At 41.6% G+C, this 113,700-nt stretch overlaps 7 protein-coding genes across 10 annotated transcripts in view; 3 read left to right on the forward strand and 4 right to left on the reverse strand.

Moving 5' to 3' along the window:
- Positions 1-1,042, reverse strand: part of tspan7 (tetraspanin 7) — a 14,240-nt gene extending 13,198 nt beyond the window's left edge. Inside the window, exons 1-2 of one of the 2 annotated variants that reach the window (XM_062999902.1) lie at positions 995-1,042; positions 85-360 (exon numbers count right to left, since the gene is read on the reverse strand). In XM_062999902.1, coding sequence (XP_062855972.1) covers positions 85-171 — 87 coding nt within the window. In that variant the 5' untranslated portion in view covers positions 172-360; positions 995-1,042. The remainder of the gene's footprint in view (positions 1-84; positions 361-994) is intronic. The other variant, XM_062999901.1, reaches the window with a different exon arrangement.
- A 12,440-nt stretch (positions 1,043-13,482) lies between these two features.
- Positions 13,483-27,869, forward strand: srpx2 (sushi-repeat containing protein X-linked 2). Its single transcript, XM_062999903.1, has 10 exons — positions 13,483-13,664; positions 19,080-19,163; positions 20,508-20,699; positions 20,902-21,078; positions 23,297-23,420; positions 23,497-23,618; positions 23,691-23,870; positions 25,221-25,354; positions 25,430-25,551; positions 27,632-27,869. The coding sequence occupies exons 1-10, from the start codon at positions 13,592-13,594 to the stop codon at positions 27,810-27,812; spliced, it is 1,389 nt and encodes a 462-aa protein (XP_062855973.1). The 5' UTR covers positions 13,483-13,591; the 3' UTR covers positions 27,813-27,869.
- A 2,557-nt stretch (positions 27,870-30,426) lies between these two features.
- Positions 30,427-69,939, reverse strand: sytl4 (synaptotagmin-like 4). 2 transcript variants are annotated; one of them, XM_062999904.1, is made up of 17 exons: positions 69,875-69,939; positions 64,911-65,096; positions 57,944-58,159; positions 57,700-57,809; positions 57,362-57,476; positions 56,012-56,122; positions 55,820-55,928; positions 53,935-54,031; positions 46,771-46,871; positions 46,544-46,636; positions 46,270-46,448; positions 38,018-38,120; positions 34,599-34,760; positions 34,346-34,451; positions 34,144-34,252; positions 32,622-32,830; positions 30,427-30,932 (listed from the first exon to the last, which is right to left on the reverse strand). In XM_062999904.1, exons 2-17 carry the CDS (start codon positions 65,027-65,029, stop codon positions 30,790-30,792), a joined length of 2,082 nt encoding a protein of 693 aa, XP_062855974.1. In that variant the 5' UTR covers positions 65,030-65,096; positions 69,875-69,939; the 3' UTR covers positions 30,427-30,789. The 2 variants fall into 2 exon arrangements, with proteins under 2 accessions (XP_062855974.1, XP_062855976.1); XM_062999906.1 differs by lacking the exon at positions 69,875-69,939 and adding an exon at positions 65,536-65,638.
- A 4,148-nt stretch (positions 69,940-74,087) lies between these two features.
- Positions 74,088-79,936, reverse strand: trmt12 (tRNA methyltransferase 12 homolog). Its single transcript, XM_062999907.1, has 7 exons — positions 79,803-79,936; positions 77,821-77,989; positions 77,519-77,717; positions 77,138-77,288; positions 76,582-76,691; positions 76,345-76,502; positions 74,088-74,557 (listed from the first exon to the last, which is right to left on the reverse strand). Exons 1-7 carry the CDS (start codon positions 79,853-79,855, stop codon positions 74,162-74,164), a joined length of 1,236 nt encoding a protein of 411 aa, XP_062855977.1. The 5' UTR covers positions 79,856-79,936; the 3' UTR covers positions 74,088-74,161.
- A 4,016-nt stretch (positions 79,937-83,952) lies between these two features.
- On the forward strand, positions 83,953-88,746 carry rnaseh2c (ribonuclease H2, subunit C). 2 transcript variants are annotated; one of them, XM_062999909.1, is made up of 6 exons: positions 84,004-84,037; positions 84,514-84,562; positions 85,975-86,128; positions 86,214-86,326; positions 88,390-88,509; positions 88,600-88,746. In XM_062999909.1, the coding sequence occupies exons 3-6, from the start codon at positions 85,975-85,977 to the stop codon at positions 88,621-88,623; spliced, it is 411 nt and encodes a 136-aa protein (XP_062855979.1). In that variant the 5' UTR covers positions 84,004-84,037; positions 84,514-84,562; the 3' UTR covers positions 88,624-88,746. The 2 variants fall into 2 exon arrangements, with proteins under 2 accessions (XP_062855978.1, XP_062855979.1); XM_062999908.1 differs by lacking the exon at positions 84,514-84,562 and having other exon boundaries at positions 83,953-84,037.
- Positions 88,747-91,984: 3,238 nt separating this feature from the next.
- zbtb3 (zinc finger and BTB domain containing 3) lies at positions 91,985-94,040 on the reverse strand. The gene has a single exon (XM_062999910.1). The coding sequence runs from the start codon at positions 94,038-94,040 to the stop codon at positions 92,295-92,297; it is 1,746 nt and encodes a 581-aa protein (XP_062855980.1). The 3' UTR covers positions 91,985-92,294.
- A 3,138-nt stretch (positions 94,041-97,178) lies between these two features.
- Positions 97,179-108,751, forward strand: lsm11 (LSM11, U7 small nuclear RNA associated). Its single transcript, XM_062999911.1, has 4 exons — positions 97,179-97,747; positions 98,952-99,091; positions 104,772-104,855; positions 108,275-108,751. Exons 1-4 carry the CDS (start codon positions 97,309-97,311, stop codon positions 108,629-108,631), a joined length of 1,020 nt encoding a protein of 339 aa, XP_062855981.1. The 5' UTR covers positions 97,179-97,308; the 3' UTR covers positions 108,632-108,751.
- Positions 108,752-113,700: the final 4,949 nt, after the last annotated feature.

Below are 113,700 nucleotides of genomic sequence, written 5' to 3' on the forward strand. Positions count from 1 at the left end.
TCTGCTCATTGTGTCGCTCTAACTATGCTAAGCTAACCAAGCTAACTGTTTCACGTACTCACAATAAGTATAAAAACAACTAACCCAAAATATCAGACTGTAGGAAATGAGAAAGGTCTTCAGGCATGTTATGACAGGTTTAGTTTGCAGTCTTCTAGACGGAGGAGACATTTTTTTTTTGTTGGTAAATCGAGGCGTGCAGCAGCAGACGCAGCCGGGTTGATGCTCGGAGGAGGAGGAGAACAAACTTAAGGATTTTCCTGCTGGAAAACTTTTATTCCCCTCGACGGCTGGGGGGAAGGAAGGAAATGTCGTCGAGAGACTCGCGTTACTTTCCGTCGAGTAAATCTCTCACCTTGACTGATAAAGAGAAGAAAGTTACGAATTTGGTGACTTAACTACACTTAGTTGGGTATTTTTAGGTTAATGGGTTAAAACATTTTCTCTATCCATTGTTATCAATAACATGACCAAGGTTGGACGAATCAGAATCAGATGTATTGGCCAAGTATGTGGATACACATAAGGAATTTGGTTCCTGCTGATGGTATCTCTCTAGTATAAATGGGTGATTCTTCAATTGCGGGCTCTTTTTACCATCTTAACTTTTGAAAAATAAAATTAGTAATAATTTAGTTTTAATTATGTCAAGATAATGCTTACATGCTTTAGAGCAAAGACTTAATGATGGCCACAATTGAATTTTAATATTTCATATTCATCTGCGAAGTGGCATAGCAAAATGTCATTATGTGTTGGTAATGACGTGTTGCGGTAATGACAATTTTTACTTTTTTTAAAGAAAAAAACTAGCTAGGCCATGGATTTGCTAAAACTAGTCAACAGCTAGTACAAGATACACTTTAAATACATATAAATAATGTGTAAATTTCTTTTTTTTTTTTGGTAAAGTACTGCCATATTGATGTAAATGGTAATGACGCTGAATAAATATACTCTATGATCAGGAGGAATACATGATTAAATTACTCACATTTCCAGACATTAAAATGTCAATCTTCTCTCATGGCTGGCATGTGCTTCCTTGCAAGTCTTTGTTTCCATGGTTACAACATAAACAAGTGTTACCTTTAAATGATTCCCTACAGAAACCATACACTGTTGCGGTAATGACGATAATGCTGGGGACAGTAATATATTGCTCAAAAATATGCATAGGTTGTACAAATATGAAAAAAAAACCCAACCTTCTGTTTACTAGTCCAGTACCTTAACCACTGAGCTATCAAGTGCCCGTAAAGTATTTTTAACACAAATTTATAACCAAGGGACGTAAAAGTTCCCCCAATTGAAGAATGACCCAAATACAGTATACAAGCATTGTATACATTAAACATTAAACACAAAATCTACAAACTATAAGACTATATACAGGCAATATATTAGATTAAATTAGATTAGATTCAACTTTATTGTCATTACACATGTACAAGTACAAGGCAACAAAATGCAGTTTAGCATCTAACCAGAAGTGCAGGATATACGGTATCTATGATATACATTATTTACAGTGGGTAAATAGCAGTGGTATGAACAAGATCTATGAAGTTGAATATATTATTGAATGTACAAGATATACAGCTAAAAACAATATACAGATTAAGGTGCAGATTAAGGTGCTATGCAGGTTAAAACCCTTTACAGCCGGCCCATTCAAATTTCGAAACAATAATTTCGATGGCTTGAAGCCTTATATCTCCGCCGTCCAATCACTGATTGTAAATCTGAAAACTGCCCCAGGTAGCTGACAACCCAGGCTAAAAGGCAATATCATTGGTCAAGCGGTTTGTGTCGTGGCTGGTTTGCATATTTAATGAGAAGGCGGATAATTTATTTTTTTCATTCGCCCCGCCCTCACACGGAGCGCTGCTGAGACAGTCGACTGGATAACAACACAGAAAGAGAAATTCTGTCAGTGAAATAAGGTAAGATTGATTTTAAAACTGTTTATTAGTGTTATTACTTTTCATTTCTACTCAGAAAACTTGGCTTTAATGGTAAAATTGTAATATTATTAGTGTTTACGCTTCGGAAAAGCCGAGGTGATTCTGAGAGTTGCGTTCTAAGTTTAGTCAGTCAGCTGCATAACTCTCCTTTCTGAATCGATTGTAATGTGTTTTATGTCCATCTAGATGGAAATAAATACGTGTGGAGAGTTTATCAGATACCTTTTTAGTCTCGTTTGTTTAGTAGTTTGTAAAGTATGCAGCAGTTTTACACAAATAAGTGATTAGTAGTTAAGCTAAGCTAAGCTAAGCTACCGGAGCTGTTTGTTGCATCCTGCAGCCATGTGGTTTGAAAAGTTAGATTTTATGCATGTAATCTTGAAATCAGTTATAGCTTACTTGTTTTACTTCAATACTGTCTAAAGTCTGCTTAGAAATCACCTTAGCTTTGCTCATAATATAATTACATTTTGCATTGCATGCATTTAGCATGACTGGCTAAAGTAAGCTGAGGCAGAAAGCATAAAGGTGTGGATAATATGTCAGTCTGGGCAATTTATAACCTTTATTTCCATGGTATATTTTATCTGTGGTAATTTGTACTTATAACAGAGAAATAATATTTTATCTATAAAACATTTCTGTCAAATTTGCATCATTTTCTAAAAAATTGCTGCATTTATTTGAAAGAGACTAAAGTATGCTATGCTACCATATAAGATAAGCTAAGATAAGATAAGATAATCCTTTATTAGGTGCATATAGGTAGATAACAAGTCAGTCTGGGCAATTTATAACTTCTTTTTTTACCATTTTTTTCTGTGGTAATTCTTACTTGTATCAGTGAAATATAGTTTTATCTATAAAATATTTCTGTCAGATTTGCATAATTTTCTAATGTATTGCAAGAGATATTTGAAAGGGACTAATATGGTATCAAACTTTTTTTGAAAGCTTTTTTTGAAAGCATACAGGTGCATAACATTTCAGTCTGTGACTATTTACAACATTTTAAATATAACCATAGAATCAAGTTTTGTCTTGTATTTATTGCTCCTCTTAGATAATTATTGTTTTATGTGTAAACCATGTGCCAGATTTGAGAAACTTTTGTCATATGTATTGGTTCAGTGTACTTGAGTTTACTTCTAAACATGAGCCTGTGAACATTAGCTTCTCTGGCAAAAACATATAGAGTATTTGTGATTGAATTCTACATATATGTAATTATTTTTAAAATAACATCACTGTCACCACCTTTATTCACTGTAATCTCTTTCTTTTATTATTCTGAGATGGATGGAGACAAGGCTCAATATTCACGCCTTATGGAGTCTCTGAAGAGGAGACAGCGGCTAGGCCCTGACGAGCTTAGACTTATTGCTGAACATGACAGCGATGAAGATCATGAAGGCATGACCATTGAAGAGGAGGACTTCATGGACATGGAGCTCCTGGATGAAGGGGAAGAAGAGGATGAAGAGGAGCAAGATGAGCAGAGGGATCAACCAACAACCTCCTATCGGTAAATGCATGTATTCCAAGTGTGTGTATTTGTAAATGTGTGTGTGTACATATATGCTGACAATAAATGTCAGCATTTGCACCCACACACACAATCAGGGCTGCCAACAAAAAGTTAAAATTAACAAAAGAGTACAAACTGAGATTATGATTTTTACTAATGTTTGTTTTCTTTTATGGGTTTGGTTAGTCTTTCTTGTCCCATGTCAGGTAGGAAGTGGAAACGCTTCCCTGACTCTGTATCCTTTCCTTCCTATGCTGATGTAGACACAGAAGCACCAGAGCCCATACCATTTAATCCCTCTCGTCCAGTAGGCATAGATCTGGGAAGTGTGCGTAGGGCTGTATGGTCAGCCACAAGTACCTTGCGTGAAATAGACTTCTTCAAGTTGTTTTTCACGTACACCATCGTTGCCGAGATTTGCCAGTTTACAAACTCTTAAGGGGTGGGAGCTTGTACTGAATAGGCCGTCTTATGCGAACCATCATGGGGCATGGGAAGAAGTGACCCCGGATGAATTCTACCGGTTTCTTGGGCTCCTTATTTACATGGGTTTCACGTCCCTGCACAGCATTCACAGATATTGGGGAACCAAATCTCTTCAGGGTTCATGGGCCAAGTTATTCATGTCCCGTGACCGTTTCAAGGAATTGATGGCAGCCCTCCATGTTGTAGATCCTGCCACAGAAAATAATCTTGATCGTCTTAGGAAGTTGCGTTACCTGATGGATCACCTCAAAACCAAGTGTCAGCAGCTTTTCCAGGCTAATGAAAATCTGAGCATAGACGAGAGAATGGTAAAATCAAAAGGTCGATCAGGATTCAAGCAGTATATGAAGGGCAAACCTACTCGCTGGGGTTTCAAATTGTGGGTCATTGCAACTTCAAATTCGGGATATACCTTAGACTTTGATGTTTACACAGGCAGTCTTGATGGGCGCATAACTGATTTGGCTATAAAAGTGATCGAAGACCTTGTGCAACCATTTAAAAATCAAGGTCACACAGTTTGGTTTGACAACTTCTATACATCACCAACTGTTATGGTCCGACTTAAGGAGTGGGGAATCAATGCTTGTGGGACATGTAGGATTAATCGTAAGAAATTCCCAGTGGATTTCAAAGATGTCAAGAAATGGGAGCGGCAAGCTAACCGTGGTGATATGAGGTGGTGTAGAATTGACGGAAATGTCTTAGTTGTTCAGTGGAAGGACACACGAGCAGTTACATGCCTCTCTAATTTCCACAATGCTAATGATTCATCAGAGGTTTCTAGGATGGTAAAGAATGGTGCCACGTGGGACAGGAAAGTAGTCCGTCAACCAGCTGTAGTAAAGGACTACAATAAACACATGGGAGGTGTTGACAGATCTGATCAAATGTTAAACACATACAATCTGCTTCAGAAAACTCAAAAGTGGTGGAAAACACTTTTCTTCCATTTTGTGGACATAGCCGTCGTTAATAGTTTCATTTTGTTTCAGGACTGGCATCATTCCAATCCAGCATCACGTTATGGGTTTAGTTCAGCAGGCTACAGCCAGATAAACTTTAGGGAAAATCTGTCGCGCCAACTTGCAGACATTTCTGTCGATTCAATTTTGCCATCTCAGCTTTCAGTAGCTCCAACCACTTCCTCATCGTTTTACGTCACCCACATTCCTCAGATAGAGCAAGTATCAAGAAATTGCTGGCTTTGCTACAAAAAATTCAAAAAATAAAATAAAACAAAGATTGCATGCATGGCTCCTGAGTGCCAAGGTAGAAGATTAGTTTAGTTGGCAATCGAAATTGTTTTCAGTCTTGGCATTCTAGCAAAGGAGATGAGTTTCGCAGTTAGACCTACACAGGGCTTCTGTCTTCTACTGTCTCATCCTTCCTCAATCCCTGTGTTTGTGTATATGTTCTTTGTTTCTCTTTCTCTTCACAGGTCAAAGTTCAGTGTGCATTGTTCATTGGAAGGAGGTAATTTGAGGTAATTATCCATTGTGCATTGTCTGTTAAATATTTTGTAGTGAATTTTTGGCAAAATGGCTTAGATGAGATTTGATATCCTGTTGCCTCAAAACTGTTTACTGAATTGTTCAATGATTATCCTGAACAAATAATTGCTTTTTCTTGTATTGTTGAATTGGATTATTTGAGAGTTTGTTTTATGGAGTGATGTTCTTCAATAGTGCTGAACTATATTGTATTGTTGTTTTGAAATTATTTATAGAATGAGAAGTGTATATAATTCTAATAAAAATCTTTAATGTTTTTGAACTATACACTGTTGTTAGAGTGCTTATTTTGTCAAATACATTTTATCTGCTGTCTTATTTCAAAAATATGGATGTTGACAATTTAGTAATAATTAAGAAAAAAGTACACTTTCATTGGTTTATAGTGTATGCTGACATTGGTAAAAAGTGAGGTAAAAAAGGAGCTACACGAACATTCTAAATTGCTAAATGACACCTTCTGCTAAATTGATCATAACTTTTGAATAGAAGATGATAGATTCAAAATTATTTTCTTGCCAAATGGCTTACAAAATTGCAAACATTTCATATGTTCTATATTGTTCTCTATATTGCACAGAAATGTGTTAAAAATGTAAGTATTTATGAATTAAATAAAAAACGAGAGATTTTTTTAGGTTGATTTTGAAGGTTTTTTTGTAAACATTTATTATATTACACTTGAAAAACATTGTGTTTCATATAATTTTAAAGAACTGATTCTCCTGGTTATAATGGTGTGTGTATATGCAGGGTTTTTTTTCATAAAAGTACACTTTCATTGGTTTATAGTGTATGCTGACATTGGTAAAAAGTGAGGTAAAAAAGGAGCTACACGAACATTCTAAATTGCTAAATGACACCTTCTGCTAAATTGATCATAACTTTTGAATAGAAGATGATAGATTCAAAATTATTTTCTTGACAAATGGCTCACAAAATTGCAAACATTTCATATACTCTATATTTTTCTCTAAATTGCACAGAAATGTGTTAAAAATGTAAGTATTTATGTATGAAATAAAAATTGAGAGTTTTTTTAGGTTGATTTTGAAGGATTTTTGTATAGATTTGTTTATATTACACTTAAATAACCATACTGAGTTTTATATCATTTTAAAGAACTGATTCTTCTGGTTATAATGGTGTGTATATATAGTCTATGCTATGTACGGTATTTACACAATAAGGTTTTTTCTATGACCATGTTACATAGTGTCCGAAAATGGAATGTTCCACTCGGGCATGAAAGGGTTAAAGTGATACAGATTAAGGTGCTATGGGCATGATGGAGGAATGTATATATAAGTAAGTAAGTAAGTAAATTTTATTTATAAAGCACTCTTAAAACAACTTACGTTGACCAAAGTGCTGTACATCGAATAAGCATACATAACACAACATTATATAAAAAAATAAATAAATAAATAAATAATAATAACATGGTAAAAACATGGTAAACAAATGTATACGGTATATATGAAATTTATGTACAAATGAGGTATGCGAGCTCGACGCAGACAGCGTTTCCTCTGGACGTCCTATATAGAAAAATGTATGGACATGTGCATGTATGTACAGTATTCAGTGACCATGTATGTACATACACCGATCAGCCATAACATTAAAACCACCTCCTTGTTTCTACACTCACTGTCCATTTTTTTCAGCTCCACTTACCATATAGAAGCACTTTGTAGTTCTACAATTACTCACTGTAGTCCATCTGTTTCTCTGCGTGTTTTGTTAGCCCCCTTTCGTGCTGTTCTTTAATTGACAGGACCGCCACAGGACCACCACAGAGCAGGTATTATTTAGGTGGTGGATCATTCTCAGCACTGCAGTGACAATGACATAGTGGTGGTGTGTTAGTGTGTGTTGTGCTGGTATGCACAATCTGAATATCCATCTATCTTTCTATGAGTGGATCAGACACAGCAGCGCTGCTGGAGTTTATAAATACCGTGTCCACTCACTGTCCACTCTATTAGACACTCCTACCTATTTGATCCACCTTGTAGATGTAAAGTCAGAGACGATCGCTCATCTATTGCTGCTGTTTGAGTTGGTCATCTTCTAATCTAGACCTTCATCAGTGGTCACAGGATGCTGCCCACGGGGCACTGCTGGCTGGATATATTTTTGGTTGGTGGACTATTCTCAGTCCAGCAGTGACAGTGAGGTGTTTAAAAACTCCGCCAGCATTGCTGTGTCTGATCCACTCATACCAGCACAACACACACACATTCATTCGTATGTTTATTTTCCTTTTGTACCACCTATTTATCCTGGTAAGGGTTAGGTAGGTCAAGATAGATCAATATTTAGTGTGACCTCCCTTGGCACTTAGCACATCTTGAATTCTTTTGGGGAGACTGTCTTGGCGTTTTCTGAAGTAATCTTCTGGTATATTATACCAGACTCTTTTCAGCACTTCACAGATTTCTTCTTTAGATTTAGGCTGTCTTTATGTGTCCAGGTGATCTCTATAATACTTCTATAATATTTAAGTCTGCAGGCCAATCCATGACTGTCAGTGTTTTATCAGTAGTTTTTCTCTTCACATATGGTTTCAGTGCATTAGCAGCGGGATTGGGATTGCTTTTATGCTGAAAAAGAAGCAGAAGGAATGGCATGATGAATTAAAATATGTACCTTTCAGCATTCAGGATCAATTCCCATTAATTCCGATAATATCGCCAACACCAAGCACTAATTTCTCCATCTCTCTCCAACTCTTCTTCCTACATATTTCCAGCTATTGGACCATAGAACACAGTGATAACGGTCGTCAACAAGTGACTCCAAAATTGATTAAAAGACAAGAAGAAAATGTCTTAAATGTGGGAGTCTTTTCTTACAAGCCCAGCTACATTTTGCATCATTTTATATCAAGTCTGCCAAAAGCAGATGGAAAAATGTGTAATGGTCTGATGAGACCAAGGTTGAACTTCTTGGCCATAATTCCAGAAAGTATCTTTGGTGCAAAAACAATGCACATCACCAAAAGAACACTATACCAACAGTGAAGCATATACAGGTCCTTCTCAAAAAATTAGCATATTGTCATGAAGTTCATTATTTTCCATAATGTAATGATAAAAATTTAACTTTCATATATTTTAGATTCATTGCACACCAACTGAAATATTTCAGGTCTTTTATTGTTTTAATACTGATGATTTTGGCATACAGCTCATGAAAACCCAAAATTCCTATCTCAAAAAATTAGCATATTTCATCCGACCAATAAAAGAAAAGTGTTTTTAATACAAAAAAAGTCAACCTTCAAATAATTATGTTCAGTTATGCACTCAATACTTGGTCGGGAATCCTTTTGCAGAAATGACTGCTTCAATGCGGCGTGGCATGGAGGCAATCAGCCTGTGGCACTGCTGAGGTGTTATGGAGGCCCAGGATGCTTCGATAGCGGCCTTAAGCTCATCCAGAGTGTTGGGTCTTGTGTCTCTCAACTTTCTCTTCACAATATCCCACAGATTCTCTATGGGGTTCAGGTCAGGAGAGTTGGCAGGCCAATTGAGCACAGTAATACCATGGTCAGTAAACCATTCACCAGTGGTTTTGGCACTGTGAGCAGGTGCCAGGTCGTGCTGAAAAATGAAATCTTCATCTCCATAAAGCTTTTCAGCAGATGGAAGCATGAAGTGCTCCAAAATCTCCTGATAGCTAGCTGCATTGACCCTGCCCTTGATAAAACACAGTGGACCAACACCAGCAGCTGACATGGCACCCCAGACCATCACTGACTGTGGGTACTTGACACTGGACTTCAGGCATTTTGGCATTTCCTTCTCCCCAGTCTTCCTCCAGACTCTGGCACCTTGATTTCCGAAAACAGTACTTTGGACCACTGAGCAACAGTCCAGTGCTGCTTCTCTGTAGCCCAGGTCAGGCGCTTCTGCCGCTGTTTCTGGTTCAAAAGTGGCTTGACCTGGGGAATGCGGCACCTGTAGCCCATTTCCTGCACACGCCTGTGCACGGTGGCTCTGGATGTTTCTACTCCAGACTCAGTCCCCTGCTTCCGCAGGTCCCCCAAGGTCTGGAATCGGCCCTTCTCCACAATCTTCCTCAGGGTCCGGTCACCTCTTCTCGTTGTGCAGCGTTTTCTGCCACACTTTTTCCTTCCCACAGACTTCCCACTGAGGTGCCTTGATACAGCACTCTGGGAACAGCCTATTCGTTCAGAAATTTCTTTCTGTGTCTTACCCTCTTGCTTGAGGGTGTCAATGATGGCCTTCTGGACAGCAGTCAGGTCGGCAGTCTTACCCATGATTGCAGTTTTGAGTAATGAACCAGGCTGGGAGTTTTTAAAAGCCTCAGGAATCTTTTGCAGGTGTTTAGAGTTAATTCGTTGATTCAGATGATTAGGTTAATAGCTCGTTTAGAGAACCTTTTCATGATATGCTAATTTTTTGAGATAGGAATTTTGGGTTTTCATGAGCTGTATGCCAAAATCATCAGTATTAAAACAATAAAAGACCTGAAATATTTCAGTTGGTGTGCAATGAATCTAAAATATATGAAAGTTAAATTTTTATCATTACATTATGGAAAATAATGAACTTTATCACAATATGCTAATTTTTTGAGAAGGACCTGTACAGTGTATCACAAAAGTGAGTACACCCCTCACATTTCTGCAAATATTTTATTATATCTTTTCATGGGACAACACTATAGACATGAAACTTGGATATAACTTAGAGTAGTCAGTGTACAGCTTGTATAGCAGTGTAGATTTACTGTCTTCTGAAAATAACTCAACACACAGCCATTAATGTCTAAATGGCTGGCAACATAAGTGAGTACACCCCACAGTGAACATGTCCAAATTGTGCCCAAAGTGTCAATATTTTGTGTGACCACCATTATTATCCAGCACTGCCTTAACCCTCCTGGGCATGGAATTCACCAGAGCTGCACAGGTTGCTACTGGAATCCTCTTCCACTCCTCCATGATGACATCACGGAGCTGGTGGATGTTAGACACCTTGAACTCCTCCACCTTCCACTTGAGGATGCGCCACAGGTGCTCAATTGGGTTTAGTCCATCACCTTTACCTTCAGCTTCCTCAGCAAGGCAGTTGTCATCTTGGAGGTTGTGTTTGAGGTCGTTATCCTGTTGGAAAACTGACATGAGGCCCAGTTTTCGAAGGGAGGGGATCATGCTCTGTTTCAGAATGTCACAGTACATGTTGGAATTCATGTTTCCCTCAATGAACTGCAGCTCCCCAGTGCCAGCAACACTCATGCAGCCCAAGACCATGATGCTACCACCACCATGCTTGACTGTAGGCAAGATACAGTTGTCTTGGTACTTCTCACCAGGGCGCCGCCACACATGCTGGACACCATCTGAGCCAAACAAGTTTATCTTGGTCTCGTCAGACCACAGGGCATTCCAGTAATCCATGTTCTTGGACTGCTTGTCTTCAGCAAACTGTTTGCGGGCTTTCTTGTGCGTCAGCTTCCTTCTGGGATGACGACCATGCAGACCGAGTTGATGCAGTGTGCGGCGTATGGTCTGAGCACTGACAGGCTGACCTCCCACGTCTTCAACCTCTGCAGCAATGCTGGCAGCACTCATGTGTCTATTTTTTAAAGCCATGGATATGACGCCGAACACGTGGACTCAACTTCTTTGGTCGACCCTGGCGAAGCCTGTTCCGAGTGGAACCTGTCCTGGAAAACCGCTGTATGACCTTGGCCACCATGCTGTAGCTCAGTTTCAGGGTGTTAGCAATCTTCTTATAGCCTAGGCCATCTTTGTGGAGAGCAACAATTCTATTTCTCACATCCTCAGAGAGTTCTTTGCCATGAGGTGCCATGTTGAATATCCAGTGGCCAGTATGAGAGAATTGTACCCAAAACACCAAATTTACCAGCCCTGCTCCCCATTTACACCTGGGACCTTGACACATGACACCAGGGAGGGACAACGACACATTTGGGCACAATTTGGACATGTTCACTGTGGGGTGTACTGACTTATGTTGCCAGCTATTTAGACATTAATGGCTGTGTGTTGAGTTATTTTCAGAAGACAGTAAATCTACACTGCTATACAAGCTGTACACTGACTACTCTAAGTTATATCCAAGTTTCATGTCTATAGTGTTGTCCCATGAAAAGATATAATGAAATATTTGCAGAAATGTGAGGGGTGTACTCACTTTTGTGATACACTGTATATAGATCCATTAAACTAGTAGTCACTGTTGCCACTAATGGGCCCCTGAGCAAGGCCCTTAATCCTTAATTGCTTGAATTGTGTTCAGTCATAATTGTGAGTTGCTTTGGATAAAGGTGTCTGCTAAATGCTGCAGATGTACAAAAGTGTTTGTCAAAAGGATTGTTATTGTTGAATGTTTATATCAAATTATGTCAACTTTTGTCTGCAAACTTGTTTGTATTTATCAATAAATATTCTGTTTTCTTCCCAAACTATGTATATTTTTATTTAGTTCTATACACATCACCATAATACCTTTTTAGTTTAGGGGGGTTGAATATTTGAAGCGCCTGTTGAGTATTTCCATCTCCTCTATATATGTATATATTTACACTAAATTGCCAAAAGTATTTGCTCGTCTGCCTTCACACGCATATGAACTTGAGTGACAACCCATTCTTAATCCATAGGGTTTAATATGATGTCGGCCCACCCTTTGCAGCTATAACAGCTTCAACAAACAGCTTTCCACAAGGTTTAGAAGTGTGTTTATGGGAATTTTTGACCATTCTTCCAGAAGCGCATTTGTTAGGTTAGACACTGATGTTGGACGAGAAGGCCTGGCTCGCAGTCTCCACTCTAATTCATCCCAAAGGTGTTGAGGTCAGGACTCTGTGCAGGCCAGTCAAGTTCTTCCACACCAAACTCGCTCATCCATGTCTTTATGGACCTTGCTTTGTGCACTGGTGCGCAGTCATGTTGGAACAGGAAGGGGCCATCCCCAAACTGTTCCCACAAAGTTGGGAGCATGAAATTGTGCAAAATCTCTTGGTATGCTGAAGCATTAAGAGTTCCTTTCACTGGAACTAAGGGGCCGAGCCGAACTCCTGAAAAACAACCCCACCAAACTTTACACTTGGCACAATGCAGTCAGACGAGTACCGTTCTCCTGGCAACCGCCTAACCCAGACTCGTCCATCGGATTGCCAGCATGATTCGTCACTCCAGAGAACACGTCTCCATTGTTCTAGAGTCCAGTGGCGGCGTGCTTTACACCACTGCATCCGACGCTTTGCATTGCGCTTGGTGATGTGTGCAGCTGCTTGGCCATGGAAACCCATTCCATGAAGCTCTCTACACACTGTTCTTGTGCTAATCTGAAGGCCACATGAAGTTTGGAGGTCTGTAGCGATTGACTCTGCAGAAAGTTGGTGACCTCTGCGCACTATGCGCCTCAGCATCCGCTGACCCCGCTCTGTCATTTTACGTGGCCTACTACTTTGTGGCTGAGTTGCTGTCGTTCCCAATCGCTTCCACTTTGTTATAATACCACTGACAGTCGAATGTGGAATATTTAGTAGCGAGGAAATTTCACGACTGGACTTGTTGCACAGGTGGCATCCTATCACGGTACCACGCTGGAATTCACTGAGCTCCTAAGAGCGACCCATTCTTTCACAAATGTTTGTAGAAGCAGTCTGCATGCCTAGGTGCTTGGTTTTATACACCTGTGGCCATGGAAGTCATTGGAACACCTGAATTCAATTATTTGGGTGGGTGAGTGAATACTTTTGGCAATATAGTGTATATTGTGCAGAATGAGGCCTGACGTTGTCATGGAATATCAGAGGTTCCGCGTTAACGGACCGCTAGGTGGTCAGTCAGACGAATCAAAGCTCAATGTTCGATTCACTAAAACTGATTTGTTCAGATGAGTCGAATCATTAAAACGAACCGTTATGCTCATCACTATCTGCATCATCTTGCACTCCCACTCTTCCTCCAGCAGACCAGCACAGCACAGCGTCCTGCTCTATTCCCACTCGCGTTTCAGTTCGGATTCCTGAGTGTTTTGTCAGGGACAGTTAGTAAATTATCTCTTTATTACAACTAGAAAGAGAATATGAATACATTTTATGTTCTTTTGCTTTTTAAAGTGTCGACATTACGTTCAGTTCTGGGACGGAATACTGAAGGTAAGTTGTGTTTTTGTGGCTGTGGTCAATGTGCATTTGATTTCATCTACTGTAAAATTAACCCGAGTAAAACTGCTTACATGTGTTATAGCAGCAGTTTGTATGCACTTAATTAGGTTTAAATGTGAATAAAATTAACTTTAAACGACTAAGATTAAATTACTATTGAGATTCGTCTGTTCATGCCAACTGAAGAAATAGGAAAATACTTCTGCATTAAGCTTATATGAAAAACACATGTGATTCGATTTCTGCCATTATCGTAGGAATAAGAGCTTATAAAAACAACTAAAATTACATATTAGTATTTAAATCGATCAGCCATAACATTAAAACCACCTCCTTGTTTCTACACACATTTTATCAGCTCCACTTACCATATAGAAGCACTTTGTAGTTCCACAATTACTGACTGTAGTCCATCTGTTTTTCTGCATGCTTTGTTAGCCCTCTTTCACCCTGTTCTTTAATGCTCAGAACCCCCACAGGACCACTACAGAGCAGGTATTATTTAGGTGGTGGATCATTCTCAGCACTGCATTGACACTGACATGGTGGTGGTGTGTTAGTGTGTGTTGTGCTGGTATGAGTGGATAACACACAACAATGCTATCACTGCTGGAAAATATCCAGCCAACAGCGCCCCATGGGCAACGTCCTGTGACCACTGATGAAGGTCTAGAAGATGACTAACTCAAACAGTAGCAATAGATGAGCGATCGTCTCTGACTTCACATCTACAAGGTGGACCAACTAGGTAGGAGTGCCTAATAGAGTGGACAGTGAGTGGACACGGTATTTAAAAACTCCAGCAGCACTGATGTGTCTGATCCACTCATACCAGCACAACACACACTAACACACCACCACCATGTCAGTGTCACTGCAGTGCTGAGAATCATCCACCACCCAAATAATACCTGCTCTGTGGTGGTCCTGACCATTGAAGAACAGGGTGAAAGCAGGTTAAAAAAGTATGTAGATAAACAAACGGACTACAGTCAGTAATTGTAGAACTACAAAGTGCTTCTATATGGTAAGTGGAGCTGATAAAATGGACAGTGAGTGTATGAAAGTGTCGGTGATCGGTGTATGAAAGCAATACATAATTTTTTTTCTTTTTTTTTTCTTGATACACATTTGGAGTTGTGAAGGGCTTCGGGAACTAACCTTGAAGTCCAGTTTACATTATATGGATTACAATGCCAATACAAATACTTTTGTTACCTAAGGCAATGCAAGCAATTCGAGATTTAAGGGCTTTGCTCAGGGGCCCAATAGTCTTGATGGTCAGGCTTGAGACAGTGACCTTCTGATCTAGAACCTTCATCATTAAGCTTTGAATATTCAAACACTAGCCACCCTAACAGTCTTTGTGACTAAATCGCTAGATATTCGTGCCTTAATAATGAACCAGTGGGTAGCACTGTGGCCTCACAGCAAAAAGGTCTTGGGTTTGATCCCTAGGTGGGCCTAGGTCCTTTCTGTGTGGACTTTGCATGTTCTCTCAATGTCTGCATGGGTTTTGGACACATGCAGTCAGGTTATTGGAGATACGAAATTGTCCATAACTGTGTTTGACATTAAACTTGTGAACTGATGAATCTTGAATCGTGAATATAATAAAGTGTGTAAAACATGACATTAAAATCCTTGTTTACTTTTGCCACCCTGATCCAAAGAACTAGGATAACTGGACCTTTAAATTTTCTATCCATGCCACAATGCATAGTAGACATTTCCTTTAATTTGTCACTCACTTTTGTTGGCCACTTTTAGTTGATGGTCTGACATCTTGAATTTTAACATTACTGTTTCAATAAAAGCTGCTGTATAATGTCTTTGCATCGTTTGTGGTCTTTGTAATGATGCGTAGCGTATTATTAAAGCTTAAGCCCTTGTAATTTACCCAGGAACTCCTATCTGCCGGAAAACTAAGTGTGGACGCACACCAGCTGTCCCTTTGAAGAGGGGCAATTAGACAGATATCTTTAAAGCAATACAGTAAGAACCATACAAATGAAGGGTAACCATGCAGTTAAAACCTGCCTGCTCACTTTTGTGATACTACACGGTCTGTTTTTTAATGGTTTCTTCTTTAATGTTGTAATTTTTTCTTCTCGGTTATTGAAAGTTGATAGAAAAAAAGTAAATAAGTACTTCACATAGATATTAGACAAATGGAATACACTTAAAGCTAGAAATGTTTTAGTTAAAGCAGAGCAATGACTTATGCCTAGGTCCATGATTCAGACTGTGTCAGAGTCTTGGTATTTCACAACCTCTTAATCATTATAAGACGTCTACATGTTTCCAGTCCCTCAATGAGAACATGGAAATTTGGCATATAGTATTTTATGTTGGAAGGTTGGAACACTGGTGGATTGATCCCAGACTTTTTTGGCCTGTTCAGTAGAGACTACACCTGTAGCCTAGCCTATTGACAACATACAACAAAATCAGCCATAACATTAAAACCACCTCCTTGTTTCTACATTCACTGTCCATTTTATCAGCTCCACTTACCATATAGAAGCACTTTGTAGTTCTACAATTACTGACTGTAGTCCATCTGTTTCTCTGCATGCTTTGTTAGCCCCCTTTCATGATGTTCTTTAGAGCAGGTATTATTTGGGTGGTGGATCATTCTCAGCACTGCAGTGACACTGACATGGTGGTGGTGTGTTAGTGTGTGTTGTGCTGGTATGAGTGGATCAGACACAGCAGCGCTGCTGGAGTTTCTAAACACCTCACTGTCCCTGCTGGACTGAGAATAGTCCACCAACCAAAAATATCCAGCCAACAGCGCCCCGTGGGCAGCGTCCTGTGACCATTGATGAAGGTCTAGAAGATGACCAACTCAAACAGCAGCAATAGATGAGCGATCATCTCTGACTTCACATCAACTAGGTAGGAGTGTCTAATAGAGTGGACAGTGAGTGGACACGGTTTCAAAAAACTCCAGCAGCGCTGCTGTGTCTGATCCACTCATACCAGCACAACACACACTAACACACCACCACCATGTCAGTGTCAGTGCAGTGCTGAGAATGATCCACCACCCAAATAATGCCTACTCTGTGGTGGTCCTGACCATTGAAGAACAGGGTGAAAGCAGACTAAAAAAGCATGCAGAGAAACAGATGGACTACGGTCAGTAATTGTAGAACTACAAAGTGCTTCTATATGGTAAGTGGAGCTGATAAAATGGACAGTGAGTGTAGAAACAAGGTGGTTTTAATGTTATGGCTGATCGGTGTATAAAACACATTTTAAATTTCATGCCTGCAACACACTTATACAAGTTAGGACAGGGGCAACAGATGCAGACAGTGTTAACCCAATATGTTTCATGTTACGTCTGCTCAGCTTCATTTCATTTGTTAATTTACATCCATTCCTGCATTTTAGACATGTAACTCTGTATTGTAGTGCTTCACAAAGGTTTGCCAAAGTAATCCCTCATCCATGTGATTATATCAGCTATTGTTGAGTGGCGGTTCTTGATGTAGCGCCATCTGAGGGATCAAAGATTACAGGTGTTCAGGTTGGGCTTGCGCTCTTGTCCTTTACGCACTGAAATTCTTCCTGATTTCTTAAATCTTTTAATGATATTATCCACTGTAGAGGGATAAGTATGCAAATCCCCTCCAATCTTTTATTACTAGCTCTAAATTGCAGGTCTGAAATGCAGGAATGGATGTGTATTAAACAAAGCAAGGAAGTTGACAAGACAAAACACTAACTATCTTTGGTTCAGACTGTCTGCAATGAAATAAAAGTCAAAGTAAATGTAAGAAACGCTGCATTTTTAATTTGCATTTTCCATACTGTCCTCACTTTCTCTGATTTGAGATCTGAGACATTAAAATGTGACAAATTAACAAAAGAAGAAATAGAAGGCATAACATTAAAACCACCTCCTTGTTTCTACACTCACTGTCCATTTTATCAGCTCCACTTACCATATAGAAGCACTTTGTAGTTCTACAATTACTGACTGTAGTCCATCTATTTCTCTACATACTTTTTTAGCCTTCTTTCACCCTGTTCCTCAATGGTCAGGACCCCCACAGGACCACTACAGAGTAGTTATTATTGGGGTGGTGGATCATTCTCAGCACTGCAGTGACACTGACATGGTGGTGGTGTGTTAGTGTGTGTTGTGCTGGTATGAGTGGATCAGTCACAGCAGCACTGATGGAGTTTTTAAATACTTTGTCCACTCACTGTCCACTCTATAAGTCTCTCCTACCTAGTTGGTTCACCTTGTAGATGTAAAGTCAGAGACGACTGCTCATCTACAAGACACAGCAGTGCTGCTGAAGTTTCTAAACACCTCACTGTCCCTGCTGGACTGAGAATAGTCCACCAACCAAAAATATCCAGCCAACAGCGCCCCGTAGGCAGTGTCCTGTGACCACTGATGAAGGTCTAGAAGCAAGGTGGACTGACTAGGTAGGAGTGTCTAATAGAGTGGACAGTGAGTGGACACGGTATTTAAAAACTCCAGCAGCGCTGCTGTGTCTGATCCACTCATACCAGCACAACACACACTAACACACCACCACCATGTCAGTGTGACTGCAGTGCTGAGAATGACCCACCACCCAAATAATACCTACTATGTAGTGGTCATGGGAGAGTCCTGACCATTGAAGAACAGCATGAAAAGGGGCTAACAGAGCATGCAGAGAAACAGATGGACTACAGTCAGTAATTGTAGAACTACAAAGTGCTTCTATATGGTCAGTGGAGCTGATAAAATAGACAGTGTGTGTAGAAACAAGGTGGTGGTTTTAATGTTATGGCTGATCTGTGTATTTACAGACTTACATCATGTCAGATGACCCCATTGTAATATATTCAAATTGTAACTGATGTAACAAAATCTAATTATTTACCCATTGCATTTTACCTTTAATATGCAGACTCTCCAGGACACAGTTCTCTAAATGCTTCATCATACAGCAAATGAAACACGATCCACTCTGTGTGAGAGGAAAGAACGATGGCGGCAAATGTGGTCCTTGGAAAATATAGTGCATTCTTTTCTCCCCCAAACTATACTGATGATGCAGCAAATCTGAGGCTTTTAGACTTGCCCCTCTGACAGTAGTGCTTTGAAACTACGAATGGAAAATTGGCATTTACAAGGAATCATTTCTTCACTATGACTCCCTGCTGCAGTTCAAACCGACTAAGTCTTACCTTAAGCAACCATTTCCAAATGTTTTTACTTGTTTCATAATAAAATAAAAAAAACACTGCAAAAGACTGCAAGCCAATAGATGCCTTATTACGTTTGAGAATTCTTTTTTTATTAAACACAGAACTAGTCATAAGTAATAAATGTCAGATCCTCTATATTTAAACAATTTTATGCCAGTAGCGCTTTCTTATTATTTTTCACAGGCTCAGGAACCGTCTATCACAACAGCTATAATGAAGTGGAGCATGAGGAGGACACATATCATACCCCAGAATTTGACTACAAGCGTAAGTAACAAGGAATTATGCATTATTATTTATACATTAAAACCACCTCCTTGTTTCTACACTCACTGTCCATTTTATCAGCTCCACTTACCATATTTACCACATTACTGACTCTGCATGCTTTGTTAGCCCCCTTTCATCCTGTTCTTCAATGCTCAGGACCCCCACGGGACCACCACAGAGCAGATATTATTTGGGTGGTGGATCGTTCTCAGCACTGCAGTGACACTGACATGGTGGTGGTGTGTTAGTGTGTGTGTGTCTGAGTGGATCAGACACAGCAATACTGCTGGAGTTTTTAAATACAGTGTCCACTCTATTAGACGCTCTTACCTAGATGGTCCACCTTGTAGATATGAAGTCAGAGACGATCGCTTATCTATTGCCGCTGTTTGAATTGGTCATCTTCTAGACCTTCATCAGTGGTCACAGGAAGCTGCCCACGGGGCGCTGTTGGCTGGATATATTTTTGGTTGGTGGACTATTCTCAGTTCTGCAGTGACAGTGAGGTGTTTAAAAACTCCAGCAGCGCTGCTGTGTCTTATCCACTCATACCAGCACAACACACACTAACACACCACCACCATGTCAGTGTCACTGCAGTGCTGAGAATGATCCACCACCCAAATAATACCTACTCTGTGGTGGTCCTGTGGGAGTCCTGACCATTGAAGAACAGCATGAAAGGGGGGTAACAAAGCATGCAGAAAAACAGATGGACTACAGTCAGTAATTGTAGAACTACCAAGTGCTTCTCTATGGTAAGTGGAGCTGATAAAATGGACAGTGAGTGTAGAAACAAGGAGGACACATGCCAGGACACCAAAGCTGACATTTTAAACTTGTCGGTTCGAAACTCAGCTCTGCCATTCGGCAGGCTGGGCACCTACATGAACAACGATTGGCCAATGTTCAAGGGGGGTGCCGGACGGGACCTCACAACTGATGCAATTACGACCTCTGTTAGCTGATTGATGGTGTCTGCACAGAGACGAGGAATAATGCATTGATCAGGGTGTGGCTGTCCATACACAAAGCTGATCCGCATATGAACTTGCCTCGTGCAGGTCAAAAGATGCAGTACGTACCCACAGCGTAATGCAATTGGGTAATTGGATACGACCAAAGATGCTAAATGTTTGTCGTCAAATAAATGTTTAAATGTCTCCGATTTTTTTCATTGTATTTTACAAAATATTCCAACAGAAAGGGGGGTTTAGTATTTATAAATGACTTTTCAAATGTTTGAACATTAATTGAAATGTTAGTAAGCAAAACAACCTGACTGCATTTATTTTAGTTGGAGACCGGACCCTTTTTTTAATAGAGCATTTTATTTGGTAGATCCCCGCTGGTGTCAAACTCTTAAACTTAGCAATGGACACATGGCATGTTCCTCGCCTCGAGGTGGAAACCATCGGAGTTCACTGGGCACGCGCTGCATGATGTCTTGTGAGCGGGGTTATAAGCTGTTGGGGCAAACGTCTGTACAGTGTATGGCCAACCGACGCTGGTCAGGAACTGCTTACTGCCGAAGTAAGTGAAAAAAAAAGAAGAAGAAAAAAAAAAAAGAAAAAAAAAAATGAAAAAAAAAAAAAAAAAAAAAAAAAAAAAAAAAAAATATATATATATATATATATATATATATATATATATATATATATATACACATATGCCAGCGTTATTAAAGTCTGTTTAAGATAAATGTGTTCATGTTTGTTTTGTGTGATCCACTCAGGGGTGCGTTGCAGTGTGCTTCCTCTGATCTACCATGGTACATACAGCTGTATTAAAGGCTTTGTGGTTGACTCCAGGTGTGATTACACCTGCTTTCAAGGCTATGAGATTGAAGGGGACCACCATCGAGTTTGCCAGGATGGGGGCATGTGGAGTGGAGCAGAGCCCTCTTGTGCAGGTAAATGCTGTACTTCACTGTGTTTTGTTCTATTTTTGGAACAAAAAGGTAATACAATCCTTATTTCCAGAAAAGTTGGGTTCTCAACCTTTTTTTTCTCTTAGACCCTTTTGTGTTCCTCAGTGACTGGCCTCGCCCTGTATTTAGTTTTGATGTCTGTAAATGCTGAAATTGATCACCATATTTGTCCATTTTCCAGATTAATATATTATTATTAGGGATGCATCAATACCATTTTTTCCCAACTGAGTACAAGTACATGTATTTTTGTACTTGCCGATACCGATACCTATACCTATTTAGAATACCGTTTAAAAAAAAAAAAAAAACACGTGAGAAGTGACGAGAAGTTTAATGATACCACGTCCAAAAATGCACGTCAACAAGTAGCGAGTGATCAAAGTGTTTGTGCGCTGATGTGATGAAATCAAGGAGGAAAAATAAATGAATCTGAGTGGATTTGGCAACACGAATAGCATGGATTGTTTTGTAGTGAGTTGGAGGTTAATAAATATTTTTGCAATGTTGGTGTTTTGTTGTTATGTTTTGTAGAGAACGATCAGGTCAGAAATACTGTATAACTTGTGTGTGTGCTGATGTATTCTGATATAAACGATATTATCCCCCTGTCCCACCTGTTTACACTCCTCTCCTGCGTTTCTCCTCACACCGTATCCTGCGTTCTCATGTCACTCATTCCCAGTCGCACATCTCAGATCAGATATCTGACATGCTAGAAAACTCGATCCGGTCGCCGAGCGAAAATCAGGGCAAAAATCGTGTAGTGTGAACCAGGCACAACGCAGCAACGTGCACTAGGCACACGGTATCGGATGTTTAGTATCGGAGCCTCGTTTGCGAGTACGAGTACAAGTTAATGAGTGCGGTCCCGGGCAAATACCCGATAGTATCGGTACTCATGCATCTCTAATTATTATAATACAACCCGAGATCGGCTGTACTCTAGCAGTGATGATTTTACCGTACCAGCATGTGATTAATTTTTACTCTTCTTAATAAAATGCCTTGGGGCCCCCTAGTGCAGCGGTCCCCAACCTTTTTCGCACCACGGACCGACCGGTTTCATATAAAATATAATTTCAGCCGCTCAGGTGGCGCATCGGTAAAAACACGCGCTGTTCACCAGAGCTGAGATCTCGAATACATCGTATCGAATCTTGGCTCTGCCTGCCGGCTGAGGCTGAGCGGCCACATGAACAACGATTGGCCTGTTGTTCAGATGGACGGGGACTCTCTCTCAGACTAGTGCGATTACGACCTCTGCTGGCTGGTTGGTGGTGCCTGCACGGAGATGGGAAAGGAGTGCGGTAGAGGGTGTGGCTCGCCGTACACAGCGCTGTACTGCACTCCCCAAGTGTAGGTGATAAGATGTTCGATTGCTGTGCACGTGTCGGAGGGGGCGTGGAGCAGCCTCATCCTCCCCAATCAGGAGCAGGGACCAGCAATAAGTGGGAGAAAAGGGGATGGGGGATAATTTCACGGACCGGCGGGGCTGGAGGATTTAAAATAGAATAACTGTACTACTCACAAATGAGCTTTTTCCGCTGCAACGAGACGCTGCTTCCACCTGGGGGTGATATGAGACGATAAACACCCATGTGTTGGAAATGGAAGCAGTGTTGTCATTGCTGATGTAGCGATCTGTAATTATTCATTCTTTTTGTGCGGCCCGGTAATCAATGACCGTGGCCTGGTGGTTGGGGACCACTGCCTACTGACCACTGACCACTGGTATATTGCTGCTCATGCCTCCTCTGACCAATGCACAGTCCTAGTGGACCCCTTCTTTCCGCCCATGCTTTTTGCACAGGCACCTCTATCTGCAAACCAGACTATCTGCTTACACAGCATCCCCACTCACTTAGTCCGGTCATCCCACCCAGCAGACATGGTGGCCAATTGCTGTCTGCTGCAGGCACTGCCAATTATGCCCGCTAGACGGTGCCCAGCCGACCGGTGGCAGAGCCGAGATTCGAACCGGGGTGTTCAGAATCTCAGCACTGGTGTGCTAGCCGAATATCCCACTGCGCCACCTGCGCGCCATTCATACAATTTTTAAAAGAGTTTGTTGCAGGGGCTGTTTTACTTGTTTTTACTATTTAATATTAATGTAGCCAGGGGTGCAAACCACTGCAGTGTAACCGCAGCATGAACCAGGACCTGTTCATATTAAATCCACAAACTTTCATTGTTTCAGATCATGACCCTCCCAAACTGAAATGTCCTTTCTCCAGAGTGAAGGCTGCAGAACCAGGAAAACTTACAGCCACAGTATCTTGGGAACGCCCTGTTGCCACGGATACAGCCGACAATGCACTGCGGTATGTACAGCACATTGCTAGTGTAAGTAATCCACCTTCCATATTAATGACTTATGACTTTTCTATTTTTTCCCAGGGCCTTGCGAAATGGTCTGGAATCAGGCTCTGAATTTAGCGAGGGGGAGCATATCATTCGCTACAGGGTGTATGACCAGGCCCAGAATAGGGCGACCTGCAAGTTTACAGTGCTTGTAGAAGGTAGGTTGGCAGAAGCAAAGCTTTCTATGTGTGAACTACACGGTATCTTCTTATCGATTTGATTTCTCGCAGTGAGGAGATGTCCTGAACTGAAGGCCTCTCTGCACGGATACCTAACTTGCTCATCTGATGGGAATAATTATGGAGCCGTGTGCGAGTACCACTGTGATGCTGGTTATGAGAGGAGTGGCACTGCCTCCAGGGTGTGTCTGTTTAACAGAAGCTGGTCAGATGAAGCACCAGACTGTGTGTGTGAGTACAACCAGTGATGAACACATTTACACATTAAAAGCCCCATGTATCATTACCTAGACAATACAAACAATTGTATTATTTACACACCAAGCACTATATTAGGTTGATCTATACCGATCAGGCATAACATTATGACCACTTTCCTAATATTGTGTTGGTCCCCCTTTTGCTGCCAAAACAGCCCTGACACCTTGAGGCATGGACTTCACTAGACCCCTGAAGGTGTGCTGTGGTATCTGGCACCAAGATGTTAGCAGCAGATCCTTTAACTCCTAGTGAAGTGGGGCTTTCATGGATCGGACTTGTTTGTCCAGCACATCCCACAGATGCTCAATTGGATTGAGATCTGAGGAATTTGGAGGCCAAGTCAACACCTCAAACTCGTTGTTGTGCTTCTCAAACTATTCCTGAACCATTTTTGCTTTGTGGCAGGGTGCATTATCCTGCCATCAGGGAATACCGTTTGCATGAAAGGGTGTACATGGTCTGCAACAATGCTTAGGTAGGTGGTACGTGTCAAAGTAACATCCACACTTCCTCCGCCGGCTTGCCTTCTTCCCATAGTGCATCCTGGTGCCATGTGTTCCCCAGGTAAGCGACGCACAATCAACCAGCCAGCCACGTGATGTAAAAGAAAATGTGATTCATCAGACCTTCTTCCATTGCTCCAAGTTTTGCCTGAAGTTAGAAGGGTCAGACCCCTCAATCTCCCTGTAATTCAAACCATGTATATGACTATATAGGATTAAATACTTAATGCAGAAATTCAGGTTGTTCCACAGGGGTCACAAGTTGAAAAGCAAAAGGTTCAATAATTACCTTAACTGTCTGTATTAAAAAGAAGCACCTTTGCCGCTCAGGTGGCGCAGCGGTAAAAAGTACGCTAACACACCAGAGTTGGGGTTTCGAACACATCGTATCGAATCTCAGCTCTGCCTTCCGACTGGGCTGGGCGGCTGCATGAACAACGATTGGCTGTTGTTCATAGGGGTAAAAAGTCGGATCATATGTCCTCATAACTGGTGCGACTGCGGCCCCTGCTGGCTGACTGTTGGCGCCTGCATAGGGCTGAGGAATAATGCTGATGGGGCCCTCTGTAAACAGTGCCCGTCAGTGTATGAACTCGACTCGTGCGGGTGAAAAATGCAGTCTGTACTGACTGTACGTGCCGGAGGGGGCGCATGTCAGTTGAGAGGCGTCCTCAGTCAGCGGTGAAGGGTCGAATCAGTATAGAGGACACAATCAGGGTAATTGGACACGACTAGATTAGGGGGGGAAATTGGGGGGAAAGAAGTGGGAAAAATAGAAAATTTAAAAAAATTAATAAAAAGAAGCACCCTTTTTCAGTGATGGAGGTCAAAACGGATGTCAAGTCTGCTGGTGCCCTGCTTGACCAGTTCTATGAGAAGAGAAAACTTCTTATTGTGTCCACCCCAAGTGTAGCTGACCAGAACTACAAGCACCAAAACATCATACTGCAGGTCTGTGATTTTTAAAAGATCTAAGCATTCAAAAACTACGATTTTAGACATTACAACTGTTACTTCATTATTCAGCAAGCTGGATGTGGTCTGGATCTTCGACACGTAACAGTGATAGAGCTGTTAGGAACTCCTCCTCAAGAAGTGGGGCGAATTAAAGAGCAACACTTAGAGGCAGACGTCATAGAGGGTATAAGGTAAGGTGCAAAACATCTACAGCAACACTAGCTCAACAAAAGAGCTGTTTTGGTCACTGTGACTTTCTACCTTTAGAGTATTCACATATGCACCACCTGACAATTAGCTTGTTGTGTCTCCCATTCCAAAACCTTGGGCATTAATATGATGCCCCAACATCACTTTTCTGGGAAGGCCTGGCTCCCATGGACATTCTAATTCATCTCAGTATAATTGCGGTTACAGCTTTGTGCAGGTTACTGAAGTTCCTTCTCACCAGACTAGTAAACCCCTGTCATTATGGACCTGCCTTGTGCACAGTTGTACAGTTACTCAGAAAAGTTACCCAAAATATAATAAAGTTGGAAGCATATAATGTACTTTATATAACTGATCTCGAACAGTGCGCTCGGTTGGCGCAGCAGTGAGGGGACATTCACATGAGAAGGCGGCAAAACCGCTTTTGATCCGGCTGTGTCATTGTTTCCTATGGAGTGTGGCGCTGCTGCTTAGCTTGTCGCTGTGCTTCCCTAAGCGCTTGCCACGTACCCAGTTTGCTGTTGACCTTTTCAAAGCGCCTCCAATGAGACAAACTGTTTGATATGACAGTAAAAGTGACTCAGTTAACTTATTGTATTAAAACAATGACTGAGGAATTCCATTCGTGGAGAGAATTTATGAGCAGTAATAATTAAGAGAGGTTTAGTGTTCCTATGTTGTTCCTTTAGTGCATTAAGCCTTTTTTTTCACGATAACCGTTTTAGACTCTCTGAAAAGCTTATTCTCATAATTTCTCAGCACAGCAAGCAATAACACAAGTTTAAAAGTGAAACAGGAGGAAAATCCAGCTAAACACAGATACATGTGGAAGCTTTCAGAGTGGATTTTGTCATTTGTGTCATGGTGCACTTTGATGAACAGGCCAAGCGCTGAACAAAGTGGTGGTTTGCACTGAGGCTCGTGGTTACGTACTACCACTGGGGTCCAGAGGATTCCCAGGATTGATGTGTTACCACATTCTGGCCAGGATAAAATTAATGAAAATTAATAGTCTTAAACACCAGTGAGTATGATGAAACCCCTGATATCGATAATTAGAATGTTGCCCACATACTGCTTGTCCTATAGTGTAATACACCTACAGTAGATACCAGTGTTTAAAACTCCTGGTCTAAAGTAACAACACTACTGTTGGTAGGTGAGTAGATTAGTGCCTTTAGATACTGTAACAACCATGTGGTTTCAAAAGAAGTAGTTCTTTCTGGACATTACATGAGGGTTCTTCAAAAAGCTTCAGCACTTTTTAAACTCTGTTCATTAAGTACAAATTACATCACTTTTCTAGTCACTTTCCAATGCATTTTCCCAGCACTGTACCAACTTTTTAAATGCATTTTCTTCCCATTTCCCTCCCGATGTAGCACAATCAACTTGTCTTCCGCTGCTGAGAGATACCAGATTGCATCTGAGGAGAGCATGTCGCTGTACACACCTCTTCCAACATGTGCACAGCCCTCCTCTTCTTGCCCCTGCATTCTGCACAGGCGTCTCTTTCGCCTCACACAGCGTTTGAAGATCCTACACCCCACATAGTCCGGCCCCCACCCTGCAGATACAGTGGCCAATTAGTATCTGCTGCAGGCACTGCCAATTGTGCCCGCCAGATGGCGCCCAGCCGACCTGTGGCAACGCCGTGTTTCAAACCGAGGAGTTCAGATTCTCGGTAATGCCGTCAGTAGAAAGATTTTTGATTGAGTGCATACATACCCACTGATGCACCGCTGCTTTCACATCATAATGACATGAAAATCTTCTTCCCCTTAAAAAGCTTCTCTGAGCGGTCCAAAAAGGTGAAAATCAGATGAGGCTAAATTCGGACTACAAGCTCTCTCTCAGTCTCTTAGACACAACAAATTACTACTTTTTCCGCCCTTACCGTTTCCAACGAAAATATAAGATCCCTCGTATAATTTAACCACACAGAACACTGCAAACATTTAACACTGTAAACATGGTACAACCTTTAATCCAAACGATAAAATAAATGAAATGTATGATATAAATCTATTACTGTAATATATTTTTGTATCTGAATAACAGACAGGCTCTTCAGATCAGTCGATCCTACTTCAACATGGTGTTGGTTGATGAACTTGGTGTTGACCGGGAGCGGTTCATTATCCCCACATCCTCAGAAGAACTCTACACTTACATTGAGGAGTACTTGCTCACAGAGGAGGAGCGAGACAGGCTGCAGCAAAACAAAGACCTCTGTGACTGAGCCTACAACTATGCGATCCACATTAACACCAACATTAAAAAGACCGCGAAGAACAAAGCTGTGCTTTGTAGACGTATTACTTTCTTGCTTTCTTAAGCATTAAAATGTTGTTTCATCATAAAACTCAAGATATACACCAATCAGCCATAACATTAAAACCTCCTCCTTGTTTCTACACTCACTGTCAACTTACCAAATTACTGACTGTAGTCCATCTGTTTCTCTGCATGCTTTGCCCCCTTCCATGATGTTCTTCAATGGTCAGCACTCTCCCATGACCACTACAGAGAGTGACACTGACATGGTGGTGGTGTGATAGTGTGTTGTGCTGGTATGAGTGGATAAGACCCAGCAGACAGCAATGCTGATGGAGTTTTTAAACACCTCACTGTCACTGCTGGACTGAGAATAGTCCACCAACCAAAAATATATCCAGCCAACAGCGCCCCGTAGGCAGCGTCCTGTGACAACTGATGAAGGTCTTAAAGATGACCAACTCAAACAGCAGCAATAGATGAGTCTCTGACTTTACACCTACAAGGTGGACCAACTACAGTGGCTTGCAAAAGTATTCATACCCCTTGAACTTTTCCATATTTTGTCACATTACAACCACAAACATAAATTTATTTCACTGGAATTTAATGTGAAAGACCAACACAATGTGGTATACAATTGTGAAGTGGAACGAAAGTTATACATGATTCAAAACATTTTTTACAAATAAAAAACTGAAAAGTGCGGTGTGCAAAAGTATCCAGCCCCCCTGAGTCAATACTTTGTGGAACCACCTTTTGCTGCAATTACAGCTGCAAGTCTTTTAGGGTATGTCTCCACCAGCTTTGCACATCTAGTGACTGACATTTTTGCCCATTCTTCTTTGCAAAACAGCTCAAGCTCAGTCAGATTAGATGGAGAGCGTTTGTGAACAGCAGTTTTCAGATCTTGCCACAAATTCTCGATTGGGTTTAGGTCTGGACTTTGACTGGGCCATTCTAACACAAGAATATGTTTTGTTTTAAACCATTCCATTGTAGCCCTGGCTTTATGTTTAGGGTCGTTGTCCTGCTGGAAGGTGAACCTCCGCCCCAGTCTCAAGTCTTTTGCAGACTCCAACAGGTTTTCTTCCAAGATTGCCCTGTATTTGGCTCCATCCATCTTCCCATCAACTTTGACCAACTTCCCTGTCCCTGCTGAAGTGAAGCAGCCCCAGAGCATGATGCTGCCACCACCATATTTGACAGTGGGGATGGTGTGTTCAGAGTGATGTGCAGTGTTAATTCTCCGCCTCACATAGCGTTTTGCATTTAGGCCAAAAAGTTCAATTTTGGTCTCATCTGACCAAAGCACCTTGTTCCACATGTTTGCTGTGTCCCCAACATGGCTTCTGGCAAACTGCAAACGGGACTTTTTATGGTTTTCTTTTAACAATGGCTTTCTTCTTGCCACTCTTCCATAAAGACCACATTTGTGCAGTGCACGACTAATAGTTGTCCTGTGGACAGATTCCCCCACCTGAGCTGTGGATCTCTGCATTTCGTCCAGAGTCACCATGGGCCTCTTGGCTGCATCTCTGATCAGTGCTCTCCTTGTTCGGCCTGTAAGTTTAGGTGGACGGCCTTGTCTTGGTAGGTTTACAGTTGTGCCATATTCTTTCCATTTCCGGATAATGGATTGAACAGTGCTCCGTGAGATGTTCAAAGCTTGGGAAATCTTTTTATAGCCTAAGCCTGCTTTAAACTTCTCCACAACCTTATTCCTGACCTGTCTGGTGTGTTCTTTGGACTTCATAATGCTGTTTACTCCCCAGTATTCTCTTAACCAACCTCTGAGGCCGTCACGGAGCAGCTGTATTTGTACTGAGATTAGATTACACACAGGTGGACTCTTTTTAGTCATTAGCAGTCATCAGGCAACTTCTGAATGCAATTGGTTGCACTCAGAGAAAAGGGGGCTGGATACTTTTGCACACCGCACTTTTCAGTTTTTTTTTTTGTAAAAAATGTTTTGAATCATGTATAATTTTCCTTCCACTTCACAATTGTATACCACATTGTGTTGGTCTTTCACATTAAATTCCAGTGAAATATATTTATGTTTGTGGTTGTAATGTGACAAAATATGGAAAAGTTCAAGGGGTATGAATACTTTTGCAAGCCACTGTAGGTAGGAGTGTCTAATAGAGTGGACAGTGAGTGGACACGGTATTTAAAAATTCCAGCAGCGCTGCTGTGTCTGATTCACTCATACCAGCACAACACACACTAACACACCACCACCATGTCATTGTCACTGCAGTGCTGAGAAAGATCCACCACCTAAATAATACCTGCTCTGACTATTAAAGAACGGTGAAAGCAGGCTAAAAAGTCAGTAATTGTAGAACTACAAAGTGCTTCTATATGGTAAGTGGAGCTGATAAAATGGACAGTGAGTGTAGAAACAGGTGGTTTTAATGTTATGGCTGATCAGTGTAGGTCCTTTTTATTGTATCTTTTTAGATGAGATATTTCTCAATCTTCACTATGTTTCTATGCATTGTATTCAACAAATATGGAAAATAATATTTAATATTTATTAAATGAAATGTATATAACTTTTTATTAAGGTGAAGATTGTTTCACTGGGAAGAAAATTTACTCATTTAAAAAGTGTCAATTTACAATAAAATAATAGCATAATTGTGCTGTTTTTTTAAAAAACAGTATGTTTAAAAGTATATACATAAATGATTTTAAAAATAAATATTTTAATTACATTCATAACACAAAAAATATCTAATTTTTGGTCATGCTGGCTTATACTAAAAAAAAAAGGAGACATAAAACTAAATGTTAAAATTGTAACACATCGTTCCTATTTAAGAACGGTTATCACTTGGTAGTGCATAAGGAATGTTTGCAATATGCTTTGCTCTTTTATCTATTGGCTGAGGTTGGTGAGCTTGGTAAGCCAGGCGACAGACAGCTGGGGGTCTTTACTTTTCCTTGCCCATGGAGGATCGCAATGGGAGGGTGCCCTCTGCCCAAGAGTCTGGGAACTGCATCATCTTCTGCCACAAAGACACTTCCTCTCCAGTTGAGTCAGCCACCCACTCCTTCTTCCCCTCCTTCAGTCGCACTGCAGACACACACCAACATAATTACAGTCTGAACTGACCAAGGTGGTTAATTGGCACAGGTATTACAATATCATGATTTACACTTTGGTTACATGACAGGACAGGTAGGTACAGGTTACAAATGATTCATCAGTTTAATGTCAAACGGTCACCAGCAATTTTGTAAATCCAATGTACCTAATTTAAATGCCATTTGGACTGTGGGAGTAAACCAGAACTCCCAGAGGAAATCAGTGAAGAAAGGACCTGGACCACTCTACCTGGGAATCGAACCCAGTACCTTCTTGCTAGGAGGTGACTGACAGTGCTACCCACCAAGCCACTGTGCCACCCAAAAGTACAGATAAAAGGATACAAGATTATCTTCATGACACTAAAAATAAATTAAAGCAATGTTTGCTCATTTATGTGTACTAATTGGTAGTTCTTGTCAGGATTGCTGTGGTTTCAGTGCCAGTGACCCAAAACACACTGCCAAAGCAACACTGGGGTGATTTATTAAGACAAATCGTAGTGTCCTTAAGTAGCCCAGTCAGTCCTGACCTCAACTCTTTTAAAAATCTGTGGTAACACCAACTAACCTAAACAAATATTGATCAGACAAGTACAAGAGGTGTAAATATTTATGAATTTTAAAATTAAATGGTTTGATGATCCAGTGAGGGAAGATGATTCATTGTTTTTACTGAAAAAATGAATGTCATTTATGTGGGTAAAAAAAGTTTGGGATGAATAAATTAAGGCGTTATATACACTATATTGCCAAAAGTATTCGCTCGTCTGCCTTCACACGCATATGAACTTGAGTGACGTCCCATTCTTGATGTCGACCCACACTTTGCACTTAACAGCTTCAACTCTTCTGGGAAGGCTTTCCACAAGGTTTAGGAGTGTGTTTATGGGAATTTTTGACCATTCCTCCAGAAGCGCATTTGTGAGGTCAGACACTGATGTTGGACGAGAAGGCCTGGCTCACAGTCTCCGCTCTAATTAATCCCAACGGTGTTCTATCGGGTTGAGGTCAGGACTCTGTGCAGGCCAGTCAAGTTGTTCCACACCAAACTCGCTCATCCATGTCTTTATGGACCTTGCTTTGTGCACTGGTGAGCAGTCATGTTGGAACAGGAAGGGGCCATCCCCAAACTGTTCCCACAAAGTCGAGAGCATGAAATTGTGCAAAATCTCTTGGTATGCTGAAGCATTAAGAGTTCCTTTCACTGGAACTAAGGGGCCGAGCCCAACTCCTGAAAAACAACCCCATACCATAATCCCCCCTCCACCAAACTTTACACTTGGCACAATGCAGTCAGACAAGCACCGTTCTCTTGGCAACCGCCAAACCCAGACTCGTCCATCGGATTGCCAGACGGAGAAGCGTGATTCGTCACTCCAGAGAACACGTCTCCACTGCTCTAGAGTCCAGTGGCGGCGTGCTTTACACCACAGCATCCGATGCTTTGCATTGCGCTTGGTGACGTTAGGTTTGGATGCAGCTGCTCAGTACCACGCTGGAATTCACTGAGCTCCTGAGAGCAACCCATACGTTCACAAATGTTTGTAGAAGCAGTCTGCATGCCTAGGTGCTTGGTTTTATACATCTGTGGCCATGGAAGTGATTGGAACACCTGAATTCAATGATTTGGATGGGTGAGTGAATACTTTTGGCAATATAGTGTATTGGCACTCACCTGCCCCTGAGCTCATTCTCACTCCCCCCAGAAAGTCGTTGCTGGACATGGCCTCTTTGTCCCAAACAGTGAGCTCAAGACACATGTTCTTTAGCTGCTCCAGATTCAGCTCTTTGTACACAAACGTGTGGTCGTATTGCGGGTTCACTGTCTTTTTTACCACCTGCGTCTTTCTTTTCTTCGACTTGTTTGAAGATGGTAGCAGGTATCTGTTTAATACAATTGTGAGTCATTAGAGATGGAAAAAGCTTTATAAGCTGCTGTAAATACGCACACAAGCATATAAGTAGTTTATACCATTAATATATGAATAGTTTATAAAACTATTTCAAATAGCATAGGAACAGCTTCAGCTCCCACATTCTTCTGGCATATATGACAACCCCAAATAAAACAATACCGATTCATACACATTCCAAAAAAAGTTGGGACAGTGAAGCATTTACCACTTTGTAATGTTGCCATTTCTTTTCACCACACTTAAAAGACGTTTTGGCACCAAGGATACCAAGTGATTTAGTGTTTCAGGTTTTATTTTGGTCCATTATTCCCGCACACATCTTAAGATGTGCAACAGTACTAAATTAATAATTAATAATAATTAATAACAGTAATAAATTAACTTTGCCAAAGGCACTGACACAACACCGTACCATGACAGACCCTGGCTTTTGCTGATAACGGTCTGGACTTTTTTTTTTATTTTTTTGATCCAGAGCACACAGCATTCATTTCTACCAAAAAGGTCAGAAATACTTATTCGTCTGACCACAATACAATACTTTTCCAATGTATGATGGTCCATCCCAGATGCCATCTAGCTTAGAGACCTCTACGCCGCTTCTGGACATGGTTAACATAAGGCTTTGTTTTTGCACAGTAAAGTTTTAAGTAGTGATTAAGTAGTGAATGTAACTCTGTATTGTAGTGCTTGACAAAGGTTTGCCAAAGTAATCCCTCACCCATGTGGTTACATCTGCTGCAGCTTAGGCTTGCACCCTTGCCCTAGGATTCCTAGGATCGTTTAATGATATTATGCACTGTAGAGGGATGAATAGACAAATTCCAGCTAATTTTTCTTTGAGGAAGATTGTTTTTAAGCATTTCAATAATTTTCTTACACATTTATTGACAAACTATGGACCTTCTGCCCATCTTTGCTCTTCAAAGTCTCAGCCTTTTGTGGATACTGCTTTTGTTCCAAATCACCTGTTGACATCACCTGTTAATAATGTTAAACTAACATCATTAGTTTGTTTTCACCTTATAACTAGCCCTAAATTGCCCCTGTCCCAGGTGTATTTTTTGGAATGTGTTGCAGGCCTGAAATGCAGGAATGGAAGTATATTAACAAATGAAATAAAGTTAACATTTGCAGAGTGATAGTATTGACCAATCAGAATACTCCAATCAGAATACTCCTTGCAATATAATTTAACCATTTATCATGTTTGAGTACAGGAGTACTTTAATAAATATGCCATGATAGTATATAAGGTGTGTATGTGTGTATTCTGCCAACCCTTTGACGAAGGAATCAGATGTGCCGCCTGATTTCATTGCTGAAAGATTCTTAGCCTCCTTTATAAACACATGCAGCTCTCCTCCATCCTCTACCTTTCCCTTTTTGCCTGAAGAAAAAAAACAGAGGTCATTTCTTAGTTCTTGTTCAAACATTATGATATTTGAGCTCTTTTCATTCAGGTCCATCAGTGTTTTCTTACCCCGTTGCTTTTCTGCAGGTGCACTTTTCTCTGTTACGTACTTTAGAGAAACCACCAGTTCTCCTTTGTACTGGGCGAAAGGAGAAAGTGACAAAGAGCTGGCAACCTAAAGTGAAATTATACAACGTTAAGCAAAATTTCTAAATGCAATATAAATACAAGTCTTATATAAGTAATTAAAATGTTACTAGACTTAAAGGGAATACAAAAAAAACCTTGTCAGAAAGGAAAAAGTCCTTGCATGTTCTAGTACCTTTCCTGTAAGTGCCATGCATTCCTCGTGGTCAGAGTCAATGTCATGGCTGTCCAGTGGTATTTCCACCTCCCCGAGGAAAACATTGCGCCCGAAACGGTCGTGGTGCCACACTGACAACTGAAGGGTACAACACGTCAGCTGGGAACGGCTAATAGAGTACTAAAAAAGTAGAAGAAATAGATTTGTACACATCTGCTTCAGTAAAGTGGAAAAATAATTCAATAATTGGTTTTGATATGGTAACACCTTGTTGCTAGCCAATGTACTATTTTTAATAGCTGATATAACCATATGGGTGAGGGATTACTTTGGCAAACCTTTGTCGAGCACTACAATACGAGTTACATGCACAAATGCCACTTAAAACTTAATAAAAAAGAAGCTATATGTTAACCATGTCCAGAAGAGGCATCGACTTCACTGGGCTCTGAGGCATCTAGGATGGACCATCACACAGTGAAAATGTGTATTGTGGTCACACGAATCAGTATTTCAGATCTTTTTTTGGAAGAAATGGACACCGTGTACACCAGACCAAAGACAAAAAGGACCATCCAGACTGTTATCAGCAAAGAAAATCTAAAAGCCAGGGTCTGTCATAGTATGAAGTTGTGTTAGTGCCCTTGGCTAAGGTAATTTACAGTTTTGTAAATGGCAGCATTATATATTTAATATATATTTATCAACAGCTTTATCCAGGTCATGGTTGCATTAGGTCTAGTTCCATCAGGGAACACTGGGGGCAGGGCAAAAATACCCTAGACAGGGTGCCTATCTATTAGAGGGCTTTGGTCACCCCCTTCTCCCCCTCCCCTAGCCATTACGTCTGTGTAGATGCCTGGCTGGCTGATACCACCACTGAGGCTAGAACATGGATCTCAGTAGTGGTGGTCTAGCATAATAGACCTGCTTTTCCACCTGAGCACCCACAAAATATAGTGTCAACAATAATATTCCATGAAGGTAAACAGTACAGACTGTGCAAACACGCAGAGCAGCTGTAAAAATGTGCAAACATAGTGCAAGACGCAACAAATAGTTTGAAAGTTAAACACACATGAGAAGTAAGAGCTGGTTTATTCTTATAGCTGCTTTTGGAACCATGTGGTTCTTGTTCTGAGTGAGCAGAAGCACTTTCTCTTTGGAACCTAGACTATCTGGGTGTGAAGGGTTAAATACATCCCAGATGGATGGGAGGCTGCATCCAATTTTTTTTCAACTTTTTTTCAAAGTTTTCAATAAAATATTGCTTGACTGCTAACGTGTATGTCTCTAATAAGTAAGGCCGTAGCTAATTCATGGCTGTAATGTATGATGGTCCATCCCAGATGCCATCTAGCTTAGAGACCCTTGCCCTTTACGCACTGAAATCACTCCCGATTCCTTGAGTCATTTAATGATATTATGCACTGTAGAGGGAGAAATATGAATATCCTTTCCAATCTTTCTTTGAGGTACATTGGGGTTTTCTCCCCCTTTTTCTCCCCCTTTAGCGCATCCAATTGTTCAATTTGCATCGTGCTTCCTCTCTGCCTATGCAGAACCCTGCCCTGACGGAGGAGATCGAAGCTAACCCATATCCCCTCTGAAACACGAGCAGCAGCCGGATGCATTTTTCCACCCACACATTTATGAGTTTGGCGCCACCTAGCATTGCATGCGGAGAGACACACTCTAAGGGCACTCTTCCTCATCTCTTGTGCAGGCGCCTCTAATCAGCCGGCAGAGGTCGTAATCACATTCTGACAGAGAGAGACCCACATCCGGTTCAATGTGCCAATCGTTGCTCATACAGCCACTCAGCTTCGAACTGGTGAAGCAGAGCTGGATTTGATACGAGGTACTGAGAATCCAACTTTGGCTGCAGTGTGTCTTTTTAACGCTGCGCCACCTGATGTTTTTAAACATTCTCCCACATTTGTTGACAAACTGGAGACCCTCTGGCCATCTTTGCCTGTCATGGAAACTACTTTTGTTACAAATCATGATTATAATCACCTGTTTGAACTCACATCATTATTACATTATTACGACTCGTGTAAGTGAGTTTGGAAAACTCCCAACCAATTCTGTGGACACAGAGAGGTGTGTGTCAAAACCGCATGAGTATTTGCGTATTTGAGCCTAACATCGTTGCTGAATGTTTTAGGTTTACATTCAACCAATAAGGTAAACCGTGCTGTGTATTGTAGCTTCCATTTATTCTATTATTTAATTTATTAGTGTTATTTAATGACTGTTCTTTAAATATCCACGAGGTCCGAGAAATTAAGCACATTTCCCTGTGAATTTAGTAGGGCCATACTTATGAGATTTAATGCCTGCTTTGCTTTTTTACTACACTTAAGTAATTATTTAAGTCAATATTTGAGTTTCAGTCATGCACGAATCAGTGTACTTAGTGTATTATTTAAATGAATATGTGCATAATGACATGCTAGAGGTTTCTCGTGACTGGTCTGGCAGGATAGTGTTTGCTCATCAGTGCTTGGTTATATATTAAAACACGTTTGTTATTTACACCACTATACTAATTATTATATTGTTTCACATGTGCATGTAATAATTACAGAATCAGGTAATGTATCCACATTACATAGTTAAACAATTAAATATATACCGATCAGCCATAACATTAAAAACACCTCCTTGTTTCTACACTCACTGTCCATTTTATCAGCTTCAATTACCATATAGGAGCACTTTGTAGTTCTACATTTACTGAATGTAGTCCATCTGTTTCTCTGCATGCTTTGTTAGCCCCCTTTCATCCTGTTCTTCAATGGTCAGGACTCTCCCAGTACCGCTTCAGAGTAGGTATTATTTGGGTGGTGGATCATTCTCAGCACTGCAGTGACACTGACATGGTGGTGGTGTGTTAGTGTGTGTTGTGCTGGTATGAGTGGATAAGACACAGCAGCGCTGCTGGAGTTTTTAAATCACCTTACTGTCCCTGCTGGACTGAGAATAGTCCACCAACCAAAAATATACCTAGATAACAGCGCCTTGTGACCACTGATGAAGGTCTAGAAGATGACCAACTCAAACAGCAGCAATAGATGGGCGCTCGTCTTTGACTTTACATCTACAAGGTGGACCAACTAGGTAGGAGTGTCTAATAGAGTGGACAGTGTGTGGACACGGTATTTAAAAACTCCAGCAGCACTGCTGTGTCTGATCCACTCACACCAGCACAACACACACTAACCCACCACCACCATGTCAGTGTCACTGCAGTGCTGAGAATGATCCACCACCTAAATAATACCTGCTCTGTAGTGGTCCTGGAGGGTTCTAAAGTGCTTCTATATATTAAGTGGAGCTGATAAAATGGACAGTGAGTGTAGAAACAAGGAGGTGGTTTTAATGTTATGGCTGATCAGTGTAAATAAGTAAGCTTAAAAATGAGGAGGCACCTTTAAGGTCTCATTGTAGCTTGGGTTGACGGTGTTACGCTTAGTTGTAGTTTTCTTCTTGCTTTGTCGTGATGTGTCTGGGAGAAGGTAACTCTTTACATATCTACAGAGCATGAAACAAGTAACATTCAGTGTACTGGTGGAGGAAGGCTACTCAGATCCTAACAACTGATTGTTTTCTTCTGGAACCAGACTATAAAAAGTAGGTTACACAGCTGGAAAGATTCAGCTCTTGGCTGGGAGAACTAAAAAATTTTCCCAGAGATGCTTAACTTGTTGTGTTGCTGAAATAAAAGGAAAAAGAATCCTTTAACTGAAAACATTGAGAACAAATGTAACAGACAGACTCTTGACTTCTTACTTTTATGTTTTGTTAATTGAAGAACCCAATTATTTTGCGTAATCCTACAGCACACCAATAAGAGGACACATAGGCCATAATTCTCCCAAGTTTTGGGGTTCATTCTTGATTCATCAGTACAAGTTGAAGTTCAACATCAAACACAGTCATGGACAATTTTGTATCTCCATTTCACCTCACTTGGATGTCTTTGGACTGTAGGAGGAAACTGGAGCTCCAAGACGAAACCCACGCAGTCATGGGGAGAACATGAAAACTCCCAGGACCTCGAATAGAACCCAGGACCATCTTTAAAAAAAACATTTTTTTTAATGCATTTTCTCCCCATTTTCCTCCTAATTTAGCGCAGCCAATTTGTCTACCGCTGCTGAGGGATACCCGATTGCATCCGAGGAGAGCCCGTCGCTGTGCACCTGTCGGAAGAGGCGTGTACAGCGACGGGCTCTCCTCGGATGCAATCGGGTATCCCTCAGCAGCGGTAGACAAAGCCCTCCTCTTCTCACCCCTGCATTCTGCACAGGCGTCTCTTCCGCCAATCAGCGTCCTTACACAGCGTATGAAGATTTCACCCACACATAGTCCGGCCCCCACCCTGCAGATACGATGGCCAATTAGTATCTGCTGCAGGCACTGCCAATTATGCCTGCCAGATGGCGCCCAGCTGGCCGGTGGCAACTTCGAGTTTCGAACCGACGGGTTCAGAAACTTGGCGCTGGTGTGCTGGCGGAATATTCCCCTGCGCCACCTGGGCTCCCACCCAGGACCTTCTTGTTGTGAGGAAACGGTGCTACCCACTGAGCCACAATGCCGCCCCAAAGTGGATTTAAAATCATTTAGGAAGTTTGTCCTAAGCACAAGATGTTCCACTCCACATTAACAATATGATTTATTTAAACTCAATTCAAATACAGAATGTGTAGGATCCTGGCATTCCAACTTTCAAGATTTCAAAGTGTCGATTACATTTATATTTATATTATTGCAAGATGATGCATTGACAATATCTTTAAATTAATTAAGGCCTAAATATTGTAATTTCAAGTTTGTTTAATACTATGTTTAGAGTCGGCCGTTTACATAAACTTGTAAGAGACATATACACTCAGCAGGCATTTTATTAGGAACACCTGAGCACCTTCTAATCAACTACCCAGACATGTGGCAGCAGTGCATTGTATATAATCATACAGACACAGTTGATCAGCTTTAGTTATTAATTACATTAAATGTTAGAATGGGCAAAATCTAAGCTATGTGATTATGATTGTGGTAGATCAGTGGTTAAGGTACTGGACTAGTAATCAGAAGGTTGCCGGTTCAAGCCCCGCCACCACCAAGTTGCCACTGTTGAGTCCCTGAGCTAGACCCTTAACCCTCAATTGCTCAAAATCATGTTCAGTCATAATTGTAAGTCACTTTGGATAAAAGCGTCTGCTAAATGCTGAAAAAGTAAATGTAAAAATGTAAATGGTTGTTGTTGCCAGTTAACAGGAAATCAAATAAACATTCTTTACAATTGTGGTGATCAGAAAAAGCATTTCGGAATGCACAACAAAACAAACCTTAAGGCTGGTGGGCTACAACAGCAGGAAAACATTTAGGGTTCTACTACTGTTTGCCAAGAACAGAATTCTGAAGGTAGAGTGTTCACAGACTTCCTAAGATTGGACAGTTAAACAATGCAAAAATACACATATTGGGGTGAAAGTTTTGCATAAACAGCTTGAATCTATTGTCCCAAATGGCATTATCTCAACATTTATGCTGTTGGCGGTGTAATGTTGTGGTAAATGTTGTTTTTGACACCAAGATTCCTTATACCAGCTGAGCATTGTTTGAGTGTCACATACTATCTTAGTATTGTGCATCAAGTTATGAGCACAATTAACCATTTCATATTGGCTATTTCAGCATGATCGTCAGTGAATCATCTCGAATTGGTATCATGGGCATGCCAGTGAAGCTGGTGTAATTTCTTAGCCGCCACAGAAAACAGGTCTTAATCAAATTGTCATATGGTAGAATGAGGGATCCTCAGCCAATATGCATCTGACAAGTCTGCAGCAATAATGTGGTGCAATTATGTCAACACAGACCACAAGTTCAATTAAAACTTTGATGCCGAAAATAGAAATTTGTGCCTCTTTCAAGTTCACTGCATGCCTTTTGAGAATACGCAGGGTATATTATATACATTTAGCAGCTAACATTTGCAATATAGTGATGTAGGATGTCCACATGGAAGAGATGGCACCAGGATCCAGTGTAGGCTCACATTACTACAACAAGTTGGAGTGCTCATAATGTCCTTGTTTCAGATACCACAAGACTCCCTCAGATGTCTCTAAGTCAGAATTCTTATATATACGTATATACAGGGGTTAGACAAAATAACTGAAACACCTGTCATTTTAGTGTGGGAGGTTTCATGGCTAAATTGGACCAGTTTGGTGGCCAATCTTCATTAATTGCACATTGCACCAGTAAGAGCAGAGTGTGAAGGTTCAATTAGCAGGGTAAGAGCACAGTTTTGCTCAAAATATTGCAATGCACACAACAGTATGGGTGACATACCAGAGTTCAAAAGAGGACAAATTGTTGGTGCACGTCTTGCTGGCGCATCTGTGACCAAGACAGCAAGTCTTTGTGATGTATCAAGAGCCACGGTATCCAGGGTAATGTCAGCATACCACCAAGAAGGACAAACCACATCCAACAGGATTAACTGTGGACGCAAGAGGAAGCTGTCTGAAAGGGATGTTTGGGTGCTAACCCGGATTGTATCCAAAAAACATAAAACCACGGCTGCCCAAATCACGGCAAAATTAAATGTGCACCTCAACTCTCCTGTTTCCACCAGAACTGTCCGTCGGGAGCTCCACAGGGTCAATATACACGGCCGAGCTGCTATAACCAAACCTTTGGTCACTCGTGCCAATGCCAAACGTCGGTTTCAATGGTGCAAGGAGCGCAAATCTTGGGCTGTGGACAATGTGAAACATGTATTGTTCTCTGATGAGTCCACCTTTACTGTTTTCCCCACATCCGGGAGAGTTACGGTGTGGAGAAGCCCCAAAGAAGCGTACCACCCAGACTGTTGCATGCCCAGAGTGAAGCATGGGGGTGGATCAGTGATGGTTTGGGCTGCCATATCATGGCATTCCCTTGGCCCAATACTTGTGCTAGATGGGCGCGTCACTGCCGAGGACTACCGAACCATTCTGGAGGACCATGTGCATCCAATGGCGGTGCCGTGTATCAGGATGACAATGCACCAATACACACAGCAAGACTGGTGAAAGATTGGTTTGATGAACATGAAAGTGAAGTTGAACATCTCCCATGGCCTGCACAGTCACCAGATCTAAATATTATTGAGCCACTTTGGGGTGTTTTGGAGAAGCGAGTCAGGAAACGTTTTCCTCCACCAGCATCACGTAGTGACCTGGCCACTATCCTGCAAGAAGAATGGCTTAAAATCCCTCTGACCACTGTGCAGGACTTGTATATGTCATTTCCAAGACGAATTGACGCTGTTTTGGCCGCAAAAGGAGGCCCTACGCCATACTAATAAATTATTGTGGTCTAAAACCAGGTGTTTCAGTTATTTTGTCCAACCCCTGTATGTATATACAGTGTATCACAAAAGTGAGTACACCCCTCACATTTCTGCAAGCATTTCATTATATCTTTTCATGGGACAACACTATAGACATGAAACTTGGATATAACTTAGAGTAGTCAGTGTACAGCTTGTATAGCAGTGTAGATTTACTGTCTTCTAAAAATAACTCAACACCTTGAACTCCTCCACCTTCCACTTGAGGATGCGCCACAGGTGCTCAATTGGGTTTAGTCCATCACCTTTACCTTCAGCTTCCTCAGCAAGGCAGTTGTCATCTTGGAGGTTGTGTTTGGGGTCGTTATCCTGTTGGAAAACTGCCATGAGGCCCAGTTTTCGAAGGGAGGGGATCATGCTCTGTTTCAGAATGTCATAGTACATGTTGGAATTCATGTTTCCCTCAATGAACTGCAGCTCCCCAGTGCCAGCAACACTCATGCAGCCCAAGACCATGATGCTACCACCACCATGCTTGACTGTAGGCAAGATACAGCTGTCTTGGTACTTCCCACCAGGGCGCCGCCACACATGCTGGACACCATCTGAGCCAAACAAGTTTATCTTGGTCTCGTCAGACCACAGGGCATTCCAGTAATCCATGTTCTTGGACTGCTTGTTTTCAGCAAACTGTTTGCTGGCTTTCTTGTGCGTCAGCTTCCTTCTGGGATGACGACCATGCAGACCGAGTTGATGCAGTGTGCGGTGTATGGTCTGAGCACTGACAGGCTGACCTCCCATGTCTTCAACCTCTGCAGCAATGCTGGCAGCACTCATGTGTCTATTTTTTAAAGCCAACCTCTGGATATGACGCCGAACACGTGGACTCAACTTCTTTGGTCGACCCTGGCGAAGCCTGTTCCGAGTGGAACCTGTCCTGGAAAACCGCTGTATGACCTTGGCCACCATGCTGTAGCTCAGTTTCAGGGTGTTAGAAATCTTCTTATAGCCCAGGCCATCTTTGTGGAGAGCAACAATTCTATTTCTCACATCCTCAGAGAGTTCTTTGCCATGAGGTGCCATGTTGAATATCCAGTGGCCAGTATGAGAGAATTGTACCCAAAACACCAAATTTAACAGCCCTGCTCCCCATTTACACCTGGGACCTTGACACATGACACCAGGGAGGGACAACGACACATTTGGGCACAATTTGGACATGTTCACTGTGGGGTGTACTCACTTATGTTGCCAGCTATTTAGACATTAATGGCTGTGTGTTGAGTTATTTTCAAAAGACAGTAAATCTACACTGCTATACAAGCTGTACACTGACTACTCTAAGTTATATCCAAGTTTCATGTCTATAGTGTTGACCCATGAAAAGATATAATGAAATATTTGCAGAAATGTGAGGGGTGTACTCACTTTTGTGATACACTGTATATATATACTGTATATCCTTCCCCATCCAACTGTTCAGTTTGCATCGTGCTTCCTCTCTGTCTATGCCGAACCCTGCCCTGACAGAGGAGATCGAAGCTAACCCATATCCCCTCCGAAACATGAGCAGCAGCCGGATGCATTTTTGCCACCCACACATTGATGAGTTTGGCGCCACCTAGCGTTGCATGCGGAGAGACACACCCTAATCTCTCTTCCTCATCTTTTGTGCAGGCGCCTATAATCAGCCGGCAGAGGTCGTAATCGCATTCTGATAAAGAGAGACCCACATCCGGTTCTTTGTCCCACCCACCCCAACTGAGCAACCGGCCAATCGTTGCTCATACAGCCGCCCAGCCTCGAACCGGGGAGGCAGAGCTGGATTCGAAACGATGTACTCAGAATCCAGCTCTGGTTGCAGCGTGTCTTTTTAACGCTGCGCCACCTGAGCGGCTAAGTCAGAATTCTTTTGACAGCATATTAGGCAGGTATTGGTGTATATTTTCCTATCAGGTGTTTATTTTTTGTTCATTTGGATGTTTAACTCCATGTTAACCCACTAGTTCTATTCATGGCATGAAAGGTTAGTAATTCCCTTTTAAAGTTTCAGTCTGTAGTCCTTGTGCATACTTGTGGTTTGGTTAAAGATGTCTTTCATTGTATTAGGTCTGAGGAGTCTGGGGCAGTCTATAAAGATGTGTTTTAGATAGGTGTTTGGCTGGGTTTACATAAAAAGGCCTTTTCTCCCCTTATAAGGTGTGAGTTCCTAACAAGTATATTTATTAAACTTGAAGAGTACTTACAGGTTTACTTGGTTCTTTTTTTATTTTAATCAATCTCACAATACATTTATTTATTTATAAGGATTTTAACGTCATCTTTTACACACTTTGGTTACATTAATGACAGGATAGGTAGTTACACTGGTTACACTTCATCAGTTCAAGTTTTTAATGACAGTCATGGACAATTTTGTATCTCCAATTCACCTCACTTGCATGTCTTTGGACTGTGGGAGGAAACCGGAGTTCCAGGAGGAAACCCATGCAGACACGGGGAGAACATGCAAACTCCACACAGAAAGGACCCGGACCGCTCCACCTGAGAATCAAACCCAGAACAGTGCTACCCACTGAGCCACCATGCCACCCTATCTCAATTGACTGGCCTAACAAAACTGATCCATGAGCGTACTCTTAACTTATCCTGAAAGTCACAAATTCTGCTTTCTACTAGAAAATCCTGAAGGAGAACACAAGGTCATCAGTTCCTGATATGACGCTCATGTGGATTTAGGTTATTCAACCAGACAGTGATCTGAAGCATGAAGTCAAGCTCTAAATCGCTCAAAAGAAGGTTTTGGTGTGGCATACACAAACACCTTGCCTTAACTTCCCTGAGAGGCTGTAGTAGGACCTCAAACCAGTAGTTCCTGCTTAAAAGCATTGCTTCAAAGTGGCTGAAATTTGTAAAAAAAACAATGGGCTCATATTTCTTCATAGCACAGCAAAGTAAAAGCTGGATGTTCCGATATCAGAAGTGCATGAATTCAGTTGTTGTTGCTAAGGATGCCACAACCAATTATTATCAATGGGGTGGGGGTGTCAATTACACCAGTTTACCAGATTTTACAGGTCTAGCTGGTGTTAGATACACCATATACACCATATGGACACCACTTATAATTTATGAAGCTGGTGTTAGATACACCATACACCATATACACCATATGAACACCACTTATAATTTATGAAGCTGGTGTTAGATACACCATACACCATATACACCATATGAACACCACTTATAATTTTTGAATTCATGTGTTAAAAATAAATCAATTATATGAAGGAAATTATACGTTTACAACTTTGAAGCAACAGTTTAGTAAAGGCCCCTCCCTGTGCACTAAGCAAGGTCTATAAAGCATGAAGAAAAGCTTTAAGGTTTAAAGAAACTCCAATGGTCCTGGTCTCAAAGCAGATTTGGAATGAACTGGAACATCATTTGAGGTGTTCTTAACCACTGTTAAAGAATTTCCAATGGTCCTGATCTCAAAGCAGCTTTGGAATGAACTGGAACATCATTTGAGGTGTTCTTAACCAACGTTAAAGAAACTCCAATGGTCCTGATCTCAAAGCAGATTTGGAATGAACTGGAACATCATTTGAGGTGTTCTTAACCAACGTTAAAGAAACTCCAATGGTCCTGATCTCAAAGCAGATTTGGAATGAACTGGAACATCATTTGAGGTGTTCTTAACCAACGTTAAAGAAACTCCAATGGTCCTGATCTCAAAGCAGATTTGGAATGAACTGGAACATCATTTGAGGTGTTCTTAACCAACGTTAAAGAATTTCCAATGGTCCTGATCTCAAAGCAGATTTGGAATGAACTGGAACATCATTTGAGGTGTTCTTAACCAACGTTAAAGAATTTCCAATGGTCCTGATCTCAAAGCAGATTTGGAATGAACTGAAACATCAATTGACCAACATCATTGCCCAGCCATACAAATACTTTTTTGACTGAATAGGCCCAAATTCCCACAGACATACTTCTTGTGAGAAGCCTTCACAGAAGAGTGGCTGTTGTTATAGCTGAAAGATCATATATAGGTCACATAGAGGTTTTCGAAATGGGATTTTTCAACAAGCTCATGGTCAGATGGCCAAATAGTGTATATTCTTATCCTTTAATTAAAACAAACCAAACTATAGTTTGTGTTTACTCTGGTTGGCGTGGTCCTCTTTATGCTATATCTTCCAAATATAAGTATGAAATGCACAAAAAAGAAATGAGAGGAAGAGCAGATTCTTTATTACACTGTAGGTAAAGTTATAATTAATTAATTAATCATTATCATCATCATCATTTGTGGTGGACACTCACGGGTTGCACTTTCTTTTGGCAGGGTCAGCATACGCCAGCTCTCGACACTCTTTGACCAGGACAGACAGATTCTGAGCCCTCTCATCATAATGAAGAGAGTAGACAATGTCCCCGCTTATGTCTACAGTGTCATAATCTCCGGCCTCACTGTACACACTCATTATACTGCCCATGGAGCTCTACGACAACACACATTCCAGAAAAATATATATTAACTATAAATGTAATGTTTACAGAATGGATAAGTAGAACAGCACTGACTCCTTGTTTTTACCTTTGAACCTTTTAGACTGTTTGCACCATCGCCCACAGTCCTTTTGTGAATGTTAACCAAATTGTCAATGTCCTCATCTTCCTCCTCTTCATCCTGCAATAACAATGATTGAATATACATCTAAGTAGTTACAAATTTTGCTACCATGATGTGTATCTCTGTGTGTGTGGAAGGGGCATCTCACTTTGCAATCTTAAAAAAAATAAAAAAAAAATAAGGAAACTCACTACATTGAGACCTGGAACAGACTTGCTTCTGTCTCCTATAGTAGCTGTAGTGTTCCGGGTGTCATCATAGCGTACGTCTGTTACAGAGGCTGGTTTGAAGTCTTAGTAAACAGAACAGTAAATTATAAGCCTGTAATCATTATCTAGAACATTGATTCCCTGTTTCAATACAGGAAGTTGGCTAATGTTGTTTGAAAATCTCACAAACACTGCTGCACCTGATACAACAAACATGACCAATTACATATTAGTGTCATGTGTCAGTGCAATGAATGATCCATCACCCAAATATTAAGTGGTCAGATGAAGTGGAGGTCCTTTGACAGTCCTTTATGAATAATACAGTAGATTAGATAACAAGGGTTTGAAGGGTTTACATGGAAAAACTGCTAGTAAATTTAACAGACCATATATATACAGTGTATCACAAAAGTGAGTACACCCCTCACATTTCTGCAGATATTTAAGTATATATTTTCATGGGACAACACTGACAAAATGACACTTTGACACAATGAAAAGTAGTCTGTGTGCAGCTTATATAACAGTGTAAATTTATTCTTCCCTCAAAATAACTCAATATACAGCCATTAATGTCTAAACCACCGGCAACAAAAGTGAGTACACCCCTTAGTGAAAGTTCCTGAAGTGTCAATATTTTGTGTGGCCACCATTATTTCCCAGAACTGCCTTAACTCTCCTGGGCATGGAGTTTACCAGAGCTTCACAGGTTGTCACTGGAATGCTTTTCCACTCCTCCATGACGACATCACTGAGCTGACGGATATTCGAGACTTTGCGCTCCTCCACCTTCCGCTTGAGGATGCCCCAAAGATGTTCTATTGGGTTTAGGTCTGGAGACATGCTTGGCCAGTCCATCACCTTTACCCTCAGCCTCTTCAATAAAGCAGTGGTCGTCTTAGAGGTGTGTTTGGGGTCATTATCATGCTGGAACACTGCCCTGCGACCCAGTTTCCGGAGGGAGGGGATCATGCTCTGCTTCAGTATTTCACAGTACATATTGGAGTTCATGTGTCCCTCAATGAAATGTAACTCCCCAACACCTGCTGCACTCATGCAGCCCCAGACCATGGCATTCCCACCACCATGCTTGACTGTAGGCATGACACACTTATCTTTGTACTCCTCACCTGATTGCCGCCACACATGCTTGAGACCATCTGAACCAAACAAATTAATCTTGGTCTCATCAGACCATAGGACATGGTTCCAGTAATCCATGTCCTTTGTTGACATGTCTTCAGCAAACTGTTTGCGGGCTTTCTTGTGTAGAGACTTCAGAAGAGGCTTCCTTCTGGGGTGACAGCCATGCAGACCAATTTGATGTAGTGTGCGGCGTATGGTCTGAGCACTGACAGGCTGACCCCCCACCTTTTCAATCTCTGCAGCAATGCTGACAGCACTCCTGCGCCTATCTTTCAAAGACAGCAGTTGGATGTGACGCTGAGCACGTGCACTCAGCTTCTTTGGACGACCAACGCGAGGTCTGTTCTGAGTGGACCCTGCTCTTTTAAAACGCTGGATGATCTTGGCCACTGTGCTGCAGCTCAGTTTCAGGGTGCTGGCAATCTTCTTGTAGCCTTGGCCATCTTCATGTAGCTCAACAATTCGTCTTTTAAGATCCTCAGAGAGTTCTTAGCCATGAGGTGCCATGTTGGAACTTTCAGTGACCAGTATGAGAGAGTGTGAGAGCTGTACTACTAAATTGAACACACCTGCTCCCTATGCACACCTGAGACCTAGTAACACTAACGAGTCACATGACATTTTGGAGGGAAAATGACAAGGAGTGCTCAATTTGGACATCTAGGGGTGTAGTCTCTTAGGGGTGTACTCACTTTTGTTGCCGGTGGTTTAGACATTAATGGCTGTATATTGAGTTATTTTGAGGGAAGAATAAATTTACACTGTTATATAAGCTGCACACAGACTACTTTTCATTGTGTCAAAGTGTCATTTTGTCAGTGTTGTCCCATGAAAAGATATACTTAAATATCTGCAGAAATGTGAGGGGTGTACTCACTTTTGTGATACACTGTATATATACTATATATATATATATATATATATATATATATATATATATATATATATATATATACTGTATATATATATATATATATATATATATATATATACAGGGGTTGGACAAAATAACTGAAACACCTGTCATTTTAGTGTGGGAGGTTTCATGGCTAAATTGGACCAGTCTGGTGGCCAATCTTCATTAATTGCACATTGCACCAGTAAGAGCAGAGTGTAAAGTTTCAATTAGCAGGGTAAGAGCACAGTTTTGCTCAAAATATTGCAATGCACACAACATTATGGGTGACATACCAGAGTTCAAAAGAGGACAAATTGTTGGTGCACGTCTTGCTGGCGCATCTGTGACCAAGACAGCAAGTCTTTGTGATGTATCAAGAGCCACGGTATCCAGGGTAATGTCAGCATACCACCAAGAAGGACAAACCACATCCAACAGGATTAACTGTGGACGCAAGAGGAAGCTGTCTGAAAGGGATGTTCGGGTGCTAACCCGGATTGTATCCAAAAAACATAAAACCACGGCTGCCCAAATCACGGCAGAATTAAATGTGCACCTCGACTCTCCTGTTTCCACCAGAACTGTCCCTCGTGAGCTCCACAGGGTCAATATACATGGCCGGGCTGCTATAGCCAAACCTTTGGTCACTCGTGACAATGCCAAACGTCGGTTTCAATGGTGCAAGGAGCGCAAATCTTGGGCTGTGGACAATGTGAAACATGTATTGTTCTCTGATGAGTCCACCTTTACTGTTTTCCCCACATCCGGGAGAGTTACGGTGTGGAGAAGCCCCAAAGAAGCGTACCACCCAGACTATTGCATGCCCAGAGTGAAGCATGGGGGTGGATCAGTGATGGTTTGGGCTGCCATATCATGGCATTCACTTGGCCCAATACTTGTGCTAGATGGGCGCGTCACTGCCAAGGACTACCGAACCATTCTGGAGGACCATGTGCATCCAATGGCGGTGCCGTGTATCAGGATGACAATGCACCAATACACACAGCAAGACTGGTGAAAGATTGGTTTGATGAACATGAAAGTGAAGTTGAACATCTCCCATGGCCTGCACAGTCACCAGATCTAAATATTATTGAGCCACTTTGGGGTGTTTTGGAGAAGCGAGTCAGGAAACGTTTTCCTCCACCAGCATCACGTAGTGACCTGGCCACTATCCTGCAAGAAGAATGGCTTAAAATCCCTCTGACCACTGTGCAGGACTTGTATATGTCATTTCCAAGACGAATTGACGCTGTATTGGCCGCAAAAGGAGGCCCTACACCATACTAATAAATTATTGTGGTCTAAAACCAGGTGTTTCAGTTATTTTGTCCAACCCCTGTATATATACACACACAGTGGGGTCAAAAAGTATTTAGTCAGCCACTGATTGTGCAAGTACTCCTACTTAGAAAGATGAGAGAGGTCTGTAATTTTCATCATAGGTACACTTCAACTATGAGAGACAAAATGAGAAAAAAAAATCCAGGAAATCACATTGTAGGATTTTTAAAGAATTTATTTGTAAATTATGGTGAAAAATAAGTATTTTGTCAATAACAAAAGTTCAACTGAATACTTTGTAACATAACCTTTGTTGGCAATGACAGAGGTCAAACATTTCCTGTAAGTCTTCACCAGGTTTGCACACACTGTAGCTGGTATTTTGGCCCATTCCTCCATGCAGATCTCCTCTAGAGCAGTGATGTTTTGGGGCTGTTGCTGGGCAACACGGACTCCACAAATTTTCTATGGGGTTGAGGTCTGGAGACTGGCTAGGCCACTCCAGGACCTTGAAATGCTTTTTACGGAGCCACTCCTTCGTTGACCGAGCGGTGTGTTTGGGATCATTGTCATGCTGGAAGACCCAGACACGTTCCATCTTCAATGCTCTCACTGATGGAAGGAGGTTTTGGCTTAAAATCTCAAGATACATGGCCCCGTTCATTCTTCCCTTAACACGGATCAGTCGTCCTGTCCCCTTTGCAGAAAAACAGCCCCAAAGCATGATGTTTCCACCCCCATGCTTCACAGTAGGTATGGTGTTCTTGGGTTCTTCTTCTTCCTCCAAACACGACGAGTTGAGTTTTTACCAAAAAGTTCCATTTTGGTTTCATCTGACCACATGATATTCTCCCAATCCTCTTCTGGATCATCCATATGCTCTCTGGCAAACTTCAGACGGGCCTGGACATGTACTGGCTTAAGCAGGGGGACACGCCTGGCACTGCAGGATTTGAGTCCCTCTCGGCGTAGTGTGTTACTGATGGTAGCCTTTGTTACTTTGGTCCCAGCTCTCTGCAGGTCATTCATCAGGTCCCTCCGTGTAGTTCTGGGATTTTTGCTCACTGTTCTCATGATAATTATGACCCCACAGGATGAGATCTTGACCCCAAGGGAGATTATCAATGGTCTTGTATGTCTTCCATTTCTTTACAATTGCTCCCACAGTTGATTTATTCACACCAACCTGCTTGCCTATTGTAGATTCACTCTTCCCAGCCTGGTGCAGGTCTACAATTTTCTTCCTGGTGTCCTTCGACAGCTCTTTGGTCTTAACCATGGTTGAGTTTGGAGTCTGACTGTTTGAGGCTGTGGACAGGTGTCTTTTATACAGATAACGAGGTCAAACAGGTGCCATTAATACAGGTAACGAGTGGAGGACAGAAGAGCTTCTTAAAGAAGAAGTTACAGGTCTGTGAGAGCCAGAAATCTTGCTTGTTTGTGGGTGACCAAATACTTATTTTCCACCATAATTTACAAATAAATTCTTTAAAAATCCTACAATGTGATTTCCTGGATTTTTTTTTTCTCATTTTGTCTCTCATAGTTGAAGTGTATCTATGATGAAAATTACAGACCTCTCTCATCTTTCTAAGTAGGAGAACCGGCACAATCAGTGGCTGACTAAATACTTTTTGGCCCCACTGTATATATATATATACAGTGTATCACAAAAGTGAGTACACCCCTCACATTTCTGCAAATATTTCATTATATCTTTTCATGGGACAACACTATAGACATAAAACTTGGATATAACTTAGAGTAGTCAGTGTACAACTTGTATAGCAGTGTAGATTTACTGTCTTCTAAAAATAACTCAACACACAGCCATTAATGTCTAAATAGCTGGCAACATAAGTGAGTACACCCCACAGTGAACATGTCCAAATTGTGCCCAAATGTGTCGTTGTCCCTCCCTGGTGTCATGTGTCAAGGTCCCAGGTGTAAATGGGGAGCAGGGCTGTTAAATTTGGTGTTTTGGGTACAATTCTCTCATACTGGCCACTGGATATTCAACATGGCACCTCATGGCAAAGAAAACTCTGAGGATGTGAGAAATAGAATTGTTGCTCTCCACAAAGATGGCCTGGGCTATAAGAAGATTGCTAACACCCTGAAACTGAGCTACAGCATGGTGGCCAAGGTCATACAGCGGTTTTCCAGGACAGGTTCCACTCGGAACAGGCTTCGCCAGGGTCGACCGAAGAAGTTGAGTCCACGTGTTCGGCGTCATATCCAGAGGTTGGCTTTAAAAAATAGACACATGAGTGCTGCCAGCATTGCTGCAGAGGTTGAAGACGTGGGAGGTCAGCCTGTCAGTGCTCAGACCATACGCCGCACACTGCAACAACTCGGTCTGCATGGTCGTCATCCCAGAAGGAAGCTGACGCACAAGAAAGCCCGCAAACAGTTTGCTGAAGACAAGCAGTCCAAGAACATGGATTACTGGAATGTCCTGTGGTCTGACGAGACCAAGATAAACTTGTTTGGCTCAGATGGTGTCCAGCATGTGTGGCGGCGCCCTGGTGAGAAGTACCAAGACAACTGTATCTTGCCTACAGTCAAGCATGGTGGTGGTAGCATCATGGTCTTGGGCTGCATGAGTGTTGCTGGCACTGGGGAGCTGCAGTTCATTGAGGGAAACATGAATTCCAACATGTACTGTGACATTCTGAAACAGAGCATGATCCCCTCCCTTCGAAAACTGGGCCTCATGGCAGTTTTCAAACAGGATAACGACCCCAAACACAGCCTCCAAGATGACAACTGCCTTGCTGAGGAAGCTGAAGGTAAAGGTGATGGACTAAACCCAATTGAGCACCTGTGGCGCATCCTCAAGTGGAAGGTGGAGGAGTTCAAGGTGTCTAACATCCACCAGCTCCGTGATGTCATCATGGAGGAGTGGAAGAGGATTCCAGTAGCAACCTGTGCAGCTCTGGTGAATTCCATGCCCAGGAGGGTTAAGGCAGTGCTGGATAATAATGGTGGTCACACAAAATATTGACACTTTGGGAACAATTTGGACATGTTCACTGTGGGGTGTACTCACTTATGTTGCCAGCCATTTAGACATTAATGGCTGTGTGTTGAGTTATTTTCAGAAGACAGTAAATCTACACTGCTATACAAGCTGTACACTGACTACTCTAAGTTATATCCAAGTTTTATTTCTATAGTGTTGTCCCATGAAAAGATATAATAAAATATTTGCAGAAATGTGAGGGGTGTACTCACTTTTGTGATACACTGTATATATATATATACATATATATATATATATATATATATATATATATTTTTTTATTTTTATTTTTTTTTTTTATGAGTTTTTCTCCCAATTTAGTGTAGTCAATTTGTCTTCCACTGCTGGGGATCCCTGATTTTTTTGCAGTTGAGGAGGGTATATTGCTGCTCACGCCTCCTCCGACCCACGCACAGCCCTCAGCGGAACGCTTTTCCACCTATGCACTCTGCACAGGAACCTCTCTATCTGCTAATCAAGGTCCTTACAAGGCGTTGGAAGACCCGACCCACATAGTCTAGTCATCCTGCCCTAGCAGAGACGAGTCTGCTGCAGGGACTGCCAATTATGTCCGGTAGATAATGCCCAGCCAACCGGTGTCAACGCCGAGTTCCAAACTGAGGAGTTCAGAATCTCGGCACTGGTGTGCTAGCGGAATATCCCACCTGGGTGCCGAAAATCATTTTTTAATGTAAAACAGTACGTTTAAAATAGTCAATTCTTCTTCTGTTTAAAAGTTTGTTTCAAATTAGAATAAATCTTTAATCTGAGTATAAATAAAAGACATTACCTGATATTTTGTGCACTCTTCGAACACTCTTCTTGAAAATACCATCAACGTCATTCAGGGACTCCGGGCAGATATTAATACGATGGAATAAAGATGACTTAAAAAAAGAAATTTTAAAAATCACGTTAATTCAAAGTTGGACATAAAAAAAGGCTATCTGCTATCTCATCCTGGAAGATCTTATGTAAAATTTTGTCTTAATTGTACTCTAACACATTCAAATAAATAAAGTAAATGTTTAAACAGGGGGTTGAACAAGAGGAAAACAAGTAAAAATACAAAATAAATTAAACAGGTAACTATATAATTAAAATAAAGGTTTAATTATGTTTAAATCTGGTGATTGTGAGGCCATGAAAGACACCTGACTTAGTTTGGTGTTCATCCGAAGACTCTTGAATAATTTTAGCAGTATATGAGGTACATTCTAAAAACGATATATAGGAAAATCACCAAAAACAAGTGTTTAAACCATATGGTGCATCTGACCCTGGAATTTTCCAGATCAACCATTACATTAAAACCACCTCCTTGTCCAACTCACTGTCACCTCCACTTACTATATAGCAGCACTTTGTAGTTCCAAAATTACTGACTGTAGTCCATCTATTTCTTTGCATGCTTTGTTAGCCCACTTTCATGCTGTTCTTCAATGGTCAGGACCCCCACAGGACCACTACAGAGCAGGTATTATTTAGGTGGTGGATCATTCTCAGCACTGCAGTGACACTGACATTGTGGTGGTGTGTTAGTGTGTGTTGTGCTGGTATGAGTAGATCAGACACAGCAATGCTGATGGAGTTTTTAAACACCTCACTGTCACTGCTGGATTGAGAATAGTCCACCAACTAAATATATTCAGCCAACAGCGCCCCGTAGGCAGCGTCCTGTGACCACCGATGAAGGTCTAGAAGATGACCAACTCAAACAGCAGCAATAGATGAGCGATCGTCTCTGACTTTACATCTACAAGGTGGACCAACTAGGTAGGAGTGTCTAATAGAGTGGACAGTGAGTGGACACGGTATTTAAAAACTCCAGCAGCACTGCTGTGTCTGATCCACTCATACTAGCACAACACACACTAACACACCACCATCATGTCATTGTCACTGCAGTGCTGAGAATGATCCACCACCTAAATAATACCTGTTCTGTAGTGGTCCTGTGGGGATCCTGACCATTGAAGAACAGCATGAAAGAGGGCTAACAAAGCATGCAGAGCAACAGATGGACTACAGTCAGTAATTGTAGAACTACAAAGTGCTTCTATATGGTAAGTGGAGCTGATAAAATGGACAGTGAGTGTAGAAACAAGGAGGTGGTTTTAATGGAATGGCTGAACAGTGTATACAGTAAGCAGCAAACATTGTTGGTTAAAAACATCCTTCGTTTTCTTTCAAAAATATATCTGTCCAGATTTAGACATTCTCAGAACAAAGGGGTCCTCAAGGGTCCTGGGTTTGTTCTTTTTACAACAAATTCAGAGGCCTTTGATTTTAAAAGGAGGAATCCAGCTTTGTAACGTTAACAATGTACAGTTTTCATTGAGCCCAGGTCACTGAGGTGGTCTGAGAATTATGTGGCTATACTTTTGGGACATTCACCAACCTGATCCTGTAATGTGTCCATCCAAGCTTTTACCTGAGTAAGCTTTTACTTACGGCAATTCTAAATAGTCACACATTAAAGGGTTTTTTGTTATGAGTAATCATGAGTGTTTGCATTATTTTGTCCACCACTTCCAGCTCATGAGCATAGTCATTCAGTTAAATCAAAGAAATCTCCGGAGCTGTGGGCATTAATAACTGAAAGCTTAAGGTGGAGTAATAACAGAAATAAAAACCTACACAAATAAAAGAGTAGACCATTGATGACCACTTACAGTCTCAGCACTAGTAGTGGATCCAGATGGACTGTGAGTTTTGGTGGGAGGAATCGTTATGGACGCAGTGGAACCTGCAGGGCTCAATCTGATCGCACTCTCTTCTTTCCTGTGTTTATCAGAGCTTCTGGTTATTGATGTCAAAAATGACAATTTCTGAGTAAATGAGTTGAAAAAATAAAATTTTACAACCTTTGTGTCAATGGACTGCTGCCGAAAGAGTCCGTGTCAGCACGGTTACTGCTGAGGCTGTCTTTCTCCACCGAGTCAGTGTCGCTGCACTCTAGGTGCTCACTGGATAAGCTGGGTATAGAAGAAATGCAATAGTAATGTATTACAACTAAGTCAATTTTATTATCATTCCCAAGGTAAAGATAACCTAAAAGTGGCAGTATTATATATATATATATATATATATATAATATAATATAATATAATATTATATAATACAACCCCAAATCAGAAAACGTTGGGACGTGTGGAAAATGCAAATAAAATAAAAACACAGTGTTCCTTTCATTTACTTTGACTTTTATTTGATTGCAGATGGTTTGAACCCAAGATATTTCATGTTTTGTCTGCTCAACTTCATTTCATTTAGTAATAAACATCCATTCCTGCATTTCAGGCCTGCAACACATTCCAAAAAAAGTTGTGACAAGGGCAATTTAGGGCTGAGGTGAAAAAACTAAATAATGATGTGATTCCAAACAGGTGATGTCTACAGGTGATTGTAATCATGGTTTGGTACAAAAGCAGCATCCAGGAAAGGCTGAGTCTTTGATGAGCAAAGATGATCAGAGGATCTCCAGTTAGTCAACAAATGTGTGAGTAAATGATTGAAATGTTTAAAAACAATGTACCTCAAAGAAAGATTGGAAGGGATTTGCATATTTCTCCCTCTACAGTGCATAATATCATTAAACAATTCAAGGAATTTCAGTTTGTAAAGGCCAAGGATGCAAGCTTAAGCTGAACCTCTGTGATCTTCGATGTCATTTACACTTCTGTGATTGCAGCATTAATGCAGAAAAGTACACAGATCTTAGAGCAACATATGCTGCCTTCAAGACGTCATCTTTTCCAGGAACGTCCATGCATTTTTTCAACAAGACAATGCAAAACCACATGCTGCACACATTACAAAGACATGGCTGTGGAAGAAGAGGGTACGAGTACTAGACTAGCCTGCCTGCAGTCCTGACCTGTCCCCAATAGAGAATGTGTAGACAATTTTGAAAGGAAAAATGCGACGACGACGACCCCGTACTGTTGCACATCTTAAGACGTGTTTGCAGGAAGAATGGGACAAAATAAAAGCTGAAACACTAAATCACTTGGTCTCCTCGGTGCCAAAACGTCTTTTAAGTGTGGTGAAAAGGAATGGCAACATTGCAAGGTGGTAAATGCTTTACTGTCCTAACTTTTTTTGGAATGTGTTGAAAGTCGAAGTAAATGGTAATTTGCATTTTCCATGCTGTCCCAACTTTTTCTGATTTGGGGTTGTACATAAATATTCAACTGATGGTGTAGGTAACATACCTTTTGTTTTCTAGCGCAAGATCTTTCAGTCTAAGTCGGGGTACAGGTAAAGTTTGGCTGGAGCTCAGCTTTGCACTGTTCAGCAGCGCCTCTCCTGCAGTTTCCCTCTTCCTTGCTGGAACGGCACAATGCCAGTTTTTAAGAATAGGAAGTTAGACTGTGGTTGCTTATTTGAAGCATTAAGCTTATTTTAGTGCTACTCATCGAACACTTTTGTGAAGACTAAAGACATGTTAAACCCTTTTAGCACTTGTTTTTATGCTGTAACTGTGGAAAAGTGAAAACACATTTAGCTTATCAGTCTATCCCCTTATCGTGTATCTGTTTCCTGCACTCACACAGAGGCCTCTTCCTGAGAGAAACTCGCACCAAGGCATGTCCAGGAGATGTTGAGAATCGGTTAACCCGCTGGTCATAGAACCAGTCGCCTGTGCTCTTCTTTAGGTCTCTGTGGAAAAAAAAACAAAGCACTTTTATTAAACATTAACCCGTTTCATTAAAGCCAAGGCCTCATTTTCCAGTTCCGCAAGCTTTTAAATCATCTGAAGTGAGCATGAAGGAATGCATTGTGTATACACTTACGCCTCTTTGTCACACACGTTGCAGAGCAAGGATCCGTTGGGTCTGACAGATCGGCAATTTTGACACACTTGGTGTTTGCATGCTGGACACTGGTTGGCATTAGTAGCTAGACGACCCAGAGGCTCCTGGCAGCGCCCACAGCTGTGCTTACTGTAATTCTCGTTGGCACGCTTTGCTCCTTTCCGTTTCACGTCTAGCAGATCTGCTTTCAGCTTCCTATGAAGTCATTCAACACAGTTTCTTGATCAATCACGTTATAATACATTGTATACACATACAGGGGTTGGACAATGAAACTGAAACACCTGTCATTTTAGTGTGGGAGGTTTCTTGGCTAAATTGGACCAGTCTGGTGGCCAATCTTCATTAATTGCACATTGCACCAGTAAGAGCAGAGTGTGAAGGTTCAATTAGCAGGGTAAGAGCACAGTTTTGCTCAAAATATTGCAATGCACACAACATTATGGGTGACATACCAGAGTTCAAAAGAGGACAAATTGTTGGTGCACGTCTTGCTGGCGCATCTGTGACCAAGACAGCAAGTCTTTGTGATGTATCAAGAGCCACGGTATCCAGGGTAATGTCAGCATACCACCAAGAAGGACAAACCACATCCAACAGGATTAACTGTGGACGCAAGAGGAAGCTGTCTGAAAGGGATGTTCGGGTGCTAACCCGGATTGTATCCAAAAAACATAAAACCACGGCTGCCCAAATCACGGCAGAATTAAATGTGCACCTCAACTCTCCTGTTTCCACCAGAACTGTCCGTCGGGAGCTCCACAGGGTCAATATACACGGCCGGGCTGCTATAGCCAAACCTTTGGTCACTCGTGCCAATGCCAAACGTCGGTTTCAATGGTGCAAGGAGCGCAAATCTTGGGCTGTGGACAATGTGAAACATGTATTGTTCTCTGATGAGTCCACCTTTACTGTTTTCCCCACATCCGGGAGAGTTACGGTGTGGAGAAGCCCCAAAGAAGCGTACCACCCAGACTGTTGCATGCCCAGAGTGAAGCATGGGGGTGGATCAGTGATGGTTTGGGCTGCCATATCATGGCATTCCCTTGGCCCAATACTTGTGCTAGATGGGCGCGTCACTGCCAAGGACTACCGAACCATTCTGGAGGACCATGTGCATCCAATGGTTCAAACATTGTATCCTGAAGGCGGTGCCGTGTATCAGGATGACAATGCACCAATACACACAGCAAGACTGGTGAAAGATTGGTTTGATGAACATGAAAGTGAAGTTGAACATCTCCCATGGCCTGCACAGTCACCAGATCTAAATATTATTGAGCCACTTTGGGGTGTTTTGGAGAAGCGAGTCAGGAAACGTTTTCCTCCACCAGCATCACGTAGTGACCTGGCCACTATCCTGCAAGAAGAATGGCTTAAAATCCCTCTGACCACTGTGCAGGACTTGTATATGTCATTTCCAAGACGAATTGACGCTGTATTGGCCGCAAAAGGAGGCCCTACACCATACTAATAAATTATTGTGGTCTAAAACCAGGTGTTTCAGTTATTTTGTCCAACCCCTGTATATTATACTATTATGTATTTAATAAACACATTAATTAAGCATTTTCAGTCCAGGCTGACTGGAATTGAATAACTTATAGACCTCCTATTTTGCAATAATAACATTTCTAGGACCTGCTGACCATTCTGGCATTTCAAGCAGGAATAGCTGTCTGGCTATGGCTTTCTGTTGGTAATTTAATCTTTTGTATTGGGTCAGTGTTTTGTCTCCCCATCCAATGTGTGTTCACCTTCACGTGAACAACTTCAACCCTGACTCATTCCTGTAAAGTTTGTCTCTACAGTTTTAAATGTATTGCATTTGTTTATGAGTTCAAGCTGTCCAGACCTTGAGGCAGCAAACCAGTCCAAACTCTGATACGTCCTCCATCACTTTGCATTCATCTCAGAAGTGCTTTGGAACATCCATGCAATCTTTTGCAAACAGTGGTGATTCTAAAGGGGAGTAGTATTAGATGTCCTGCCACTAATACCATGTCCACCATTCCAAGTTGTGGTCTTGGTATAATTTTAGCAAGAATACCACTTATAGAGAAAGTAACAACCATATAAATAGGGGACTGCACAGTGGCACAGCTGTAGGGTCCTAGGGACTTCATTACCAGTCATTAACTGTGGGGGGTTTGGCATTTCCTTGCAGTATTACCAACAGACCCTTTGATTTTCTTGTTTCCTCCAAAAACAGACACTGCCGCCAAGTGTGTCTGTGTGTGTTTGAGTACGTCTGCTATTAAAGAAGTAAGTAAATGGGTAGGTGTGTGTTTCCTGTGAATTTAAATACAGTACTGTGAAAAAGTATGTGCCAGCTTCCCAATTTCTTCTATTTTTGATTATTTCTCACTAGGGATGTAACGATGCACCACAATTTCACTTTAAACAGCAGAGGGCACTGGCGCTATACACCTCGCCTGGTTGACGTCACTGGTGCTATACGCCTGGTTGCCAAATTCAGGGTTTTTGAGCCAATTGGGCTTAATTCAAAATTGTTTTGCATAGTTTGTATCTACCTCAGAAATAAAAGAGCATTCATTATTTAGATAAATAAAAGATAAGCACAAGTACAGTATTTTATTTTATTATGAGAAATAATAAAAGGAAACTTAATTTGTGTTCAATTTCAGTTTTTAAAAAATCGGGAAAAAATCGTATCGTGAACCCAGTATCGTGAATCGCATCGTGGGTAGAGTATATCGTTACATCCCTATTTCTCACTTTTTTCTAATTTTTAATATAAGATGACATAACAACATGCGCAAAATGCAGTCATGAAATGATAATTTGATCCATTTATTAAGTGACCCATTTATTAAAGATACAGATTTATCAAAACCTGTGAAACCCTGTGAAAAATTAATTGCCCCTTGCGTATTAAATCAACCAGTTAACCAAATTCAATTGACAGTTCAGGGTTGACAGGGTTCAGTTCCACTAGCCACACCCAGACATGATTACTGCCAGACTGGTTGAAACTGGTCCAAACATCATTTAAATAGAACTTGTGGGTCAATACAAAGCAGGGTAAAGGTTCTTAAAATGCAGCATGTGATGCCACATTCTCAATGAGAAGTACCAATGTAATTTAAATCTACCAGCCTGGAAAGGGTTTTACTTTCAAGACTCTGGGACTCGATGCCGCTCAGGTGGCGCAACGATAAAAACACACGCTGTTCACCAGAGCTGAGATCTCAAATACATCGTATCGAATCTCGGCTCTGCCTGCCGGCTGAGGCTGAGCGGCCACATGAACAACGACTGGCCTGTTGTTCAGATGGGGCGGGATTAAGCCGGACGGGGACTCTCTCTCAGACTAGTGCGATTACGACCTCTGCTGGCTGGTTGGTGGCGCCTGCATGGAGATGGGAAAGGAGCGCGGTAGAGGGTGTGGCTCTCCGTACACAGCGCTGTACTGCACTGCACTCGTCAAGTGTAGGTGATAAGATGTTCGATTGCTGTGCACGTGTCGGAGGGGGCGTGGAGCAGCCTTGTGTTCCCAAATCAGGAGCAGGGACCAGCATTAGTGAGAGGATGATTGACGGGCAGAAATTGGATGCGCTAAAGTGGGAGAAAAAGGGAAAAAAAAAATAATTATCTGGGACTCCAGTGAATCACAGTGGGAGCCATTATTCACAAATGGAGAAAACTTGGTGAACTGTGGTGAACCTTCCCATGCAGGGCCTACCAAAAGAACCCAAAAGAACTCAGATGAACATCTAAAAAAACTGCAGGCCTCACTTGCCTTAGTTAAAGACAGTGTACATGATTCCACAATAAGAAAGACACTGGGCAAAAATGGCATCCATGGTAGAGTTGCAATGTGCGAACCAGTGCTGCATTAGCCAAAACTCATATACAGTGTATCACAAAAGTGAGTACACCCCTCACATTTCTGCAAATATTTTATTATATCTTTTCATGGGACAACACTATAGACATGAAACTTGGATATAACTTAGAGTAGTCAGTGTACAACTTGTATAGCAGTGTAGATTTACTGTCTTCTGAAAATAACTCAACACACAGCCATTAATGTCTAAATAGCTGGCAACATAAGTGAGTACACCCCACAGTGAACATGTCCAAATTGTGCCCAAAGTGTCAATATTTTGTGACCACCATTATTATCCAGCACTGCCTTAACCCTCCTGGGCATGGAATTCACCAGAGCTGCAGTTTTCGAAGGGAGGGGATCATGCTCTGTTTCAGAATGTCACAGTACATGTTGGAATTCATGTTTCCCTCAATGAACTGCAGCTCCCCAGTGCCAGCAACACTCATGCAGCCCAAGACCATGATGCTACCACCACCATGCTTGACTGTAGGCAAGATACAGTTGTCTTGGTACTTCTCACCAGGGCGCCGCCACACATGCTGGACACCATCTGAGCCAAACAAGTTTATCTTGGTCTCGTCAGACCACAGGGCATTCCAGTAATCCATGTTCTTGGACTGCTTGTCTTCAGCAAACTGTTTGCGGGCTTTCTTGTGCGTCAGCTTCCTTCTGGGATGACGACCATGCAGACCGAGTTGATGCAGTGTGCGGTGTATGGTCTGAGCACTGACAGGCTGACCTCCCACGTCTTCAACCTCTGCAGCAATGCTGGCAGCACTCATGTGTCTATTTTTTAAAGCCAACCTCTGGATATGACGCCGAACACGTGGACTCAACTTCTTTGGTCGACCCTGGCGAAGCCTGTTCCGAGTGGAACCTGTCCTGGAAAACCGCTGTATGACCTTGGCCACCATGCTGTAGCTCAGTTTCAGGGTGTTAGCAATCTTCTTAAAGCCCAGGCCATCTTTGTGGAGAGCAACAATTCTATTTCTCACATCCTCAGAGAGTTCTTTGCCATGAGGTGCCATGTTGAATATCCAGTGGCCAGTATGAGAGAATTGTACCCAAAACACCAAATTTACCAGCCCTGCTCCCCATTTACACCTGGGACCTTGACACATGACACCAGGGAGGGACAACGACACATTTGGGCACAATTTGGACATGTTCACTGTGGGGTGTACTCACTTATGTTGCCAGCTATTTAGACATTAATGGCTGTGTGTTGAGTTATTTTCAGAAGACAGTAAATCTACACTGCTATACAAGCTGTACACTGACTACTCTATGTTATATCCAAGTTTCATGTCTATAGTGTTGTCCCATGAAAAGATATAATGAAATATTTGCAGAAATGTGAGGGGTGTACTCACTTTTGTGATACACTGTAGATGACCCTCAAGGGATAATATTCCGGGGTTTGATGACTTAAAGGTGGAACTTTTTGGAAAGCTTGGGTCCTGTTACATCTGACATAAATCTGACACTGCATTCCACCATAAGGAAATTATACCATTAGTCAAAGCAGGTCTGGGGCTGCTTCGCTTCTATAGGACCTTCTAGAGGACACAACTGATGGAACCATGAACAAAATCCTGAATGAGAAGCCCAGTTAAGTTATGCAGCAGGATGTGAAGCGCAAAAGCATGTCCACCTTTGCTCAAAAGAAACAAAATTAAGGTTTTAGAGGGGCCTGACTTGAATCCCTTTGATGCTTTGGCAAGACCTTAAACAGGCAGTTCATGCTCGAAAACCCTCCAGTGTAGCTGGATTGGAACAATCCTGCTAAGAAGAGTGAGCCAACATTCATTATCGTTATCTGACATGTTTGATTGCAGAGATTATTGCCAAGGGTGGCACAACCGGTTATTAGGTTTAGGGGGAGGGGGCTTTTTCCACATAGATAACGATGGTTTTAAATAAAACACTCACTCATTGTCTTAACTGCTTATCCAATTAGGATCGTGGGGGGCTGGGTGCTGGAGCCTATCACTGCTTTTCAACGGGCGCAAGGCACACAGTAAGACCCTGGACGGGGCGCCAGTTCATCGCAGGGCAGACACACACCCACACATACACACACCCATTCTCCTATAGGCCAATTCAGTGTCTCCAATTAACCTGACTGCATGTTTTTGGACTGTGGGAGGAAACCGGAGCTCCCGGAGGAAACCCACACAGACACGGGAAGAACATGTAAACTCCACACAGAAAGGACCCGGTCCGCGCAGCCTGGGGATTGAACCCTGGACCTTCTTGCTGTGAGGCAACAGTGTTACCCACCGACCCACTGTGCCAGCCATTTAAATAAATCTTTATTTTAATTATTGGAATGATTAGCTTCAACTCTTCTGGGAAGGTTTTCCACAAGGTTTAGGAGTGTGTTTATGGGAATTTTTGACCATTCTTTCAGAAGCGCATTTGTAAGGTCAGACACTGCTGTTGGACAAGAAGGCCTGGCTCACAGTCTCCACTCTAATTCATCCCAAAGCTATACTATCGGGTTGAGGTCAGGACTGGACTTGTTGCACAGGTGGCATCCTATCACGGTACCACGCTGGAATTCACTGAGCTCCTGAGAGCAACCCATTCTTTCGCAAATGTTTGTAGAAGCAGTCAGCATGCCTAGGTGCTTGGTTTTATACACCTGTGGCCATGGAAGTGACTGGAACACCTGAATTCAATGATTTGGATGGGTAAGTTAATACTTTTGGCAATGTAGTGTATGTGTTTACTAAGTGTGTTGTGTTGCCTTTAAATGTGAAAAATGAGCAAAAATAAATGAAATAAGGAAGACGTGAACACTAACACCACCATGGTTAAGATAAGGTGCTTACTGTACATGAATTTAAATGAGTCAGTAATTACCTAAGCATATGGAACTTATACAAGTCACAACCTAAATCTCATATCATTCAGTGGAACACTCAACTTCTTCACTCAACTTCTTCACGAACTGTGAATGATTAATCACAAAGACCTAAAATACAACTGATTATTTGTCTTATTATTATAACTTAAATCAGACTACATTTTGAGTAACGCACAAATCCAGATCAGATAAGATTCATGGGAACATGAGCCACTCACTTCACACGCTGTTCCTCCAAGCGTCTGAGCTCCTCATCCCGGTGGAGAACCTCCAAAATTAACTCTCTCTCAGAGTCGGTCAGGAAGGACACATTAATCATGTCCATGGTCTGCACCATCTCAAACCCAGTCCGAGCTTCCTTCTCAGGCACCGACAGCTTCGAGCTGAAAGAGCTGGGCTAATACCTAAAGTCAACAAAAAAAACATGTGCCACTTCGCACTGGCTGAGTTTGCAGTGTATGCATGTGCACCCTTGTTTAAACAAATAATAGAGGCCCGTGTTGTTTGGAAAAAGGGTAGAGACTTAGACAGAAGTGACACATTAAGGGAGTGTTTCTTTTTTTAGATTCTGTATGCTGAACATGTGACAAACTCATTGTGTTAAGACGATAGGCAAGATTAATAAACATCACATTTTAGAATATTAAGGTACAAACTAGGAATGATGATTGTACAGCTGATTTACAGCCATCTAACATCACAAAAACCACGATGGACATGCCAGTAATGACATTTGTACTAATTTATGAACACATTTAAGCTTCAGCTCTGCAAATGTTGTGTATATTTCCCAGACCACACACATACAAGTGGGATAAAAAGTCAACAGACAGCATTACTCACCCTTAACAGTCAGCAAAGCATATACAAGCTGAAATCATTTCCTCTAGAAAACCCTTAAATGCATAAATACCCAAGACTTCCATGGTACAGAACTGTGTCAGAAAATGGGCTGGGCAATGCATAGGAAAAAGAAAAGCAAATATCATGAGCCCAGCACATCCTAGTGTTCCCACCCTGTAAGGACACAGAGCTTTGGGTGGAGTTACTTGGTTAACATGTACATAATATTGATCTAAGTGGTTAATAATCACTGATTCATTATATTCAAGTATTTATTGCAAGGGACCCACAGTGAGGAAGGAATAATGTAAGCTGTAGTAGAAACTGGTTTGGAGGGCATATCCGATAACAGTTTCTGTGCAAGGGTTTTCCTTATTGTTTGTGGAAAGGTGAGAAAGGGTTGAGAGAGATAAACAGTCCACCATAAAAGGCTTGACAGATTAAGCCTTTGTTTAGAAATACAAAATGGAACGCAATAAATTACAACCTTTTCAATTTGTCATTACTAACAAAAAGCAAGGTGTGTAAGTATATATACCAATCAGCCATTACATTAAAACCACCTCTGTGTTTCTACACACACTGTCCATTTTATCAGCTCCACTTACAATATAGAAGCACTTTATAGTTCTACAATTACTGACTGTAGTCCATCTGTTTCTCTGCATGCTTTGTTAGTTCCCTTTCATGCTGTTCTTCAATGGTCAGGATCCCCACAGGACCACCACAGAGCAGGTATTATTTAGGTGGTGGATAATTCTCAGCACTGCAGTGACAATGACATGGTGGTGGTGTGTTAGTGTGTGTTGTGCTGGTATGAGTGGATCATACACAGCAGCGCTGCTGGAGTTTTTAAATACCGTGTCCACTCACTGTCCACTCTATTAGACACTCCTACCTAGTTGATCCACCTTGTAGATGTAAAGTCAGAGACGATCGCTCATCTATTGCTGCTGTTTGAGTTGGTCATCTTCTAGACCTTCATCAGTGGTCACAGGACGCTGCCCACGGTGCTCTGTTGGCTGGATATTTATGGTTGGTGGACTATTCTCAGTCCAGCAGTGACAGTGAGGTGTTTAAAAACTCCAGCAGCGCTGATGTGTCTGATCCACTCAAACCAGCACAACACACACTAACACACCACCATGTCATTGTCACTGCAGTGCTGAGAATGATCCACCACCTAAGTAATACCTGCTTTGTGGTGCTTCTGGGAGAGTCCTGACCATTAAAGAACAGGGTGAAAGCAGGCTAACAAAGTATGCAGAGAAACAGATGGACTACAGTCAGTAATTGTAGAACTACAAAGTGCTTCTATATGGTAAGTGGAGCTAATAAAATGGACAGTGAGTGTAGAAACAAGGAGGTGGTTTTAATGCTATGCTGATCGGTGTGTGTGCATATAATATATGTTTGAGCTCACCCTGTACATTTTCAGATTTGGGAAATATATTACATTGCTGCAATCACAGCAAATATTAAATTAAATTAAATATCTTAATTGTGTACACATTGGTAATCTTGTACAAAGGTAATATTGTTTAAGTAAGTCAGACATTATGTCTCTTGTCACAAAAGACTAATTGTGGCCAGGAATCATTAACATATTAATTTCTTCACCCTGCCAATGACACTAAAAATAGTGGTAGGCTAGGTCTATTAGCTAGCCCACCATTGAGATCTGAGTTCAAATCTCAGATGTGCTAGCAACCAGTCTCTGGGCTGTGTATGGCTAAAGCCATGCAATGGATTGGCGACATGCCTAAGGTATTCCTGCCTTGTGCCCAGTGTTTCCTGGGGAAACCGGACATGACCCTAAAAGTTGGTACAGCATAGAAAATGTAAATAAAAAAACCCTGCAGTGTTTCATACACTTCAGGTCTGCAACACATTTAAAATAAACTGAAGAAAAAACTAGAAAAAACTAAGTAATGGTGTGATTTCAAACAGGCAATCTCAGCAAATGACTAATCATGATTTGGAACAAAAGCAGTATCCAAGGCTTTGAGGAGCAAAGATGGCCAGAGGATCTCCAGTTTGTCAACAAAAGTGTGAGAAAATTATTGAAATGTATTAAAACAATGTACCTCAAAAATGATTGGAAGGGATTTGCATATTTCTCCCTCTACAATGCATAATATAAATAAACGATTCAAGGAATATAAAGGACCTTTAGAAAAGTGATAACTGATTTCTCAGATAGCACTGCATCAAGAACTGTCATTCATCCAAAGCTGATATAACCACAGCACCACTTTGGCAAACCTTTGTGAAGCACTACAATACGAGGTAACATTCACAAATGCCATGTAAAACTTTGCAAAAAGAAACCATGTGTTAACCATGTCCAGAAGCGATGAGCTGTCTGGGCTTGGAGACATCTGGAAGGGACTGAGTGGAAACGTATTGTTGTCAGACAAATCAGTATTTCAGATCTTTTTTCAAAGATCAGATCAATTTATGCTGTGTGCTCAGGACAAAAAGGTCAAAGATAAAAAGAACCAAACCTGTAATCAGCAACAAGTCCAAAAGCCAGGGTCTGTCATGGTACAGGGTTGTGTCAGTGCCCTTGGCAAAGGTTATTTACACTCGTCATGGCAGCATTCATAGAAAAGTACATTAAGATATGAGAACAACATATCTTGCCTTCAAGATTACATATTTTCAAGGGACATCCATGCATTTTTCAACAAGACAATGCAAATCCACATGCTGCACACATTACAAAGTCATAGCTGCTGAAAGAAGAGGGTACAGGTACTGGACTGGCCTGCCTGCAGTCATGACCTGTCCCCAATAGAGAATGTATTGTACTGTACTGTTGCACACCTTTATCGTGTTTGTAGGATCAATGGAACACAAGAAGACCTGAAACACTAAATCGCTTGGTATCCTCGGTGCCAAAACATCTTTTAAGTGTTGTAAGAAAGAATGCCAATGTAACAAAGTGGTAAATGCTTTACTGTTCCAACTTTTGGAATGTGTTGCAGGCCTGAAATGCCGGAATGGATATGCACTATATTACCAAAGGTATTCACTCACCACTACAGTGCAGGTATTATTTGGGTGGTGGGTCATTCTCAACACTGCAGTGACACTGACATGGTGGTGGTGTGTTAGTGTGTGTTGTGCTAGTATGAGTGGATAAGACACAGCAGCGCTGCTGGAGTTTTTAAATACCGTGTCCACTCACTGTCCACTCTATTAGACACTCCTACCTAGTTGGTCCACCTTGTAGATGTAAAGTCAGAGACGATCGCTCATTTATTGCTACTGTTCGAGTTGGTCATCTTCTAGACCTTCATCAGTGGTCACAGGACGCTGCCCACGGTGCGCTGCTGGCTGAATATTTTTGGTTTTTGGACAATTCTCAGTCCAGCAGTGACAGTGAGGTGTTTAAAAACTCCATCAGCGGTGCTGTGTCTTATCCACTCACACCAGCACAACACACACTAACACACCACCACCATGTCAGAGTCACTGCAGTGCTAAGAATGATCCACCACCTAAATAATACCTGCTCTGTAGTGGACCTGTGGGGATCCTGAACATTGAAGAACAGCAAGAAAGGGGGCTAAAAAGTATGTAGAGAAACAGATGGACTACAGTCAGTAATTGTAGAACTACAAAGTGCTTCTATGTGGTGAGTGGAGCTGATAAAATGAACAGTGAGTGTAGAAACAAGGAAGTGGTCGTAATGTTATTCCTAATCGGTGTATCCTAACAAATAAAATAAAGTTGACCAAATAACATGAAACATCTTGGGTACTGTCTGCACTGAAGTTAAGATTAAATTAAATTGAAGAAACAATGCAGGGTTTTTAGTAGTGTCCCAACCTTTTCTAATTTGGGGTTGTACATTTAAAAAAAGTAGATCAGTTTTAGACCTTAATTATTAGGTAGTGTAACATAACCATTAAGGGAAATTGTTTATTAAAATATACATAAAAATAGAACTAATAGAGAGGTAGAACTAATCATTCAGGAGAATGACCCAGGTTTTTAATTAAACTTAAATGCTTTATCATTATTACAAATCTTTAGCTGTATTAATATTTGACCAAAGCACCATTAGTATTCACATAAATGAACACTGTACTATTTTGTACTGTACTGATTGAAGGTATTTTAACATTTAAAATTGATGGTGAAGTTACAAAACAAACACATACACACAAAAGCATCAAACAATACAGTCCACACATGGTAGGACGTTTAAAAACATTAGTTGTTCTTCTAAACAACTAGAAGCTAGTAAACAGCTAAACAGCTAGTACAGTCCACAATAGCCAATGCTGTGTTTAAAATCCCTGCATTAGTTAATCAGTAGTTCACTTACCGAAGCCTGATGAGTGTTTTTTCCACAGCGGTTTATTTCTTCCTCCTTAAAATCCCGATTCTCAGCGTTACTGAATAATCCAGTACACACCGGAAAATGGAAAATAAACCTTCTTAAAACGCTTAAACAGTACAAATCCGCAGATTTAAGAAACAGGTGCAGTTTAACCAGGCTTCTTTACCGCATACAACTCGTTAGTTCGCTTTAGATTCACTTACAGATAGCACGAGTTCCGCCTGTGATTAAGCGATAACTGTCTAACCTAGAGCAGTGTTCCTCAGTGTTCTTCAGTCCTGCATTAACCTAGAGCAGTGTTCTTCAGTCCAGCACTAACCTAGAGCAGTGTTCCTCAGTGTTCTTCAGTCCTGCATTAACCTAGAGCAGTGTTCTTCAGTCCAGCACTAACCTAGAGCAGTGTTCCTCAGTGCTCTTCAGTCCTGCATTAACCTAGAGCAGTGTTCTTCAGTCCAGCACTAACCTAGAGCAGTGTTCCTCAGTGTTCTTCAGTCCTGCATTAACCTAGAGCAGTGTTCTTCAGTCCAGCACTAACCTAGAGCAGTGTTCCTCAGTGTTCTTCAGTCCTGCATTAACCTAGAGCAGTGTTCTTCAGTCCAGCACTAACCTAGAGCAGTGTTCCTCAGTGCTCTTCAGTCCTGCATTAACCTAGAGCAGTGTTCTTCAGTCCAGCACTAACCTAGAGCAGTGTTCTTCAGTCCAGCACTAACCTAGAGCAGTGTTCCTCAGTGTTCTTCAGTCCTGCATTAACCTAGAGCAGTGTTCTTCAGTCCAGCACTAACCTAGAGCAGTGTTCTTCAGTCCTGCATTAACCTAGAGCAGTGTTCCTCAGTGTTCTTCAGTCCTGCATTAACCTAGAGCAGTGTTCTTCAGTCCAGCACTAACCTAGAGCAGTGTTCTTCAGTCCTGCATTAACCCAGAGCAGTGTTCTTCAGTCCAGCACTAACCTAGAGCAGTGTTCTTCAGTCCTGCATTAACCTAGAGCAGTGTTCTTCAGTCCAGCACTAACCTAGAGCAGTGTTCCTCAGTGTTCTTCAGTCCTGCATTAACCTAGAGCAGTGTTCCTCAGTGTTCTTCAGTCCTGCATTAACCTAGAGCAGTGTTCTTCAGTCCTGCATTAACCTAGAGCAGTGTTCTTCAGTCCAGCACTAACCTAGAGCAGTGTTCTTCAGTCCAGCACTAACCTAGAGCAGTGTTCTTCAGTCCTGCATTAACCTAGAGCAGTGTTCTTCAGTCCAGCACTAACCTAGAGCAGTGTTCCTCAGTGTTCTTCAGTCCTGCATTAACCTAGAGCAGTGTTCTTCAGTCCAGCACTAACCTAGAGCAGTGTTCCTCAGTGTTCTTCAGTCCTGCATTAACCTAGGGCAGTGTTCTTCAGTCCAGCACTAACCTAGAGCAGTGTTCTTCAGTCCAGCACTAACCTAGAGCAGTGTTCTTCAGTCCTGCATTAACCTAGAGCAGTGTTCTTCAGTCCAACACTAACCTAGAGCAGTGTTCCTCAGTGTTCTTCAGTCCTGCATTAACCTAGAGCAGTGTTCTTCAGTCCAGCACTAACCTAGAGCAGTGTTCCTCAGTGTTCTTCAGTCCTGCATTAACCTAGAGCAGTGTTCTTCAGTCCAGCACTAACCTAGAGCAGTGTTCCTCAGAGTTCTTCAGTCCTGCATTAACCTAGAGCAGTGTTCTTCAGTCCAGCACTAACCTAGAGCAGTGTTCTTCAGTCCAGCACTAACCTAGAGCAGTGTTCTTCAATCCTGCATTAACCTAGAGCAGTGTTTTTAAGTCCAGCACTAACCTAGAGCAGTGTTCTTCAGTCCAGCACTAACCTAGAGCAGTGTTCTTCAGTCCTGCATTAACATAGAGCAGTGTTCTTCAGTCCTGCATTAACCTAGAGCAGTGTTCCTCAGTGTTCTTCAGTCCAGCACTAACCTAGAGCAGTGTTCTTCAGTCCACCACTAACCTAGAGCAGTGTTCTTCAGTCCTGCACTAACATAGAGCAGTGTTTTTCAGTCCAGCACTAACCTAGAGCAGTGTTCTTCAGTCCTACATTAACATAGAGCAGTGTTCTTCAGTCCTGCATTTACCTAGAGCAGTGTTCTTCAGTCCAGCACTAACCTAGAGCAGTGTTCTTCAGTCCAGCACTAACCTAGAGCAGTGTTCTTCAGTCCAACACTAACCTAGAGCAGTGTTCCTCAGTCCAGCACTAACCTAGAGCAGTGTTCTTCAGTCCTGCATTAACCTAGAGCAGTGTTCTTCAGTCCAACACTAACCTAGAGCAGTGTTCCTCAGTCCAGCACTAACCTAGAGCAGTGTTCTTCAGTCCTGCATTAACCTAGAGCAGTGTTCTTTAGTCCAGAATTAACCTACAGCAGTGTTCCTCAGTCCAGTACTAACCTAGAGCAGTGTTCTTCAGTCCAGCACTAACCTAGAGCAGTGTTCTTCAGTCCTGCATTAACCTAGAGCAGTGTTCTTCAGTCCAGCACTAACCTAGAGCAGTGTTCCTCAGTCCAGTACTAACCTAGAGCAGTGTTCTTCAGTCCAACACTAACCTAGAGCAGTGTTCCTCAGTCCAGCACTAACCTAGAGCAGTGTTCTTCAGTCCTGCATTAACCTAGAGCAGTGTTCTTCAGTCCAGCACTAACCTAGAGCAGTGTTCTTCAGTCCAGCACTAACCTAGAGCAGTGTTCTTCAGTCCAGCACTAACCTAGAGCAGTGTTCTTCAGTCCAACACTAACCTAGAGCAGTGTTCCTCAGTCCAGCACTAACCTAGAGCAGTGTTATTCAGTCCTGCATTAACCTAGAGCAGTGTTCTTCAGTCCAGCACTAACCTAGAGCAGTGTTCTTCAGTCCAGCACTAACCTAGAGCAGTGTTCCTCAGTCCAGCACTAACCTAGAGCAGTGTTCCTCAGTCCAGCACTAACCTAGAGCAGTGTTCTTCAGTCCTGCATTAACCTAGAGCAGTGTTCTTCAGTCCAGCACTAACCTAGAGCAGTGTTCTTCACTCCTGCATTAACCTAGAGCAGTGTTCTTCAGTCCTGCATTAACCTAGAGCAGTGTTCTTCAGTCCAACACTAACCTAGAGCAGTGTTCCTCAGTCCAGTACTAACCTAGAGCAGTGTTCTTCAGTCCAACACTAACCTAGAGCAGTGTTCCTCAGTCCAGCACTAACCTAGAGCAGTGTTCCTCAGTCCTGAAACAAAGCTTATGGTTGATGTATGGGTCATTTGTGGGTGAGATGTTTTAAAATTCATTTTAATCAACTGCTTTAAGATTGGTCAGGGTCACAGTGGTCCCTAGTTTCACCAGGAATCACAGTGTGCAAGACAGAATACCCCAAACAGCTATCCCATTGGCCCTCCTACCTGGAGGAGACCTTAGCCAATTATGACTGTGAGGAGGTGCCAGGACCACCACAGAGCAGGAATTATTTAGGTGGTGGCACTGCAGTGACACTGACATGGTGGTGTTGTGTTAGTGTGTGTTGTCTTGGTATGAGTGGCACAGCAGGTACAGCAGCGCTGCTGGAGTTTTTAAATACACTGTCCACTCTATTAGACACTCCTACCTAGTTGGTCCACCTTGTAGATGTAAAGTCAGAGACATCTATTCATCATCTAGACATCTAAAGATCTAAACATCATCTATTGCTGATGTTTGAGTTGGTCATCTTCTAGAACTTCATCAGTGGTCACAGGACACTGCCCACGGGATGCTGTTGGTTGGATATATTTTTGGTTGGTGGACTATTCTCAGTCCAGCAGTGACAGCGAGGTTTTTCAAAAACTCCATCAGCATTGCTGTGTCTTATCCACTCATACCAGCACAACACACACTAACACACCACCACCATGTCAGTGTCACTGCAGTGCTGAGAATGATCCACCACCCAAATAATATCTACTCTGTGGTGGTCCTGACCACTGAAGAACAACATGAAAGGGGGCTAACAAAGCAAGCAGAGAAACAGATGGACTACAGTCAGTAATTGTAGAACTACAAAGTGCTCCTATATGGTAAGTGGAGCTGATAAAATGTACAGTGAGTGTAGAAACAAGGAGATGGTTTTAATGTTATGGCTGATCAATGTACAATACTAGAGGGTTTATTCCATAAAAGACAAAATACATTACAGACATACACACACGTCAGTTATTCCATTCCTCACTAGGATATTTAAATAAACACTTCAGGGCATTTACTCTTACATGTTTACCTTTGTTTATTGTGTTCAATTCGTCAGGTAAAAACCACTTAATTATTACATTCTATTACATATTACATTGGTCTACATTCCAGGTCCAGCACAATGTGATCTATATGTGGTGCGTACGACTTCACATGCTCTATATGCTTTATGCTAGTCCTCCACTCAATCCCAGTGATTTCTCTCAAAAGTGTGTAAATGCGTCTCGCTGTCTCTATGGCCCACACATTCCACACCTCTCTATTGCTCAAGGTTTTTGAAAAGCCATTCTCGGTTCTCTCTTTCTCAGGCAGAGAATCACAGGACTCTTGATGCTTCGTGTGCTGGATTGGCATGGTGACGTTCTGATGGATATGCAACATTCCACCAGTGTACCTACACAGGAGACGGCATGCCACAGGCCAGCCCGCTTCAGAGCTTGGTATAAGGCCAAGATTCACCCGGTCAGCTAGGTCACTCAGTGCAAGCTGGAAAGAGCATACAGAATACAATTAATATGTGTGCAGTTGTTTATGTTTTATTGGCACATTAGACAATGGCACAAAACCTCCATGTACGAAATGGCACAACAGCAAATTGGAGTGGTGTGAAAAGGTTACAGTCACAGTCATAAATTTCTCTTTTATTTATTTATTTATTTTCTTTACAGTGAATGATTTAAAAACCTCATGACTTAAAAGGAAACCCAAGTAAAACAATCTTTTAAATAAAATAGAATTTTATGTATTAATGGAATAAAATTATGCACATATGGCCCCAATTTTAATTCAATTTTTAATTCACAAGCCAGTTTACCCAGTCCTGTAGAATTGCAATTTTAATGTATTTATGCATTCATTCATTGTCTGTTTTACCACCGCTTTATCCTATTTAGGGTTGCAGTGGGTCCAATTCACTAGGCATGAAACACCCCAGACAGATGGCCAGTCCATCACACATACACACACATTCATAACTAGGGGGAATTTTAAATCTCTAATTACCCTGACTGCATGTTTTGGACTGTGGGAGGAAACTGGAGCACCTGGAGGAAACCCACACAGACGCAAGGAGTACAAGCAAACTCCACACAGAAAGGACCCCGACCTCTCCACCTGGGAATCGAACCCAGGACCTTCTTGCTGTGAGGCCACAGTGCTACCCACCAAGCTGCCCATTTCACTTATTTAGAATTCAAAAAGTAGTCACCTTATAGTTTCTACAGAAAAACTATGCCACTATATAATACAATTTCAAAGAAGCTAAGAAATATTTACAAAATACAAATGAAACCAATGTTACCAAGACATTCCCAAAGCTCTAAGACTTTACAACAAGAGCCATTATCTCCGAACAGAGGAAAGTTAAAACAGGGAAGAATATGATTAGCTGTATCAAGATGTGTTTGCCATTAACAAAGGGGAAATAAATGTATCTTAAGAAGAATATAAGGTCATGTGTCTGTGGTCTTCTTTCTTGCATGGCAGCCTCGAACCCCCTATTATATCCTTGCTTCCAGGAGTGTTTAATACATGTTTATTTGATGTTTATGGGCATTTTAATGGGTAAAGTCAAACTATCCCTATTTATATATGGCCATAGATAAGCCACCAGCGGTTTAATCACATTATAAATGTTTAGACCACCAAATTAATTATTGAACTTATGAAAAACTTTAATTTGTCTAAGTTTTTTGTGAACAAGGAGTATGTGTTCCAATCGACATTTGATAAGACCAAATTCAGCGTGTGTTCTTACTGTTCATATAGGTTTGGATCTCTATGGTTGTTATCATGGCTAATATGTTTCTTTATAGGTATTCACAACAAAACTCTATATGGATTAGGGTGTTGTCTGAGTAATTGTAAGGGTGTAGAGTTTAATTGATTTTTTCATATCTTATATGGCATTTTAAGTCCTATTGCTTCTAATAATTTCTGCAGTGGTTTTTTTTTTTTTTTGGGGGGGGGGCAGTTGTTTGTAATGTAACTTTTGGCATGCATAGAGAATGTGTTTAACAGAGGTTCTTGATCCACAGAGGGGTTAAGTAGGGGCCTGGTCTCCTTTTGGCAGGTAGGATCTCTTGATAATGCAAAAAATAACCAAATATAGGATCACTTGTTTGTAACCTTACTCCATCATACCATTAAGTCTGGTTAAAAAAAAGCACCATGTGTCTCTTGCTGATATTGGAAGACATACTTGTACTCTAAAACGATATTTTGTAGATGAAACATATATGATGCCACTTAATTTAATAATGAAGAACCCTCACTTGTTTGTTGTCTCCTTGATGCACAGTGCAACGATCAGCTACTTTATTAAGCTGCAAGTTCCGTTTCAGGGCAGATACTGCATCCGGGTTCCATTCACAGGCATGCACATGGGCAGCACCAGCATGTACCAGATAGGGCAAAGTAAAGTAGCCAATTCCTGAAATTAAAACAAAGTCTGATGTAGAACTGACATTGCAAATGTGTAGCTCTGATTTTGTAGTTAGACTTATACATACCTGCATACAGGTCAACCACCGTCTCACCCTTGCAGTTGAAGGAGGCTATTCTTAGTTTCTCTGTGATGTTTCCAAAGGAGAACATGCACTTGGTGACATCAAATTCATACCTGGAAATTCAGTAGTTGTTGGAAAATAAATTTTTTTTTTTTTTGCATTTTCTCCCCTTTTTCTCTAAATTTTTAGTCCATCCAATTTTTACCCAATTGTGTTATGCTTCCTCTCTACTGGTGCTGACCCCCGCCCCTGATTGAGGAGAGCGAACTGACACACATCCCCTCCGACACGTGTGCAGTAGCCGACTGCAATTTTTTGCAAACTACGTGAATCAGCCCTGTGCACAGAGAGCCACACCCTGATCAGCATTATTCCTCGACTCTGTGCAGACAGTTATGCATCAGTTATGAGGTCCCTCAAACGTTGTTCATATAGCCGCCCAGCCCAGCCGGATGGCAGAGCAGAGATTCGATACGATGTACACCTGAGCGACCCATACACTTTTAATTGCACACTAATAATTGTTTGTTGTTAACAGCTGTATCTAATTAGGTTTTACCTGATGTGGTTGTCGATGTGTGTTACATAGCCATTTTCTCCTAGTAGCATTGTAACCACTGGGGTTCGATACCCATCCTGGGAAATCTTTTTGATCTGTGCTAGACGCTTTGTTCCCAGTGCTTCCGCAACAGTCCACCACAGCTCAGAGTCTGGGGTAATAACAAAAAGTTTATGAAATTATACATAGCACTTGTAAGCATAATTAGAATACAAAGAAGGGGGCACTAGGGTGACACAACAGTCTAATGTGATTGCCAAACACTGCTGAGATCTTCAGCTTGTATCTCAGCTGTGCTTTTGACATGGCTTGGCGTCCACGCATGCACAATTTGCCGTATCTGTGGAAGGAAATTTGACCATTCACAAATATTTGGCTTACCAAATTTTTCCCAGACTGTTTGTGAGAAGCATCCTTCACCAAACAAAATCAAATCTCCATGTCGCTGCCATCCACTTGGCAGGTCATCCTCTAATTCTTTACTCCATTTCTCTCCTTTAGCTGTCACTATTTCCTGCACAGCCTCAATCATTTTCTCTTGACCAGACTTCACTTTGCCTTTTTTGGATAGTTGAGGAACCTAGTCATTCAAAAATCAAATAAATAGCCAAGAACTAAGAACAAAATAGCAAAGAGATTCTTAAACTAAAATGACAGATAATGTGACTTTGTGACATGTTTACCTGTATTTGAATGATCTCACAGCAGCCATTTGGATCCACAGTGTTCTTAAGTGTAAGCAGATCGGTTTGGCAGAGAGTGGAAGTAAGTATTGGAAGAGTCACTGTTCCATCCGAGTGTTTTTGTAAACAGTGCTGGCGATCCAAAGCACCCAATGCTAACAGATGTTTCCTATGAAGAGTATTTAAAAAGTGCTAACAATCATTTGTATGAGTATAACACCTATATATAACTAGAGGTGACACCACAACACAAATCACATGAAATACATATAGAATGTATATTATTCTTCTTCCTCAGCCTTTGTTTCGTTTTTCGGTTACGGGGTCGGCATTTCCGGCTTTTTCCCGTTAGGGGTCGCCAGCGAGATTTGGCACAGTTTTTATGCCGGATGCCCTTCCTGACACAACCCTCCCTATTTTATCCGGGCTTGGGACCGGCACTACAATGCACTGGTTTGTGCATCTAGCTGTTAGGTACCTATAGGATAATTCAGTGTTTCCAATTAGCCTTGTGGCATGTTTTTGGGCTGTGGGAGGAAACCGGAGCACCCGGAGGAAACCCACGCGGACACGGGGAGAACACGCAAACTCTGCACAGAAAGGACCCGGACCGCCCCACCTGGGGATCGAACCCAGGACCTTCTTGCTGTGAGGCGACAGTGCTACCCACTAAGCCACCGTGCCGCCCCTATAGAATGTATATTATTATTTATTAGAAACACAAAACACACACGGTAATGACATTTATTCATTCATTTTCTTATCCGCTTATCCACTTAGTGTCGGGGGGGGGTCTGGAGCCTATCCCTGCTTTTCAATGGGTGCAAGGCACACAGTAAAACCAGGACGCCAGTCCATCGCAGGGCAGACACACATACACAAACACATTTAGTGTCTCCAGTTAACCTGACTGCATGTTTTTGGACTGTGGGAGGAAACCGGAGCTCCCGGAGAGGAGTCCCACTGCATTTTTTACAAATTTTGTTTATGCATTTTCTCCTTTTTCCTCCAGACTTTAGCGTATCCAATTACCCAATTGCATTACGCTTCCTCTCCAATGATGTTGATCTCCACCCTGGTTGAGGAGAGCCGTGACTAACACACGTAGGGTGGCCACATTCACAAAAAGGAGGACATTACACCCCAAAAAGGCGGACATTACACCCAAAAGGAGGACGTCATATTAGAAACAGGGGGACATGATACCGCAACACACAGAATGAATCCAGAACCCATATAACCAGTTTTTGACCAGTTTAAGCAAGAATTCTATGACAAATTACTGTTTTATTCACTAAACGTTGTGTCTACTTTTCATATTTCAGTCCGTTCCTCGCTGCCTCCAAAAGTTAACTTTTTGGCATTTTTACAGCGCTCCTGAGCATGAGAGCTGATACATATACAAAGCGTTTGTTTTGACATGTTCTGAGCCAATGACAGATAATATTAATCAAAAATTAAACCAGTTTACTCCAAAAGGAGGATTTTTAAGTGTCCGTCCTAGCGTTTCGTGGATGGAGGCCTGGCAGCTGAAAAGCCGGACTGTCCGACCTAAAACCGGACGTCTGGACACCTAAACACACGCCCCCTCCGACACGTGTGCAGTAGTCGACTGCATCTTTTCACCTGCACGAGGCACGAGAATGGGACACCCCTTCACCCGGAGGGAAGAACGTGCAAACTCCGCACAGAAAGGACCCGGCCCACTCCGCCTGGGGATCGAACCCAGGACCTTCTTGCTGTGAGGCGACAGTGCTACCCACTAAGCCAATGTCCTGCCGTAATGACATTTAGTGTTAGGAAAAATAAATATACAGTAAACGACTATTATTTAAGTTGTTCAGTGTTGTAGAAATGCTGATGACACCCACAATCTTTTAAATGAGTCGTGATCAAACATCATTTCAGCATTTAAAACGTAGGCCATTAATATCAAGTTGGTTTACCTTGGTTTACATTTTCTGGAAGGAAATGGCACTTACTTGTACACCTGAGCGTAGCGTTGTGGTACCTTCAAACCCTCGACAGCGTCCATGTTTTCATTACTCAGTCAGTTGAGGGAGCTAGTTCAACATCAGAGCTAAAGGTTTTATTGTGTTAATAAGCTATAATTCAGGATATTTAAATATTAAATACTGTTTCCAAGTTGTATATATAAGAAAGCAGGTCTTCTTCATTGGATTGAGGCGGTTGGTATCAAACTACTAAGCATTTTAATGCCACCTACTGGACTGTATTGCGAAGACAGAAAGAGGCAACAAGTACATACACCGATCAGCCATAATATTAAAACCACCTCCTTGTTTCTACACTCACTGTCCATGTTATCAGCACCACTTACCATACAGAAGCACTTTGTAGTTCTACAATTACTGACTGTAGTCCATCTGTTTCTCTACATACTTTTTTTGCCTGCTTTCACCCTGTTCTTCAATGGTCAGGACCCCCCGAGACCACCACAGAGCAGGTATTATTTAGGTGGTGGATCATTGTCAGCACTGCAGTGACAATGACATGGTGGTGGTGTGTTAGTGTGTGTTGTGCTGGTATGAGTGGATCAGACACAGCAGCGCTGCTGGAGTTTTAAATACCGTGTCCACTCACTGTCCACTCCTACCTAGTTGGTCCACCTTGTAGATGTAAAGTCAGAGACGATCACTCATCTATTGCTGCTGTTTGAGTCTAACATCTTCTAGACCTTCATCAGTGGTCACAGGACTCTGCCCACGGGGCGCTGTTGGCTGGATATTATTGGTTGGTGGACTATTCTCAGTCCAGCAGTGACATTGAGGTGTTTAAAAACTCCAGCAGCATTGCTGTGTCTAATCCACTCAAACCAGCACAACACACACTAACGCACCACCACCATGTCAGTGTCACTGCAGTGCTGAGAATGACCCACCACACAAATAATACCTGCTCTGTGTGGGTCCTGTGGGGGTCCTGACCATTGAAGAACAGCATGAAAGGAGCAAACAAAGCATGTAGAGAAACAGATGGACTACAGTCAGTAATTGTAGAACTACAAAGTGCTTCAATATGGTAAGTGGAGCTGATAAAATGGACAGTGAGTGTAGAAACAAAGAGGTGGTTTTAATGTTATGGCTGATCGGTGTATATAACCATTCATTCATTTATTGTCTGTTTTACCACTGTTTTCCTGGTCAGGGTCGCGGTGGGTCATATAAACGGGGCAAAAGGCAGGAAACCACCCAGACCAGATGCCAGTCCATCACAGGCCAAACACACTCATTCATACCAATTGTGTATCTTCAATTAACCTGAGTCTTTGGACTGTGGGAGGAAACCCTCGCAGACACAGGGAGAACATGCAAACTCCACACAGAAGGGAACCAGACCGCCCCACCTGGGAATCAAACCCAGGACCTTCTTTCTGTGAGGTGACAGTGCTACCAGTATACAACCACTTTTTATTTCATATACACACATCTTTCGGCCTTGTACTCATAAATACGATTTATAAGCCTGAACAAATATATTAATATAACAATCATGGTGAAGGTAGGAACTTTGAAAAAGCTACAAAGCAATAGCTGCCAGTTCACTAGGGGTCCTGGGTTCAATTCCCAGGTGGAGCGATCCGGGTCCTTCCTGTGTGGAGTTTGCATGTTCTCCCCATGTCTCCAATTTCCTCCCACAGTGCAAAGACATGTAAGTTAGATGAATTGAAGATACAGTGTTTGACTTTGAACTTAAACTGATGAACTTTGTGTAACCTTTAACTACCTGTACTGTCATTGATGTAACCAAACATGAAAAACATGACGTGCAGTCATCCTAATAAACAAACAAACAAACAAACAAACAGTGTACTTTGTGTGATAATATCTCAATGGAAAGTTCATGGGAACACAAATCCTTCCCAGACATGTGCGTCATATATGATTTCATAATTTGCTTTTGGTTCAATATTAAAGAAGATAAGAGAAAAGGTCACCTGAAAAAAGCTACAAGTCAGCTTACAAGCAGCAGGAACAATACTTATAAACTACACAACAAGCAAGTTAATGCACAACAATTGTCTCATGCACACAAACAATTAGACAAGTCAGAAAAATTAGCAAATTAAACAAATAGGGTAAATTTTAAACTTGTCACACTGCCAAATGTATTCCTCATATGAACCTTGTAGGTACTTAAGTATCAGACCTAAGACTGATAAACTTGGTCGTTAAGGCTAATTATGACACTATATTCTTTAAGGCTTAATATTGGCTAAATAATGGCATGTAATTTTCAATACTTTTTATTAACAAAACAATGTAAATTAGGTTATTCTCAGATTAATTGGGTAAAATGCTACTAATTTACTTTTATTAAACCTGCTTAAATTATTTAAAGAATTTACTGCTTTATATTTAAAATAGTTCCTAGTGTTTGTGCACATTTATTGGCTACATAAATTGAAAATTTAAGTCAGTATCTTTTGTTTAGCTTACAAAATCTATAAAGCATAGAAAAGATTATCACTGCTTTGTGACCTTAGTTAAACCTGGTCACCTACACTAAATAATAATGCAGTCTTGTGCACAGATCAGAAATGACAGGTTAAAGCATTCTTGTTCATTTTAATGCTCAAATAGCTTTTAGGTTTTTTTTTTTTTACTTACATTGCTTAGAGAAACATGTGAATTCTTGTTTGTGTGTTTGAAAGCTTTGTAAAAATTAAAATATTTTCCAGGGTACATTTAAAATAAAACTACAAAAGAAATGTCAGCTGTATAGAACAAGAGAGTATACAATCTGCAAGGGGAAAGTTCCTGGAACCACAAATCTTTACCAAACAGGTGAGCTACACCAGGGGCGGCTCGTTTCTTAGGGCGATCGGGCGACGCACCATTAAAGGGGGAAAGGGAAGAAATTTTTCTATCACAGCTGTGACTGTTCTGGAAGGTCTGTCTTGCCTCTGAATATCGTAGTCCAATCAGCGTTGAGTTGTGTTCCGTATAGTACCACTCCTTTTGGGGCGATTTCAGTCTAACTAAAAATCGGCCCGGATTGCTCTCATAGACTCTCATGTTAAGGCTTTTTTTTTTTAAACTGCAGGCGCTGCAATGCATTCTGAATGGGTTCCGGGAGGGCTCGCACTTACGTGCTTGCGTCACACGTAACCTGGTGTCGCGATCTCGTCAACATGACTACTTTTACCTCAGTTTGGAGCAACTCCATCGTATCATTAAGGGAAATGCCATTCAGTCGTCGTAGTAATCAGGATAAATTAGCAACTTAAGAATTAGGGCCACCCAGACCAAATGTAAACATCAAGCAAGTATCTACAAAGGGGGGAAAATCTTATAAGTTACAAGTAAATTACAAGTAAGTAATGTCATTTTTAAATTGTGAATTGTGATTGCACTTATTGTATCTCCCCAATTGTTTAATTGTACTTCTTCATTCATTGCACATCAGCCCCGATGCCAATCTTTATTCTGGATCTGCTGCACCTAAAATAAAATGCTATCTGATGAAGACTGAATTAAATTGTTAGTGTGAAGGCTTTACTTAATATTATGATTAATGGTAAAGCTGGTCTGTCTCCATGTTCAAACTGACAGATGATTTAAGATGTTAATTATTTAAGCTTTAATTTACCCATTGAACGGGTCACCTTGGCCATCATCTCAACAACTGCCCCCCCTGAGAGATTTGGCAGGAGCCGCCACTGAGCTACACAATGTTTCACAGTGTGCTCTCAGGGACATAATAAGGAGAAAAAGAAAAAGCCATCAAATAAACAGAATGAACAGCAGATACACAATGATAAAATCAAACGATAAAAATAATATAAAAATGATAATTATTTAGCATGAAACAGGGTGTGTGTGTATAAACTGCAAGAACATTCATTATACCAACAGTCAAGTATGGAGGGCTGGACTTTCAACACGAGAATAGAGCATGTTAATGAGAATGTTGTGAGTGCATTCTAGGAACACTAATGACCTTATATTAAATTAACTTGTTATTTAACTCCTAATTTCTAATTACTGCACAGGCTCCGGAACCAGATCAGGATGAATCGATTCCTGAATGTGACTAAATGAATTATAAGCGCGGTTATTAGAGAAAGCAGCTGTTTAAACCCAGTCCGCTAGGTGGCAGTGTTTGTAAAGAAAATACCCGCCGAAAACTTCATGCTGCAAACATACTGCACGCTGCATAATGCTATAAACCTAAAGCGAAACAGTTATTAAAGGTAAGAGCTTCTACAAGTTATTCTAGTATAACTACAATTTAAATCGTCATTTTAGTTTTAATAAACCTGAATATATTTTAACATAAATGTTCGTTTGACGATATGATTCGTCCGGCTGTATTTATGTTGTTTGTCTTTTAATTATGTAGTTTATTAAGATCACATTGTTCCAGTCACAATTATAGTTCATTTATGTACTTATTAAAGTAAAACTGTGTCCACTTTTTTTTTAAACAACAATAAGAGGACACTTTGCAATGTTGTCTTTTTATTAACCCGGATATAATAAATAATAATAAACTGTAAACAATAAACATTATATAGAACACCTTACTGAATTAAATCCCATTAAAAAATACCTTTTAACTTCTGAATATTTTTTTTAAATAATTTTTATTGCATGTAAACGTGTGTGACATACAAATTATGAATATATATTTTTTTCTATTTTATTTAAGCATTTTCTCCCAATTTAGCAAAGTCAATTTGTCTTCCTCTGCTGGGGGATCCCTGATTGCAGTCGAGGTGGGTATATTGCTGCTCACGCCTCCTCCGACCCGCACACAGCTCTTTGCGGAACCCCTTTTTCACCCATGCACTTTGATGCCTTCACACCATCACAGATGCCTCTCTATCTGCCAGGGTGGCATGGTGGCTCGGTGGGTAGCACTGTCACCTCACAGCAAGAAGGTCCTGGGTTCGATCCCCAGGTGGGGCGGTCCGGGTCCTTTCTGTGTGGAGTTTGCATGTTCCCCCTGTGTCTGCATGGGTTTTCTCCTGGAGCTCCGGTTTCCTCCCACAGACATGCAAAGACATGCAAGTGAGGTGAATTGGGGATACTAAATTGACTGTGTTTGATATTAAACTTGTACACTGATGAATCTTGTGTAACTACCGTTTCCGTCATGAATGTAACCAAAGTGTAAAACATGACGTTAAAATCACAATAAAACAAAACGAACCTTGCTCAGGGGCCCAACAGTGGCAATCTGGCAGTGGTGAGGGTTGAATTAGCAACTACTAGTCCAGCACCTTTACCACTAGGCTGCCCCCAAATGTAAGCTTAATAGTTGTAACTAGTTTTAAATAGTAGTTGTATAGTATAATAGTGTAGCGTCGCTCTAGGGGCCGGCACAGGCTTTACCCAGGAAGCCTTGCGGCAGTGGTGTCTAAGCTCACCGTAGCCGTGTATCCCGTTGTTGGGAGTGGGGTGGCTGCGGTGAGGGTTGGGTAAGTAGCTTATATGTTTGTCTGTTGTATGAATGTATGTGTGTATGAATGGGTGTCTGTCCCTAAACCACTGAATGAACTGCCAAAGGCAGCTCACTTGCGGCCCTGACGCTATCCTTCCTACTCGCCGGCGCCACAATAGTAAATATACTGTTGTATAATAGTTGTATCTTTTTGGTGACTTACTGGGGTCTACACCTTTTTGGCCACAGCCCTATTTAGCTTCTGGGTTGGTGTCAATACCTCTACAAATGCATATTATGTGTAATCAGTGCTGGACAATAACATTTGAAAAAAACCAAAACAAAACAGAAGCTATTTAATGTTTAAAAAAGTTAAAACTGACATATTTACCACTGTTACTTACCTTTTCATCCAACAGTGTTGTATCGTCATGAAAATATCGCTTAACAAATTAATAATATGACACAGAGGCAGAGTGGAAGTAGAACACAGCTTGCTTCTTTACTTCACATTCATAGACTACAATACAGGTTAACACTGACACAGCATGGTGTGCCAAACAGGTCAAAACACGTTTCCAATAATACATAAGTGTTTTTTGGGGGAAGGTTGTAGTTGTGATAGAAGACTTCAGCTGTTTAACAGTCAACCTTCATGTCACCATTCATTCCTGAGAGAAGTGTGCTCATGTATGAAGGCGTTGCTATTGGAACTGAACCTGACTGAATTCTCTCTTTTTTTAGATGGCAGTAAACAACAGTGTAACTACATTGCAGCTCACTTCTTTGAACAATGCAAATCAGTCCAGTGTTCATCTGTTACCCTGTGAAATAGACCATAATGGACCTGCGCAAGTGGACAGTTTCTTTACCCCTACAGTGAAGGAGCTCAAGAACGGTTTGTCTTTAACGCTGCAATGTGTGCAAAAAATATATATGCAAAATATTTTATATTGTTGAAATGTTTGTGGTGTTTTTTGTAGAAAAGACTGTATCATTTAGGGGCCGTGGGCTAAAGGGTCAGGAGGTGCAGCTTCCACAGGGCTACAAGGGGCTGGTACTGACAGAAGTGCAGAGACCCTTATCAGATCAAGAAGTAAGCACTCAAGAAGTCCTAACCTGGAACTTTTGTGTATCTGAACATGTCTTGTAATTCTAAATGGTTTAATGTACAACCCCAGTTTCAAAAAAGACAGTAGGAAAAATTACAAATGAAATTATAACCAACAGCAATGATCTGCAAATCCTTTTTGACCTGTACTCTATTGAAACCAGTACATTGAAAAGATATTCAATATTTTGACTAATTTACTTCTGATTCTTCTGCTTTTTTAAGTCAGTGTTGATTTTTTTAAAGTAAATAAAACAAGGCATTAATACCCTTGACAGGGCACTAATACGTCCATCCATTAATTCCCCCAGAGGTAGCCAATCATTTCTGTGTAGATGCCTGGCCGGCAGGACAGCTGAGCATCGAACCCACCATCGCTCCACTTGAGCTGGAATTTCGAATACATCGTATCGAATCTCAGCTCTGTCATCCGGCTGGGCTGGGTGGCTATATGAACAACGTTTGGCTCTTGTTCATACAGGGTAGGGAGCTGGATAGGGACCTCATAACTGATGCAATTACAACCTCTGCTGGCTGATTGATAGCATCTGTACAGAGTAGAGGAATAATGCTGATCTGGGGGTGGCTCTCCGTGCACAGGGCTGATTCGCATATATGAACTATGAAAAAATGCAGTCGGCAACTGCTCACATGTCGGAGGGGGCGTGTCAGTTCGCTCTCCTCAATCAGGGGCGGGGGTCAGCACAAGTAGAGAGGAAGCATAACGCAATTGCAGGGCTCTAGACTAACGTTTTGCACTGGTTGCACTAGTGCACCTAACTTTTTTTCTTAGGTGCACCAGCACAAAAGTTAGGTGCACCCAAATTTTCGACCGCATCGCATTTAACACCGCAGTTTTACAGGTTCACTTTTTTTTATTTTTTTTTTTATCACTGTCCATACAGGCAATATTGACTTGTAAATAACTAACAATCTGGTCAACATGGTTTCGTCTGATGATCTGTTTGCTGCTGCCTGCCGCTGAAAGGCAGTGGGGAGAGGGGACACTTGGGCAGTGCATTTATCGAGGCATGTAATGTGTTTTATAGATGCATTAGATGAACCAGTCACAAATATACTATTGCCGGCCACTGTCTTCTTTACAGTTAATTATAGTATTACAGACTAATTATAGCACACTTATAAAAATTATAAAAATAATAGAGTAAATGTGTATGTATGTGTGTATATCTATTTATATGTGTGTGTATATTTAAAATTATATGTATATGTTTGTGTGTGTGTTAGAGTGTAATCTTAAATGCAGTGCATTATATTATCGGCTTTACTGAATCTTTTACACAGATTCCCAAAATCGCTTGCTGTGCACTCACTGTGTATTTTGACTACATGTATTGTAATATATTTTGGTCTTTTAGTTATTTTTATATTTTACTTAACGAAAATATTGTCGTGTTTTTACTTTCACTATCGCGGCACTTTACCGCTAGCATTAGCCCCTTGCTACTGTAGAGGGTCGGCTCACCTAGCCGCTGTCCGGTGGGGATGCTGCGGGTCTTTTGCTGTGCGGTGGTGGAGGTGTGGGAATAAAGGCACACGGCAGGGTCGAGTCACTTTAACTGTTTAGTCAGGACTTAAGTGAGCGTTACAACACTTTACACCGCCGAGCTCCAGAACCCGAACTTCCATTCTGGAACATCCGGCAAGTCTCATATACAAAACTAAACTTACTGCAGAACGTCCGAACGCACGTGTATAAACCTGGTGCTGCATTCTGATTGGCTGAGCTGAATGTCGCTCACATATCACCGCTACAATATTGTCCCGCCCTTCACTATCTCTGATTGGTTTAGACCATGATATTGGCCTAATGTGTGTCTAACCGGTGCGACCTGAGATTTTTTTTAGTCGCACCATTGAGAAATTAGGTCGCATGTGCACAAATTGGTCGCACTCTAGAGCCCTGAATTGGGTAAAATTTGGACACGCTAAAAAAGATAAAGGGAGAAAATGCATAAAAAAAGAAATAGTGTGGTGTTAAAAGGAATGCTTTTAAGTCTATGCTAACACATATTGTGACTTCATAGGACAGAGTTGTGAAGGTTTCTTCAGTATTTGACCAGTTCACATATTGGAATTTGGAGATTCTGCCCACATCTGATGATAAAATCGTGATGGCAATGGCATGGTCTAAACTAGCTGAAGTGGTGAGTTCTGCTTTCCTTCACCTACACCTCTAAACATTCCAAGACTTTAACGATTGAGCTGTTGTTTATTGTGTCACTTTGTTTTCTCAGATACATGCACCAGTAGAGGACTGAACGCTGTACTCATGGGACTTTACATTTCCACCAGTTTATGTAGTGCCCTGAATAAAAGCTGTGTTTTATGAAGATTGTGTGTTCAGTAGCTGTTTTCAAGTGTAATAAATGTAATAGTTTGTATATTGTATGTTATGTCTTGGTTTTGTGGTCTTATTCTTTCTACATGATTAATATTAGGGCAGTTACATGATTTACAGTTACATGATTCTACATGATTACATTACAGCAGTTTTGTATAAGTGTGATGTTGTAGGTTCTGTATTTATTCCTTTAGAATATTTGTTTCAGAGTCTGGGCATTGTTATTTAGATAGCTAGTTTAACCATGGTGCATTGAGACATGTATTATTACTTAGTTGTTTAAGAGGAGAAATGATGATTGGTATTGGTATCGGGAGATACTCAATTTGCAGTATCTGACAAAAAAGTGGCATCGAGCCAGCCCTAATTAATATTACAGTCAAAAAATGAAGTATGATCTTACAGCTCAGTCAGTGATAATACATACATTTATTCACAATATTTATCTGTTAACAAACCTTTACACATTACAATAAAACAACCAACAATTTATCAAATGTTCCATTCATCAAATTCTCTAACTTTGTGCAAATATACTGAACTGGACAAATTTAAAGACCATAAAAAAAGAAAGTAAATAAAATTTTGGATTTGAATCACTGCCAAGCAAGTACACGTTTGGAAACGGACAACTGATGGCTACATATGGACCCTAACCTAGTATCAATCTCTCCTTTGTATTTGACAAAAGTAGCTACATACAGTAAAACATAGCAAGATCTCCATGCCTGACATGAGGCTGCATACATACAGTGGATATAAAAAGTGTACACACCCCTGTTAAAATGCCAGGTTTAGTGATATAAAAAAATGAGACCAAGATAAATCATTTCAGAACTTTTACCACCTTTAATGTGACCTATAACCTGTACATCTCAATGGAAAAACAAACTGAAATCTTTAGGGGGAAGAAGTAAAAAAAAAAAAAAAAATGTGGTTGCATAAGTGTGCACACCCTTAAACTAATACTTTGTTGAAGCACCTTTTGATGTTATTACAGCACTCAATCTTTTTGGGTAGGAGCCTATCAGCATGGCACATCTTGACTTAAATGCTCCAAATCTGTCAGATTGCGGGGGCATCTCCTGTGTACAGCCCTCTTCAGATCACCCCACAGATTTTCAATCGGATTCAGATCTGGGCTCTGGCTGGGCCATTCCAAAACTTTAATCTTCTTCTGGTGAAGCCATCCTTTGGTTGATTTGGATGTATGCTTTGGGTCATTGTTGTGCTGAAAGATGAAGTTCCTCTTCATCTTCAGCTTTCTAGCAGAAACCTGAAGGTTTTGTGCCAACATCGACTGGTATTTGGAACTGTTCATAATTCCCTCCACCTTGACTAAGGCCCCAGTACCAGCTGAAGAAAAACAGCCCCACAGCATGATGCTGCCACCACCATGCTTCACTGTGGGTATGGTGTTCTTTTGGTGATGTGCAGTGTTGTTTTTGCGCCAAACATACCTTTTGGAATTATGGCCGAAAAGTTCAACCTTGGTTTCATCAGACCATAACACATTTTCCCACATGCTTTTAGGAGAGGTCAAATGCGTTTTTGCAAAATTTAGCTGGGCTTGGATGTTTTTCTTTGTAAGAAGAGGCTTCAGTCTTGCCACCCTACCCCATAGCCCAGACATATGAAGAATACGGGATATTGTTGTCACATGTAGTACACAGCCAGTACGTGCCAGAAATTCCTGCAACTCCTTTAATGTTGCTGTAGGCCTCTTGGTAGCCTCCCTGACCAGTTTTCTTCTTGTCTTTTCATCAATTTTGGAGGGACGTCCTGTTCTTGGCAATGTCACCGTTGTCCTATATTTTCTCCACTTGATGATGACTGTCTTCACTGTGTTCCATGGTATATCTAATGCCTTGGAAATTATTTTGTACCCTTCTCCAGACTGATGCCTTTTGACAATGAGATCCCTCTGATGCTTTGGGAGCTCTCTGTGGACCATGGCTTTTGCTGTAAGACGCGACTAAGAAAATGTCAGAAAAAAGCCTACTAGAACAACTAAACTTATTTGGGGTTAATCAGAGGCACGTTAAATTATGGCAGGTGTCTACTGATTTCTATTTAACATGAGTTTGAATGTGATTGGTTCATTCTGAACACAGCCACACCCCCAGTTATAAGAGGGTGTGCACACTTATGCAACCACATTATTTTATTTTTTTATTTTTTACTTCTTCCCCCTAAAGATTTCAGTTTGTTTTTCCATTGAGATGTACAGGTTATAGGTCACATTAAAGGTGGAAAAAGTTCTGAAATGATTTATCTTGGTCTCATTTTTTTACATCACTAAACCTGGCATTTTAACAGGGGTGTGTACACTTTTTATATCCACTGTATTTCCTTGTTAACTATACATGAAACACTAGACTGGGGTCATAATTTAGTACTTTGTTTTTAAAAATGGTAGAAATATCATTTTAATGCACCTATAAAAATGTAGCTAGATAGAAATATGAGTATTACTTGTGTTAACATGCAGTCTGATAATCTGTTTTTAATATTTCAATTGTAACCAGATTACCGTCAGCCTGCACTGAACAGGGTTGGCTAATCATAGTAATAATCAGTTTATCATAATAGGGCGGCACGGTGGCTCACAGCAAGAAGGTCCTGGGTTCGATCCCCAGGTGGGGGCGGTCCGGGTCCTTGTGTCTGGGTCTGTGCGGAGTTTGCATGTTCTCCCCGTGTCCGCGTGGGTTTCCTCCGGGAGCACCGGTTTTCCTCCCACAGTCCAAAAACATGCAGACAAGTTAATTGGAGATGCTGAATTGCCCTATAGGTTAATGGGTGTGTATAGATGTGTGTGTCTGCCCTGCGATGGACTGGTGCCCCATCCAGGGTGTTACTGTGTGCCTTGCACCCATTGAAAAGCTGGGATAGGCTCCAGCACCTAATAGAGTGGACAGTGAGTGGACACGGTATTTAAAAACTCCAGCAGCGCTGCTGTCTGATCCACTCATACCAGCACAACACACACTAACACACCACCACCATGTCAGTGTCACTGCAGTGCTGAGAATGATCCACCACCCAAATAATACCTACTCTGTAGTGAAAAGGGGCTAACAAAGCATACAGAAAAACAGATGGACTACAGTCAGTAATTGTAGAACTACAAAGTGCTTCTATATGGTAAGTGGAGCTGATAAAATGGACAGTGAGTGTAAAATCAAGGAGGTGGCTTTAATGTTATGGCTGATCAGTGTTTATATTAATGGTTCACTATTAGCTGTTAGTGTAACGGAGCTAAAAAGTCTGATGTTACCAATGAGAAAGAATAAGAACTAAATAAAAATTCAGCTTTTAAAATGTTAATTGTTAAGACTTGACTTACTGAGTTTGTTGGGCTCAATTTCATGGCTGTTCCAGAGTCAGTGTTTCCAATGACTTTTACTTTCCCCAGTTTGAAACTAGTACCCTGGACTACTTTCTGCTACAACAGTCTGTTTAACAATACATTATACAAAGTTGGTCCAAACAACCTTAGAACACAGGGTTATACTTTTAACCTTGATAAAGCCCCCGTCCACCCAAAAAACCCTGCCTCATGTACAGTATAAAGTTGCATGCATCTCGTTAAGTCTGTGGTGGTAGTTGAGGAAGAGGCGGTGAAGGTGGAAGGTCAGACTCTGTTCTGTTGCGTTTCATTGGCAGGTCAGGTTCGTGTGCCTTTCTTATGTGCCTGTACAAGTCCCCAGACTGAGTGTAGCTACGGTAACAGTAGCGGCACTCGTACGGCCGCTCCCTCGTATGCACGATGGCGTGTCTCCTCAGGGTGTACGCGCAAGAAAAAGTCTTTCCACAGGTGGTGCACGTAGGCACGTCTTCCACGTAATTCCCCAGGGAATCGTGGATTTCCTCGAAGTAAATATTCTGCTGCTCCGAATGATGAGAGGCCGTTGAGAAAAGGGAAGCTGCGAAGTTAGCCGTATCGGAAGAGGAAGCGCTCGGACCCTGCGGTGAAAAAGGGAAAGAGAGCGGCTCTTGGTGCGAGAATGGGATCGTGTGGGAAGGGAGAAACTGAGCGTTGTGAATCTCGACGTCATGGTTGTTCTCGCAATTCTCTCTTTCTCTTAAGCCAGCATCTCTTCTTTGCTCTCTGCTTTGGACGATCGTCTCCTCGATGTCGTCTGGCTCTTCATCCGAGATCACAATGGCCTCCACCTTGACCTTCGCCTCATCCTCTTGGTTGTCGTCTTTTTCAGCTAAGGGCATTGCTGCGGGAGAACGCGCCCGCTCATTCAAACTTCTACCGGTCTGTCTGCCTGCAGCACTAAAAGCGGGACCTGTGTGTTGGAATAGTTTTGTTTTTTTCGTATCTCTGGGTTGATTAGTGGCACTATAGACAGTGGACATAACCCTTGACAATGATATGTCCTGACTGTAGTCTCCACCTCGAGTGTTGTCCACTTGTGTAGCAGGTAGAACCATAACAGATAATGCCCCAGGATGAGTCTCTGTACCAGTCTGAATTGATTCGGTTGTGCTGCATGGGCTTGAAAGTGCAGACTCAATACTAGCCGCTGATGTACCAGGTCTAACAGGTCCAGGAGAGGAACTGAACATGCTCCGCCCTGAATCATTCACTTCCATGCCTGGTTGAGTAGTGTCTGCCATGTTTGGACTACCAAGACTAGCGTTGTGCATAACGCGACTGAGCACTGGCATGTTTGTCTCAGTTTTGGTGTCGATATTAAAAGAGCCCCGCTGGCTTGGCTGAGGACGCTGAGACACCGAGGGTGACGAGGATGGATTCGGTGCCGAAATACCACCCGCTCCTGATCCACACTCCAGCCGTTCCCTTATGCTACTTCTCCCTCTTGGTCCGTTTAACCTTCCATCTCTGGATGACCCAGCAATCACTGTGCCGTCTCCCTCATTCTCAATTCCTCCTTCTTCTGCCCTCGTGCTGTCTGCTTCAGCCAGTCCGCGACCCTGTAGTCTTTTCTTACACACTCTAACCACGTCGTTCATGTGCAGGAAGCTGGCCGCAGCAAGCACGTCTTCAGGAGGCGGATGAGCTGCCAGCTGCAGCACCCCCTCATACATGAAATCGAGGAGCAGCCCAAATGACGAAGGGGTCACAATATCTCCGCTAATGGTGACGGTGTCTGTCTCTGGTCCTCCATTAACAGTGGAGGTGTTACCCATCGGATGTTCGGAGTAAAACATGTGGAAGAATGGAGAGCAGGAGGCCAGAACTGCACGGTGAGCCAGAAAACGCGTAGGGCCGACGTTCACCGTGCAGTCACACAGAAAACCCTGCAGACGCTGGGTGCGCAGACTAGCCAGAAGCTGCTGACTATGCCCGGGGAACTCCATGACCTGTGGGCAACCTGCAAGAAGTGGATTCTAATGTTTAATAGTGCTATTAATCTAACAGAATCCACTTTAACCAAATTATGCCAAATAAATACATGTACTTACCTTAAAATAAGTGTGTGTAAACAATGAAGAGCTGTTTAAAGTGAATACTTATGATCTCCTACACACAACAACAGTCACAGGGTCCATTTGGTCCAAACCAGATCAAACTCTTCTCTTTTCCATGGGAAACCATTGTGTAAGTATAGCACCAAAATCTCCAGACCCTTGAAATGGAAGAATACACAACTTGTAAACTCCAACAGGTAGCTCATTTAAAAACTATAAACTGTATTAAATAAATGTAATCTTAGCAATTGAGAGTTAAGGACCTTGCTCAAGAGCCCAGCACAAGCAAGCCTTCTCATAACCAGTCCAGTACCCTAACCAGTGGGAAAAGCTGGACTCAATGCGAGATACCAGGACAATGGAGCAATCCATCACAGGGCTTTGGCCATTCCACATAGACATAGGTAATCATATTGTCTAAGCAATTGAAGGTTAAGGGCCTTTCTCAAGTGGCAACCTGGCAGTGGTGGGGCTTGAACCAGCGACCTTTCAATTACTCGTCCAGCACTTTAACCACTAGGCTACAACTGCCATAGACATAGGCAATCATGTCTGTGTAACCCCAGGGCTGGGCTGAGAGTCATGGGTTTGAATATCAGCTGTGGTGGGTTAACATAAGAGACCGCTGCATCACCTGAGCACCTCAACTACATACAGTGTCTTTAAACAAAACGAATGGAATTGCTGGACACCGATCAGCCATAACATTAAAACCACTTCCTTTATTTCTACACTCACTGTCCATTTTGAGACGGGGGCAATATGGGGCTAATAATGAGGTGAAAAAACTAAATAATGATGTGATTCCAAACAGGTGATGTCAACAGGTGATTGTAATCATGGTTTGATACAAAAGCAGCATCCAGGAAAGGCTTTGATGAGCAAAGATGATCAGAGGCTCTCCAGTTCGTAACATAAGAAGCCTTATGTTAACCATGTCCAGAAGCGGCGTCGACTTCTCTGGGCTCTGAGGCATCTAGGATGGACCATCACACAGTGGAAACGTGTATTGTGGTCAGATGAATAAGCATTCCAGGTCTTTTTTGGAAAAAATGGACGCCATGTGCTCTGGACCAAAGACGAAAAGAACCATCCAGACTGTTATCAGCAACAAGTCCAAAAGCCAGGGTCTGTCATGGTATGGGGCTGTGTCAGTGCCCTTGGCAAAGGTCATTTACACTTCTGTGATGGCAGAATTAATGCAGAAAAGTACATTGAGATCTTAGAGCAACAAACGCTGCCGTCAAGATGTCATCTTTTCCAGGGACGTCCATGCATTTTTCAACAAGACAATGCAAAACCACATGCTGCACACATTACAAAGGCATGGCTGCGGAAGAAGAGGGTACGGGTACGGGTACTGGACTGGCCTGTCTGCAGTCCTGACCTGTCCCCAATAGAGAATGTGTGGAGAATGCGACAACGACGACCCCGTACTGTTGCACATTTTAAGACGTGTTTGCAGGAAGAATGGGACAAAATAAAAGCTGAAACACTAAATCACTTGGTATCCTCGGTGCCAAAACATCTTTTAAGTGTGGTAAAAAGGAATGGCAACATTACAAAGTGGTAAATGTTTTACTGTCCCAACTGATTTGGAATGTGTTGCAGACCTGAAATGCAGGAATGGATGTTTTGAGCAGAAAAAACATTAAATATTTCAGGTTCATCCTGTCTGCAATGAAATAAAAGTCAAAGTAAATGTAAGAAACTCTGTGTTTTTTTTTTTTATTATTTGCATTTTCCATGCTGTCCCAACTTTTTCTGATTTGGGGTTGTACTTAGGGTAAACCAGCTGAGCTTAATAAACAATTTGAAAGCACTATTGTGATCAAAACAAAATCAACGTTTTTGCAGAGGAGTTAGTGTTAGTGCTGCACAGCTTCATGGACCACGGTTTAATGCTCATCTCAGGGTAGTTTCTGATAGTCTCTGGACGTGCTGCAAACGAACTGTCAAGTTCTTAAAGATGTAAATATACTTTCGACGCTGCGTTAGTTAACTGCATATTTGCATCGTTCACTAGTAAAATCTTGGAACTGATTAATGTAAATGAGTTTCAGGTATTTTCACAGTACAGAATAATGTATCTATCGCCATGGTAATAACACGTACAGTACACATGCAGACGAATGGAGATTAGATTGAAAAAACCTGGATTATTCTCTTGCAATGTGTAATTATTCAAATAAAAGCTAAATAGATATTAGCCACCTATTGTTAGTTCTTAGATAAATAACTGACCTGTGGTAACAAACCAAGCTGATTTTAGTAAACCTCAAGACAACCCTCTTACCTGTGTTCTGAAGAGAATATTAAAAACAAAGCTTATTTTTAGTTAATTGTACTATGTACAAAAGTCACACCAGCAGTAACATGTTATTAAAACCAAAATAAAAACAGAAGCAAGAGCTGAGCGTTTTCTATAAAACAAACCAATCGGCTAACATAGCTTTGTGAGTTTTTTATTAATCAGATTCCTAATAACCGTTGACTTGCTACACACGTGCACTACGTAAGGTGTAGAATAATGAACTTTACGCCCTAAGTAGTGCACTCTGTTTTGATGTATACCAGATTTGGGACGTAACCAACGGGGAGGAAGTCAGTTCGACAGTGTTAAAGCCCCGTGAAACAAACGTAAAGGGAATTAGATAGTTCCAAGACGAATGCATTCTAAAAACTATACTTTTACAAACAAATTATGAATTAGAAATAAGGCGTGTATTAACCGTCAGTAATATATAGTTTAAAATAGCAAGTTACTTCAGACGGGTTTATTTTTGTCGAGCTCGTAGCTGCTTTTATGTTGAAGCGTGTGTGAGGGAGCTTATGTAGCGCTTAGAGCTGCACGGTTCCTGAATCACCCGGGTTAATGATTCGAATCTTTGTACTGAATCAGGAATCCCGAGTCCGAAATCTCAGTTAACCAGGATCCTATGAGTCCTCTGACTGGCTGCTGCTAAGTACTCAAGGCGAGTGAGCAGGCATTTTTGGATGCATTTTCATGCAGTAAATCAATCGCAATCAGAATGTCAGTACAAGTGACTCAAGCGAACCGGATCACATTACTGAGTGACTCAGATTAACCCGAGTCCATAAAATGAACCGAATTTACCACCACCTCTAGTAGCATTGCGCCCAGTTCAAATCAAACATGGAGGAACGTGAAAGAAAAGCTGCAACTCAGACAACTTCGATTGTTTGTAAAGAATCTGACACGTGTACTGAAGAGAAAGCAGATACAGACTGCGAAATAAATCGAGATCTTGATGAGAAACTGGATATCAGTTCAGATCAGTTTGATCCGCTGCTGGCTCTGTACTCATCACAAGTTCCTCTGCCCTATCCTGATGTTAAATGCTTTAATAACATCGCGGAGTATGAGAGCTTTATAAAAGGAGGACGAGGTCGGGCCAAACCCGAAAATGTGGAGAAAAAGCTCCGAAAAGCCAGAAAGGGTGTAGCAGACCCGGAGAGGATAGAACGATTAAAACGCCTCATGGTGAACAACCCGACTGAAGAGGGAGAAGGGAGTGGAAAGAAACAGACCAGAAAACAAAAACCACGCAAAAATGTTCTCACCCGGATGTCATGTATGTATTTATCATTTTAATTTAACATTTCACTGATCAGCCAAACATTAAAACCACCTCCTTGTTTGTTTCTACACTCACTGTCCATTTTATCAGCTCCACTTACCATATAGAAGCACTTTGTAGTTCTACAATTACTGACTGTAATCCATCTGTTTCTCAGCATGCTTTGTTAGCCCCCTTTTATGCTGTTCTTCAATGGTCAGGACTCTCCCAGGACCACTACAGAACAGGTATTATGGTGGTGATGTGTTAGTGTGAGTTGTGCTGGATAGAGTTTTTAAACACCTCACCGTCACTGCTGGACTGAGAATAGTCCACCAACCAAAAACATCTAGCCAACAGCTCCCCGTGGGCAGCGTCCTGTGACAATTGATGAAGGTCTAGAAGATGACCAACTCAAACAGCAGCAATAGATGAGTGATCGTCTCTGACTTTACATCTACAAGTTGGACCAACTAGGTAGGAGTGTCTAATAGAGTGGACAGTGAGTGGACACGGTATTTAAAAACTCCAGCAGTGCTGCTGTGTTTGATCCACTCATACCAGCACAACACACACTAACACACCACCACCATGTCAGTGTTACTGCAGTGCTGAGAATGATCCATCACCTAAATAGTACCTGCTCTGTGGGGGTCCTGACCATTGAAGAACAGGGTGAAAGCAGGCAAAAAAAGTATGCAGAGAAACAGATGGACTACAGTCAGTAATTGTAGAACTACAAAGTGCTTCTATATGGGAAGTGGAGCTGATAAAATGGACAATGTGTGTAGAAACAAGGAGGTGGTTTTAATGGCTGATCAGTGTATATTATTTTAAAACTAATACTTGTAATGTCACTTATATTGTAAACTGTTTGATAATGTTTATTTTACATTATAAACACCCAATCTACAGCTAGAGCTAGTAAACAGCATAATGTATTTTTATACCTGTCTAAAGTCAAATAAATATTCTCATAACCTAAACAAAAGAGTTTTATTTTAATTCTATAAAAACCTTATCAAAAAGTATCAAGCTGTTCTGCTTTGATTAAAGCCTTATCATTTTAGTAGCACATAATATTTGATGTAACTTATTTATAGTTTCTTTTTTCTGCCTTTATTACATCAGTTTCTGCATTAATGTTTAAGAAAATAAACAAAGTAATAATAAACAAAACATTTAAACATGTGGTTTTCATCTGTGTGTCTTTCTGTAGTGCATGAAGGGAGTCCGTTAGGAGAGCTGAACCGCTGTGTGCAGCAGAGAGTCCGTGTCAAAGTTCACATCCGTACCTTTAAGGGACTTCGGGGAGTCTGCACTGGCTTTGTGGTGGCTTTTGACAAATTCTGGAACCTGGTAAAACTTTCACCTTGTCTCTAAGCTAAATTAAGGGTGTGAGAAATGGGTAGAGTGCAACACTATCATAATTAGATCAGAAAATTCAGTAATACACTCAGTGGCGTAACTAATAGCTCTTGGGCCCCAGTGCAAAAAAAAACAAAAAAACATTTGGGGCCCCCTCAACAAATTTCATATATATATATATTAGGGCTGTCGAAGTTAACGCAATAATAACGCAATTAACGCGATCTCAATTTAACGCGATTTAAAAAAATAGTGCCGTTAACGCAAATTCTATTTGGCCCTGCGAGTCATCCGTAGTTCATGTTGAGACTTGACCGTGCACGGCATCTCTCATTAAGACAGCGTTTCTCAAAGTGTGGGGCGGACTTGCCACCGTTTGTTTCATTTGCGGTTTGTTATCATAATGTAACCGAGCGTCGTAGTGATGCACTCGCTTAATAAAGAAATAGATACACGCTATATTCACAAGTTGTCGGAAGCAGAACACTTTTATTAACTTCTTCTGTTACGGTACCGAGAGTCCTCGCGTTAGCCAAGCATGCTATTACATGAACTATGGAAGCCCCAAAGGGTCAAAACACACTCACTTCGTGTAGAAACGTCCATCAAACCATTGTCACGATACAACCACAGAAAAGTCTGTTACAATAACTACGCCTTATCCCACCTGAAGCACCGCTGATCTACAATGTTTGCTGATGGAGAAATTTTAACCTACAATCTGACATACAGTGTATCACAAAAGTGAGTACACCCCTCACATTTCTGCAAATATTTCATTATATCTTTTCATGGGACAACACTATAGACATGAAACTTGGATATAACTTAGAGTAGTCAGTGTACAGCTTGTATAGCAGTGTAGATTTACTGTCTTCTGAAAATAACTCAATACACAGCCATTAATGTCTAAATGGCTGGCAACATAAGTGAGTACACCCCACAGTGAACATGTCCAAATTGTGCCCAAAGTGTCAATATTTTGTGTGACCACCATTATTATCCAGCACTGCCTTAACCCTACTGGGCATGCAATTCACCAGAGCTGCACAGGTTGCTACTGGAATCCTCTTCCACTCCTCCATGATGACATCACGGAGCTGGTGGATGTTAGACACCTTGAACTCCTCCACCTTCCACTTGAGGATGTGCCACAGGTGCTCAATTGGGTTTAGTCCATCACCTTTACCTTCAGCTTCCTCAGCAAGGCAGTTGTCATCTTGGAGGTTGTGTTTGGGGTCGTTATCCTGTTGGAAAACTGCCATGAGGCCCAGTTTTCGAAGGGAGGGGATCATGCTCTGTTTCAGAATGTCACAGTACATGTTGGAATTCATGTTTCCCTCAATGAACTGCAGCTCCCCAGTGCCAGCAACACTCATGCAGCCCAAGACCATGATGCTACCACCACCATGCTTGACTGTAGGCAAGATACAGTTGTCTTGGTACTTCTCACCAGGGCGCCGCCACACATGCTGGACACCATCTGAGCCAAACAAGTTTATCTTGGTCTCGTCAGACCACAGGGCATTCCAGTAATCCATGTTCTTGGACTGCTTGTCTTCAGCAAACTGTTTGCGGGCTTTCTTGTGCGTCAGCTTCCTTCTGGGATGACGACCATGCAGACCGAGTTGATGCATTGTGCGGCGTATGGTCTGAGCACTGACAGGCTGACCTCCCACGTCTTCAACCTCTGCAGCAATGCTGGCAGCACTCATGTGTCTATTTTTTAAAGCCAACCTCTGGATATGACGCCGAACACGTGGACTCAACTTCTTTGGTCGACCCTGGCGAAGCCTGTTCCGAGTGGAACCTGTCCTGGAAAACCGCTGTATGACCTTGGCCACCATGCTGTAGCTCAGTTTCAGGGTGTTAGCAATCTTCTTATAGCCCAGGCCATCTTTGTGGAGAGCAACAATTCTATTTCTCACATCCTCAGAGAGTTCTTTGCCATGAGGTGCCATGTTGAATATCCAGTGGCCAGTATGAGAGAATTGTACCCAAAACACCAAATTTAACAGCCCTGCTCCCCATTTACACCTGGGACCTTGACACATGACACCAGGGAGGGACAACGACACATTTGGGCACAATTTGGACATGTTCACTGTGGGGTGTACTCACTTATGTTGCCAGCTATTTAGACATTAATGGCTGTGTGTTGAGTTATTTTCAGAAGACAGTAAATCTACACTGCTATACAAGTTGTACACTGACTACTCTAAGTTATATCCAAGTTTCATGTACGTATATAGTGTTGTCCCATGAAAAGATATAATGAAATATTTGCAGAAATGTGAGGGGTGTACTCACTTTTGTGATACACTGTATATACGAAGTCAAGGGTCTCTGCTGGATAGTATTACTGCCTAGTATGTGAGTGAATAAAACTCCCTTACAGTTTTCTCTTGTCCCAGCAGTTTTTAACATAAGTACATTTAGCATAAAATGTGTTCACCATTTTAATGGTAACATTTCACTTAAAAATCCTTGTTTTCTATAACATTTACACAGATTTTTTTTTATGTGATTAATCGCGATTAACTATAAGAAATTCTGAGATTAATCGTGATTAAAATTTTTAATCGTTTGACAGCCCTAATATATATACAGTGTATCACAAAAGTGAGTACACCCCTCACATTTCTGCAGATATTTAAGTATATCTTTTCATGGGACAACACTGACAAAATGACACTTTGACACAATGAAAAGTAGTCTGTGTGCAGCTTATATAACAGTGTAAATTTATTCTTCCCTCAAAATAACTCAATATACAGCCATTAATGTCTAAACCACCGGCAACAAAAGTGAGTACACCCCTAAGAGACTACACCCCTAAATGTCCAAATTGAGCACTGCTTGTCATTTTCCCTCCAAAATGTCATGTGATTTGTTAGTGTTACTAGGTCTCAGGTGTGCATAGGGAGCAGGTGTGTTCAATTTAGTAGTACAGCTCTCACACTCTCTCATACTGGTCACTGAAAGTTCCAACATGGCACCTCATGGCAAAGAACTCTCTGAGGATCTTAAAAGACGAATTGTTGCGCTACATGAAGATGGCCAAGGCTACAAGAAGATTGCCAACACCCTGAAACTGAGCTGCAGCACAGTGGCCAAGATCATCCAGCGTTTTAAAAGAGCAGGGTCCACTCAGAACAGACCTCGCGTTGGTCGTCCAAAGAAGCTGAGTGCACGTGCTCAGCGTCACATCCAACTGCTGTCTTTGAAAGATAGGCGCAGGAGTGCTGTCAGCATTGCTGCAGAGATTGAAAAGGTGGGGGGTCAGCCTGTCAGTGCTCAGACCATACGCCGCACACTACATCAAATTGGTCTGCATGGCTGTCACCCCAGAAGGAAGCCTCTTCTAAAGTCTCTACACAAGAAAGCCCGCAAACAGTTTGCTGAAGACATGTCAACAAAGGACATGGATTACTGGAACCATGTCCTATGGTCTGATGAGACCAAGATTAATTTGTTTGGTTCAGATGGTCTCAAGCATGTGTGGCGGCAATCAGGTGAGGAGTACAAAGATAAGTGTGTCATGCCTACAGTCAAGCATGGTGGTGGGAATGCCATGGTCTGGGGCTGCGTGAGTGCAGCAGGTGTTGGGGAGTTACATTTCATTGAGGGACACACGAACTCCAATATGTACTGTGAAATACTGAAGCAGAGCATGTTCCCTTCCCTCCGGAAACTGGGTCGCAGGGCAGTGTTCCAGCATGATAATGACCCCAAACACACCTCTAAGACGACCACTGCTGTATTGAAGAGGCTGAGGGTAAAGGTGATGGACTGGCCAAGCATGTCTCCAGACCTAAACCCAATAGAACATCTTTGGGGCATCCTCAAGCGGAAGGTGGAGGAGCGCAAAGTCTCGAATATCCGCCAGCTCCGTGATGTCGTCATGGAGGAGTGGAAAAGCATTCCAGTGGCAACCTGTGAAGCTCTGGTAAACTCCATGCCCAGGAGAGTTAAGGCAGTTCTGGGAAATAATGGTGGCCACACAAAATATTGACACTTCAGGAACTTTCACTAAGGGGTGCACTCACTTTTGTTGCCGGTGGTTTAGACATTAATGGCTGTATATTGAGTTATTTTGAGGGAAGAATAAATTTACACTGTTATATAAGCTGCACACAGACTACTTTTCATTGTGTCAAAGTGTCATTTTGTCAGTGTTGTCCCATGAAAAGATATACTTAAATATCTGCAGAAATGTGAGGGGTGTACTCACTTTTGTGATACACTGTATATATACCCCCCCCCGGTAGTTATGCCCCTGAATACACTTCAATGTATTCTGTAAAGTATGGCAAGATTTTGTTTGTGAACTTCTATCATTATCCTGTGATGTAGGTAACAACATGCTATAACAATCATGGAATTAAACAAAGGGAAATTGGTGGGTTACCCAATTGTGTTGCGTTAAAACCTGGTATTAAAATATGTTGGCTTTTTTTACAATTTGATTTAATATGGTCAGTACTTTATCTACCCACCTTATGCTGCAATTATAGATACAATTATCTTGGGGAATGTCTTTATTAACATAGCAAATCTAGCCACTGTGGTTTTTAGCCTCTTCGAGTTGGGTTGTGTTGGTGTACAGCAATCTAGGCTTTGACTAGGCATTTAAATGTTTTCCTTGAAACCACTTCAGCGTAGCTTTAGTATTATGTTCACGGCCATTGTCCAGCTGGATGGTGAACCTCTGTCCGAGTCTCAAATTTCTGACTGACTGTAACATACACTGATCAGCCAAAACATTAAAACCACCTCCTAGTTTCTACACTCACTGTCTATTTTATCAGCTCCACTTACCATATAAAAGCAATTTGTAGTTCTACAATTACTGACTGTAGTCCATCTGTTTCTCTGCATGCTTTGTTAGCCCCCTTTCATGCTGTTCTTCAATGGTCAGGACCCCCACAGGACCACCACAGACAGAGTAAATATTATTTGGGTGGTGGATGATTCTCAGCACTGCAGTGACACTGTGTTGTGCTGGTATGCGTGGATCAGACACAGCAGCACTGCTGGAGTTTTTAAATACCGTGTCCACTCACTGTCCACTCTATTAGACACTCCTACCTAGATGGTCCACCTTGTAGATGTAAAGTCAGAGACGATCGCTCATCTATTGCTGCTGTTTGAGTCAGTCATCTTCTAGAATGTCATCAGTGGTCACAGGACGCTGCCCCTGGGGCGCTGTTGGCTGGATATTTTTGGTTGGTGGACTATTCTCAGTCCAGCAGTGACAGTGAGATGCTTAAAAACTCCAGCAGCACTCATACCAGCACAACACACACTAACACACCACCACCATGTCAGTGTCACTGCAGTGCCAAATAATACCTTCCCTGTGGTGGTCATGTGGGGGTCCTGACCATTGAAGAACAGCATGAAAGGGGGCTAACAAAGCATGCAGAGAAACAGATGGACTACAGTCAGTAATTGTAGAACTACAAAGTGCCTCTATATGGTAAGTGGAGCTGATAAAATGGACAGTGAGTGTAGAAACAAGAAGGTGGTTTTAATGTTATGGCTGATCGGTGTATTTCTTTGTATGACTCTATATTAAACCATGAATTGTGATGTTGGTATGTGTAGTTATTACAGAGTGAATCTGTTTTCCCCTAATTTTGTCTTCTTTGATTTTCTGTGTGGCTAGGCGATGGTGGATGTTGATGAAACCTACAGAGAGCCTTTACTTGGACAGGCATTCTATCATGAAAAAGCACTGACTGTTACAAGGGTATGGTATGAAATATATATACCAAAAATATTCACTTCTTTTTTTTTTTAACGAATGTAATATTATGGAATGTCCATAAATTATTACTTACAGTGCAGTTACAAAGTATTTGCCCCTCCCCTGAATTCTTCTATTTTTGTAATCTGTCACATTTCAATTTTCAGATCTTTATTAAAGATGAAGATAATTAGATAATATAATAATTTAATAATTTAATTTAGTTTTAATATGATTTAATGTTTGTGGAACCCCAATATCTGCTGATGTTATTTGCCAGTAATATAGTGGTTGGATCATACTCTCAGAAGCATATATACTTTATGGCCAAAAATATGTGGACACCTAACCATGAGCTTTTGGAGATTTTGGACACACCATTCCAAAACTGTGGGCAAGAATATGGAGTTGGCACCTTGTTTTTTACAATAAAGTCTCTACTTTTTGACAGAACTATCCAGAAGATTTTGTACCTATTAAGTCAGAACAGCATTTTTTTATATCCAGCACTAATGTTGAATGAGAATACCTAGCTTAAAATTATTCACCCCAGTAGTGATCAGTGGACTTGAGGTCAGATCATTGTGCAGACCACTGAGGTTTCTTTTCACCAAACTCATCAAAAGATGTCTTTATAGGAATTGCTTTGTACACATGAGCACAGTCATGCTGAAACATAAAATGGCCATTCCTAAACTGTTGCCACCAAGTTAAAAGCATATGGTTTTGGCTGCTCAGATGGCTAGCGCACCAGAGCTGGGATTTCGAATACATTGTATCGAATCTCAGCTCTGGCGTCCGTCTGGGCTGAACGGCCACATTAACAACGATTGGCCTGTTGTTTAAATAGGGGTGGGGTTAGGGTTAGGGTTGGGCGGTATGACGATATTACTGTATACCGCGGTATTTAAAAATGGTGATTTTTTTTAATGTGAAGCGCCAAATTTCTGCTTCAGGTTTACCTTGAAAACGGAGACTTTAGGACATGCGCGCATCAGTAAGGGAGGGGTGGGAGGGGTGGGCGGTTGGAGCTCGCTGATTGGCTGTGGGGTGCTCACTGGTGATAACACAGAGAGACGAGTGAAGAGCCACACTGGCTAGCGTTAGCTGTGAGCTAACAAGCGGAAACTGAAAAACGGCTCGTCTTTTAATTTTTCAAAATCAACATTTTTTATCAGTTCAACCGGAAATGAACACAAGCGCGTGCATGTGCGGACATGTACTTATTTACTAAATATATCTTCAGTGTAAATCGAGCACAAGTGTTGAGAAAAAGGAGCAAACAGTAATAATAACGTTACGCCCAATCCGCTGTTCTGACTCTTGTCTGCCATAGATTTTCCTGCCTGAACTATTTTTTCCTAAATAAAAGCGCTATATTAAGAAAAAAGAACGTCTCACCTGTCGTGTAATGTGAATTATAAAATATATTGTCTCGTGTGTAGGGAAGAGATCGGATTTGTACCGTTTCCGTGTTCGTGTTTTGCACTGAGCTTGTGTGACATGTAAAGTAGCGTTCTCGTTAACCACTCAAATGTTTGGACTTTGAATTATTTTAACATTACTTTACATCACCGTCATCGCAACATGAACATTTACATTCATATTTTTTGTTACGGTATAGAACTTAATTCTGGATTACAGGCATAACTAATCGTACACGTTCATACACTTTTAAGAAATATCTGTAACTATAAACTAAGCAGTTAACTTTTGAAATATATTGAAGTGTGTAGCCTGCTATTATTCTGTTTTGTGTGGGCAGAGAGAGATTACAATGCCAAAATGTTATGTGTTAATGTTTGTGTTAAAGTGTAATTGATACACGTGCATTTATACTTATGCGTATTTATTATAGATCAGACAAGATAAGCAATGTTTGACGTTCAGATTGTTAAATCTTTTTATAATAAAACATTGAAATATTGTAATTACACTCAAGTGTGTACACTGTACAGTTTGTCCGCGACACCCCCCACCCACGGTAATACCGTATACCGCGGTATTTTCTGAAGACGGTTTGACGGTATGAAAATCGGCAATATCGCCCAACCCTAGGTGGGGTATTAAGCTAGATAGAGACTCCTCGTAACTGATGCACTACGACCTCTGCTGGCTGATTGGTGGCACTTGCACAGAGGCGGGGAAAGAGTGCGGATCAGGGTGTGTTTCTCCATACACAAGGCTGATTCGCATACTGTATATGCACTCGCCTAGTGTGGGTGACAAAATGCATACGGCTGCTGCCCACGTGTCGGAGGGGGCGTGGGTTAGCTTCGTTCTCCTCAGATCAGAGCATATGGTTTTAATTTATATCATTAATATTAAATATCTCAACAGTGGGTGTGGCTGAAACACCTAAACTCAATCATTAGTGAATACTTTTGGCTATATAGTGAATAGTTAATTACTAGTTTATTACTGATGTATCTTATAACATTGCTGTTTTACCCCAGCTCTGTGGTATTAATGTATTTATTTGTATCTTAAACATGTACACTTATACACTGATCAGCCATAACATTAAAACCACCTCCTTGTTTCTACACTCACTGTCCATTTTATCAGCTCCACTTACCATCTAGAAGCACTTTATAGTTCTACAATTACTGACTGTAGTCCATCTCTACATACTGTTTTAGCCTGCTTTCACCCTGTTCTTCAATGGTCAGGACCCCCACAGGACCACTACAGAGCAGGTATTATTTAGGTGGTGGATCATTCTCAGCACTGCAGTGACAATGACATGGTGGTGGTGTGTTAGTGTGTGTTGTGCTGGTATGAGTGAATCAGACACAGCAGTGCTGCTGGAGTTTGTAAATACCGTGTCCACTCACTGTCCACTCTATTGGACACTCCTACCTAGTTGGTCCACCTTGTAGATGTAAAGTCAGAGACGATCGCTCATCTATTGCTGCTGTTTGAGTTGGTCATCTTCTAGACCTTCATCAGTGGTCACAGGACGCTGCCCATGGAGTGCTGTTGGCTGGATATATTTTTGGTTGGTGGACTATTCTCAGTCCAGCAGTGACAGTGAGGTGTTTAAAAACTCCATCAGCGCTGCTGTCTTTTCCACTCATACCAGCACAACACACACTAACACACCATCACCATGTCACTGTCACTGCAGTGCTGAGAATGATCCACCACCAAAATAATACCTACTTTGTGGTGGTCCTAGGAGAGTCCTGACCATTGAAGAACAGCATGAAAGGGGGCTAACAAAGCATGCAGAGAAACAGATGGACTACAGTCAGTAATTGTAGAACTACAAAGTGCTTCTATATGGTAAGTGGAGCTGATAAAATGGACAGTAAGTGTAAAAACAAGGAGGTGGTTTTAATGTTATGGCTGATGGGTGTATACTACTGTTACTGACACATTTTGACGCCACTCTTTCTGTGAACCTTATTTGCTTACAGCTGTTTGAAAAATTGAGTGTTCAGGAAAGGCAGGAGCTCAGCACTGTACAGAAGGATTCTGGAAAAGGAGGAAAAGTGAAAGGTTCTTCAAAACAAGACAAACGGACCACTGAGCATCAACTTGCTGCTAGAAGCAGCACTGCAAGGGCTCAAGAGCCAAGTCAAGCACAGGAGAGATCTGTAACAAGCCAGGTAGCGAAGAGCACTGCTGTTTTTCAGGGATCTGATGCTAGTTCGAAGCAGAAGCTAAAAGCCTCTAAGCCAAGAGTGGAGTACGGTCGAGTGCGCACCCGTCACGTCAATCAACTTTTTATCCGGGGAGAAAATGTTCTCCTTGTGAATGTACAGCAAGAGTAGTGGTAAGGGACTGAACACTGTTTCTGATTGTAAAAGCACAAATAAGGGCTTATTTATGTATCATATTGATATATATGCGATCCTACTTGTTTAAGTAGGGAAATAAAGCTCATAATCCTTTTTGCGGTGTGCTTCTTCTTTATAATTTTAGTGCTTAGTAAAACCACCTCCTTGTTTCTACACTCACTGTCCATTTTATCAGCTCCACTTACCATATACAGTGGGGTCAAAAAGTATTTAGTCAGCCACTGATTGTGCAGGTTCTCCTACTTAGAAAGATGAGAGAGGTCTGTAATTTTCATCATAGATACACTTCAACTATGAGAGACAAAATGAGAAAAAAAAAATCCAGGAAATCACATTGTAGGATTTTTAAAGAATTTATTTGTAAATTATGGTGGAAAATAAGTATTTGGTCACCCACAAACAAGCAAGATTTCTGGCTCTCACAGACCTGTAACTTCTTCTTTAAGAAGCTCTTCTGTCCTCCACTCGTTACCTGTATTAATGGCACCTGTTTGACCTCGTTATCTGTATAAAAGACACCTGTCCACAGCCTCAAACAGTCAGACTCCAAACTCAACCATGGCCAAGACCAAAGAGCTGTCCAAGGACACCAGGAAGAAAATTGTAGACCTGCACCAGGCTGGGAAGAGTGAATCTACAATAGGCAAGCAGGTTAGTGTGAATAAATCAAGTATGGGAGCAATTGTAAGAAAATGGAAGACATACAAGACCATTGATAATCTCTCTTGGGGTCAAGATCTCATCCCGTGGGGTCAAAATTATCATGAGAACGGTGAGCAAAAATCCCAGAACTACACGGAGGGACCTGATGAATGACCTGCAGAGAGCTGGGACCAAAGTAAAAAGGCTACCATCAATAACACTATGCCGAGAGGGACTCAAATCCTGCAGTGCCAGGCGTGTCCCCCTGCTTAAGCCAGTACATGTCCAGGCCCGTCTGAAGTTTGCCAGAGAGCATATGGATGATCCAGAAGAGGATTGGGAGAATATCATGTGGTCAGATGAAACCAAAATGGAATTTTTTGGTTAAAACTCAACTTGTCGTGTTTGGAGGAAGAAGAAGAACCCAAGAACACCATACCTACTGTGAAGCATGGGGGTGGAAACATCATGCTTTGGGGCTGTTTTTCTGCAAAGGGGACAGGACGACTGATCCGTGTTAAGGGAAGAATGAACGGGGCCATGTATCGTGAGATTTTAAGCCAAAACCTCCTTCCATCAGTGAGAGCATTGAAGATGGAACGTGTCTGGGTCTTCCAGCATGACAATGATCCCAAACACACCACTTGGGCAACGAAGGAGTGGCTCCGTAAAAAGCATTTCAAGGTCCTGGAGTGGCCTAGCCAGACTCCAGACCTCAACCCCATAGAAAATTTGTGGAGTCCGTGTTGCCCAGCGACAGCCCCAAAACATCACTGCTCTAGAGGAGATCTGCATGGAGGAATGGGCCAAAATACCAGCTACAGTGTGTGCAAACCTGGTGAAGACTTACAGGAAACGTTTCACCTCTGTCATTGCCAACAAAGGTTATGTTACAAAGTATTGAGTTGAACTTTTGTTATTGACCAAATACTTATTTTTCACCATAATTTACAAATAAATTCTTTAAAAATCCTACAATGTGATTTCCTGGATTTTTTTCTTCTCATTTTGTCTCTCATAGTTGAAGTGTATCTATGATGAAAATTACAGACCTCTCTCATCTCTCTAAGTAGGAGAACATGCACAATCAGTGGCTGACTAAATACTTTTTGGCCCCACTGTAGAAGCACTTTGTAGTTCTACAATTACTTACTGTAGTCCATCTGTTTCTCTACATACCTTTTTAACCTGCTTTCACCCTGTTCTTCAATGGTCAGGACCCCCCCACAGGACCACAACAGAGCAGGTATTATTTAGGTGGTGGATCATTCTTAACACTGCAGTGACAATGACATGGCGGTGGTTTGTTAGTGTGTGTTGTGCTGGTACGAGTGGATCAGTAGTTGGTCCACCTTGTAGATGTAAAGTCAGAGATGATCGCTCATCTATTGCTGCTGTTTGAGTTAGCCATCTTTGAGATCTTTATCAGTGTTCACAGGATGCTGCCCACAGGACAGGAGGTTGGATATTTTTGGTTGGTGGACTTATTCTCACTCCAGCAGTGCTGCTGTGTCTGATCCACTCATACCAGCACAACACACACTAACACACCACCACCATGTCAGTGTCACTGCAGTGCTGATGACCCACCACCCGAATAATACCTGCTCTGTACTGGTCCTGACCATTGGAGAACAGCATGAAAGAGGGCTAACAAAGCTTGTAGAGAAACAGATGGATTACAGTCAGTAATTGTAGAACTACAAAGTGCTTCTATATGGACAGTGACTAGAAACAAGGAGGTGGTTTTAATGTTATGGCTGATCAGTGTATAGTGTGTTAATAAACGTATCCACTAGGTGGCGGTATAACACCAAAACATTGGCAGCTGTGTACTCATTTTGCTTGATTTATTATTTATTTATTTATTTATTTTTTTATTGAAAAGATGGTCCTATTTATGTCACCATCCACATACATTAGCTTGAAATGCAGAAAAAACTTTTAAAACTTAGATATTTTCCCATTAAATAACTTAATTGTATTATTTGCTCTGACAAGACAATGACAGAAAAGACACACACACACACACACACACACACATGTAATCCATCAAGAACTCTCCTTTTTCAATTTTATTTCCATTTTGAATTGTAAAAGAAGAGGAAACAAGAATGTCCTGTTAGTGTTCTGTCTCTGTGTCAGTTAGAAATGACAGTGAGGTCTCGGTGGACTCCATGAAACAGCATGAATAATTGAGCTTAAAAATTGCACATGGCATTCAGAGGCTGTTACTGTCCTGACATTTTTGATTGTGATTACTCTTTAATGTCTACATCAGGCGTAAACACATTACTTACTGACTCATGGAACTTTTAAAAACCAATTTCCCCCATTTTCTTTTAAAAGTTTACTACAGCAAATTGTAAGTGCTTTTTTAAAGGCCTCTTAAAAAGAATGGACAAATATACCAAACACCGTCAGAGGAAATCAGGTTGTGGAGGCAGATATTCGAAAGCTGCCTAGAGCAGTGATTCGTAAAGCAGGGTTTGTGACACATTGTTAAGAATCAGTGGCGGGCGGCTGCTGGTCTTTCAAAGAGGGGAAGCTCACTGTCGGCTTACATCATAAAATTTGTCAATTTCTTTATACATAAATTCTGCCCTCTGTTCCTTTTCAAGAAAATGGCCTGTGATCCTATCGTACCAAGTACTAGGCGTCTTTTCCAGGGACTTGACCAGTGTCCTCTCAATGGCCAGCAAATAGCTGTCAATCAAAACGGGATTCAGCCTTTCAACTGATCCTCCAATCATCTTGCAGAAGCTCCGCGTCCAGACCCGCCCACAGCTCCATTCACCCCCAGAGACGCTCAGCGTCCGGGGGTGGGACAAAATCGTGGCATTTATCCAATGACCCGTGAGTTTTGAAGCAATGAAAAAAACCATTCCATGAAGTCCGGTTGAAGTGGATAGATGCTCAGCTTCTACGGGCAAATGCATTGACGCTACGGGAGTGTATGAGAAGTTTGAGTCAGTCGATTTGTGATAAGTAGCTGATTCTAAACGAACTCGTCTTCGAGATGAACGTGTTCTAACGCATTTGTAGTCAATGAAATGTTAACACAACTGTACATATTTGACCATTTAATTTTTGACATTTTAGGGGAAGCTGAGCTTCCCTTGCAGTCTTAGAGAAATCGCCACTGTTAAGAATTTTATGTAAAAAATTTACTTCATTTAAATTTTGTAAATGTATACGACTGTAACTCTTAGTGCGTCCGATTGCATCATGCTTCCTCTCCACTAATGCCGGCCCTGGCTCTGATTGAGGAGAATGAAGCTAACCCAGGCCCCCTCTGACACGTGGGCAGTAGCCGTATGCATTTTGTCACCTACACTAGATGAGATCAGCTGCGGATCAGCTCTGTGTACGGAGAGACACACCCTGATCAACTCATTGATGGACTGGTGACGTGTCTGAGGTGTTTCCTGTGTATCGCACAGTAGACTGAACCCATCATGATCCTAAATAGGATAAAGCGGTGGTAAAACAGACAATGAATTAATTACAAGCTTCACAGTGATCTAAAGTGAGAATTAAACCCAGGTTCATAGTACCTACAACCTACAGTGCCAACTTTTGTTAATATCTTTGTACAATTTCAACTTCGGAGAGACACACCCTGATCAACTCACTCCTTCCCCGCCCCTGTGCAAGCACCATCAACCAGCCAGCAGAGGCCGTAGTTGCATCAGTTATGAAAGCGTCCCTATCCAGCTTAATGCCCCATCTATATGAACAACAGGCCAATCGTTGTTCATGTGGCTGCTCAGCCCAGCTGGCAGGCATAGCTGAGACTCGATACGATGTAGTCGAGATCCCAGCTCTGATGTGATAGCGTGTGTTTGTACCGCTGCGCCACCTGAGTGGCTTCTGTAACTCAATTTTAAGGTGTTTAACATTATTGCACATTGTTCATTAATAATACTGTATGTTAACACCTTACTCATGTGGACAAACATTTAATTTCATTTTCATCAACATCTTTATACTTGTCAGACACATATCCAATAATGTAATAAAGGTTTATTATTATTATTATTGCCAATAGCACCACTGGTAGGCTAGTGTAATAAACCGCTTTTGAATTGATGTCTTAGATTTTTTTTTTTACTATTAATATTTTTATTTATCTTTAACAGCTTTATCTTCATCAGGGTAGTGGCAAGTCCAAAGCATAGCCAAAAATATTTAGACATAAGATAGTAATTGACCCATGACACAGCAATCATCATTTGAAGCGCAGTTAACCCTCATGCACTCTTTCACACCTTTTCTCACAAGGGTAATTTACAATAGTCAATCTACCTTTCGGATGTTTTTCAGAGGTAAGACGAAGGGCGGCACGGGAGCTTGGTGGGTAGCACTGTCGCCTGACACTAAGAAGGTCCTGGGTTCGA

Source organism: Trichomycterus rosablanca, chromosome 8 (genome assembly GCF_030014385.1).
Source record: "Trichomycterus rosablanca isolate fTriRos1 chromosome 8, fTriRos1.hap1, whole genome shotgun sequence".
Taxonomy (NCBI): domain Eukaryota; kingdom Metazoa; phylum Chordata; class Actinopteri; order Siluriformes; family Trichomycteridae; genus Trichomycterus; species Trichomycterus rosablanca.

Bases quoted from the DNA above. Each gene is read 5' to 3' on its own strand.
- zbtb3 (XM_062999910.1), bottom strand. From the start codon at position 94,040: ATGGAGTTCCCCGGGCATAGTCAGCAGCTTCTGGCTAGTCTGCGCACC.
- trmt12 (XM_062999907.1), bottom strand. From the start codon at position 79,855: ATGGACGCTGTCGAGGGTTTGAAGGTACCACAACGCTACGCTCAGGTG. The intron at 76,692-77,137 runs GTAAAACCTAAT...CTGAATTTCCAG, and splicing joins CACATCGACAACCACATCAG to GTATGAATTTGATGTCACCA. The intron at 74,558-76,344 runs GTGAGGGTTCTT...TGCTCTTTCCAG, and splicing joins ATCAAGGAGACAACAAACAA to CTTGCACTGAGTGACCTAGC.
- rnaseh2c (XM_062999908.1), top strand. From the start codon at position 85,975: ATGGCAGTAAACAACAGTGTAACTACATTGCAGCTCACTTCTTTGAAC. The intron at 86,129-86,213 runs GTTTGTCTTTAA...TGTTTTTTGTAG, and splicing joins AGTGAAGGAGCTCAAGAACG to AAAAGACTGTATCATTTAGG. The intron at 88,510-88,599 runs GTGAGTTCTGCT...TTGTTTTCTCAG, and splicing joins GGTCTAAACTAGCTGAAGTG to ATACATGCACCAGTAGAGGA.
- lsm11 (XM_062999911.1), top strand. From the start codon at position 97,309: ATGGAGGAACGTGAAAGAAAAGCTGCAACTCAGACAACTTCGATTGTT. The intron at 99,092-104,771 runs GTAAAACTTTCA...CTGTGTGGCTAG, and splicing joins TTGACAAATTCTGGAACCTG to GCGATGGTGGATGTTGATGA. The intron at 104,856-108,274 runs GTATGGTATGAA...ATTTGCTTACAG, and splicing joins AAGCACTGACTGTTACAAGG to CTGTTTGAAAAATTGAGTGT.
- srpx2 (XM_062999903.1), top strand. From the start codon at position 13,592: ATGAATACATTTTATGTTCTTTTGCTTTTTAAAGTGTCGACATTACGT. The intron at 23,871-25,220 runs GTGAGTACAACC...ACCCTTTTTCAG, and splicing joins TGAAGCACCAGACTGTGTGT to TGATGGAGGTCAAAACGGAT. The intron at 25,552-27,631 runs GTAAGGTGCAAA...TCTGAATAACAG, and splicing joins GACGTCATAGAGGGTATAAG to ACAGGCTCTTCAGATCAGTC.
- sytl4 (XM_062999904.1), bottom strand. From the start codon at position 65,029: ATGGTGCAGACCATGGACATGATTAATGTGTCCTTCCTGACCGACTCT. The intron at 54,032-55,819 runs GTAAGTGGTCAT...TCTTTTTTTAAG, and splicing joins CCACTACTAGTGCTGAGACT to TCATCTTTATTCCATCGTAT. The intron at 34,253-34,345 runs GTAAGAAAACAC...TTTTTTCTTCAG, and splicing joins ACCTGCAGAAAAGCAACGGG to GCAAAAAGGGAAAGGTAGAG.